Source organism: Pinus tabuliformis, chromosome X (genome assembly GCF_031772625.1).
Source record: "Pinus tabuliformis cultivar Carrire ecotype Pingquan chromosome X, CPIR1, whole genome shotgun sequence".
Classification (NCBI taxonomy): domain Eukaryota; kingdom Viridiplantae; phylum Streptophyta; class Pinopsida; order Pinales; family Pinaceae; genus Pinus; species Pinus tabuliformis.
The window spans coordinates 1,409,920,208-1,410,064,386 of NC_142308.1; the positions used below are offsets into that span (position 1 = coordinate 1,409,920,208).

The following is a 144,179-nucleotide window of genomic DNA, read 5'->3' on the forward strand; positions in this document are numbered from 1 at the left end:
TAATTAATTAGTGTGTGTTTTTCATGTTTGGTGTATTTATTTTCTTTGTAGACATGTGTTTTTCTACTTATCTTGTGTTTCGCTCAGTTTGCAGAGGTTGTCAAGCCATTATGTTGGTTTTGTTGATGGTGCTTGTCATAGCACACATGATCTATCGTCTGCAGCATGGGTACTCTATGACCCTAACGATGAGCTGATTAACTTACAAGGTATCTTCCTTGGTCAAACAACCAATAATATTGTTGATTACAGTGCAAATATTGAACTCTTGTCAAAAGCAGTTGCTCTTGGCATTAGGGATTTAGTTGTCAAGCTGGATTCTTAGCTCCTTCTGTTACAATTAAACAATCATTACTCAGTGAGAAATCCACAAATATTGCATATGTATCTAGCTATTAGATTCCTGGAAAGAAATTTTGATTTCATTACATATCAACATATTCCATGGAATTTAAATACATTAATAGATGCATTAGCAAAAAAATTTATTGATAGGAATTGAGTCATTTATCAAACTTATCATATTATGGACACGTAAGTAGAATATATATATATATATCGTGCCTATCGCAGTGTTTACATAAAAATATAAAAAAATAAAGTGTTTTGGGACACTTGGTTTTCAAAGCCTACAAAATGTGTAATAGAGTTGGATAAACTATCAGCCTGCACGATGCTCATGATAGTACGAGACCGATTTGATCACTCAGCCTAATAGTCAATGTAGTCTTGCAAAGATTCCTAGTATGTGTCTCCATCAACACTGTGGAGAACCATCAATAGTGGTATACTCTGGGACTCCATGAGTTATTGCCTCTAGATTATGCTCCATCTCATCTAAGGGGTCAGCCCCTTCTTCATAGTTTGCACCCACTATTGGATGAGTAGATCCCTATGCTATTGATGACATACCTTGTGGTCTTTCTAGTCCCACATCTACACATTTATCTTAAGTCCAGTCTCAGTTTACACTTTTACAAAAAACATAAAAATCGAAAAACTATGAAAAACAAGTTTTTACCTGCATTGGTCCACTGTTCTCCTGGTGGCAGAGGAAAATCTAGATCCCACTTGAAGTTCATGCCATCATAAGCATAATCATCTACAATGAGTAGTTGGCCCTCTAGCCAAGTGAAGAATTGTGGCAGATAATGCATATGTTGACCCGTGCCTCCTCGAGGCATAAGTTGACTCCATCTCATTAGTCTCGGATCTCGGGGGGCAGGATCTGGTACCTCTTCCCACTGATACCATAATAAGGGCACTCACTCTAAAAATAATGTCACCAATATCAAACAGAACCTGAATTTCTTTAGGTGTCGATGGTTCCCCTTGGTCAATTGTCATTTCATGTTTGCCAAAAGGCCTCCACAATAATTGAATATTATGGGGGTCAAGCATGCGATAACATATTGGAACTAGGATTTTGAAGCCTCATGCAAGGCTTGCATGCTACATACATGTGCCACAATGAACAAAATCATTCTCAAGACAAGGTTGTTGGTGATTATCGTTATCTTTACCTTCCCTCCATTGGTCATTTCAACATCGAGACAATGCCTCTGGACTAGAGTCCCTCATCGGGACAATCTCGTGATGAAGTAGATATCCATCTCCTCTAGTTCTAGTTCATGGCATTTTATGATGAAGATCTCTTGATCGACATCATAGAGACTGATAAAATAGGGCGACAATTCCATCTGAGCCCTTAATCCTCTGGTCCTAAATAATTTTAACAACCTGCAATTCCTCAAAGCATTTATGCATTCAGGATCTTCAACTGCTTGGAACTCTTCAGCCTCATGGCCTCTTTATTTCCACTCCAAGACCATGATCTCCTGCAAAACATCATTTGACACTTATTAATGCCTTTTTCATGGATCAAAATAATCAATTTTTGCTTCAAAAGAGAGTTTTATTTCCTAAAAATTCACCCTCAGTGCCATCGCACATATTTTTACAAAGAGTGTGATAGCATCACGTGAGCCTTTGAGCTCAAGCGCTACTATCATAGATCTGATGACCATAACCAGGATGGTTGTTGACACCCTAAAAAATTGAAATCCTCATTTATAACATAAAATTTATCTTTTAAAATGCATAAAATGGACATAAAATGCAAGAGTAGGGATGGGCCTCTTACCTGTTATAGATGGTCCATGAAACAGTACCCTGGATCTCCCATAATAGCCACTTGAAAATCAAGAGAAAAGGGGTAGAAAATGCACTTACAGAGCTTATTGTGGTAAAATAGTAAAAAATGAAATTGATTTTGGTTATTTATAAGTTCTGAAAGTCATTTTTGTCTATATTCTCATAACATTTTAATATTTTCTCTCAACGTCAGTGATGGGTGTGTTTCTTGTGTAGTAATAAGTACCTTCCGTTAGTTCTAGTCTTTGCAGCCTGTCACCTGGGATCAAAATGGGCTTTTACTATGTCTAGTTTTCAGAGATGTTTTGCACATGAGTTTCAGTGCAAATCATGTCCTATGTATGTTCATCAGAAGCAGCTCAGAATGATATTTCCAACGATATATTGCATGCTCGGAACCTATTCTTCGATCAGAAGACTAAAACTAACAGAAGGTACCTGTAACTACACAAGAAACACATTCATTCAGAGGCTATACAACTTCCTCTTCAAATAAATTCTTTTGGTTAAATATTTGGTCATATACAATGTTTCCAATTTTCCCCACAAACCTGTTGCTTAGGATTCTTCAACAATGTTGAAGACAAATTCATTTGCAAGGGACAACCTAATGGTACTGAGATCTCGAGCATCCAAGTCCTCCCAATCCAAATATGTAATGCCGTCAAGTTTTTTTCTAACCCCATCTAATGCTTTGTGCAACCATTGTTGCACTAGCAAATCTCGTACCTTAAGTTTCCACAATGTAAAATTGTTTTTATCGGTGAAATTCTCCACCTCAAACTTAACATTAGTCATTTTAGCCATTTTCTTCCTACACAGGATCTTTCAAGATTCATTTTATTAATGATTGCGTTCTTTCACAAAAATCTTCTTTCACTCAGGGTTTTTGCTCAGTTTCCTGCCACCTTGTTTCAAAATAAAAGTTTCAACTTTCTTGTTTGAAATTTTCAACTAGAGTTTCTCTCTATTAAATTTGCAGCCTCTTTGTCATTTGGGTTTTTCCACCAAGGTTTTTAATTCTCTTCTTCACAAAAAACCTCAACAAAAAATTTCCACCAAAAAAATAATTCCTCTTCCACAAAAAGGCAATTTCTAGAAACCCTATTTTATTTTAAAGAAACCCAACAATGAATCCTTAAAAAAAAAGATCATCAAAGATACCAAATTAACAATGAAAAACTCTGCCAAGTAAAAAAAATACCTGCTCTATTTTCTCAGTTCCAAGACTCCTTTTTCATTATGTCGAAATTCTCACTATCCAATGAAAAAGGAAAATTGTTGCAGCTCCTCATTTTGTTTTGCAACTTTCTTTGGCATAGCTTCACAAATCTAGTGGTTTCTCCTTTTATTTCGTGGATTTCTTTGGTGTAGCTTCACAAATCTTGTGGTGGTGATATTTAGTGGGTGATTCCCAAACTGGTATACTATGGACTTCTCCTTCCTTGCATTCGACACTCAAATTAAAAAAAAAATGAACAATGACTACTTCTTCAATCAGTAGGCTTGCTTGACTCCTCTTTGCATGAGTTGGTGGGCCTGGCTTGGCCTTTCAAACAGTTTTGAAAACAACCTTTTCCATCTACACTTCTATGTAGGCAGTGACTCCAAACATAATCACATTCCCTCTACTTTGATTGGTTACTCTTTTACGAGTTCTAGACAGAGTCACAACCCTCTCCAAAAATGCTTCCTCTAGCTCGGTCTCTCTGTGGTGGTAGAATTCTTCAACTCTTGCTTCAGGCTTCAAATTTTGCCTTACAACTACCTCATGACCCTCACAACCTTAGAGCTTGGATACCACTTGTTGGTATTTGAGCCCATTAAATTATAAAAATAATAAAGAAATGAACAGAAATTGGAAACTAAATCACACAAGAAAACACAAATAATTTACGTGGTAATACCCTAACAGTGTGTCAAGGAAACCTCCACGGGGTAAGGGATTGGAATTCTTATTGCTCAAGGTCCAAATTGACTCTCCAACCATTACATCAAGCCTCTCAGGCAACCATCAATTTAATATAATAATCTTCGTTACATAACTCCCTATGGTTACGAAAATGTATGAACGGTAAACCCAGATTTACTAAGATACTTACATTAAACAATAATTGTTGTCATTCCTAACAGGGTAAGTTCTCGATATTCTTTCATTCAACAAATTTATCATATTTTTCATTAAAAATAATTCAATTTTGTACTTATAAATGTTGAGGAGGTTAGTTAGAGTTTAATATTATTATATATGTAATTGAAGCCCAAGCAGGTCGTGAATCTCAAATTCAAAAAAACTTGCAATGATTATGAGTTAATGGTTATGAATCTTAATGGACTCATGAAAAACATAAATTTTATATGAAGGATAATAGTTCACTTGAGCCTAAATCTAATAGTGTTGAAAATGGGAAAGTAAAAAACTAATATATTGTTGATTAAGTTAGATTGTGTAATGTAAGCCTTTTTGCTGATATTTTTTGATATCCAATTCACAACAATTGTGAAATATTGGTATTAGAAAAATGTTAGCTAAAGAGTCAATGACTTGACTTTCAATTGAGTCGAGTCACATGTGAAACAATATAATGGCATGTCATAAGAAATTGTTTTCCTTCATGTAATAAACAATGCAAACTCTATATTGTTAGAAATCTCAGAAAATCCTAGTCACGAATATTAGGAGTAGAAATAAGCACCAACATAAAGCATGATTTATGATTTATATATTGAATCATATGGTAAAAATGTAGACTCCATATTGCTAGAAATATCAAAGAAGCATAACAACAATTAGTGAGCACCAACATAAAGAAATGATTATGATTTATAAAGAGAATGAAGAATATTTGATTGCACAACAATTTTTTTGCAACAATAGAAGATGAATATTGAAAGGTAAAAAGGGAATACATCACTTGATTCACATATTCAACATTGTTCATGGGATTTTTTCAGTAGTTGATCAAGCATTTGATCACTTCTGTGGTTGATTAAGAAAAGAAGGAATTCAAGAATGAGATGTCAAATGACACAAACACACATAGAATGAGCTAAAAGTCAGCATGATACAAGAGTAGTTGAACTAATTAAGCCACATAGTATAAAAGTTGTAGAACTATTTTTTGGGTTGTGCCCTAGAAAGCTAGAATGTGAAGAAGAGGAAGGTTCTTTGAAGCATTGTACATGGTGAAAATGAGCATAGGATGAAACAAGCACCACAACAAGAGAAGTCACAAGGACCATTGTTGGGAGGGGAATTTGAGCCCTCAAGATTCATTGACTGCAAAGACACATACTATATTGAAGGGGAAGGCTAAAGAGTAATAGGTGAAAGTATTCTTATTGCACACTTTCATCAAGATGGATGAAGGCTAAAGAGTACTTTTCCATAGTATTGTTATTGTACACTTGCTTGGGGATGAAAGAAGGCTTTGAGGGTGGGGTAGAGGTTGAGGGGCCTCTTAGGATCATTAATTTCATTATACATAAGATATTAGTTTTTAGGTAAATATGGTTAAATATACAAGTAAAAGAAATAAGTTATCAATTGGAGTGGATACAACAACTTCCACCATCCCTTTCATGTGTAAATACTTATGAATAATTAATAACAATTATCAGTCAGTTAACCTTCCCAATATATCTCTTATTTCTATATGTGTTTTCTTGTTGTTCATTCTAGGACGTAGGTCATTCTTGAATGCATGTTGAATCCTAGCTCTTAACAAGCCAATATAATTCCATAAGTTTAAAACTTTTGGTGTCTTTGCTTTGGGAATAACTAGAATCATGGATCCAATATTTGAATTCTTACTCTTGTTTCTTCTTAGTGAGTTGTTTCCTTTTCCATTTGACTATTTTCTCCATATCCTCGATCTCCCTCTTAGTGTCCTCAATGAGCTAGAGTTGGAAGTTTGAGGTTGTTCTCATTGCATTTGATTGGGATTTTGTGATGGGCTGAGGTCTCTCGTAAGAATGGGATGGTTTAGGAGCTAATATTGTTCCTTTGTAGTTGTTTCACTTGTTGCATATGAAGCCAGCAACCTGACTAATAGGTTTCATTATTAAAAATAACTTATCAAGGAACCAATGCAAGTCCATTTGAAACAAGCATGTACATAGGAACACTTCCCATAAAAGAAGCAATGGAAAAAATCACCCCACAAGTTTGTTTTGAGGAATAGCCCATACTGAAAGATGGTCCATAGTTCCAATGGATGCTAGGATTTTAAAGGTAGGGTGATGATTAAAGTTTTTTCCCAGTTCTAGAATCTGTTTCCCCAATAACCCATCCCACAACCATAAGGACGAGAATGTGACCATCCTAGTAAAGCAATATCTTTGACTCAGGAAAGGAAAATTAGGACCAATGCGACCAATAGATGGGATGGTGCCCAAGATAAGGAACATAACTAGCAAGAGTGAACGGGTTTTGCTACATAAGAAGAGCAACTAAACCATGATTCGGGGAGGGAAATGAGCAATATTTTTTTACAAAAATCCACCCATTACCAAATAATTTAGAAAAGTTAATTGAACCAACCACGAGTGCATAGATAAGATAAAACCAAATGAATCCCATACCATAAAAGCACGAAGAAAACTACTAACTAGAAGATTAATAACTAGAAGATGTAGAATTAACCTCCTCTTGTGTGGATCAAACCTAAATTGCTTGATTTAAGAACATGTTGGGGTTGTAATGCTTACTAACTATGTACCTATTCAACACCAAAATATGTTATAAAATCCTTGTAATCAATGTTCTATGATTGAAAAACCAACCATTTCTCCACCTTCATTCATTAAATTGTCATCTAAATTTCCATTCCAACAATAAAATATTTAGTACTTGCTTAGTACTAATCACACTACACTAAAAGGATTTTGGGATGCCATTTATGATGATCTATCAACCAGATGGAAAAGTTCCTCTCTCCTATGTTTATGACCAAAACAATGAAAAAAATAGTTTATAATTTGAAGAAAAAAGATAACATTTTATAGTATTGATCTTTACATTAAAAATATATATTTCAATTTAAAAAAAAAAAACATCGATTCCAATGATATATATATAAAGTAACAACTTAATATTATTTTCAAAATAAAAATAATGACAATGCTTAATTGTTTTAATTTTTTTTTTTATTTTAGTTGATATTATTTAATTTTAGTTGTTTTAAATGCATTTTTGAATGTGTAAATAGATTCACAATCATTAAAAACCCTCTCAATGTAGAATTCATAAAAATTTAATAATTCAAATATATTATTCCAACAAATTATATTTAAATTTTAAATAATATTAATTAGAAAATATACTTAAGGAAAAAATATAAAAAGTGAAAACTACACCAAATATAATTATAATAGTTTTTGTTTGACTGAGAATGAAACACAAATATTCAAAATTCGAAAAACTAGTGTATTAGTAAATTATTCCAAATACTTTGCTTCACTTTGAATAAAGATAATGAATAAACATATATTAAAATATGAGGCAATAAAAATAGTCTCACTTTACATTATAAAATAGCAGCCAATGATAATGACCTCACTATTCATTTGACAATTTACATTAAAATGTAACAAGCAATGATAATGATCCATTATTGATTTCACAAGTTAGAATAAGATTAACTTTAAAAAAAAAAACATATATTTATAAAACCTTCTCTTGCCGTTTTATAAAAAAAAAAAAAAATTTCTTTATAACCTTATCTTCCCATTTAATAAAAGGAAAAAAATATCAAGAAACCTGAAGCAGGAAAGTTATATAATAATTTAACAGTATTATCCAAATAACGGGTTAAATCAATCAATCACAGATGTTCAAATGATAATGGATGTCCTTCAATGGTCCAGGCTGCAGATGAATGGATGGCAATTCCTACTTTGTTGTGGACAACAAGAATATCACTATTTACCTTAGCGTTTACATTTACTTTAACGAACATCGAGTGACATTTACACCCGTACCCCTATTATTGGACATCGGCATCACACACCTAAGCTTAGTATTTAATCTCTAATCAACTGTACGATAATTCGAGGTTTTCTATTAATAGTCAATACTCGCAGTGCGCACTTAAATCCCATTCTTCCCCGATTAGCTATACCTAAGAATTCGCACTATGGTGGCCTCCAAGGTAAAGCTGATGTTCCTGATTATCCTCCCACTGCAACTCTCTGCAACATTGTCTGAAGAGAATAAGCATGAAATTGATGGAGTGTCCATGACCCTCCACATGAAGATGAGGGTGAAGAGCGGGTCTACAGAGAAGATCACTGTGAAGGAGCCTCTCTACTATCCCAGCGACTCCATAGCGTATTACATCAAATTGTCGGTGGGTACTCCTCCACAGGATCTATTGCTCAACATGGATACGGGAAGTGATGTGGTGTGGGCACCCTGCACCACAAATTATACATGCAACGATTGCAGTGGATACATCACAGCTTTTTATCCAAGAAGGTCATCCTCTCATGCACCCATAAAGTGCGCAGATCCCAAGTGCAAAGACCTGTGCGAGTATTGGGGCTGCGTCGAAAGCATCAAGAAGTGCTCGCGGATTTGTCCACATTTTAGCCTTACCTATGGCATTGGAAACGCAACGGGGCGTCTACTCAGTGACACCTTGACTTTGCCACTGGAAGACGGAAGAAGGCTAGAATTAAAGCACTTCGCAATAGGATGTTCAGGGATTTCGAACCAGGTTGCTGGTATTGCAGGATTTGGCAGAGGAAGACTGTCTATGCCTTCTCAGCTTGGTCCTCTTATTGGTGATAAATTTGGGTATTGCCTTGACTATGTGAACAACAACAGCAAGATAGTGGTGGGTAACAAGGCGGTTCCCAGGGATATCCCTTTGACATACACTCCCCTTCTCTTCAACCCAGTAAACCCTTCGGCTTCCTCTCATTATTACCTTGGCCTCGAAGCGGTGAGTATTGGTGGAAAGCGCTGGACGCTGCCCTCCAATTTATTGTCATTTGACAGCCAAGGCAATGGTGGAACCGTAATAGATTCAGGCTCTTCATACACTTACTTTCCTGATTTAATTTATAACCATATTGCAGGTGAGTTTGCTTCTCAAATTGGATATAGAAGAGCTCCTGGAGTTGAAGAGTTGTGTTACAATGTGTCTGGTTTAGAGAATTTTCAGTGGCCTACATTTGCATTTCATTTCAAGGGTGGCTCAGACATGGTAGTTCCTAGTGAGAATAGTTTCTCTTCTGCAACTTCTGGTAGTGCTGATACGTTCTGCTTGGCGATGATGAATGGTGGCACTGTTGTTGATGGACCTGCCGTTCTCATAGGAAACATTCAGCAGAACAACTTCTATATATTGTATGACAGAGAAAAGAATCGTTTGGGCTTCACTCAGCGGGCCTGCAAAACATTGAGCTGAGTCATTGATGTAGTGATCTACATGTTCCATACTGTATGATCTCCCTTTCAACCATATGCTTTTCATGCCCTATTGAGCTGCTGGGCTAAGCATCCCGTATGCACTTTACAGACTAAATAAATCCCGGCATTCCGTAGGCATTTTACAAACTAAATAAATATTGCTCTTGGATATCTCTGGACATCATGTCAAGAATTTCTGTCTTTTATATGTATAAAATAGTTAGTTTGATTCTATGCTAGGGTCAGTTTCTCTGTTGGACAGAAAATCGATTTGCCCACCTATACAATTCATTTATCAGGATCATTTATCAGTATCGTGTGGGAGACAGCTTGAATGCTCTGGAGAATTTTTATTTCCCACAGGTCCCACCTCTCGCCAAATTTGAAATAATCACATATAGATTACACATATACTTGATTGAGATCAAAGAATTGTGTTAGATATTTCATTTGTCTTTACAGCTTATATTGTCTCAAAGGCTGTGTGCTTACACTGTTTCAATAACTAGGATTATACTATCCTAAAAGGTGTTTAGGCTAGTCTAAGTTTTTCACAATTTTAATAAAATATTTACTTATTGATTTAATTGTTTTTTCATTTAACATATATGTTATCTTTTATCTAAATAAACTCAGCGTTCTCAAAGGCTGTTGGCTTACATTGCTTCAATAATTAAGATTATACTATGTAACAATGGTGAATAATTAAGATTATACTATGTAAAAATGGTGTTGAGGATAGACTAAGTTTTTCACAATTTTAACAAAATATTTATCTATTGATTAAATAGATAAAATTTGATAATTCAAATTATTTTTATTGATCATTTATGATATTATATACATACAAGAAGTGGTGTCTCAAGATATTACATATATACAAGAAGTGATGTCTCAAGATAGGGAAACTATCATGCACACACAATAAGTTGGTTGAGAGAATATCTTAACCACACACCAAAATAGGGACATATAGATATAACCGCTCCTATAGAATAGGAAGAGAATCCTTTACATAGAAAGTCACAACCGAGACAAGTAGGAATTATATTTTCCAACACTCCCCCTTACTCACTACTTCTCTCGATATCAATTTGCAAGATCTACATCTCGTCTGTCTCATAATTACACCTTGTACCTTGTTCATGCAATTGCCGATGTCCATATAAAGGAACAATCATCTGCCAAAATCTATGGGTTCCTAACTGCTGCAACAACGAGTCTACTAGGAAGTCCTTCACATACATGGTTCAGCCAACCTCAAGATGAACTCCCCCTAAATATAAAATTTCACCTTATGGAGTCTAAAATCAATACTTCCCACCCAATTGTATCCATCTTGCATGACACACTCTTCGACGGTGTTAAAACTCTCTAACAGACCGAACACATAACAATGGGTATGCATGCCTCTTTGGGTCTTATAACAGGTACATAAAACATTTCAAGGACCACAACTAACCATTACAAGACAATATATGACATGTAGATTTTCTATAATTACAATATCTGACTCATAATACACCATGATCATGAGCCTATTCTACAAACTCACACAAACTTTAACTTAGTTGTCCATCATCCTTTAATCATTGTTGTAGCTCTTTGGATGCCATCTTCAGTGTCATGCCTTCATTATATCCTACAACTTTGTGTATTGTTGGAATGACGAGTTCTAACGCAAACTCAAAATTGTGAGAATAGTTGGTCAAACCAATGTCACCTCAATAAAAACCAAAAATACCATGAAACTACATTCTTCTTATTAAATCAGCATTAAAATCATTAGCATTAGCTCCAAAATCCTTCATTTCAACTTGATCGCTAACACCTTTATGATTCAACCAACAATTTTGAGTTGCCCATTTAGATTGTGTGCAGCTCGAGCATCTTCAAGTTTTGTAGATCGAACAAATCACCACAATCCTCTACGCTCCCTGGCTCAGGAATGGGAAACAATTGGTGACCTGTATAACACTTCCAATATCCAAACCCAAAAGTTGCTGGGTCACAAGTGCAGTTGAACATTTTTTGCAATGCTCTATGATTTTCAATATGACCAATCCATCAATGTGAACTGATCTGAGTGGAGCGCCCACCTCTTCCATGGCTGCAAGTTATGCATCATGTTCATGTTCACCAGAGATGAGAAAATGAAATGCACTGCGAACTAAAGCTCACCCATTTTCTTGCCAATCTTGCCATCCTTAGAAGCCTTGTCATTAGCACCATAAAAAAAATCCAACTGTGATTACAATTTGCGAATAAAAAAAACTCCGAGATTCACAAAAACAAATCTGCCTACTTAACATCATTAAAATTGCCTACATCGAAGGTAGCATAATTATAATTCTAATTCTGCGGGGGAAAAATCATCCACTTGCGTGAATGCACAAACCCCCATCAAGTCCTCTTCATCTTCTAAAAAGCATACTTTCCCTTCATCTGCTCGAGGCCGGGGTAAGAATGGATCTCGCGACTTCTTCTCCTCCTCCATCTTTCACTTCAGTTCTGGAGACTTGACCAAACTTGGGGGAGATACTACGAATTTCAGCCCCATTCCTAATTTGAGTCCTAGTCCTGATACTAGCATGCATCTTGGCACTAAGCGATGATGTTAAATGCCATATCTTAGTGAAGTTTTCAGGAAATTGAGCCATTTGACCAATACACAGTGTTGCCTTGCACGACACAAACTAGAATTTCTTCATCCGTCCAACCCAAGCCAATCAACCTTCCATGAGGCCAATCCAAAAGAATGGAAGCTGGAAGCCTCCCGGTAACTCCACGTGCTCCTACACCTCCTATGACACCTCTAGAAGACTTAGTGGCAGCATGTTCAATGCCCTTGCCATGTCTCGATTGATCTCTTCCACAAAATGACACTCAATGATCCAACACAACTCATTCTTCACAAGGGGACCAAGAAATGAGATTCATCTACAGCTTCACAGGATGAGCATTGGCAACCTCGAAAAATCACAGGCACCACCGTTCACTAGCTTTGTGGCTCCACACACACTCATATGCAGCAACACCCACAGAGGTCTGCTTACGCAGATCAATGAGCCCTCCTCAACAGCCATACTTCAAATCTACAATCATGCTCGTCGATTACCAACAACCGATCTACCTAACGAGATCCAATGCAATCATATTTTTCCGAACACTCATCCCAACCAAGCCAAACATCACTCCTATTAAGAAAAAACAGATCTAAAATTCACAGTCACATCGCAGCTCTTCACTACTCTCGATGCCTTACGACTCGATCTTAAAGATCTACCACACTCTTTCCAGCTCCATCTACATAGAATCAACAAAAGGATGAGAAAACAGGCAAGGGAAAAGAAAAAAAAACACTCATCAAACTCTTTATTTCCCTTGACCGAGGAGGGGTCAAGGCTTGAGGCCCTTATGGGCTCCGATACCAAGATAAAATTTGATAATGAAAATTATCTTCATTGATCAATTATGATATTACATATATACAAGAAGTGGTGCCTCAAGATAGGGAAACTATCTTGGACACGCAATGAGTTGGTTGAGAGAATATCTCAACCACACACCAAACTAGGGACATATAGATATAACCACTCCTATACCAAGATACCAAGATAAAATTTGATAATGAAAATTATCTTCATTGATCAATTATGATATTACATATATACAAGAAGTGGTGCCTCAAGATAGGGAAACTATCTTGGACACACAATGAGTTGGTTGAGAGAATATCTCAACCACACACCAAAATAGGGACATATAGATATAACCACTCCTATAGAATAGGAACAAACTCCTTTACATAGAAAGTCACAACTTAGATAAGCAGGAATTACATTTTCGAACATAAAGTGTTTATTCATTTAATATGTATGTCTTCACTTACTTTAGTGAATAAATAAATAGAAGTTAATATCTCCACGTTTTTTTTAGATTTCACTCACCCATACTTTTTTCTTTTAGATTTAATTTAAAAAAATATTTTAAAATAAAATATTTATAAAATATTTTTATTTTGAAATAAGTTATGATTTTTTGGCATGTGGTGTTAATGATAAGCCATGGTATTGGCTCATGGTATTGTAACAAAGACTATTTATAAATTAGTAGATAGTAATAAAGTTTTCTAGTTTATTTTATGATATAATTTATATATAATCTAGTAGTGATTCATTGAAATCACAAGTTTCAAAGTGCCTCAAGATTTTTTTAAGTTTGGGGAATCCATATATGCAATAAAAAAACCAGTTCAAACAACACAAATCAAGATTTTGCAACAATTTTTTAGAATCTTATTATATTGTAAGTTTATTATAAATATTAGGTTGTTGTGTGCTTATAAATTAAATTTCAATATGTTTATGGACACATTATTTTGTACCACTACATCTCCATCATACATTTTTTTCTTTATATTAAATTAAAAAAAAAATGTTATAGAATTTAATTAAAATAAAAATTTTAAAAGTGTTGAAAATCTTTTTTTTTTTACATTAATGTTATAGTGATTGATATATTATATATGTGTGTGTGTGTTAATATCATAAAGTAAAATTAAAATACATTTATATATTATGATGATGATTAAAAATGGGGATGGTTTATTAAATTTTAGGAAGGTAAAATATTATTAAAAGTTATTTGTAAAATATTTGTAGTTTCATAGCATGTTGATCACTAATACTAATAGTTTGGCGCTAATAATGACAATTTCTAATGTTTAACTCTATAAATCATTAAGGTATTTTATATTTTAATGAAAAATAATAATTTGTTAGCATGTGATTGACTTAAAAGTTTGTATGTTTTATTAACTTTCTTGACATGTGTCCCATGTCATCTATGAAATTTAGTCACCCTGAGAATTTGCCAATTTACATGGGGATCATGATTGTCATCTTGTAATTAAAATTAAACTAAAACTAAAGCTATATTTAAGTAAATTATAATTATATTACCTGAATGAAATTAATAATACAACATGAAATTATTAATACAACAAAAGAAGAAAAAAAAGTAAAAAAAGCAGTGCAAACTAAAAACTAATAATGTAATAAAATTACAGCAATAAATAAATCACATTTAAAACTAAACTAAATCAACTAAAACTCTATATTATACTCATATTAATTAAAACTAAACTAAAAACATCAATTTTTGAGAGTAAATTACAAATTAGAATATACTAATATAAAATTATATTAATTAGGAATCAAAATAAAGTGATGAAGTTAAAGTAAATTAAACTATGAAAAAATTTGAAGTAACAAAATTTAACTAAAACTTAAAAGTAATTAAAGAAATCTTTTGTAATCTTGGCAAGGCTCATTTTCATCATGTCCAATATAACATTCCCCAATACGGGTGGGGAAGTGCATCTGTGACTTCACATCAAGGAATCATGGAGTGTCTCTTAGAAAAGCACCTGATCACCATCTATCCAGGCACCCATGGACAAAAAAAACACTTCATTTAAAACTGAACCAAAACTATATTTAAGTGAATTATAATCATATTACCTAAAATTAAATAAAATTAATAATAGAACCAAAGTAAAAAATATAATAAAAAATTAAATAATTAAAAGTAAACTACACATTAAAAAGTAATAATATAAAAGTGTATTTAACTAAGAATCAAAATAAAATTATGAAATTAAACAAAACTAACTCATTATAAAGCATCAAAACTAAATTAGAAATAATTAAAATAAAATTAAAGTAAAAAGTAAATGACATTTAAGATTAAATTAAAACAATTAACCATCTAAATTATAATCATATTAACTAAAATGGTGTGAAATTAAAAATACAACGAAACTTAAAATTAAAAAAAATAAAATAAAATAAAAAAAAAAAAAAAATCATTCAAACTAAATTACAAACTAAATATAATAATATAAAAGTATATTAATAATACAACCGAATTTAAAAAAATAATATTTCAAACTAAACCACAAAAAAATAATATTATAAACTATATTACCTAACAATCAAATTAAAGTTATAAAATTAAGCTAAATTAAATTATTATAAAAATTGAAGGAACAAAACTAAACTAATTAAAATAAAACCAGCAAAATAACTAAACTAAAACAACTAAAAATCTAAATTATAATGATATTAATTAAAACTAAATGGAATTAATAATACCCAAACTAAAAAAATAGAGTAAAGAAATCAATCATTCAAAACCCTACTTTATGTCCCAAGGTTCATCGACCTTTAACCTTAAGGTTCCGCGAACCTTAAAAAATTAAGGTTCGGTCGAACCTCATAGCTATTGACCAAGTCAAATTCAAGCTCAAGTTGAATTCATCATTACCGAACCTTAACCCAAACTCAAATCTGTATGACTTAGATTTAACTACAAACTAAAATATAATTGTTATAGACATTTTTGTGCCTTACAGCTCTAAGCATGAAATGTCCATAAACCAAGGGATCCTAAGTCCCTAAAAGTGTTGTTCCGACCCCTAAAGGAACAAGGTCAACAAATTACAGCTTCTCCCAGAAGTTCTCCACCAGAAAATGCTCAGAATCAGTCAAATCAGGATCATTTCAGCTGCTCCACTGGCTAGCTGCGTTGCATAGCACCCAAATACACTAGCTAGGTGCGTTGCAACGCACCTAAATGCACTATCAGGGTGCGTTGAGCGGGAAATGACAAATGGCAGTGCCATTCCGCGAGGTGGAAAGACAATGGAAGCTTCCAGAATCTTCTCCAATGACATTTGCCTCACTGAGTTCGACCAAGGATGAGTAAGAGGCTCTCAATCTCCAAGTGGAAGCAAGAACTGACAGAGAGAAGACACTAGTCAAATCATAAGCTGACTCATCTTCCTTGCATACATCTATATATGGATCCCTCATCCCAGAGATCCAGAGGCTAGAATTTTGCACATTGCAGAGAATTGTTGTTGGTTTTGAGATAGATATCAGAGTATTGGGTGATTTATGCTTTGTTGGAGGTGAAGAGGGGCTTCTTTGGTGGGAGGTTGATGCTGGATCAGGAATCATCGGTTGTAACTCCTCCTGGATCTTCCTGTTATATCAATAAAACTATTTGAGTTTCTCCTACATGCTTGTGTATCATTGATGCTTGTTACATTTGTATGTTTAGCTTAAATCTGATCCTAAGCTATTTATAAATATAAATCCATGTCTTTGTGTATTTTTCTTCTTCTGTGATCTTACAGGAACTTGGTGAAGCTGGGCAAGTAAGGAAGCAGGTAGCTGGAAGCTGTCAAAGAAGAGAGAGATTGGATCAAAGGACTAGCGCAAGACACAGGTTGGTTCATCCTATTCCTCTTTGTTTATAGTTCATAAAGAAGAATACAAAAGTAGTTTTCTCTGTTTGTTTCTAAGGTAACTGTCACACCCTAGTGGGATACGGTCGTTCTGAATAGGCACTTTTCCCGTTAACAATAATAATATAAAAACATATTAATTAAAAATCAAAATAAAGTTATCAAATTAAATTAAACTAAATTATTATAAAAAATAAAATAAAAAATAAACTAAAAATTAAAAATAATTAAAATAAAATTAAACTAAAATTATATCTAAGTAAATTATAATCATATTACCTAAAATTAATAATACATTTCCATCACAAAAATATGGAACTTCATTTCGAGTGCAGCTGATTCACTCGATCGATAGGGTCATGGGGAGGGGCGGTAGAGCGACTAATTCTTCCGGGCATTTCAGCTCTCTACCCGTGATTAGAAGAAAGTAAGAATTGGCGGAGCCCCTTATATAAGAATTGAAACCGTTCACTCCGGCCAAGCAGTCAATTCATTCTAACGCCGGTAAAGGCCCTCTCTATCTGGTCGAGCTCTCTCCCCATCGACCAACTGATAAGTCGAGCCCCTGTCAAGTTGCTAAACCATATGGTTGAGTCATTGAAGCAAAGTTGTGTTCCTTAATCCCCCTTTTGGCCCTTTTTTTAGGGTTCATTGGTGTCCGGCCAATCGCCCCCTGCGGCATTGGTGGCCCCTCTATCCCATCCTTTGGCTTCCGGTCACTTCACTCAATAGGCCGGCTACTACTCATTCTTTGGTAGTACTAGCTAAGACTTACGATCGATCTTGCAATGGTCCGTACTACCTATTGCATTCTATATAGGCATTGGCCCTTTTGAATAATAGAAAGTAGGCGGCGAACAGAGATTCCAATTCCCAATCTTAGTTCCCATCCAACAGCTTAGTCTTGAACCCAATCTTAGTCCAATTCCCGATCAGCACTCTTGTTCCAACAGCTTAGTAAGATTTACGCCCACTCAGCAAGCTAACTCGCTAAGATGCCCACTCAAGCTCGCTTCAAGCAGGATGAAAGCTCGCTCACTTCAAGCAAGCTCACTCGACTTACTCGATCAAGCCCACTTGAGCTTCAAGCGACTCAAGGCATAGCACCTCTTGCATGCACTCCTCGATCAAGCTCACTCACTTCAAGCGACTCAAGATGCTCACTCATTAGCATGGCATAGCACCTCTATGCATGTCACAACTCTCCAAAATGCTCCTCTCCCGGTGGTCGAGCGATGGCGGCCTTTTAGTCGAGAGTTCGCTTACTCACCCTGCCGGGGGCATCCTCGCTTCTCTCCTTCCTTTCAACTCGCTACTATTCCCATCTTATGGATAGCATCTCCTGCAGGGGATGCAATATGTAGCATATGGATTTTGCATTTTATAACTCACATATGCCTACCCACTAGGGAGGTCGCGTTGTGACCCTCTTCTGTGTCGTGTTCATGCGTGACCCACCCAGTGAGAAAATGATATCTCTCTACCGTCCTTCTGTGCTAGATCACCTTACTTGAGTTCCCCTACCTTAACCTAGATGTATGACCTCTTAGGGATGTCTAATGCTTAGGTAGGGTCCTTTGCCTCCTTCCCTCTCTTCGTCTTTGGCCCTCTGTCACCGATTTGGTTCACTTCGACTCTTGAGGCACTCGTTTGAGGTATTTCCTCACTCTATGGGTCCAGTTTGGGGTGCAAACACCTGATTGGGTCCATAGTGACTTAGGATTCTCCATTACATATCCACAATGGCCCAAATCCATTTGGATTTTCTATTTATGGGAAAATGATTCAAATATTTATTAACCTTTCCTGATCTCAAGGTATTAAGTGAACCATAGATTTCCTGGCTGTAGTGTAACTGTGTTTTGTGGCTCACGAAATAGAGAGCCTGTTTTAGGGTCCAAACCTGTGGTATGACCTTAGAAATTCACGGTATGAGGTAAAACCTCATTGTTTGACTTTGTAATACCCGACGATCCTTCCACGTGACACGACCCGATTGGTGTAGGTATAAGCTTGCACGTCCATGTACTTTCCCCTTTGGAACCCATAGCAATCCTGGTCGTAGATCTGAGAATGGATCAATGGTGAGGATTAACCGGCGGTGGAAGTGGTAGTCCTTTCATGTTTGCCCGAGCCCTGCGTTCCCACCATGTGGCGTAACCCCATCGGTGCGGGTTATAAAGCAGCGCACCTAGGGCCGTACTCCCTTTGGACCCCAGAGATCTTGATCGTTGATCAAGTTTATGATCAATGATGCGTGTTGCACCCACCATAGAGTTGCTCACCCCATAATACATTCAGGCTCCACACTGCTGCCAAGTGTAACAACCCCATTGGTGTGGTTTATAAAGTAACGCCCTTTTGTCCTTGGGCCTTTGGAACCCAGGGAGATCATGGCCAGTGATCTCATCGGGGACCTTTAGAGATCTATGGTGCGCATCGCACCTGCCCCATAACTGCTCACCCCATAGAGCTTAAGCCTGTACATGACATGGGCACGTGTCTTCTCCTAATAAGTGCGGGCTATAAAGTAGTGTGCCTGCCCCTTGGGACCTATAAAACCCAGGGATATATCGACCCTTGGTTCATTTGGAGATCTGAAGAGATTGAAGGCACAGGTTTAACCCGTACTGGACCTGCTTGCCGCTTAACATAGTAAACCAAAGGAAAGGAGGGGGGCACACATCCCGATTTGATTCAACTTTGAGGCCCGCCGGCATCCCGTCCATCCATCTACTTGAAGTTCTAGGGTGCAGAATCCACCCATGCTATAACTGCTGGGTCATTAACACTATTCCACTATTCCCACAAAAACTTAGGGTAAAAGCTATTTGCATAAGGATGCGTAAGCAGGCTCGACTAAAAGGAGAGGATGCCCCCGGCAGGGTGAGGTACGAACGCTCGACTGTTAAGGAGAGGGCTCGACCAACGCCCCCCCACCCAATAAGTAAATTGAAATTGAAATAGTCTCTGATTTTACGAAGGCTTTGTAAGGCAGCCTAGAAGCTCGTATCATTTCGGTAACTAGAGATAGAATCAAAAATATAGAGTGCGCTCAGGTAAGTTGTGTCCACCCCCTATTTCTTTATAAGTAAGCCTGGAACGATATTCGAATTGACCCTTCCCTTATGTATGGGCAAATGGTGGCTTTAAAGAACCAGCCAGCAATGAGCCGAGGCCAAATTCTTTCATACATACATAATGGGGGGCCTTATTCTAATGAAATGCCGTGTTACGTAGGTGCAAAAGAGTACTTCGCGCTACAACAATCTTTTTTTATAGGTTCTATGGACTGATGTCCGCTGCTTCATCTGGGAGAAGAGGATCAGAGATATGCCGGTAATGAAAAGGAAGAACCACCATAAAAAGATTCCTCGTGTAGAATCCGTAGCAGGACTATGAACGGGAGCTGGCAATCCGGACCGTACCGAAGAAGTTCCTGAGACACAGCGTGAAAAAGTAACAATATTGAGAAACAAGGTCCAAAAATGAACTTTGGGTATAATTACTGGATGAATACGAGCTGTGGCTAATACCCGAGGTATAGGAGAAGCATTTTCTACGGGATCCTGAAACCACCAGCCACCCCGACCCAATTCATGATGAGCCCACCAACTTCCTGGCAAGATGCCTACGGTTAAAAACCACCGACATGTCAGGATCCAAATTTGAATTTGTTTCCGGTCCTTCTTCGGGTCAGAGACCACTGTGTTCGCATCGGCGGGACAGAGAGGTGAAGTAGCGGTATCTTTCCTTCCATTGCGAATGACACTCTTCGCCTGCTCCCTCCCCGTGTCCATCAGCGCTCCTGTCCAGAGAGGAGAGAGGGCGAGGAAGCACCGCTGGAGCACCATGAGCAGGATTCTATTGCTACGCAACAATAGAAATCTGGGATGGCATTTCGCGTATGTGAGGGTAAAGAGCTCGCTCGTTACACAGGCTTCGACGCATCCTGCAGAGCGAAGCTCTATATTTTGCATCTCGTGCCAAGTGCAGTGCTATGGGTTTTTTTCTGCTATGCGCTCGTTCTCGCGAACCTTTGTTTCGGGAGCGCCTAGCGCCGAGAGAAGAAAAGCTCATTTTCCTCCCTCTACCTATGAAAATGAAGTAGTCAAGCAGCGCATAAGAAAGAGAAAGGCCGGGTTTACATTTCCTGTCAAAAGTCCGGCCCGTTCGCGAAGGAACAAAGGTTAGTGGAATGGTTTACAATCAAGGCGCAGCCCCACTTTGTTGTTCGTAACAGGGGAGAGATAGAATGGAGTTCTTCACAAAGCTCGAGACGAAGGAGCAAAAAGCAGTTTCCCTACGGCCTCCTCGTTCTGATACATTATGGCTCCGGGGTTGGACCCGATAACAAAAGGAGAATCCGTAAAAACTTGGGATCTGACACCGTGGTGGAATACTACCCTCATGATTAGACCATGTCCCTGAGATATGATAAATCGAAGGTGCATTAGCATTGGAGTTGGTGAATACGTTGTAATTGGGAAAGTTAGAAGGAGTATGACGGAACGAAGGACCAAGGAGAGAAAGAAGAGTGCACAAAAAGTAAGGTGAAGCACCAGACGCGGGTGGTTTTTTCTTGTCGTGAGTGAATGCAATGGAAAGACCCGCAAATAACAGATAATGGCACAATTCATTTATTGACATTCCGTCTGTGTTCCCCAATTTCGTTGTTATTCCCATCATCCTCTGTGGGTCACCACACGATTATTCACAATTGAGGTTACGGGATTCGGACCTATGGCCCCCCACAAATGGCACCCCAGTCCACAAGTGCCCCCCTTCGGCTCTGTACCCCGCGCTACCTCTCGCAAGCGCCTTGTCTCACCTAAAAAGCTAATGCTCCCCTCCTTGGTTGTACCATTACCAATCGCACGGCCAGCCAGGCGCCCCCAACCTAATAAGAACGATTATCTGCCGAACAAGGACCAGCCAATGAACCACAATCCCGTCCGACGACCATAAATGAGATTGCTCGGGGATGATTGATATAGAAGATCTGGTTGAGTGGTAAAGGAATATATAGGAATCGATAGTCGTTGAATGGACATACTCTTTTTTGTTCCTATAGGGAAGAGTAGAGATCAACGACGGAGCTACTATAGCGATATAGACCGGAGATCATTTCACTTACTCTAGACCAATATATATATATATATATATATATATATATATATATATATATATATATATATATATATGTGTGATTCTGGTCAATCATCATAAGGTTGGACATGCATGTAGGTATTGCAGAATTTGATGACCAACAAGACTTTATCCCATACATAATAGGCATATTTCTCATAGAGCCTTTATGGATGGTTCGCTTCATTATCACGAGTAGCGAAGAAGGAAGGGGATTGGGTTGCATCCATTGCATAGATAGGGCAGGCACTCACTATAGATCGATCGTAGTCGCACAAATTCCCTCACATTTTGTGAAGTGGGACGGTTCTTCTCTTTAGTTCCCCTTTCCTACTACTCCTCCTATTCCAATAAAGGGTGGTTTGTTCCGTGGCGAAGAATGGAAATTCCCAGACAGCTGTTGGTTATCGGTCAGTAGGTGTTACGCTGGCAGCTAGGTCTTCCTTATTTTCTTGCCCTCCCTCTCATTTTGATTTGAATTTAGGGGAAGCCTTCCTGTGAGATAGAAGTACCCATCTATATGAGAAGGATCTCTGTATTTTCTTATTCGAGGAAAGGGGTAGTCCTTGCCCTCAGAAGCGCAAGCCCTCCGGACCTTGGTTTACTTATTTGGTGGCCCCTCTAAATAAGTCACCCCCCAAAGCAAGAAATTCCTCTCCCGTTGGTCGAGCGCTCTCCTTAACAGTCGAGCGTTCGTTACCTCACCCTGCCGGGGGCATCCTCTCCTTATCAGTCGAGTCATGCTTACGCATCCTCTCCCGTTGGTCGAGCCACATCCTCTCCCTTTGGTCGAGCCTGCTTGCGCATCCTCGCCCCACTTGATTAGGACGAGCAATTCTTCCTCTGGTCTTTAGAGCGACTCCGTTTCTCTCCGTTCGTCAATTCAGAGTCTATTTCAATACTTACCAAGCCAAGTAGGTCAATACGGGGGACCTTTATGGCGGTTGGCCTAACTCGGGTAAAAGACAAATAGCAGGGTGAGTAAGCGAACTCTCGACCGGCCCCCCACCAAATAAGTCAATAGGGGTTTTTTCCTTTATAAGGATAGGGTAATAGCAGGGTGAATTAGGCCCTCCATAAGACAAGGCCTTCTAGCTATAAGTCTTGATCTTGGGAAGTTCGCTAGAGGTAAATCCACAACCCGGGTGAAAATGTGAAGGTCCGGAGGGCTTGCGCTTCTGAGGGCAAGGGTTGATCGGGCCTTTACCGGTTGGTCAAGGCCTTACCTTCTAGCTGGTAAGTGAGAGCTTCAGGACCTTCTGTCTGTTCGCGTCGTAGCTCAGGGAAGGTACCTGAGCTCTGCGCCTGAACCTGAGCCGGGTGGGTTATTGCATCCTTTCTATAGTCACGGCATGATAGGGATCTCATTCAAGCACTGGCTATCCCCTTACTTACCTTCTAGCTCAGGTAATATAAGGACCTTTAGGTGCTCGACCATAGGAAGAGGATGCGCAAGCAGGCTCGACCATAAGCCCCCCCCACCCAATAAGTAAATTGAACCTTCCCTTCTATTTTTCACCCCTTCAGGATGCACAAGCAGGCTCGACCATAAGCCCCCCCACCCAATAAGTAAATTGAACCTTATTATTTTTTCATAGAATGGAATTGATAGGGGTTTACTTGTCCAACCAAGAAGGGCATGCCCTTTCATAAATAAAGGCCAAAAGAAATAAGGTCCATAGGGCTTGCGCTTCTGAGGGCAAGGAAAAAGGCCTGCCTCCCCGGTCATTACCGTTCATCACTTTACCACTTGATGGACAAGCCGCCGTTATCTCCTTAGCATTTGAAGTGATTGATTTACAGAAATAATACGCCACATAGCCAACCCCCCCCCCCTTCTGCTATATGGATGGATTTCTCTTTCATTGATGGCCCATCAAGACAAGAAGTGTTTGCACCTTATCTGTTCCCTATTTCTTTCCTCCCCTATCGCCAGCTTTTTGTCTCGTCCCCTACCTATTCGTTTCGTTTGCCCTTTTCGTTTCCCTCATCTAATTCCGCTTTCGATACAATGAATTAGAGACTTGAAATGCCATTACTTATTCTAAGTAAGGAGGAGGGTGGACGAACAGCAAGGGACATTATTATTTCACCGTAAGTACTTGACGCTCAGGCGAGAGGTTGTATACTTGATTGGACGATCAATGGTGGCTGCTATAAGCAGCTAATGTCCCATACTACACAGTAATAATGAAGATCCCTCTTCTCACCGAGAATGTTGGCGATGCAGATTCGAAGAACTAAAGAAGGGTTTCCTGGCCGATCGATCTACCTACCATTTGATTTGATCCCGTCTCGGGTGGGGGAAAGAAGGAGCAGGCGCACCCTGCAGAAACCTCGCTTTTGCTCAATTATAAAAAGTACTTATTTCCTCTCCACTATATACTATAGTCGCCTGCTTGCGCTTCCTCTCCCGCTGGTCGAGCCATTCTTCCTCTCCCGCTGGTCGAGCGACTACGTTCCTCTATTTTTGGGGCCCTACCCCTTCATAGAGTGTTCATCCCTACGCTCCTCACCCTCACCCTCTGAATCAGGTGAGCGGCTCCGCCGGGGATTGGGGTGGGTGGGTAAATAGTTTTGGGAAAATAGAGCGAGAAATCGATGGCGTTGGTCGAGCCATGCGTTAGCACCCTCTCCTTAGCAGTCGAGTGTGCTAACGCACCCTCACCCATATGATGGATGAGCGATAAATCCCTCACCATATGAATAGTGAGTGACTCCGTCCCTTTGGTCGATCGCCCAAAGGCGATCCTCACCCTCTCTATGGTCGGGTGAGTGGGCTTCTCGCTCCTCACCCTTATTTTTTCGCTCTGCTCAGGTAAGGCCAAGGTCCCGGAGGGGCTTGCGCTTCCTAGTGCAAGGACCCGACAGGGGGCTCGACTGATAAGGAGAGGAATTTCTTGCTTGCTCGACCCAATCAAAGTGGGGCAAGGATGCGTAAGCACGCTCGACTGTCAAGGACCGGCAACGGGGCTCGACTGATAAGGAGAGGTCCGGTAGGGTGAGGGATTTATCGCTTATCCATCATATGGATGAGGGTGAGCCTGTCGAACTCTCGACCTATGGGAGAGGTAACGAACGCTCGACTAAAAGGCCGCCATCACCCTTTTTTTTACTTATTTGAGAGGGGCCACCCAATAAGTAAATTGAAACTTTAGTTGCTCAACCATAAGCCCCCCACCCAATAAGTAAACCCAAGAGGGCCCTCACCCATATGATGGATGAGCGAGAAATCGATGGCGGCCCGGGGGTCGAGCGTTCGTTACCTCACCCTATATTTATTACTTAGGGGCGGAGCCACTCACTATTCATATGGTGAGGACCGGAGGGGCTCGACTGTCAAGGCCGCCATCGGTCACTCACTCATTCATATGCCCACCACCCAATAAGCATCAAGGAACGCACGCTCTCGGCCGCCATCGTTTGAATGCTCACTCATCATATGGGTGAGGGCCCCAGAGCGAAGCCGCTTGTCCGCATCGGGCAAGGTCCTGAAAGGACCTTTGATGAGGATTTGTAGCATCATTCGGGTAAATACAAATTGAGATTGTAGAAACATGAGCTTGTGATATAGCAACACCTAATTCCGAACCGGTCGGTGCAAAAACTATTGATAGAGGACCCGGATCTCCTATGGAATACATAATATTATTCATACATGACATAGTCCGAGCGAACCCACTTGGGATCTTTACTGAACTATGACCAGCCATCATATTAGCGGATAAACGTATTCCTAAGCTTGATGCGCGGAAACAATGAGGGATTAGCTCAAGGAGTACTGAGAAAGGTGCTAACGGCAGTGGTACTCCTGCGGGTGATGAGAAGCTGGAAAAATGAAGCCCATGTATTTGAGATCCCACTATAGTAATTCCAATAGAAATCGAAAATGGGAGACCCGAAGTAATTATAAAATGACTTGTCACTGTGGAGCTATATGGTATCATACCCTGGGGATTACGAAATGACGAAGAAGTAAGAGTGACCGAGATGCGAGGGGAAGACTTTTGCTTAACATTTCCGGAAAGACCACCTATTTGTTCGTTCACCAGGTTCGGCACGAAATCATGAATAAGCTCTACCGAGGATTGCCGAGCATTTGGTACTGAGTTTCCCCCTCCGTTCTTAGTAACGAAATGAACCAAGAGCAAGACTGAACTGATAGTTAGCGGCATGGACAAAGATGGATTTGTGAATGGGAAATACAAGTTTCCTATATTCATAGGAATCAATGGGATAATGGCAGATTGCTCAAGTGGGCTGTTTGGCGTAATAAAGACTTTTATTTCATCTCCTTCCTGTACTTCTTGCTCCCGAGCGAGATAGATCGAAAGACTTGTCTTTGCTCGCTCCTTTTTCTTTCATAGCTAGCAATAATGGCGAAAATGGACAAAAGCATGGGAGTTAGCGATCAATAGGTAAGTTCAAGAAAACGGCCTTTATGTAATATAGAAAGATTTTCCTATCCTATTAGTATTGCGGGATCAGAAGAGTTAGACAAGCTCATGAGAGCTTGCGTAACGAATTCGCACTCCTCGGGCTTTTTGACCCCCGGCCATGAGTTGCTCAACGCTTCTGAGCAAAGCTGCTTCATTCCGTTCCGCTTGCCCGGAATGGGAGATTCTCCTCTCCCTTATGGTCGAGCCCCTGCCGGTCCTCGAGTCAACTATTTTTAGCTCCGCGGATGGCGGCGAGCCCCCGTCAATAGGGGGCTTTTTCAGATCCAGGTAAATGGGGGGGATGATCCAGAGGGGGATTATGAATATAAATGCCTGAATATCTTCCCGGAGCAGCCCCCCCCCTACCGACGAATCTGGAAGAGGGGCCGGCCCCGTAGTTGCCGTCTCTCTCTCGGGAAGATATATGAGCGGCTCCAAGGACCCGAAGGTGTCCGAGGATATCTCCAAACCAGATACGGGGGGTTGGCATAGAGCCAACCGGAAGCCCACGCCGTTTCCAAGGATCTGAAAGATAACCCAGGTGATGAATAACTTCAATAATCAATCCAAAAAACTAGGATTTCCTCTCCTCTCCCTCTCCCTTATGGTCAGCACCTAAAGGTCCTCTTGGTCAAGCACCTAAAGGTCCTTAGCAGTCGAGCCCCTACCGGTCCTCACCCATCGGAATGAGTGAGTTGATGGTGGCCTTATAGTCAAGCGTTTGTTCCTCACCCTACCGGGCCCCGGGGATTGGGGTGGGTGGGTAAATAGTGGTCGAGCGTGCTATCCTTGATGCTTATTGGGTGGTGGGAATCGGAATGAGTGAGTCAATGGCAGCCTTATAGTCGAGAGTTCGGCAGGCTCACCCTCACCATATGAATAGTGAGCCCCCTAACGGGTCCTACCGGGCCCCGGGGATTGGGGTGGGTGGGTAAATAGTGGTCGAGTGTGCTATCCTTGATGCTTATTGGGTGGTGGGCATCGGAATGAGTGAGTCGATGGCGGACTTATAGTCGAGAGTTCGGCAGGCTCACCCTCACCATATGAATAGTGAGCCCCCTAACGGGTCCTACCAGGCCCCGGGGATTGGGGTGGGTGGGTAAATAGTGGTCGAGAGTTTGACAAGCTCACCCTTGTCCTGTTGGAGCTCTCTTCAACCTGCTCATGGCTAGATTGATCGGTTTCGGGTCAAATAGTCACAACTGGGAGACTCCCTGGCTGGAAAGCGCCTACACTTAATGGCTTAAGCCATTGTTACCATTTACTCACTGACCCATTATGCAAAAGCCTTTAGGGCATGTCCAGGTCAACCCAACCCTGAGCTCTGCTTAGGTATTTGAAACAAATAGAGGGAAGGAGTCACTCACTCTTCATATGGTGAGGGTGAGGTAACGAACGCTCGACCCCCGGGAGAGGGCCCTTACTTCTTCATAGGGACGGAGTCACTAACTATTTATATGGTGAGGACCGAAGGGGCTCGACTGTTAAGGCCGCCATCGGTCACTCACTCATTCCGATGGGTGAGGGTCTTGCAGATTAGACCCTGAGAATCTTACCTGCAGCTTCGCTCCTCACCGGGGATTGGGGTGGGTGGGTAAATAGTAGGTTGGGTGAGCGGCTTCTCACTCCTTCGACTGATTGCTCGCGTCGGATTTCTTTCTATTGCACTCCCTTTCGGACAGAGTCGCTCACTCATTCATATGGGTGAGGGTTCTTTTCACCTTTCCCTCACGGTACTTGTACGCTATCGGTCATTTCGGTGTGAGTCGAAGGGCCCCTACTTCTTCATAGGGATGGAGTCACTCACTATTCATATGGTGAGGACCGGCAGGGTGTGTAAGCACACTCGACTGTCAAGGAGGGCCCTCGACCCATCACAAAAATATGGAACTTTATTAATGTAATTGCTTTTCAGTTTTTTTGTGTTTTTCATATCGACAGTTATCATTTTGTAATATTGGCTTTTTCCACAACTTTTTAACCATCTTCCACCAAAAGAAAATTTAGAAATCAAACTTGCATGTGTACTAAAGTTCTCGAACTATTTTTTTTAGTGCATAAATACATTAAAAAGTATTCCACCGTGAATATATAACTTGTAAATTTGAAAATTAATAAGTTGCATAAACTTTTGGTTATGGGCCTCCTAATCGTGAAACTCTATTCTACCTTGTAAATTTGAAAATTAATGAGTTGCATAAACTTTTGGTTATGGCCTCCTAATCGTGAAACTCTATTCTACCTATTATTTTTGCAAGTAATTTTCTTTTTACATATAATGTCTTTTATATCGAATACAATATGAGAAATCTAGTTTATGAAACATTTCCAACAATAAAATATTTGGTTATATACTATGTATAAATATGTTGTCAAACTGGTCTTGTTATGATCTCGGAAAAATCTTATTTTTCCGAAATATAATTATATAATTATACATGTAGTTTAATTTTTGCACTTACCAATAAATAATTTTCAACATTGTTACATAATAAATTTATGGATAGGATTAATATAGGAGGGTTATAATTTATTTTAAATAAAATTTTAAAGGGAATTTTATTTTATTTATTTTTATTATAAATTATTTGATATATAATAATGTTAAATTATTTTAGTTTTAATGGTTTTGTAAATAATTTGTTTTTTGTGGGAATGTAGATTGAAGTTTTTTGGAAACATATTGTAACTAATATTTTTTACATTTATGAAATAATTGTATTTAATGTAATAATAATAACTAATATTTTGTTGTTATTCATCTTTATGCAGATTGTCATGACAATAGAAAAGGTGTCAATTTAATGGTTTGATATAGGGCAGGTGAGTTTCATTTCATTGTCACATTAAAGATTAGTTCCATATTTTTTGAAATATTTTATAATTCTGTAAATAAATCCACTTCCAAATAAAACTTTTCTAAAATTAAATGAATTTTGGTGATGTTGTGCTGGAAAATGGTAATGGGTGGATTCAAATATGGTCATAAAAAAGAGGATATATGTATGCCACCAAAACTATTCGAATTTCATTATTAGAAGTCACTCATAAATAAAAATATCAAATAATAATAATTAAGTTCCAAAAATTTGAACTTTGAAATTTTTTTTCTTACATGCATCAATGCAATGTCTCCTTTTATATAGCTTGAATATAAAATAGCTTAGCTATCGATTTTATTTTTTTATTACATTATTTTCAATCAAACTTGTCTAGAGAAAAAATTATACATTGGTTTGTGTTTTGAATCCCTAGTGATTATCTTTTTTATCTGGAATAATATGCTGAATAGTATATATGAATTGGTTATTTTTTACAAATAATTGAATACTTGAAAATAATAAAAAAATAGGATTTTTGATAATTAAAGATATTGCAATGATATATTCCTTACTATTTTATATACAAAATAGAGATTTTTCTTCATTATTATATGTTGATTTATTTCTTAATAGGAAAAGTATATGATTTTTTTTAATTTTATTTTTTAAATAAAAAGATAATTTTAGAAACATATTAACAATTTTAAATCATAAGATAGAATTTCCAGAAAGTCTCTACAAAAGAAATGCACACCTGCTTTTTAACACGAACATTTCATAGTAATAAATATTTATTTGGTAGTTTGGTTCGTCCTTCATGTTTCAGTTACTTTACCATGGCTTTGTTTTTAAACATTGCAATTCGGGAATGTCAACGAAATGTAATGATGAGACAGTGGAAAGGAGTGCAAGAAGAATGATCATAAAGAAAGTGTTTGAATTAGAGTACTTTAGCTACAATGACTCATTGAAATTTTAATCCATTTTTACTTTACATGGAAAATGCATTATCAATATCCAATCAATTTATATTCACAAATAAGATTATGGAGTGGAACAAATACAATTCACTCTATGGATATATAGAATAAAGTTATGTGAAATTGAGAACAAAATATGTTTACATTTGCATTAAGTATTTTCATTTTATTTTTCATGAATAATATCCTATTTCGTTAAATGTATTTAACTCTCAATTTTTATTTTTATTTTGTGAAGTGCATATTTTTATGTATATAAACTTTCGTTTAGATGTATTATTAATTCAGATTGATTTATAGATTTATTAGAATTATACGTGAGACTCATAGCCTTTCTTTAAATTTCATTTGAGTAAATTAATTTTTTTTTCAACAAGAATGAGAACATTTTCATTAAATATGTGCCCAGACCAAAACCCAAGAGACTTACAATGCTCGTGAAACTCTTGATTTCATTTTTAACATTTGTAGGCTCTCTATCATTGTCCAAATCACACAAAAAAATATTCGACACAACTATACTCTTAGTCTACTACTAGTATCTACCCGACAAAATTGGGACAAAAGAAATATGCATTTAAAACTAGTCATAGCTTAACTAGTTTAAGTAGTAGGTTTGTGGGCTGATTCAAATAAATTCCCAAACTCACATCTTCAGTGATGGTATTTATTTTGCTCTTCTGTATTTTGAAGGTTTGCAATAATTCTATGGAGTGCCACAACTTGGTCCTCCAAGAATGAAATTCCCGGGCTTTTGTTGAAGAATCAAGGGCAGTTATGTATAATAGGATTCTTCTAAAGTTGATAACAATTTATGAAGAACTTTTATAATTTATCTTGGCTTGATGTTCTTCTTATTAATAGTTCATGTGTTTATTTCATCAAACTTCTATAAAAACATAAGAAACAAGAACATAAAATATTGGCTCTCTACTAGGACCAAAACCTCTCTCTCTTAGAGAGGAAAACCCTTTAGTAAATTTCTCTTATTGGAGCTTATTATTGCTCAATGCCAAACCCTAAAACCTTGACTAGAATATCCTCCAAGCACAAGCCATGTCCTTCCTCCTTCCCGTACTTTGTTCCTCGACACTTAGTCCTCCTTCTTACAAAACTTTGTTCTCCTTATTTCGACACTTTGCCTTTTTTACAATTGTTGGTAGTCCTTGTTGTACTTTCCCTAGAAGAGACACTTATCCTTGGTCTCTAGTGAAGCCCTCCACTAAAGATTATTACTTCCTTCTTCTTGACCAGTTGAGCTCCTTCTTCAATGTGTAGGTACAGACTTAATATATAAGTTTTGTAGCTCTAAATTCTCATACATGTGGGAGGTATAGTAGTGTATTTTGTTCCTTTTTCCTTCGTATTAGAGAGTTTCTTCTTCTCTCTAGTGGGAGGCCTTGTAGGCCTAAGTTTCAACCCCAAACCAATATGAATATATGGCTATGATTTTGCTACTGATATAACTACAGACTCCCTACTTTTTCTCACACGTGTGACTGTACTTTCCCTAGAAACAGTCCCAAGACTTCTCCTATCTTCCTTCTTTCTTCGCTGCACTTGGAGATCCCTTAAACTTCCTCCTTCCTCACTTTTCCTTGACTTATCTTCCTCGTTGATTTTAGAGGTGAGTATTGGTCATTATGAGGGAGTGGACAACATCTATATATAGAGGATTGTCCCTCCTTTAGGCTGACTTGGTGTTTGTTCACCATTTTTGTTGCTAGGAGGATGTCGTTGCATGGAGATGACTTGAATTTTCTTGGAGATATTTCCTTTGACTCTTATACAATTTTATACATAATGTAACATGCTCTTAAGGGTCTTCAATAAATACATTCACTCTTTGACTTCCTAGAAGCACTTAAATATGTGTTACGCAGTATTTTGTCACGCCTCTTGCACTTCCCTGTGACATACCCCGAAGTGCCTGAAACATGACCATTATACATTATACTCATCCACGTATACAACTCAAATCCCTCCTTAAACTTTTTTTGCAAAAGTCTTGAGCTTTCCCTGAAGAAATAACTCTTCAAACACTAAAATGAGGGTCATCTCTCTTATGAACTTGAAAACAATGATGGTTGCATGTTGCAATGTGTATGGCCAGAAATGTCATCACTTTGTTCCCTTGCATACTCACGATGATCCAAACAAGGTACTTTTCCCAAAGAGGATGAGAAGCTTCATGATCTAGAAGCTTCCAGAGTGATGAGTTGGAGGTGGTTTTGCATAGATGAGGTTGAATCCTCCTAACTTGAACTCTTTTTCCTCTCACTACGAGCTACCTTCTTGAGATATGGGCTTAATCCTATCTTTGGAGGAGTCCTAACTCCCTCTCCCAGCCTATAAATTCCTCTTCTCACATCCCCAAATGGTTGGTCTATGTCCATTTGCACCCCTATGCTGAGCTTGTTCCTAAAGGCTATTCATTAGACTTGGAGGAGTGTTTGGAGAGTTTATTATCTTGGACTTGGATTACCACTCAAGGAGAGCCTTTCAACATCAAGGCTTTGGTTGTAAGCTTCCCTTTATTTCCTTGAATAATATACAACTGTTGGTTCATCCTCCCAAAATATACATGTTCATGTGTTTATTTATCTTGACATTCCTTGATCAATTAATTAGATTGTTATTGGATTTTATATTGGTTTTGGCGTGCTTTGTTGTCTTTTGATCACTTGTGTAGGTACATAAGCATTGAGAGAAGTAGTAAAAATTTCGTGACACAAGCGGTTTGAGGCCCTGAACAAAGGAATTGGAATAGCATCAGAATGAGTTAGGTCGTCTCTCTCGTTCTACTTTTCAATTATAATCTAGGAACATGTCTAGTTGATTGTCACTTCAGTTGCTAGACACACTCGTTGGGGCAGAGGGATTGTCTCTGTCTGTAGAGATGATTAACCTTGTTAACAAAATGGCGGCTCCGTTGGGGAGACTATGGCCCTTTCCTTCCCTTTCTTCACCATGTCTTTTGAAGAGTTTGATCAACAATTCATTTTTAGACTTCATTGCTTGTCTGTAATCAATGTCATTGTCTAGTAGATGCTTGAAGGTTGTTTATTTGAGTTTTTCTTTGAAGATTTTGAATTTCTTTTATGTTTTTCTTGACCATAGTGTTTTTTAACCTGACAATCGCAATGATATTGCGCGTTTTCTAATTAAAGTAGAGATGATATCTACTTTCCTCTTAACAAGTGCGATGATTGGTGAAGCTTAAGAAATTTAGGGTTTGTCTTCTTATTTTTAATTTTGTTAGCATTCTCCATGTGATTTACTAGTGTGGTTTTGGTTGACTCTCTTATTGTCTAATTGTAATCACGTTTTAACTTCGTTTGAGTGTGCTTGTAGTTGATTAGCCTTTTAGGGTTTCTAGGTCTTCTAGGTCAACCTTCGTCCACTCGTTGGTCTTCTCATGAGAAACTAAAGATCAATTACCTGTGTTAAGGAGTGTTTGTATGTTCAGACGTCCTTTGTAGATCACTTTTCATTCTTGTGTCTTAAGTTTTTTTCATTAGTAGATACTGTGAAAGTCACTTAAGCTCCATTTGACAAACAAAATATTACAAATTGATTGTCTCATTTGAATCGAAAGGATGTGTTTGCTTTGAGTTTTGTGTTTTTAAAAGTGAAGGTGAAAGTGATTTTCATGTTTGTTGGCTTGCTTGCATTCTCTTTTACTTTTTTCATTAGATTACATTTGTTGCACTAAAGTGAAAAGAAAATCATCATTGCATTTTAAGGTAGATTACATGAAAATCATTTTTGGGCATTGCATTTGTTGTGAAATGAAAGATTAGATTTCATGTTTTGCATTTAGCATTGGAAAATTGTTATGGATGCACTTTTGAATTTTGTTTGATGCATGACTTCTGTGATCTTCTTCCTTACATAGATATCTTTCATCTAATTAAAGGATTTCATTTTGTCATGTAGTTTCATTTTAGGAATAGGTAACATTGTTAAGGCCTTGAAATTGAAACATAATTGCAAGATTAACTTTAAATCTATCTATTACTGTAAGGAGGTAATGAAACATTAACATTCATATTTAGTGGTCTAGGCTAGAGATGTGTTATGACGTCTTTAAAACATAGTAGTTGCCATTCACTTTGGCATTAGATAGCGCTAGCACAGACATGTGCTCCCCTTACCATCACGTATATAAAGGGAGACCACCATTGGTTGCAAACCTTTATCCATAGGAAGCCCAGTTTGCATCCCTGTAAACGTGATACACCAAACACAGCATTCAGGAAGATTGTTTGCATGTATGTCAAGTCCTTTGTAAATTTATTTGCTGAGGTGTATATTGCAGTTCATGGTTTCTTGGTACTCCTTTTACCCAAATTCACCTAATTAGTCATTTCTATATTTTCTGACTCTTTAAATTTGAAAATATGATCTAGCAAGTTGTCCTCTCAAGCTCACAAAACTATTGAAAATGACTAGAGTCACCTTTTCATCCTTTTCTTGACTCTTAAAATATGAAAAAATAATTTTTTTTTTTTGTAAAAAAAATTGTCAACGATCAACATATTGAACGCAAGCAGTTGCTTCTTAGACCAATATTGAGCAATTCCTTGTTAATTTCAAGATTAAGAAGCCCTCAACGAATCTCCTTTCCTTTTCTACACTTGAGAGGAAGTCATCGTGGTTGAACCATTGAGTCCATCTCATAGTTTTCCCTCTTTGTCTAACACTGAAGGGTCCTCCCAAGGAGTTCATTTGGAACTTACTCAGTCGCTTGAAGATCAAGGTTTTGAACTTGGGATATTCCCAAGCATCCAACCTTTCTCTTATTTTCCACCTCCATCATATTCTTGGTTCCCTCAAAAATCTGATCTAGATACCTCTGATAATCATATTCATACCCCTGAGAGTCAGCAGAGGCTTGTTATTCATCCATTGAATCCATTATTCAATTTCGTTGTGATATCTCCCTAGCGTCCTTACAATAAGTACGATAAGCCTCATATTCCTTTGGATTTATCTCCTCACACGTCTGGGATTCCCCGTCACTAGTTGTTTCCATCTATGGAATCGGAGGTTAAGGTACCAAACTCTCCTCAGGGTCATCCGAAAGTTTCCATGACTCACTCTCCTCAAATCCATGAGGAGCAAGACTATGAATTTCCTCATGAAAGTTTTTCTTTTGTGGGAAGAAACCCTTATTGCACGTTCCATGAAACTAATGGACCGTTGCTTACACATGGTTACACCACCTTAGCACAATTGGTTTCAGGAACACCCAACGCTTCATCATTATTCCAAAATCCTATTTGGTCATCTAATTCCATGCCTACATCGGGTTCGTTTATTCAAAACACACCCTCTCACACTTCTTTATAAACTGATGTCACTTCAGTTTCTATTCAGCCTACCATTCTGTGATAGTCTGTCTCATCGCTTCAATTGACTCTTCCAGCTGATTGACTGTTTCAGGACAAGTTTCAGTTAATTCTTCCTCCCCTCCATCAAGCGGACAACATGCTTTTATAAAAGTCAGATTGCTGGTTTTTCGTAAAAGTCATGTATACCATTTGATGAAAAGGTCATGAAAATATATCATTTGTACCCCCACTATGCATGGGAAGGATGATGTAATAATTTCTATTTTCAGTCATGTATAAACATTTGGTATATCCCCACTTGGTTGGGTGGATGAGTCAAAATGGTGTATCCCCACTTGGTTGGGAGATTGATGTATGTATGAGTCAATGGTAGATCATACTCACTTAGTTGAGTTGTAGAGTCATGTTATTCTCTTGAAAAATATTTTTGTAGACTCTGCATGTGCTCAGGGGGAGCATAGATGGATTATTATGTCTTGTCATGTACAAAGGGGAAGTTTGATCAGAGATTTCAGCATGTACTCAGGGGGAGTATGGACAACAGAATGTATATCAAGGGATAGAATATCTTGGTCCGCCCTTTGCCCTTGATGTCAAAGGGGGAGAATGATTTGGTGTTGTTTTTTCCATCAAGTCTAAAGGGGGAGATTGTTGGCATTATGATACACATATGATATAGGTGTTGTCCTTGATGGCAACTCACACAGATGACAGATCATAGTGCAACAGGTCAATAGCAAAGAATTAATGTTCATAAAGAGGTATACGCAGGTTCACCATGACAAAGGAGCTTATACATGCAGGTTAGCAGACAAAAAGGATCATATAACGTACAGACGCACCTGCATAGAAGGAAAGGGGCATTCATGTTGGAAAACTAAGTTTTGGTCTGTGGTATTTGGTCCATGGAAGTTTGATCCATGATATTGTTCCAAGGTCTTTGGTCCGAGGCATTGATCCCAAGAATTTGGTCCAAGGTATTGGTCATAAGTGGTTTTGGTCCATGGTATTGAGTAAGGACTAAGACTATAAGAGGAAGGGAAGATCATTAGGCCAAGGCACTCAAGAATTGAATATCTGATGAAGAGCAAGATATAGTATGCAGGTTATTGGGTTATTCTGCACAGCTAGATCGAAACTAGGATGAACCTTAGCTAATCAGATCTAATGATGAATCAAGATCTTAAGACGTAAAGTGAACTATCATTATGTGTTTTTTTCCTCATGTATAAACTAGATCTGAATATTGATGCATATATTATTCTGTAAATGACATAATCTAGGTATAACTGAAGTCTTTCGTAGCTGCAAAATTAGGAATTAATATTTTCAGATGTATACATTGGTTGGCTTTGAGGAAAGTATGTATACACGCAGGTTCAACACAAGAAGGTAGCGTATACCTTATAATCTATGTTTTAGTTGCTGTTGTTTGTTGTTGCAGTGTTCTAGGTTCTAGCTACTATATTTTGGTGACAACATTCAGAAAGATCTTATTGGTAGGTTGTCAAAGTGATTGATTGACTTGGTTGTGGTTGGTTCATAGGAGATTGGTTGATGCAGATATATTTGATGATTGAATGATGTTATTAATGGATCCAGTCTGAAAATTTATGAAACGTGGTCCTTGGAAGAAAAGAGAAGGTTATAGCCTTTTGTAGGTCAACACCTACGTACTAGTAATCATATCAGCTAGTACAAGAGCTAGGGGTTATAGCTCCTTTCTAGGAGAAGCTCAAGAATGAGAGAAGGTTGTGGCCTTCTGTAGGTAGAAGCCTATGTACTGGTATAAGTCTACACCAGTACACAAATTGTAAAAACAAGTTTCTTATTATTAAAAATATAGAGACGATTGCAATAGGTGGTCTTCACCCACATTGGGTTTCCACCTTATATCTTGTGTTCATATGTGTGATTCATCTGTTCTGTTTTACTGCACCTGCTTACTGTTTATATGGTTAATGAAGTTCTGATGCACTAACTAAATATCAACATATGATGGATTAACCGAATCAGAGGTTTACTTGATATACACTAGTTGCATTAAACATAGTTGCGTGTACAAGCGGGTTCCCTTAACTGAAGTAGCGTATATGAATCAAAGTATGAAATGTAAAAGTTATATTCATTTAATAATACTGATTCACCCCCCCCCCCCCCCCCCCCCCCCCCTCTTAGTATTATTTCCAACAGTTGGAATCATAGTAGGTACTTCAGAAGAAGCTTGATCGCTTGAAGGAAGATCCATCATCATGAGTAATCAAGAAAGAGAGGGATCCATCAGACCATCAATCTTTGATGAAAGCAACTTCGTTTATTAGAAGATATGAACCAAAACCTATCTTTAATCTCTTGGAACAAATGTATGGGAAATCGTGGAAGGAGGATATACATTTCCATTAGCAATTCCTACAGATGCAGCACATAAAAAGCAATATGAAACCAATGCCAAGGCTGTCATTACAATAACTAGGTCAGTAGATTTGATAATCGCAAGAACTTCTTTAATGGCCAATGTTTTTCATGTCATAACTTTGGACACAAAGCTGCTCAATGTGTTGCTTAAAAGACTGTAATATTCCTAATTAGCCATGGCTAATTGGAATATTAGATTTTGTTCAATTTTTTCCTTCTATAGTTATTTGTAGATAAAAAAAGTGAGGACCGGGGACATAACTCACTTTTAGAATAAAAAGTCACTTCCTAGTAGCACAACGTTGGGACTTAGAGGGAAGCCAACGGGGCCAAAGGGGGGACGTAGAAATGGAGCCCACGTAGACACATGGAGGGACTGCGTAGGAGGGAAGAAACACGTGGCAAGAAAGGAATCACGCAGCAGGAGGTGAGCCTTGGGATTGAGAGAGGCAAAGGCTATAAAGGAGAGAGGAGCCCCGTCATTTTTATCATTCCAGTTATGAGCATTTTTTATAGTCATTTCGACTTAGAGCACACTGGCTGTTTAGCTAGTCTACAACACTATTTAGTGCATTGAGTGTCTCCATCTGGAGATCTCACCCTTAGGCCTGGGGGACTTTGAGTGCTTGCTCAGGCAAGGTATTTCCATTAGCATTCTAGGAGTAGTTTCATCAGCATTTCAGTAGCAATTTCATCAGCGTGTTGAGGAACTACACAAAACTCCAAGGGGGTGATTTTCAAGGGTCGGCCATTTTAGAAAATCTTTCTGGGTTTTTCTGGGTTTCTTTAGTAGAGTCCGATTCCAGAGTTTCAACATTTTCTGAGGAGGGGAGTAGCCCCAAATCCTCATTTGATTTCCAGAAGTAGCAGCAGCACGGTGGTTTTCCAGCAGCTAGGACACAGATCATTGTGAGGCCATTCCTTTGTTATTCTAAGTGTATTTCTTCACTTGCCTTGTGCAAGTCAACGTGCCATCCTTCTGATCACCTCCGTACTCATTTCTTTATTCAGTATAATAAAATGGCTTAGCATTTCTCACTGCATTTCATGTGTATATGTTTATATTTCATATGTTCATTATTGTTGCTGCACTACTATTATATCTCTGTGATTTTCTCGGCTACTATACCACTTGTGCATTTTCCTAGTTGAGATTTTGCTAGTGTTTGAGGAATATTCCAGGTTAGGGATATTATAGTGGTATTAGAGCATAGATATAGCTCAGCCTGTGGAGCTAGCAATCTATGACACTGGGGGAAAATCCCTATATCTGTTACATAGGTCAGAGATACATAGACACTGGGCGCAGGTTAGAGAACACTTATGGAGAGGGAGACTATGTTCCGGTGGTAGAGGTAGAACAGGAGGAACCTATGCTGGACGCGGAGCAGGAGGATTCGATGGCAAATGGTGATGGGAAGAGATTTGCAGATATGCTCCTCAAATCCGTGCAGGATATGTTGAGGTAGATTGAGGTGATGGGGTAGAGATTCATGGCAGTAGAGGACAGACAGTGTGAGAGCCCACGGGTTTTTCAGGTTGGTGAGGGATCGGGCGCATCCCACCATTTGCTAAAGCAGCGTGATATTACGCAGCAGGTGGCCTCACATGCCCCTACACGCTCTACCATGCCCACTTTCTTAGGAGCCGACATGGGGGCCGTAGCCCAGCAAGTGGCAGAGCCGAGACATATGGGCGATTATTTTGCAGTGTACCAGGCCTATGGGCAGGAGTTCAGGGAAGCCCTTTCATTCAAAGATTTTGTTCACCTCTAGCGGTATAGTAGACCCTGCGACCATCATAGAGGGTACTGGAATTACCATGATGGTGACACCCACACTGAAGTGAGTAGATTCCGCTTGCCTAGGTTTGATGGTTCATCAAACAGTTCAGCAAAGTCTTGGGTGGAGAAGCTGGACATTTATTTCCAGCTTAACCAAATGTCAGAGACAAAGGCCATCAAGGTGGCAATATTGCATTTGGATGGTGAGGCCCAGCATTGGTGGTTTCATGGGTTGGTTATGCTAGGGCACTCCACAGTGACGACATATGCCGAGTTTACTAGGAGACTGATGTAGCGATTTGATCGGAGGGATCTAGAGCAACATTTTGTTGAGCTGATAAGGTTCAAATAGACAGGGATCCCAGAGACCTACATTACAGATTTCTTGAGGGTCTCTATGATGGTGCTAGACCTATCCATGGCACGGAGGGTCTATATGTATTTTGAGGGGTTAGCAGAGCCACTTCAGGGTTTAGTCCGATCCACTAGACTAGCCACACTCCAGGACGCTATCAGTAGGACCCGGGACTTAAAGGATGTCTTACCCAGGACCCAGACACCTTAACCCCAGAGACAGACTTTCCAGTCTAAGGGGAAGGATGTGAGGATTCCACCTCCAAAGGGGAATCCAGGACAAGTAAAGCTTAACGATGATGTCAGGAGGGAACTGAAGAAGAAGCGGTTGTGCTTCACTTGTTAAGAGCCATGGCACTAGGACATAGATATGTTACTGGTAAAGCACATTTTATTCAGGTCTTCTTCGAGAGCAGTGGAGAGGAGGATGATGAGGATGATGTGGAGGCAGGAGATAGCCATGTCGTACAGGGTCCTTTGCCACCACCACCGCCAGCAGCAGGTGGTGCATCTTTTGCACCTACCAGAGGGGCCCTTGCAACATTGCGAGGAGTTCCCAAGTATCTGACACTACGCGTACGAGGGGAAGTACGTGGCCATAGAGTATCAGTTTTGGTTGATAGTGAGGCGACCCACAACTTTATCGATGCCCAGATGGTTGAGCGGAGAGGTATACAGACATAGAGCTTCAATGGGTTTTCAGTCTTGGTCCCAGGAGATCATACCATGATGTGTACTCATTATGTTTCAAAGCTTTCAGTGATGATGGGCACCTACACATTGACTGACCACTTTTTCGTGGTCGATATTCCAGACACCAACATGATACTGGGTGTTCAGTGGCTTATCGCTCTAGGGAAGGTGACGAGAGATTGGAAGATGCTAGAGATGGAGTGGGTGGATGAGAAGATATAGGGACAGCACACATATCCACCTCAGACTGTTTCGGCTCATTGGATGGAGGAAGTCTTCCGAAAGGGAGACATAGAGTGGGCAGTGGAGCTATGTGCATCAAAGGCAAGGACTATAGGGCAGATGGTACACCCATAGATACAATCTATCCTTGATCGGTATGCCATATTGTTTGGGGAGGTTCCACTAGGATAGCCACTGGATCGGGGGTTTAAGCACACCATCGAGGTGCCATCCTTCTGATCACCTCCGTACTCATTTCTTTATTCAGTATAATAAAATGGCTTAGCATTTCTCACTGCATTTCATGTGTATATGTTTATATTTGATATGTTCATTATTGTTGCTGCACTACTATTATATCTCTGTGATTTTCTCGGCTACTATACCACTTGTGCATTTTCCTAGTTGAGATTTTGCTAGTGTTTGAGGAATATTCCAGGTTAGGGATATTATAGTGGTATTAGAGCATAGATATAGCTCAGCCTGTGGAGCTAGCAATCTATGACACTGGGGGAAAATCCCTATATTTGTTACATAGGTCAGAGATACATAGACACTGGGCGCAGGTTGGAGAACACTTATGGAGAGGGAGACTATGTTCCGGTGGTAGAGGTAGAACAGGAGGAACCTATGCTGGACGCGGAGCAGGAGGATTCGATGGCAAATGGTGATGGGAAGAGATTTGCAGATATGCTCCTCAAATCCGTGCAGGATATGTTGAGGTAGATTGAGGTGATGGGGTAGAGATTCATGGCAGTAGAGGACAGACAGTGTGAGAGCCCACGGGTTTTTCAGGTTGGTGAGGGATCGGGCGCATCCCACCATTTGCTAAAGCAGCGTGATATTACGCAGCAGGTGGCCTCACATGCCCCTACACGCTCTACCATGCCCACTTTCTTAGGAGCCGACATGGGGGCCGTAGCCCAGCAAGTGGCAGAGCCGAGACATATGGGCGATTATTTTGCAGTGTACCAGGCCTATGGGCAGGAGTTCAGGGAAGCCCTTTCATTCAAAGATTTTGTTCACCTCTAGCGGTATAGTAGACCCTGCGACCATCATAGAGGGTACTGGAATTACCATGATGGTGACACCCACACTGAAGTGAGTAGATTCCGCTTGCCTAGGTTTGATGGTTCATCAAACAGTTCAGCAAAGTCTTGGGTGGAGAAGCTGGACATTTATTTCCAGCTTAACCAAATGTCAGAGACAAAGGCCATCAAGGTGGCAATATTGCATTTGGATGGTGAGGCCCAGCATTGGTGGTTTCATGGGTTGGTTATGCTAGGGCACTCCACAGTGACGACATATGCCGAGTTTACTAGGAGACTGATGTAGCGATTTGATCGGAGGGATCTAGAGCAACATTTTGTTGAGCTGATAAGGTTCAAATAGACAGGGATCCCAGAGACCTACATTACAGATTTCTTGAGGGTCTCTATGATGGTGCCAGACCTATCCATGGCACGGAGGGTCTATATGTATTTTGAGGGGTTAGCAGAGCCACTTCAGGGTTTAGTCCGATCCACTAGACTAGCCACACTCCAGGACGCTATCAGTAGGACCCGGGACTTAAAGGATGTCTTACCCAGGACCCAGACACCTTAACCCCAGAGACAGACTTTCCAGTCTAAGGGGAAGGATGTGAGGATTCCACCTCCAAAGGGGAATCCAGGACAAGTAAAGCTTAACGATGATGTCAGGAGGGAACTGAAGAAGAAGCGGTTGTGCTTCACTTGTTAAGAGCCATGGCACTAGGACATAGATATGTTACTGGTAAAGCACATTTTATTCAGGTCTTCTTCGAGAGCAGTGGAGAGGAGGATGATGAGGATGATGTGGAGGCAGGAGATAGCCATGTCGTACAGGGTCCTTTGCCACCACCACCGCCAGCAGCAGGTGGTGCATCTTTTGCACCTACCAGAGGGGCCCTTGCAACATTGCGAGGAGTTCCCAAGTATCTGACACTACGCGTACGAGGGGAAGTACGTGGCCATAGAGTATCAGTTTTGGTTGATAGTGAGGCGACCCACAACTTTATCGATGCCCAGATGGTTGAGCGGAGAGGTATACAGACATAGAGCTTCAATGGGTTTTCAGTCTTGGTCCCAGGAGATCATACCATGATGTGTACTCATTATGTTTCAAAGCTTTCAGTGATGATGGGCACCTACACATTGACTGACCACTTTTTCGTGGTCGATATTCCAGACACCAACATGATACTGGGTGTTCAGTGGCTTATCGCTCTAGGGAAGGTGACGAGAGATTGGAAGATGCTAGAGATGGAGTGGGTGGATGAGAAGATATAGGGACAGCACACATATCCACCTCAGACTGTTTCGGCTCATTGGATGGAGGAAGTCTTCCGAAAGGGAGACATAGAGTGGGCAGTGGAGCTATGTGCATCAAAGGCAAGGACTATAGGGCAGATGGTACACCCATAGATACAATCTATCCTTGATCGGTATGCCATATTGTTTGGGGAGGTTCCACTAGGATAGCCACTGGATCGGGGGTTTAAGCACACCATCGAGCTTGAGCAGGGGATACAGGCCATGATTACCCCCCCCCCCCCCCCCCCATAGGCACCCTAAGACCTATCAACATAAGATTGAGTAGGCTATCTAGGAGTTGCTAGCTCCTGGGTATATCCGACCAAGCATGAGCTCTTTTGCTTCTTTTGTGGTGTGCATTGAGTATAGGGCCTTGAAAAAGAATACCCTGAGGAACAGGTACCCCATACACAGGATTGATGAGTTGATGGACCAGTTGAGAGGGGCACGCTACTTCTCAAAGACTTATTTGAGATTTGGGTACCATCAGATTCACGTGAGGGAGCAGGACATTCCCAAGACCGCCTTCAGGTGTCACTATGGGCACTTTGAGTTCTTGGTGATGCCTTTTGGGCTAACTAACGCCCCACTACATTTTAGTCCTGTGTGAATCACATCTTTTTTAGTCACTTGAGGAAGTTTGTGTTGGTATTCTTCGATGATATTCTCATTTACAACAGGACTTGGGAGGAGCATCTCTAACACATTGAGACAGTATTGTGTATCTTATGAGAGCAACAGTTCTATGCCAAACTCTCCAACTATGAGTTTGGGTTGATGGAGAGGTTGTATCTGGGACACATCATAGGGGTGGATGGAGTGAGGGTCCACGAAGAGAAGATCAGGGCCATGAGAGAATGGCCAGAGCCGAACATGATGGAACTGCGAGGATTCATTGGCATTTGTACTTACTACTAGAAGTTCATCAAAGGTTTCTCATAGCTTGTTGTACCCCTGATAGATTTTATGAGGAAGGGGGCTTTCAGTTGGTCAGATACAGTGCAGCGAGCCTTTGATAGGCTCAAGGAGGTTATGAGCAGCTGCCCAGTGCTTGCATTGCCAGATTTCACGCAACCATTTTCTTTGGAGTGTGATGCATCGGGAGAGGGGATTGGCACAGTATTGATGCAGGGAGGTCACCCTATAGCTTTTGAGAGCCAGAAGCTCCTTCCGCACGAGAGGTTGTATTCTATATACGACAAGGAGATGCTATCCATCATGCATGCATTGGCTAAGTACCAGCAGTATTTAGTGGGTAACAGGATTAGGGTGAGGACTGATCACAATAGCCTCAAGTACTTCTTGGAGTAGAAGTAGGTACAAGAGAGGCAGCAGAAGTGGATCAGTAAGATCCAAGCATATGACTTTGACATTGAGTATGTTAAGGGTAAGAACAACGTGGTAGCAGCTGCCCTTTCACGTAGACTAGCCACGTTGTCTCTTATGAGCTTGGATGTAGACTGGAGGGCTCAACTCTTAGTAGAGTACTCCAAGGACAAATTTGCATGTGAGGTCCTAGATGGGCAGGTGTTAGATGACAGGTACAGGGTGGTCGATGAGATCATCTATTACAGGGACTAGATCTTCTTGACTGAGGGGTCTCAGCTCAAGAAGAAGATACTCCAGGCATCACATGATTCACCTTTGGCAGGACATCAGGGGTCTACCAAAACCTATAGGGACATTAGAGAGAGGTTCTCATGGAAGGGCCTCAAGGAGGATGTACTCTAGCACATTCGGGAATGCGATGTTTGCCAGAGGAACAAGGGAGAGATGAGCCATCCCATGGGTTTATTGTAACCTCTTCCCATTCTGGAGGGGAAATGGGGGAGTATTTCGATGGACTTCATCACATGGTTGCCCATGGTATAGGGCAAGGATTGTATATTTGTCGTCGTTGATCGACTAACAAAGTACACACATTTTTTTGCCATATCCGCACACTATATAGCAGCACAGGTGGCCGAGCTATTCTTCAGAGAGATTTTCAGGCTACATGGTCTTCCTAAGACCATCGTCAGTGATAGGGACAGCCGTTTCATGGGCAGATTTTGGCACGAGCTTTTCTGGCTGGTGGGGATGGAGTTAACATCGAGTACCAGTTATCACCCACCGACGGATGGGTAGGCAGAGATAGTTAACAAGTGGCTAGAGGGCTACTTGGGTAACTATGTTAGTGGGCAGCAGCGAGCATGGCTGAAGTGGCTGCATCTGGGGGCGTACTACTACAATACTTCACATCACATGTCCATTGGGATGTCACCATTCTATGCCTTATATGGGCATCATCCTTTATCTTTTGCTGATGTTATGTTTGGTGATAGCAAGGCTCCTAGAGCCAAGATTTAAATCCAAGAGAGTCAGGATATCCTCCGATCTCTCAAGGATAACATGGCAACAGTGTAGAACCAGCAGAAGTTGTATGCCAACAGGGGTCGGGTGGAGAGATATTTCGAGGTAGGGGACATGGTCTACCTACGATTACAGCCATACCGATAGTCGTCACTGAAGCAAAATGGGGATGAGAAGCTCAACCTCCGCTTTTATGGGCCATACAGGGTGATACGCATGATTGGACAGGTTGCATATGAGTTGAAGCTACCCCAAGGCAGCAAGATTCATAACATTTTTTATGTATCATCCCTGAAAAAGGCATTGGGGCATCAGGCGATAGTGGCAAATGAGCTACCACCCATGGATGATGAGGGGAAATTGGTATTGCAGCCGAAGGCTATCAGTGATACCAGGGAGAGGCAGCTGCAGAGCAGGATGGTCTGGGAATTCTTGGTGAGGTGGAAGAATTTGTCAGATGAGGATGCCACTTGGGAGAGTGAGAAGATCTTGCAGCATCCATCACTTCAGTTGCTTGAGGACAAGAAACATTTTTCCAGGGGAGACTGTAATATTTGTAATTAGCCATGGCTAACTGGAATATTCGATTTTGTTCAATTTTTTCCTTCTCTAGTTATTTGTAAATAAAAAAAGTGAGGAAGGGGGACATAACTCACTTTTAGAATAAAAAGTCACTTCCTAGTAGCATAACGTTGTCACTTAGAGGGGAGCCAAGGGGGCCAAAGGGGGACACAGAAATGGAGCCCACGCAAACACATGGAAGGACTGTGCGGGACAGAAGAAACATGTGGCAAGAGAGGAATCACGCAGGAGGAGGTGAGCCTTGGGATTGAGAGAGGAAAAGGCTATAAAGGAGAGAGAAGCCCCCTCATTTTGATCATTCTGGTTATGAGAATTTGTGATAGTCATTTTGACTTAGAGCACGCTGGTTGTTTAGCTAGTCTACAACATTGTTTAGTGAATTGAGTGTCTCCGTTCGGATATCTCACCCTTAGCCCCGAGGGACTTCGAGTGCTTGCCTGGGAAAGTTATTTCCATTGGCATTCCAGCAGTAGTTTCATCAGCATTTCAACAACAGTTTCATCAGTGTCTTGAGGAACTGCAGAGAACCCCAAGGGGGGGATTTTCGGGGGTCGCCATTTCATAAAAGCTTTCCGGTTTTTTCTAGGTTTCTTGAGTAGAGTCCTATTCCAGAGTTTCAGCCTTTTCTAAGGAGGGGAGCAACCCCAAATCCTCATTCGATTTCTAGCAGCAACAGCAGCATGACAATTTTCCAGCAGCTGGGACATAGATCAGTGTGTGGCCATTCCTTTGTTATTCTAAGTGTATTTCTTCACTTGCCTTGTACAAGTCAAGGTGCCGTCCTTTTGATCACCTCTGTACTCATTCCTTTACTCAGTATAAAAAAATGTCTTAGCATTTCTCGTTGCATTTCGTGTGTATCTGTTTATATTTCATATGTTCATTATTGTTGCTACACTACTATTATATCTCTATCATTATATCTCTTTGATTTTCTCAGCTACTATACCACTTGTGCGTTTTCCTAGTTGAGATTTTGCTGGGGTTTGAGGAATATTATGGGTTAGGGATATTACAAAGACCATCATGACTAGAGAAGCATGAAATCAAAGGAATGTGACAGGGATCAAGAAAAGGACCTACAATAACTTTTATCTTCTTGAAAATGAAATAGAATGCTCTATCTATAACAACTTCGGTCATGAAGAATTTGAATGCAGGAGTAAATTTCGGCAAACATTTCAAAAGGAGAAAACTTCATTATGTCCCAAAATATGGAGAAAGAAAGAACCACAAATAGAAAGATGTGGTATAGCCTTGTATGGAGAAGGACAAGAAAATCAATGCTACATCGACAATGGATGCTCAAAACACATGACAGGTGACAAAGAAAAACTTCATTCATCTAATGCCTTAGAAAAGGAAAGAAGGTCTCATTTGGAAATGACGCTACTGTTGTCATAAAAGGTAAATGCTTTGTTCTCTTAAAAGAAAAAGTTAAAGCTAGGAATGTTATGTATGTTGATGGTCTAAAGCATAACCTGCTGAGTGTTAGTCAAATGTGTGATCAAGGAAATGAAGTAGTATTTCGATCAAACGGATGTGTGGTTCATGAGCTTGATATAGGAGAAACATTGATCAAAGGTATAAGAACCCCAAACAACTTATACATACTCAAGGGAGGACAGCAATAGTGCTATCTAAGCAAAAATGATGAACACTGGATATGGCACAGAAAATTGGGGCATCTAAGCTTCTCTAAAATAAGAAAAGCATGCAAATTCTAGGTTGTTCGTGATCTTCTTGATATCAACATTCCAGAAAATACAATATGAAAATCACATCAATTTGGTAAGAAAACGAGAGCACATTTCCCTGAAAAGGAAGGATCAGCTAGTAAGCCTCTTGAACTTGTTCATACTGATTTATGTGGTCCATCAAGGAAAAAGTCACCTTATGGAGAAGAATACATTATATTGTTCATTGAAGATTTTTCCAGAATGTGTTGGATAGGACTTCTAAAGCATAAAGATGAAGCATTTCAAAAACTCAAAGCCTTAAAAGCTTTGGTTGAAAATGAATCAGATCGAAAAATCAAATGTCTCAGATCTGATCGAGGAGGGGAATTTACCTTGGATGAATTCTTCGAATTTTGTGAAGAACATGGAATAAAAAGGGAATTCTCCACTGCAAGGACTCAACAAAATGGAGTGGTAGAAAGGGTGAACAGAGCTATTCAAAAAAAGGCTTGTGCTATGTTAGATGAGTCTGGAACTCCTGCAACCTTTTGGGATGAAGCTGCATTTGCCGCTGTCACTATTCTCAACAAAGAAAATGTTCAGGTAAACACCACTCAAACTCCACATGAACTTTGGTATGGTAAGAGTCCTACTATAAAATACTTCAAAGCTTTTGGAAGAAAATGTTACATCAAAAGGACTGATGAAAAACTTGGTAAGTTTGAACCCAGAGCAGATGAAGGTATTCTCCTTAGTTACTCTTCCCGAAGTAAAGGATATAAATTTTATAATAAAAGACTTGGGAAAATCATTGAAAGTATTGATTTTGTGGTTGATGAAGCATGCAAAAATCCAAAAGAAATAAAAACCGAAGATTATGAAGAAGATGAGGATTATCCCCCCACATCAAATCAGACTAATTCTGAAGAAGAAACCAATGAAGCACCAGAAGAAAAGATAACGGTAGAAGAAAAGACTCTGTCTAGGTATGTTTAGAAAAATCATCCAGAAGCTCAAATATTAGGAGAAAAAGGGGCAGGTGTGCAAACTGGAAGAACCATTGCCGAAGCTTCAATCTATCTAGCATTACTATCTTCCATTGAACCTCAAAATGTAAATGAAGCATGCAGAGATAAATGTTGGGTAAAGGCAATGAATGAAGAAATTGAGAAAATTGAGAAGAATAATACTTGGGAATTAGTTCCTAGACCACATGATAAGAATATCATAGGAACTAAATGGATATTCAAAAATAAGATGCACGAAAATGGAGAAGTTATTAGAAACAAGGCCAGACTTGTTTGTAAAGGATATGCTCAACAAGAAGGAATAGACTTTGAAGAAAATTTCGTACCTGTTGCTCGACTTGAGTCCATCAGAATGTTCCTTGCTCTTTCCAATTTTCAGAAATTCAAAGTATACCAGATGGATGTAAAATTTGCCTTTCTTAATTGAGACTTCGAAGAAGAAGTCTATATTGAGCAACTAGATGGATTCATTCTTGGAAGTGATGTAAAGCTTGTATGAAGACTCAAAAAGGCTCTCTATGGTCTAAAACAAACCCCAAGGGCCTGGTATTACCATCTTGACAAATATCTCCATCAACAAGTTTTTTCAAAGGGATCAACTGATAGCAATTTATACACAAAGATTGACAATAATAAATTGTTAATACTTGTTGTGTATTGTGATGATATCATTTTTGGTAGCAATGAAGAAGCCATGAGTCGAAATTTTTGTTTGATAATGCAGAAAGAATTTGAAATGTCCCTGCTTGGTGAGCTTACATATTTTCATGGTCTACAAGTTCAACAAAACAAAGATGGTATATTTTTGTCACAAACCAAATATCTCAAACAGATCCTAAAAAGGTATGGCATGGAAGATTCCAAACTAGTATCTACTCCAATGGTAACAGGATGCAGTCCCAGCTCAATGGATGAATCAGTAGTGGTGCATCAACCAACTTACAGATCCATGATTGGTAGCTTACTTTATCTAACAGGTACCCAACCAGACATCATGCATGCAGTGGGAATAGTTGGAAGATTCCAAGCAAATCCAAAGGAATCACACCTTTAGGAAGTTAAAAGGATACTCAAATATCTTCAAGGAACACAGAACTTTGGTTTATGGTATCCTAGAGATACAGATCTTACACTTCATGCGTATACAGATGCAGATTGGGCAGGAAGCATTGATGATAGAAAAATAACTAGTGGTGGTGCATTCTATATGGGTTCTAGATTACTGTCTTGGTTCAACAAGAAACAAAGCTCAATTGCATTATCTACAATTGAAGCAGAATATGTGGTTGCTGCATCTTGCTACACATAACTCCTTTGGATGATGCCAACATTGCAAGACATTCAGATCACATGTACTCCACCCATCTTCATTCTATGTGATAATACAAGTTCCATCAGTATTTCGAAGAATCCATTCATGCATTCCAAGACCAAGCACATACCCATCAAATATCATTTTCTACGTGAAAAAGTGCTTGAATAAAAGGTCAAATTGGAGTATGTTCCCTCCGAATAATAGGCTGCTGATATATTCAACAAACCACTGCCTAGAGAGACATTTGAATATCTCAGACAGAAGCTTGGAGTAGTTGATACATCATCCTGCTGTTAAAACCTATCTGTTTTAGAGATAGGTGGTTATACACGAGTTTCATGAAGCATAGTCATGTAAATACCCTGGTTTCTATGGATACAGTCGTGCTTATGTTGGTTTGAGGAAAAGCAGTGCAAGAAAGGGGTCTGATATGGTTCATTGGATTATCTTCTCTACTTGATGATGGTTAAAATCTGTGGATGACATGTGGAAATGGCTTGGTACTCATAAGATGTTGTTTAGAAGTGTTTTTTTATCCTAACTTGATGTGTATCCGATTGATGATGATGCCTTGATACTTATTGCTGATATATGCATGATCAGATCTGACAATGAACAAATGGAGCAGGTTAAGGGGGAGCATATGCTTCGAATAATGCATTGTTGGCATTATGGTTTGAAGTATTTGGTGATGATACTTGTGTGGCTAAATGATACATCTTGCTACTTATTTTTTGTTGGTCAAGAATGGTATTACAGGTTATAGGTTGTTGATGTTGCTAGCAGATGCTTATGGTGGAGATCATATATGGTGTATGATAGTTGTTGATGACTATCATGGTCTTGTTTAGATTGCTAGTTTTTTATAAAAGTCATGTATATCATTTGATGAAAAGGTCATGAAAAGACATCATTTGTACCCCCACTATGCATGGGAAGGATGATGTAATAATTTCTATTTTCAGTCATGTATAAACATTTGGTATATCCCCACTTAGTTGGGTGGATGAGACAAAATGCTGTATCTGCACTTGGTTGGGAGATTGACGTATGTATGAGTCATTGATAGATCATACTCACTTAGTTGAGTTGTAGAGTCATGTTATTCTCTTGAAAAATAATTTTGCGGAAACTGCACGTGCTCAGGGGGAGCATGGACGGATTTGTATGTCTTGGCATGTACAAAGGGAGAGTTCGATCAGAGATTTCAGCATGTACTCAGGGGGAGTATGGACAACAGAATGTATATCAAGAGAGAGAATATCTTGGTCTGCCCTTTGCCCTTGATGCCAAAGGGGGAGACTGACTTAGTGTCGTTGTTGCCATCAAGTCCAAAGGGGAGATTGTTGGAATTATGATATAGGTACATGATACAAGTGTTTTCCTTGATGGCAATTCACACAGACGACAGATCATAGTGCAGCAGGTCAATAGAAAAAAATTAATGTTCAAAAAGAGGTATACACAGGTTCACCATGACAAAGGAGCGTATACATGCGGGTTAGCAGACCAAAAGGAGTGTATAATGTACACATGCACCTTCACAGAAGGAAAGGCACGTACATGTTGGAAAACTAAGTTTTGGTCCGTGGTATTTGATCCATGGTATTTTGATCCATGGTATTGGTCGAAGGTATTTGGTCCGAGGCATTGACCTTAGGAATTGGGTCCAACGTATTGGTCCTAAGTGGTTTTGGTCCACGGTATTGAGTAAGGCCTAAGACTATAAAAGGAAGGGAAGATCATTAGGCCAAGGCACTCACGAATTGAATATCTGATGAAGAGCAAGATCTAGTATGTAGGTTATTGGGTTATTGTGCACAGCTAGATTGAAACCAAGGATGAACCTTAGCTAATCAGATCTAATGATGAATCAGGATCTTAAGGCGTAAATTGAAGTATAATTATGTGTTTTTTTTTGCTCATGTATATACTAGATCTGAATATTGACACATAAATTATTCTGTAAATTACATGATCTAGGTATAACTAAAGTCTAGCATAAATGAAGAAGTAAGAATTAATATTTGCAGATGTATACGCTAGTTGGCTTTGAGGAAAGTGCATATACACGCAGGTTTGACATAAGAAAGTAGTGTATACCTTATAATCTATGTTTTAGTTGCTGCTATTTGTTGTTGTAGCGTTATGGGTTCTGGCTACTGTATTCTAGTGACATCATTCAGAAAGATCTGATTGGTGGGTTGTCAAAGTGATTGATTGACTTGGTTGTGGTTGGTTCATAGGAGATTCGTTGATGCATATATATTTGATGATTGAATGATGTTATTAATTGATCTGGTTTGAACATTTCTGAGACATGGTCCCTAGAAGAAAAGAGAAGGTTGTAGCCTTTTTTAGGCGAGCACCTACGTACTACTAATCATATCAGCTAGTACAAGAGCTAGGGGTTGTAGCTCCCTTCCAGGAGAAGCTGGAGAATGAGAGAAGGTTGTAGTCTTATGTAGGTAGAAGCCTACATATTGGTATAAGTTTGCACCTATACAAAAATTGTAAAAGGAAGTTTCTTATTATTAAAAAGATAGAGACAATTGCAGCAGCTGGTTTTCACCCACATTGGGTTTCCACCTTATATCTTGTGTTCATATCTATGATTGATCTATTCTGTTTTACTGCACCTGCTTACTGTTTATATGGTTAATGAAGTTCTGATGCACTAACTAAAGATCAACATATGATGGATTAACTGAATCATAAGTTTACTGGATATACGCTACTTGCATTAAACACAGTTGCGTCTACACGCAGGTTCCCTTAACTAAAGTAGCATATATGAATTAGAGTATGAAATGAAAAAGTTATATTGATTTAATAATACTGATTCACCCCCTGTCTCAGTATTATTTGCAACACCATGTCGACCAAATCCTCCACTGTGGGGCAAAAATCCTTACCAGCAAGGATGGAATCTGCAGTCTCGGTCTCCTTAGAGGCCCTACATGCTGTTAACATGAAATTTCCTTTCCTGGCTATGTTGGAGTTGCACGATGTCATGAGGCTCGCGAATGATCCCATCCTCCAGCAAGCCCATGTGATGACATATCACCTTTGGTGCTCATCCAATTCGCATGTCAATGATTCTATCTGGCTTCATTTAATTTAGAGAACTCTCACAGGTGCTGCCGCTAAATGGTACATCAAGTTATCTCGAGGTACCTACGCTGATTTCAACTCTCTAGCTATGGCTTTCCTCACTCATTTCTGATTGTCGGTTCAATATTAAAACGCCACTCATTTTATTAAATCTGTTAAGCAAGACACCGTGACCCACATCTTCGATCATATCCATGAATGGAGATGACGACGTCGCCTCATCATGTTTGAGATTGCTAATGAATTGTTGATAAAATGGTTCAAAAAATCATTCGTCAGCAAGATTTCTAAGGACATTGCTATGGGAGGATCTGTCGCTGAAGAGCAAGTTATCACCCGTGCCCAATATAGAGACCTAGACTATTTGAAATTTGGCATATTGTATGAGATGTTGCCTGATGCTTCGAGACCATCATGGATGTAATAGCATCAAGGTCCCCTGATGTACCACTTGTGGATGGTGTGATCGGTTCCGGGTCTAAGACTTCCAGAAAATATTCTTTGAACTAGAAATCTGTCTCGAACAGTCGTTCCAATAATCCTTCAAAGAATTCATCTAGTCATGGTAAAACCTATGCGGTACATATTATTCAATCTACCACAATGATAATGCCTCTAAAGGTAAGAAGAAGGATGAAGGTAAAGCCAAATATGGTGCCCCAAAACATGATCCTCCTAAGTCATCTGTTGATGATGTTTCTAGAACAAATCCCAAATATCCTTGCCTCATTTGTGAGGAGGATCATTAGACCAAGGATTGTCCCCAACATTATGAAGTTAACAACTTATTGAAGGGGACTTCCACTGTCTTAAAAGACCCCTTTCCATCTCAACAGTCATAGTTGGTGGACCAATATGAGCTTCTCCTTCCTCTAGTTCCAAAGTTTTCATGATGCAAGGTTCATCACCGATCTTGATCACTAATCAAACTAAAGACTATAAAAACCATACCTAAGGAGATGGTGGAGAATGAAGCTACCAATATTCCTTCTACGTCTACTCCATCCAGTTCTAGTCCACTCAATGTCGAGCTCCCTAACAATGAGTCTATTATCTAACCACCTCCCAAAGGTGTTCTTTAGAAATCATCTTTCAAGCTGAATGCTAGAGTTGTGCAACATTACAATATTGTTGAGGATTTGGCTCAGGCACCTTCGACGATGTTTGCCTTGGAGGTTCTCTAATCCCATCCAACGGAGTGGAAGTCACTATTGTCTGCCATAGGTGCTATTGATCCTTGTGATTCAAGTCTCATTACCTTCAACCTTGAGAACCACATGCCTCATCTTTCTCATCCGATTTAGTTTTTGATACAGGTTATTATTAAAGGAAAGAGGATTCATCGAACGATTATTAGTGAAGGTGCTTCTACCTGCATCATGTCTATTTCATGTTGGAAGGCCATTGGTTCTCCTACTCTTAACTAGTCCCTGAACACCTTGGAAGCCTTTGATGGTAGAGGTTCACATCCATATAGTATTCTCATGAACTTGTTGATTACATTAGAAGGAAAGACTGTTGAATTAGAAATAGAAGCTGTAGATGAAAATGTCAACAACAACCTTCTTCTCAGGTGAAGCTAGAGTTATGCCATGTTTTGTGTGGTGTATTCTTTGTTTCATGTGCTTTGTTTTCCTCATGAAGGAAAAATTGTCGTTGTTGGTCATCTGTCGTTCTTTTCTACTGGTTCATCGAATGACAATGTTCCTTACATGGGAAATACTTAGATTCTTTACGAAAGTGTGGAGGCAAGTATCTTTAAAGACTCTGATTCAATGGGTACTTTTACTCTCCCACCTCAAAATGTTCATTGAATCAATATGATCTCGGCCTCTATGAATCCTTGGATTATCCCTACTCCAGATCGCATTGATTGATTTGGCGATGCTATGCATTTATGTTCATTGGAGCTTAATTATCAAGAAATTGTTCTGGCTTCAATGGCCACTTCCGAAATTCATGTTGTTTTCAGTATGAACTTGGACACCTACCTGCCATCTCTTTGGCTTGGTTCTTGGGATTCTCCAGATCCTTTGAACAAGACTTTCCCCACCGACGAGAGTATTGTTGAGCTCATGTCTCTGGACGAAACTCCATGGAATGCTTTACATCATAGTTCTTCATTTCTTCCTAGCCTTGATGAGATGCATTCTTGTCTTAAAGCATTTGTTTCTTATTATCCCATGTCATCACTTCCAACAGCTATCATGGTGCATGTATTCTTGTCAGAGATTAATATGGGTAACATCACTGCAACCCTGATTATTGACATTTTGGTTCACCCTGAAATTGTTAATATTTTTCAACTGGGGGCATCTTTTCCTCGTCGTGAGCTTAAGTCTTTTCTACCTCCTCTCATGATATTTTTTTCACCGAATCTCCACTATTTGCCCATTATTGCAATGGGATTTTTAGCATATGAGTCATAACCCTCACTCACCTACGGGTCATGGGGGCATAGCTTTTATGATTTTTACTCTATTATCTGGTTGAGTTGATGCTGACACATCATCTCAACAGTGAACCTCCAGTTTTATTCTTTGTTGATTGATTTCCCTAGTCTAGAAATAGACTCCATGGCAAGATTGAAAGAGTTGGATCAATTCCTATCATCGGGACAATCTTGTGATGAAGTAGATATCCATCTCCTCCAGTTCTAGTTCCTAGCCTTTTATGATGAACATCACTCGATCTACATCCCAGAGACTGATCAAATGGGGCAACAATTCCATCTGATCCCTTAACCCTATAGTCCTAAAGAATTTTAACAACCCACAATTCCTCAAAGAGTTTATGCATTCAGGATCTTGAGCTGCTTGGAAGTCTTCAGCCTCATGGCCTCTTTATTTCCATTCCAAGACCATGATCTCCTACAAAACATCATTTAACACTTATTAATTCCTTTTCCGTGGATCAAAATCATCAATTTTTGCTTCAAAAGAGAGTTTTATTTCCTAAAAATCTGCCCTCGGCGCCATCGTGCATATTTTTACAAACAATTTGATGGCATTGGATGAGCCTTTGAGCTCAAGCACGACCATCGCGTGTCCATTGACCATACCTAGGATAGTCGCCGACGTCCTAAAAAATTTAAATCCTCATTTATAGCATAAAATTTATCATTTAGAATGCATAAAATGGTGATAAAATGTAAGAGTAAGGATAGGCATCTTACTTGTTGCAGACAGTTTGTGAAATAGTACCCTTTGATCTCCTATAACAGCCACTTGAAAATCAAGAGAAAAAGGGTACAAAATGTAGTTACAGAGCTTACTGTGGTAAAATAGTAAAAAATGAAATTACTTTTGGCTATTGATAAGTTTTGAAAGACATTTTTGTCGATATTTCATAATATTTTAATATTTTTTCTCGATATCAGTGATGGGTGTGTTTCTTGTGTAGTTACAAGTGCCTTCAAAGTGAAACGTGATCATTATTGACTAATTGTTACGAGTTTTATTTTATCTCTTTTTTGGACTCATTAAATAAACAAAAAAGGAACCCCCCAGAGTCATCTTTCAGCTCTTTTCTCACTCTTGAAAACTGAAAAGATCATTGAGTACTTGTTGTTTTGAACCTGTTAAAGTAAATGAATCCACATCACCTCAATATATGTTTACCCCTTTTTGGGCTCAGATTGATTATTTATGAAAAAGGTACACCTTGGTCGACATGGTTAGGAGCTTCCCTTAGATATTGTTTTCTACCTTTCCAGATTCGACAAACAAATTACCGAGTTATTCTTACATCGTACTCGTTAAAACTTTACAATGAAAGACTCATCACCATGATGAGACAGAGCTTCTCCTTCCTAGGGATCGTAAAAATTACTAGGATGGATTCTTTCAAAGAATGACATACATGATAACATTATGATATCCCATTCAAGCTTGTGATTACAAATAATTGGGGTACTCACTAGAAATAGTGTAGGAAAATATGAAGATGAGACATCCTTTGTATAGGCAACATGTCGCTTTTGAACATGACACTCTTCTACTCTCATGTCGGGTTTGGGATATCCTCACTCAGTCGCTTGTCTTCTCAGGTTTGGGTGATCTAGTTTGCCTCTTATTTGATTGTTCCATTATGCCATCATGACCTTTAGTCCCATGTCGAGTCAGATCTTGCCAAAATCTAGAGTCATGTCGCCAATATGTTCAAGAGAATTCCAATCTGTAGTTATTTACCTATACAATGTTTGAGTCATTGTTACATTCCTGAATATTATTCCAATTATTCCTTTTTTCATGTCAATGACAACAGATTCATCATTGCCCTCTTTCGATGGGTTGCTTCCTATCGACTTCAGCTCATTATCCAGGAAGATGACTTAGAAGCTTCCTTTCAATACCCTAGAGCTGGCATGTCCTAATGGCCAATTCTGCGCATTCGATGACAGGTCTTTATCATTGGATTTTGATTGGGTGATTCCACGAGTGTTCAACTTTAGCTTCATTATCACATTCATGGATTGTACTGCTGTACCTTGAGATCCATTGTCATTGATGATGGTTTCTCTCGTACCTATTAATGGTCAACATCATTGGCCGGTAATCAGGTGATTTTCTATCATGTTCGACTTCATACATTTATTCACATGTTAGGATTCGTACATTGATCAGATTAGGATGGACCGCAAGACCCTGAGTCTTGTCTGATATGACTCAGGCTGCATGGAGTTATTTTTCATTCATGATTGTACACATGTTTCTTTTATACGAATGGCTGTTACCATACCACGAGACTTTATATTTATGATGATCCTTGTTATATGAATCGTTGCGCCCATACCATGGATCTTTTCATATAGTCTTCATCATCTGGATGGATTCTTCCATGTTGTGGATTCATGTCTTGATCTTAGATATGTATATGTGTTGTTGGGAAAAGTATCTATTCAGAACGCCCCTATCCCACTCTAAGGTGTGACAGTGCCTTAGCAACAAACAAGGAAAACTACTTGAGTATTCTTCTTTATGAAATGTAAACAAAGAGGAAGGATAAACTAACCTGTGTCTTGCGCTAGTTTGTTGATCCAATCGCTCCTCTCTTCAATAGCTCCCAGCGCCCTGCTCCCTTACCGGCCCAGCTTCACCAAATTCCTGCAAGATCACAGAAGAGAGAAACTACACAAAGATATAGATTTACATTCATAAAAAGCTTAGGATCAGATTAAGCTAAACATGAAAATATAACAAAACATCATTGATACACAGCATGTAGGAGAAACTCAAATAATTTTATTGATATGATAAGAAAGTCCAAGAGGAGATACAACCAAGTGAGTCCCGATCCAGCATCTACCTCCCAGCAAAGGAATCCATTCCTCAGCTCCAACAAAGCATAAATCACCCAATGTACTAATCTCAATCTCAAACCAACAACAATTCTCTGCAAAGTACAAAATTCCAGCCTCTGGATCTCTGGGATGAGGGATCCATATATAGATGTAAGAAGAGAGGATGAGTCAGCTTATGTTTTGACTTGTGGCTTCTCTCTGTCAGTTCTTGCTTCCACTTGGAGACTGAGAGCCTCTTACTCATCACTGGTCGAATTCAGTGAGGCAAGTGTCATTGGAGAAGATTTTGCAAGCTTCCATTGTCTCTCCACCTCATTGAATGACTCTGCCACTTGTCATTTCCCACTCAACACACCTGGGTAGTGCATTCAAGTGCATTGCAACGCACCTAGCCAATGTATTTGGGTGCTTTGCAACGCAGGCAGCTAGTGGAGCTTCTGAATTGATCCTGATTTGACTAGTTTTGAGCAGTTTCAGGTGGAGAACTTCTGGGAGAAGCTGTCATTGGTTGACCTTGTTCCTTTAGGGCCAGGAACAACACTTTTAGAGACTTTGGATCCCTTGGATTATGGACATTTCATGCTCAAAGCTGTAAGGCACAAAAATGTCTATAACAGTTGCCCCCTAAAGTATGAGGCCGTTTATCGGGTGAAATGCTTTATTAGGAGGATCTGAAGTTGTTTCAATGCTGGCAGGAGACCTGTAATAAGATACAATACAATACATTATTTTTCATACTATTTTCATGATCTAGCTGAGGTGGGCATTCCCATGCTCAGCTTTATAAATTCATTTTTGTGTAAATAGGACAGACAATCGTCTGATGGTAGACTGAGGATTTTGATGAAATCATCATCCTTTCGGTAGGATGATTATCTGTTCTGCAATGTTGTACATGTCAATGTCTTTATTTTTCCTGAATATATATCGCAGCCCAGATGGTTGAAACTAGATCTGGGATCTTCAATCTCGTCCGATCTTCACTCTAAGTACAAGTCGATCCATGTGAGAAATGTTTTGAAGTCGAACATGGAAAGACATCGCCTGATTACCAGTCAATGATGTAAATTGTTAACAAGCGCGAGAGGAATCACCGATAATGATAATGACCCTCAACGTACTGCAGTACAATTCACGTGGTGTGAATAAAGGACTTGGCATCGAACACCACGCAAAATCTTTCGGTCGAAGGTCATTGATCTATACCTGTCGCCGGAAGTGAGAAACTTGCCATTGAGGCATGCAAGCTTCAAAGTACTGAAGGGGGTGTTCCTAGATCAACTTCTTGGATAATGAGCTGATGTCGACAAGAAGTGATCCATCAAAGGAGGGCCTTAATGTATCCCACATCAGTGACACGGAACGGAGCAAATAATTTTAATGGAGGTGAAAATGATCTGATGATATATGGTTCAGGGTGGCGGTCATGAAAGAATGAAGTATAATGTATGGTAGTGGATGGGACACGGTTGACTTCTCTGGATGACTTCTCTTGAACATATCAGTGACACTTATATGATGGATTGGTAGCATTTACCCCAAAGGTGGATGGTATGGCGAGACCATGGTGATGTGACTGGTGAATGAAACAACCCAACCCGACTCTGGCACGGAGTGGAAGTGTCATGTTCAAGAGCGACTTGCTACCAATAAAGGTTCTTTGAGTTTCTTCCCAATTTTTCCCCAGTCATTGCTGACCAGTACCTCTTTATTTTTGTCAAGCTTGAGGAGGATAACATATGCTTGTTCTATAATTTGCCCTTCGGGCAAACCCATCGCTATGTTTTAATGAGCCTAGAGATAGTGAAACTCGTTCTCGTATAAAGAGAAGTTTGTCGCTATTAATATTTTTAACTAGTCTAATGACAAAGATAACTCGGTCCTTTTCCTTTTTAGGGAGTTTGAAAAGGAACGTAAAGGTAACTCCGAAATTCCTTTTTCGTCATCTAATCCCTTAAGTCCGAAAAAGTATAAAACAATACAGAAGGGATGAATTTTCGATAGTTTTAACGAGTCGAACAAAACAAGCGCTCGATCTTTTTGTGCAATAATCCCTCAGGTCCAAAAAGATTAAAATCTAGAGGAGGGATAGCTCTTCCTGTCGCTTTAACGAGCTGGAAGGCCAAAACTCGGCAATCTTTTCATATTTTACGAGTCAGATGAAAAGAGCTTAAAGAAGACTCGTCTTTTGAGGAACGAGTGATAAAATGGGTAGCAGCTGATTCCAGGTAAGGGTTGGAATTTTCCAAGCACGGCGGTGTCACAAGGATGGATAGTGAAATCACTCTTCGCAGCTGTTCCTCAAAATGGGTAAACAATCAAATGGAGGTGAATGATCGGCCAATGGAAAAGTGGAGGTGACGGTGCAAACACGACCAAGGCTTTAATGGCTGATAATGTTACATTCACGGTGGCTATTTACCGGAGGATAGTTCATTTTTTAACGAGCTTAAACGCGGGTTGAAACACTTGCTCGATCTTATGTTTATTTTTTAACGAGCATGAACTATGCGCTAAAACTGCTCGATGCGGGTTTATTTTTTAATGAGCTTGAACCCTGTGCTAAAACTGCTCGATGCGGGTTTATTTTTTAACGAGCTTGAACCCTGCAATAATACTGCTCGTGATAAGTTTGCATGCCCCCAGCATAATAACGCAAATCGAGGTGCATGCCCCCTAAGCTTCATTGCATTCAACTTGGTGGTTGGAATGAAGGTTTACCTTTGAGACTTGGAAAGGGGATTTGTTTCATTTTTTAATGAGGTCGACATAGTAAAAGAACTATCCTCATGACTCCTTGTTTCATTTTTTAACGAGGTTAACATGAGATAAGAACCGTCCTTGGAGTCCAAATCCATCAGATATAGAAGGTTTCATATTACACTGTGGCCACTTCCGCCAGATTACTCGGAGGTGATAGGGAAAAAGTACCCATTAAGGCAGGGTCTTTCAGGAGACCTACTCTGATATTTTGGAGCGAATGATTTCTTCCATGGATCATTGGGATGCTTCCAGTAACTTGAGAACCATTGGGGAGGAAGTTTTGCTGATCGACGATTGTAATCCCTCCTTGAGAGGGAAATGCAATCTTTCTGAAATAGGTCGACACAACAGCTGCCATGGCATATATCCATGGTCTTCCTAGTAGGATGTTGTAATCAAGATTCCCATCTATGACTTCAACATCTATTTCTACTGTTTTTCCTCCTAGTTCAACTTTCAAGTTATTTAGGATAGCATATGGGGTATATGTCCTTCCGTCGAATCCTTTTAATGTCGTCGCAGATTGCGACAAGGTTGGAGATCCTAAAGTTTTCCAGCAGCTCATTGACATAATACATGTAGATGCCCCCTCATCAATAATTGTTCGATGAACAGTTTTGTTGAGGGCTTTCACTTGAATAAGGAAAGCTAGTTGGGCTGGTAACTAAGGATCGTATCCTTTGTGGTCAAAGGATACAAGATTGGAATCCTTAGGATCAACCCCACCAATGGCTGATAACAAAGCCTGCCTTTGGGATGGGCAATTTTGTAGCACCTCAAGAGTCAACATAGCGGATGGCGATTGGGCCAAATTTTCCACTATGTTATAATGCTGCGCCGCTCTAGCGCGGGGATTAAACGTCGACTTGTGTACTACTCCCTTTGGCGGTTTTATTGTTAATTCAGGAATGATGGGTGGTACAACTTCTGTCAAAGTTGTTGTCGAACTACTTGGTTGATCTTTATCCTTGTCGTTCGACAGCTGCGGATTCCCGTAATCTTTGTTCCTTGTCGAAATCAAAGCATCATTCTGCTGTTTCGAAATTGACAACATTAGCACTTGAGACAAGGAAGCATTTCCACTATCAACCAGATTTGTTCCTAGATTTGGGAACGGATCAGTTAACACGGCTGAGGTTTTCGAACTTTTAAAGAATTTCTTAAGCTCAGCTCTGTGTGGACAACCTGCGGTCCAATGATCCCCATCACATATATAGCATGGATTTTTTGGTTTCCTATTTCCAAGATGGTTTGAAGAAGATTTTTCAGGTGATGAGTCATCCTGTTTCTTCTTCTTCCCTTTGCCTTTCTTCTTGCTTCCTGGTTGTTTGGATTCTTTGCCCTTATCTGTCGATACGGCATTTACTTCCGAAGTAAGAAATTCATCTTTTGCATTTTGATCTGAAATCTTACGGGCCTTCTTAGATGTGGCCTTTTTCGATTTCGTGTCTATCGTGCCAATCACGCCATCGCCAACGTGAGAGTCATGGTTCAAGGAGGAGGAGGAATTGAGAATTCCGGTCTAGGGGCATCAGGTATTTTGTCGTAGAGCGTGCCAGACTGAGTATAGACCAAGTCCAGATATTGCGCACGAGCGATGACTTGCTCTTCCATTATGACTCCCCCCTTTGCCACATCTTCCGTGATTGTAGGAAGTAAGGATTTGATAAACCATTCAGCTAATAGTTGATCGGGAACATACGTTTTTACCATCCTACGACGACGTCGCCACTCATGTATATGATCAGATATGTGAGTGGTCGTTATCTGTTTGAAGTTGGTTAGGAGTTCCATTCCCGTTTCATACCTTATCGGTAATTGAAAATGTGTTAAGAAAGTCGTGGCTAAGGTACTGAAGTTGTCGAACGAAGCTCTAGGCAATTCAATATACCATTTTTCCGCTGGACCTGTTAATGTCCTATGAAAAAGGCGAAGCCTTATCGAATCATCGTTTGGGGTGTTTGATGAACACCATAGATGAAATGTCATCACGTGATTTGATGGATCTTCACCTGGATTTCCATTAAATTTAGGAATATCTGATGGAAGTTTATGAGGGATCGCTGGCCACCAAGGGGCGTAAGCAATTGGATCGTTTGTTAACCGGTTTAAATCAGGTAACTCTAAAGTTGCCACGAATGGTAACTGTTGATTCAGGTTAGATGAAGCATACCCAGGATATGATGGAATTGCCTGAGCAGTTGGCCTTTGCATACCAGCATAATGTAGTTGATGCTGGTACGACTGATACGGTTGGTGGACATGACCATTGTAAAGTGGTTGATTTTGACCGTTTTGAATGTACAGTTGTCCACTGTTCGCAAAGATCTGCTGCTCAAAACCTCGGTATACTTGTTGGAATTGTGGTTGCTGGTATTGCATCAGCCATGGTTGTGAAGCCATGTTATGTTGCGCTATACTAACCGTTGTACCAAGGTGTGGGGTAATTGTACCCGTTTGGACCTGTGTCGCCCCACCAGTTGGCGATTGTGGTTGAGTCATAGGGTCAAGGGGCTGTTGCATTACAACCTGAGAAATCTGAGGTTGACATACAACAGGCAGCGTTTGAACTTGTGACACTGTCACAATAGCTGGTGTAGTCGGGATGTTCGACATAGGTACACATTGTTGCATAGAATACACAACTCTTGGTTGTTGGGGTAGTATAGGTACCCAACCACTTGATGTAACTCCAGTATAACTTGAATACTGTTGTGAACTCCCGTATGGATATCCTCCCGAAGGGGGTAATGAAAGGGCATACTACCCCCCATACGGTGGTAATCCGGAACTCAAGGGGATTGTCTGCCCTTGGGGATTGGATTGCCCAAATTGACCTCCAAATGGATTAATTTGGCGAGTCTCAACATAAGAGTTGCCGGATGTTATTCCGGAGGAACAAACAGGAACGGACCATACTGTCAAAATAGCCCCTGGATGGACTCCTTCTAGTAGTTGTGAGCTAGTCGGGACATATGATACGCCGGAAAACATCGCCGGAGTGACGGCAGGGAGTTCTTCTGTTGCTGTGTCAGTCGACACAGTCCTAGATGTTGACGGTTGTTCAGACATTTTGAGTCTATCCAAAAGATTACCTAGCGATTCTACAGGAACTTCCACTGGTGGTAGACTAACTTCTGATGTCGAAGGAAATAGAGTGACCCCGACTCCAAAATGTGTTAGAGTACTTGCTTGTGGATCTTCTATAATTTCCTCTATCGCAATCAAACCAGGTGGAAGGGGAAGACCGTCAGGTCCGTAAAATATTTCTGGTGCCGAAGAAGGGGTTGAATCGACAACGACAGATGTTTGAGGAGCAAGACTCTCCGAATCGGTTGCAGATGGAACTGGTTCAGTAACACAAGTGTTTGCTCTTAGACTAGGATCAGTATCACTGTCCCTCTGTGGCTGTTGAACTTCTTCTGTAGAGGCAGGGTTTCCAGAAATGTTTGGAGTAACCGGAATCTCGGATGTTGTTGGAACACTTGTTCTAACTTTAATAGGAGATTTCGAACCGGTTAAACGAGTTCGCTTTGTCCGTACTGTTTTCGATTCCGGAGACAAAGACGGTTGACTCGTAAGCCTCCACGAACGACGGGGTTTCAATTGACTTTCTTCCACGATTGCGGATTACTCGATCAACTAAAATACAAAAGGGGAAATGTGTTTCCGAATTAAATGAATTTTAGACGCTTTAGACACAACTTGCTTTTTCAATTTTTAAGAGTCGAGAAAAAACAAAATATGACTCTAGTCTCCTTCGATTTTTAATGAGCCTGAAGTGACAAGTGCTCAGATGGACCTTTTCTGTTAAGGATTCTGAAAAGGAACGAAAGGGACTGCTCTGGAGTTCTAGGTAGAGGGTGTGCCAAACCAATCGCAAAACCGCAGAATACTTTTTTAGGGTACGGGCAGTCAATCTTCCTGAATGCTGTGTTCAGTGCATTGCGATCAGTAGGGCGGCCGACACGACTTCCTATGGATAAAGGTTTTATGCCTATAGGGGTCTCCCAATATATACTCGACGGTACGTGGGAGCACAATCTGTACTGGCACTTATCGTCTCTCAGGAGGAATCACCCAACCATCAGTGAGGCCGACAGTCACCATGTTTTACGACACCGGAACACGTCTCTAACCTAGACCTCTATGTTGTGCGTTAAGTTACAAAGCGTTGTTAAGTTCATTCAATTTATTTTAGGTTGATATTTCTTAGAAGTTTGCCTTTTTGGATCACCACGAGATGTAGATACAATTCCTAAATGCAGTCTAAAGATGATATGCAAGCTTTTATCTCTTTTCAACAATGAAAATCCTAGCTACAAGGGGAAAAGAAAGACTTAATCTTTTCTCAAAGAGCATAGAGCACACTGTAAATGCACTTTTCCTAAATCAAACCATACAAACTGTCAAAATGCAAATGCACAAATGCATGTATTTGTTTTCACTTTCTTAATATTGATGCCTAAAAAGAAAGTTGTTGTACAAATTTGAATTCGATTTCAAGTGAACAACACAAACAAGCTTCTTTTCGAAATCAAAAAGACGATTACGACACTTTATGATTTTGAAGTAAACACTTGTTTCGACACTAGAAATTCACAAATTCAAACCAAAAGATAAAAGTAAAAGCGCAATCAACTATCAACAACAAACAAATTTACTCCTAAGATCAAAACGACACTTATGACACGTCTAGATCTAAGGGTGACAGTATGACTAGTTTACTTTTGTAATGGGAAACTGCAAATGATGTAACAAATACACAAAAACAAATACAGTTTCTTTTATACAACTGAGGCGGAATTAAGGCAAAGAAAAGGGGTTTTCAGATAGGTACACACACTGATAACAGGCTGCAAAAATCAGAGATAAAACTGAACAAAATGAAGCAAAGAACCACAGCTGCACAGGGCAAAGGCTGATCAACGCACCTGTTGTACAGAGAAACTGAATTGCAGCGCAGGTAGCCCTCTCGGGACCTACGTTGAAATGCAGAACCTCTTCACAGAGCCTGCGCTGAAGCAGAAACGAGAATTTTCTCTGGGTTCTGGGTCACGGTTTGCAGTCTAATCTATGGTTTTTGGCCGGATAAAAGCTATCAATAAGGTACAATTAGAAGGATGATTTATAGGAGGACTAAGAGCTATCACAAAGGGCAATTAGAGCATTTGTGGATCAGTTGTTCAGATCATAAACAGGCCGAGTGAGTGGACTAGAGTGGCAGATCTCTACTTTGCATTTGTAAATGGCAAATGCAGTTCAATTCGCCACTCCTAAGTTTATGAGAAGAACAACAATAGAAACACAAATAAACTAACTAGATACGCTCCTCAGTGGAGTCGCCAATTTATCGTTGGGAAAAGTATCTATTCAGAACGCCCCTATCCCACTTTAAGGTGTGACAGTGCCTTAGCAACAAACAAGCAAAACTACTTGAGTATTCTTCTTTATGAAATGTAAACGAAGAGGAAGGATACACTAACCTGTGTCTTGCGCTAGTTTGTTGATCCAATCGCTCCTCTCTTCAATAGCTCCCAGCTCCCAGCTCCCTTACCGGCCCAGCTTCACCGAATTCCTGCAAGATCAAAGAAGAGAGAAACTACACAAAGATATAGATTTACATTCATAAAAAGCTTAGGATCAGATTAAGCTAAACATGCAAATATAACAAAACATCATTGATACACAGCATGTAGGAGAAACTCAAATAATTTTATTGATATGATAAGAAAGTCCAAGAGGAGATACAACCAAGTGAGTCCCGATCCAGCATCTACCTCCCAGCAAAGGAATCCCTTCCTCACCTCCAACAAAGCATAAATCACCCAATGTACTAATCTCAATCTCAAACCAACAACAATTCTCTAGAAAGTACAAAATTCCAGCCTCTGGATCTCTGGGATGAGGGATCCATATATAGATGTAAGCAAAGAGGATGAGTCAGCTTATGTTTTGACTTGTGGCTTCTCTCTGTCAGTTCTTGCTTCCACTTGGAGACTGAGAGCCTCTTACTCATCACTGGTCGAATTCAGTGAGGCAAGTGTCATTGGAGAAGATTCTGGAAGCTTCCATTGTCTCTCCACCTCGTTGAATGACTCTGCCACTTGTCATTTCCCACTCAACGCACCTGGGTAGTGCATTCAAGTGCGTCGCAACGCACCTAGCCAGTGTATTTGGGTGCTTTGCAACGCAGGCAGCTAGTGGAGCTTCTGAATTGATCTTGATTTGACTAGTTTTGAGCAGTTTCAGGTGGAGAACTTCTGGGAGAAGCTGTCATTGGCTGACCTTGTTCCTTTAGGGGAAGGAACAACACTTTTAGGTACTTTGGATCCCTTGGATTATGGACATTTCATGCTCAAAGATGTAAGGCACAAAAATGTCTATAACAATATGTATATGCGTCCTTGATTTACAGATCTCCTGATAGTGCTTGTCCTCGTCCTTGAAAGATCTCGTCAAGCATCTCAACCATCACTCCTCGTGTTGCCTTCATGTTTTAGGGGGCGTCTGCTACACATTATTTTGTCATGCCTCCTAGACTTCCCTGTGACATACCCCAAAGTGTCAGAAACATGACCACTATACACTATACTCATCCATGTATACAACTCAAATCCCTCTTTAGACTTTGTTTGGAAAATTTCTTGATCTTTCCCTAAAGAAATAGCTCTTAAAACTCTAAAATGAGGTCATCACTCTATGAAGCTCAAAACACTGATGTTCACCTATTGTACTATGTATGGCAAGTGATGGCATCACTCTTTTCCCTTTCATACCTGTGATGTTCCCAAAAAGGTAATTTTCCCAAAGAGGATGAGAAGCTTCATGATCTAGAAGCTTCTAGAGTGATGAGCTGGAGCTGGTTTCACACAGATGAGGTTGAATCCTCCTAACTTGACCATTTTATCTTATATATATGGGCTACCTCCTTAAGTTGTTGGCCTAATCCTATCTTCAGAGGAGTCCTAACTCCCTTTCCTAGAATAAATTCCTCTTCTCTCATTCCCAAATGGTTGGTCTATGTCCATTTGCACCCCTATGTGGAGCTTGTGCCTAGAGGCTATTCATTAGACTTGAAGAATGAGTTTTTGGAGAGTTTCTTGGCTTTGACTTGGATTACCACTCAAGGAAAGCCTTTCAAAATCAAGGCTTTTGTTTTAAGATTCCCTTTATTTCCTTAAATAATATACAACTGTTGGTTCATCTTCCCAAAATATACATGTTCATGTGTTTATTTAGCTTCATATTCCTTCATCAGTCAAGTAGATTGTTATTGGATTTTTTATTTGTTTTGGCATGCCTTCTTGACTTTTAATCACTTGTGTAGGTACATAAGTGCTGAGAGAAGGAGTAACAAGTCTGTGACAAAAGTGGTTCGAGGCCTTCAATAAAGGAAATCAAAATAGCATTAGAACGAGGTAGGTCATCTCTCTCATTCTACTTTTCAATTATAATTTAGGAAGATGTCTAGTTGATTGTCACATCAGGTGCTAGACCCACTCATTGGGCTAGAGGGATTTTCTCTGTCCTCGGAGAGGATTAACCTTGTCAACAATATGTGCTTGACATACTTCAATGAGTAAGAAACTCATTGATACATATAACAAAAATAATATTTTTTTCTTGAACAAATACAAATTTAGAAAGTACATTTATGAAGACCTAAACTAGTTACACTTTCTTCAACATCTTTGACTCTCCATGGTATCCAAGGTGCTGCGTTTAGAGGTGATTTGCTCTTGAAGTAGAATTTGCAAGCCATATATCTCAGCCTTCATCTCTACGCATTCCAATCTACATTGCTCACAAGAAGTGGGGAGCGAGAGGCTTGAAACCAATGGGCATTCTGTTATTTTAAACCTTTTACGTTCCCTTCCTAAATCACATCCCTTGCGCCGCTAACGGCGACACCTGGGCCTTGATGCCATGTTAACCAAAACACTTCAAAGAGGAATTATATGAGCACAATAGGGAATATTGTGTACTATAATGCTATTGGGGTTAATAACAACTTATGAAGAAAAAATTACCTTATTCCACAAACATCTCACCAAACAGAGAGTGTGAGATGCTAGCGTAACCTTTGAGTCGAAGGTTAGCTAGACAACCAAGGATACACCTCTGAGGTGAAATTCATTAGTATATATCCTCTACCACCATATGGAGAACACTCCTTTTAACCAGGAAACGTGACACCACACTTCTAGTTCTTTTAGTCGATGCTCTTCCCTAGCCTTTGGAATGAAGAGAGCTACACAATTTATTGCCAATTTATGCCTCTCATTTATCCCATAGTGCATGTGAGACTGAAATGTTTTGGTAGAAATATTGAGGTACCAATGAAAATCCATCATCATTATACTACATGAAATGATGCCTTCCACATTGGGCCTGATCTTTATATGAACTAACCTTGTAATCCTCCCTTGTGAAATTAATTGTTGCACACTGGTTAATGGATGTTGTAGGGGATACAACTAATTTTTGATTATGTGAACCCTGAATTGTGATGTTCAAACTTTGATTAACATGTGTACATCTTTCTTACCTTGGCACGCTGACATGTTGAGCCTATTAATAATGCTTAATTCCGTCGAGCATGGAGGATCCATTATGTAACAATAATTGTTCCTAGTGTCGGGATTATTTTGAAAGTAAAGTAGGTGCAAATGGAATGATAGACATGAGGGATATGTCAGTTAAGTATAAAACACTCATATGTTTTAATATTTCGTGGGTTCAATTATATGAAGAGGTGGGATTAACACTAAGTATATTTAACTTCAAGGGATAGAGATTTGATGTAAGGCTCCATTTCTGTCTTATTTTCCCTCATTTAGTAAGCAAGCCTTATTGGCCATTTGGTCAATATCAACATTGTGATTCCTCAAAATATGGAATGATTGCTAGGTATGGGATAAGTGTAATATACCCTTGATTTGATGGAGTAACAAGCTAAGAACATTGTCTCTAGGGGAGGGGTTTGTTATTAAGAGCCTGATAATAAGAAATGAGTCCCCCATACCAATTATGTATTTGAATTCTCTCTTTTTTTTGCTAAAAGGAGACCTAGATAGAGTCCTTAAGCCTCTACCTGATTTTTAGATTTCCTACCCATCCCCTAAGAATACTTATCAACAATTTGTTAGTATATTCCGACACATAGGAAACAATTAAATATAACTTGGTATAGTGTATGATTAGGTAAAGTGCATTTCTTTAGTATGTACATTTGTAACTTACAATCCGATGGTCATGATATGTTCTAGACATGAAGTGATCTGATGGTTCATTCTCTCTTCGGTATTACCGACACTTGATCCATGGCTTAACACCTGATTGGTACATGATCTCTATTTAAAGATAATGGAGGGTCATTTGTTTGGTGACCATTTATGAGTGGTGCCCTTTGGCGTTAAATCTAAGGAACTTACCCTATAAATTCCTACATAATTATTCCTTCGGGATTAAAGATAATCGCTCCCCCTCCTACTACACCAATTTGAGTAAATAATTTTTAGTTGCATTAATTTATATTTTCATGATTAAATTTGATAGTATGTATAATATATTATTGTTTCTCTAACCAATTTGTATTTTAATACATAATTGTTTTACTAAGCACAATTTGTTAATATTTTCAACTTTCTTCTATACTTCTTCATGTAATTCTATAACCCATACAACGACTATAAAATTGTTGTTGCTACTATTTTTTTCATTTACTATTTATAGAATAAATAGCGTTCTTTCAGGATTCTTCAACTAACTACATATCTCAAACAACAACCATACAAAAATGTTGTTGTTACTAAGAAGAAAATGTTGTACTATTATATGAAATGATTATATTTTTATCAATAGTATCTTTACAATTTGTTAATAACACAATATCATCCATGTAGATTAATAGTAACAAAGCATATTTTCTTATATGTATACTTCTTTTATTCTTTATGCTTCAATTTTCTAACTAATTTATATATAATTCAAATAGATGATAAATTATTATTCCATTTTTATTTTACTCTTGATTTTGACTAGTCCTTCTAATTTTATCATATATTGAAATCATCAATTTTACAATCAACTTTTCATACAATTTTAAATTATCTCTTCTCCACTCTACTTGAATTCCTACTTTCTCCATTTTTTACAAAGTTATTAGACATAGTATGATAATTTTCAGAAAAAATAAAGAAGAATTAATAAATATTGTTTCTTCATGTCTTTCTCAAAGCATCAATGAAAAGTTATCAAATGGTCAATGCTTGAATGCTTAGACCAAAAGAAACCCAAGAAAAAACCCTTGCAATTTTTTATGGCCAATACTTGAATTCTTAGGCCAAAAGATATCCAAGAAAAATCCCTTGAAATTTTCCCATTATTTGTTTTGGAAAAAGTCTAGCATCATGTTAAATGCAATTCCAAATTGACCAACACTATGTAATTGTGCATTGTACTAAAGAATTTGTACTTCATATCCATAGTAATGTGACATCCAATTATTTTTTTATGCACATAATGTAAATTTAATTTGAACAATTCCTACCAAGATTACTATTTCGTAATTGAATTAGAAGATATTTTTTTAGGGAAATATAAATGGTCAAACTTTCTTATATAACTATAAACACAGTTGTGCTTTGTAAAACAATTTCATAGAATAATAATTTTATCGTATCTTATAGATATGAAAGATATATATTCAACTTCCCCATATTATATTAATATTAGTTTAAATATTTCATAGTATGCTTTATATGTATCATGCTACCAACTTCTATATGAAAATGTTCTAGCGACATAATCCTTAATCTCAATGACACAGACTACATTGCCTTGCAAAACTTGTTAGAAATTATTTAGCATTTTATTTGTATGCTCAATAAGGTTAAGACATGCATTTGAAAAACACAAGTTTTTTCGATTGAAAATATAAAGAAGGTTGTAGAGCTACAAATATTTTGAAAATTAGATCAAATGTGATTATAAGATAGATGATAACAGAAAGAGTTTTTTTATCTTCAACCCTAATATTGTGGCAAGGGTAATAAAATATTCCATACGATGGCCTTTTGGAAATTGAAAAACACCCAATTTCACGATAAAAATTATGAGAATATATTATTACCTTACCAATCTTCTCTTTCTAACATTAATTAAGACAAGGATATTTTTTTTTGTTTCATATTGGGGTTGATCAACTCCTTATAATAGTTTACTTTGAGCCTTTTTCCTTCTAACTCTTTACCATCCTATCATTTCCCCTTAAAATTTGAAGCAACAATATTTTTAATTTTATTTTTAATCTAAAAAATAATCTCCTCTATTATGCTCCAATGATATATCCTAGACTGAGCATTCTCGTCGAATCTCCACTTGAGCTGAATATGGGGGTTTTAGCTAGAGTTGAAGAAATTTTAGGAAACTGCTTGACTTTTTGTTGTAAAATTATTTCTTATAAACAATATATCTCTTCATGGATATTATTTTAATGGTAGAAATACATGCTTCCATTATGAAGATAAGATATGGAGTATTTCCTTTAAGCTTGGTATTGTAAGCTATAAATTATTTTTGGATTTTTTCTCTATTCCTCAACAATTGCAACCTAAAATCTCACATCCATATAAAATAACATAAGTGATGAGAGTTTCAATGATGAGTTTTTTTTATCCCATATGCAAATGTCTACCAATTGTCCATTATTTTTAATCTCATGGTAAGATTTCCATCTACCTTTTATCCTTTTCTCAATTCTATAATTCCAATTGATCATGTGATGGATATTAGTAATACATTTGTGTGAAATAATTTCCTCCGAGTAGTTATTTACCTATATGAACATATCATATGTCACCTCTTTTGTATTCTATTATCATGATTCAGTTTGTAAATATTAAGTGATACTTGCCTTGGAGTAGAAATCTTGGACGATTCTTAGTTGTTTTCCAATATTGTATTGGCTTCTTACCAAAAGAATAATACAATATCCATAAAGAAGAATATCTATTATTATACTAGAGTGTAGATCCAATGTACATCTACCAAATGCTCTTTTAGGATATCTATATATGTGCGAAAAGAGGTAGAAGACAAGGGACATCGTTGCATAACTCTTATATTACATTAAATTTATATAGACAAACTCCCAATGGTCCTAAACTTGACAAAAATATTCCTTGATATATTATAATAATTAAAATATAGTTATTGTACCAAAATACTATCTACAACCTAATAAGCATTCCATTAATAATAATAATAATGGAACATAATGTCATGTGACATAATTGAACACACTATTTTTTTCTCTACTATTATAATTGTATTTCGTAAACAATTTTCCATCTCGATAAGACATATGGCTACAATATAGATAGGATCATTATTAATTTTGTCTTTGTAATCTTGAGTTACAAATTGATTTTACACTCTTATCCAAAAATTACTTACTTACGATTGCAAATACTTTATAAGCCAAGTAACTTTATGCTTACACAATAAACATCTATATTTTGAGTTGCTTAAAAGTTTCCAAATTCTTCTTATGCAATGACTTGGATTGATCACCCCTTACAGTATGATTTTTGTTATAGACATTTCTGTGCCTTACAACTCCAAGCATGAAATTTCCATAAACCAAGGGCTCCTAAGTCCCTAAAAGTGTTGTTCTAACCCCTAAAGGAACAAGGTCAACAAATTACAGCTTCTCCCAGAAGTTCTCCACCAGAAACTGCTTAGAATAAGTCAAAACAGGATCATTTCAACTGCTCCACTGGCTAGGTGCGTTGCATAGCACCTAAACATACTGGCTAGGTGCGTTGCAACGCACCTAAATGCACTATGAGGGTACGTTGGGCGAGAAATGACAAATGGCAGTGTCATTCCACGAGGTGGAGAGACAATGGAAGCTTCTAGAATCTTCTCCTATGACACTTGCCTCACTGAATTCGACCAAGGATGAGTAAGAGGCCTTCAGTCTCCAAGTGGAAGCAAGAACTGACAGAAAGAAGATGCTAAACAAATCACAAGCTGACTCATCCTCCTTACATACATCTATATATGGATCCCTCATCCCAGAGATCCAGAGGCTGGAATTTTGCACATTTTAAGGAATTGTTGTTGGTTTTGAGACAAACATCAGAGTATTGGGTGATCTATGCTTTGTTGGAGGTGAAGAGGGGCTTCTTTGCTGGGAGGTTGATGCTGGGTCAGGAACCATCGGTTGTAACTCCTCCTGGATCTTCTTGTTTATCAATAAAAACTATTTGAGTTTTTCCTCCATGCTTTTGTATCATTGATGCTTGTTACATTTGTATGGTTAACTTAAATCTGATCCTAAGTTGTTTATGAATATAGATCCATGTCTTTGTATAGTTTTCTTCTCCTGTGATCTTACAAGTACTTGGTGAAGCTGGGCAAGTAAGGGAGCAAGTAGCTGGAAGCTGTCAAAGAAGAGAGGGATTGGATCAAAGGATTAGCGCAAGACACAGGTTGGTTCTTTCTATTCCTCTCTGTCTATAGTTCATAAAGGAAATACAAAAGTAGTTTTTCTCTGTTTGTTTCTAAGGCAGCTGTCACACCTTAGTGGGATAGAGCAGTTCTAAATAGACACTTTTCCCGGTAACAAAATGGCGACTCCACTGGGGAGAATGTCTAATTAGTTTGTTTGTGTATCTCTTTGTTGTTTGTTTCATAAACTTATAAGTAGCATTCGAACTGCATTTGCCATAACAAATGCAAAGTAGACATCTGCTGCTTCAATCCATTCACTGGATCTGTTTATGATTTGAACAGATGATTCACAAACGATCTGATTTCCCTTGTGATAGCTCTTAGACCCTCCTTAGATCTACCCCTGATTGTGCATTACTGATTGCTTTTACTCGGCCAAAAACCAAAGACTAAACTGCAAACTGTGACCCAGAACCCGGACAGATTCTCGTTTCTGGCCCAACGCAGGTACTGTTAAGAGATCCTGCATTTCAACGCACTTCCCGAAAGGGCAACCTATGCTGCAATGCAGTTTCTCTGTGTTACAGGTGCGCTGATCAGACTAGCCCTTTGCAGCTAAGGTTCTTGTGCTTCACTCTTTCCAGTTTTGTCTCTGAATTTTGCTGCCTGTGATTAGTGTATGTCTATTTAAAACCCCTTTTCCTTGCTGTTATTCCGCCTCCTTTGTACAAAAGAACTGTAGATGTTTTTATGTGTTTGTTGAGTCGTTTACAGTTTTCCATTGCAAAAGTAGAATAGTCGTACTGTCGTCCTTTGATTTGGATCTGTCGCAAGTGTCGATTTCGATCATAGGAAAAAGTTTGATTGCTGTTGATGGTTGATTATACTTTTACTATTGCCTTTGGTCTGAATTGGTGATTTTCTGGTGTCAAAACGAGTATTCATTTCAAAATCGTAAGGTTTCGTAATCGTCTCTATCTTTTGATTTTGAAAAGAAGCTTGTTTGTGTTTGTCTCTTGAAAGAAAATTCAGATTTGCACATCAACTTTCTTTTTAGCATGAATACTAAGAAAGTCGAAAACAAATACATGCATGTGCATTTGCATATTGACAGTCTGTTTGGCTTGATTTAGGAAAGTGCATTTACAGTATGCTCTTTGCTCTTTGTGAAAAGATTGTGTCTTTCTTTTCCTCTAGTAGCTAGGATTTTCATTGCACAAAAGAGATAGAAGTTTGTTTATCATCTTTAGATTGCATTTTAGGAATTACATCTACATCTCGTGGTGAACCCAAAAGGCAAACTTCATAAGCAATATCAACTTAAAATAAATTCAATGAATCTAACAACGCTTTGGAACTTAACACACAACATTTAGAGGTCTAGGCTAGAGACGTATTCCAGCATCATAAAGCTTGGTAACTGTTGTCCTCATTGATGGTTGGGTGATTCCTCCACTTTGAGACGATAAGTGCCAGTACGGACTTGTGCTCCCATGTACCATCGAGTATATTTTGGGAGACCGCTATAAGCTTAAATCCTTTATCCTTAGGAAGCCGTGTCTGCCGCCCTATCGATCGCAATGCACTGAACACAACATTCGGGAAGATTGACTGTCGTACCGTAAAAAGTATTCTGCAGTTTTGTGATTGGTTTGGTACTCCCTCTACCTAGATCTCCAGAGCAGTCCCTTTCGTTCCTTTTCAAACTCCTTAACGAAAAAGGTCCATCTGAGCACTTGTCACTTCAGGCTCATTAAAAATCGAAGGCGACTAGAGTCATCTTTTGTTTTTTCTCGACTCTTAAAAATTGAAAAAACAAGTTGTGTCAAAGTGTCTGAAATTTATTTTAAATGGAATAATCATCACCTTTCCCTTGTTGATCTTCGAAGTTAGTCTCCCTTCATCGCAAGTTCTTGTAGAATCGCTAGGAAATCTTTTGGATAGACTGATATGTTTGAACAACCATCAACATCCAGGACTGTGTCATCCGACGCAGCAGCGGCAGAGCCTCCTGCTGCTACTCCAACGATGTTCGATGGTATACCATCTGTCTCGGCAAGTTATCAACAACAAGCTGGAGTCCAATCAGGGACTGTTTCAACGACATGGTTAGTTCCTATTTCTTCATCCGGATTATCATCTGGTATTTCTTATGATGAAACTAAAAAAATTGATCCAATGTGTCTTCAAAGGCCAATTTACCCTTTAAGTACTGGATTTCCACCATATGGAGGGCAGTATGCCTTTTCATTGTTCCCTCCCGGAGAACAACCATATGGGAGTTTACAACAAAGTTCAGGTCAAACTGGAATTACATCCAGCGGTTGGGTACCAATACTGCCTCAGCAACCAAGGGTTGTATATTCAATGCAACCAGTCCACCCTTTGTCGAATATTCCCAGTATACCTGTTATGGTGACTGCGTCGCAAGTACAAGAGTTACCTGTTGTATGTCAACCCCAAGTTTCTCAGGTTGCGATACAACAGCCTCTTGTCTCAATGACTCAATCACAACCTCAGGTTAGTGCCTCCTTATTTGGAGCGACTCAGTCTCAAACAAGTACTATGACTCCTCATCTTGGTCAATCATCGAGTATTGGGCAACAAAAAATGGTCCAACAACCATGGCTGGTTCAATCTCAACAACCGCCATTCCAGCAATCATATCAAGGACTTGAGCAACAAGTGTTTGTAAGTAATGGGAAACCGCATTTCCAAAGCGGTTATCAACAACCATATTATAATGGTTGTGCCCATCAACCTTGTCAAAGTTGCCAGCATCAAATACATTATGCTGGTATGCAAAGACCCACTGCTCAGGCGATTCCATCTTATCCTGGGTATGCTTCGCCTAACCTGAATCAACAGTTGCCCTTTGTAGCAACTCTAGAATTACTAGATTTAAACCGGCTGACGAATGATCCAATTGCTTACGCCTCTTGGTGGCTGGCAATTCCGCATAAACTTCCATCAGATATTCCTAAATTTAATGGAAATCCGGGTGAAGACCCGTCGAATCATTTGATGACCTTTCATCTGTGGTGTTCATCTAACACTCTAAATGATGATTCGATTAGGCTTCTCATTTTTCAGCGAACGTTAACTGGTCTGGCAGAAAAATGGTATATCGATTTTCCTAGAGCTTCATTTGACAACTTCAGTACCCTAGCCACAACCTTTTTAACCCATTTTCAGTTACCAATAAGGTACAAAACAGGAACGGAACTTCTTACCAACTTCAAACAAACGACCGCCACTCACATATCTGATCATATACATGAGTGGCAACGTCGTCGTAGAATGGTGAAAACATATGTTCCCGATCAGCTCTTAGCTGAATGGTTTATCAAGTCATTACTGCCTTCCATCACGGAAGATGTGGCAAAAGGGGGAGTCGTCACCGAAGAGCAGGTTATTGCTCGTGCGCAATACTTGGACTTGATTTACACTCAGTCCGGCATGCTCTACGATAAAATACCTGATGCTCCTAGACCGGAATTCTCAGTTCCTCCTCCTCCTAAATCAAACAATGACTCTCATGCCAGTGATGGCGTGATTGGCGCAACAGACATGAAATCGACAAAGGCTACATCTAAAAAGGCCCGTAAGATTTCCGGTCAAAATGCAAATGAGGAACTTCTTGCCTCAGAAGTAAATGCCATGTCAACCGACAAGGGCAAACAACTAAAGCAACCAGGGGGCAAGAAGAAAAAGAAAGGGAGAAAAAAGAAGCACGATAAAGCTTCTACAAACCCTTCTGGGCAAAGGAAACCCCCTGCGGGGTGTCATATATGCGATGAGGATCATCGGACGAGAGATTGTCCACATAAAGCTGAAGTTAAAAAACTCTTTAAGAGTTCAAAAACCTCAGCAGTATTGACTGATCCATTTCCAAACCCGGGAACCAAACTGGTTGCTAATCAAAATGCTTCTCGATCCCAAGTGCTTATGTTGTCTATCTCAGAGCAACAAAATGATGCTTTGACAAGGAATAACGAATACGGGAATCCACAGCTGTCGAATAACAAGGCTAATGAACAACCTATAGTTCGACAACAACTTTGACCGAAGTTGTTCCGCCCATCATTCCTGAGCCAATGATAAATCCGCCAAAGGGAGTAGTACACAAATCGACATTTAATCCTCGTGCCAAAGTAGCACAGAATTATAATATAGTAGAGGACCTGGCCCAATCGCTGTTCGCTATGTCGACACTTGAGGTACCACAAAAGTTCCCCTCCCAAAAGCAGGATCTATTATCAGCAATAAGTGGGATTGACCCAATGGATTCCAATCTTGTGGCCTTTGATCATAAAGGATATGACCCTCAGTTACCAGCTCAACTAGCTTTCCTTATTCAAGTGAAATACCTCAAAAAAATTGTTCATCGAACAATTATTGATGAGGGGGCATCTACATGTATTATGTCGATGAGTTGCTGGAAAAATTTAGGCTCACCACCCTTGTCGAGATCGTCAACGAAGTTAAAAGCATTTTATGGACAATCGTACACTCCATATGGGATTTTAAGTAACTTGCAAGTTGAACTATGGGGCAAAACAGTAGAAATTGATGTTGAAGTAATTGACGGAAACCTCGATTACAACATCCTATTGGGAAGGCCCCGGATATATGCCATGGTCGCAGTTGTGTCGACCTACTTCCGGAAGATTGCGTTTCCCTTTCAAGGAGGAATTACAATCGTCGACCCACAAACATTTCTCCCCAACAGTTCACAAGTTACGGGAAGCATTCCAATGATCCATGGAAGCAATCATTCGCTTCAAAATAGCGGAGTAGGTCTCCTAAAATACCCTGCCTTAATGGGTACTTTTTCCCTACCGCCTCCAAGTAATCTGGCAGTAGTGGCCACAGTGGAAAACTGCAATATGAAATCTTCTATATCTAATGGATTCAGAATATTCCTAAACATTTTGTCAGCATGGATCATCGCCATTTTAGAAATATTGTAGCAATCAATTTTCTTGGCTTGGCGGGAAAACCCAAATCAACGCTCATCGGGTGTTTGGATAGATAGGTCTAAGGAATATGGCACCTCTTCAGATCCTTGGTCGCATGTACATTCTACAGACGAAGGAATCATTCAATCAATGATGATAGGAGAGGCACCATGGGAAGATTACTACCATTTCTCCCATCTTCCGATTTACCGTGAAGATTATTCCAGCAACTTTAATCATCCTTCAGTTTTTGATTATCTATCAAATACTGTAAACAAGGTGGATTATGAGGATAGTTCTTTTACTGTGTCAACCTCATTAAAAAATGAAACAATCCCCTTTCCATGTCTTAAAGGTAAACCTTCATTCCAACCACCAAGTTGAATGCAATGAAGCTTTGGGGGCATGCACCTCGATTTCAGTTATTATGCTGGGGGCATGCAAACTTATCAAGCAGTGTTACCGCAAGGTTCAAGCTCGTTAAAAAATAAACCCGCATCGAGCAGTTTTAGCACATAGTTCAAGCTCGTTAAAAAATAAACATAAGACATGAGCAAATGTCTCCACCCGCGTTTAAGCTCATTAAAAAATGAACTATTCCCCGGTAAATAACCACTGTGAATGTAGTACTTCAGCCGTTAAAGCCTTGGTCGTGTTTGCACCATCACCTCCACTTTTCACTGGCCGATCATTCACCTCCATTTGATTGTTTACCCATTTTGAGGAACTGCTGCGAAGAGTGATTTCACTAGCCATCCTTGTGACACTGCCATGATTGGAAAATTCCAAACCTTAACTGGAATCAGCTGCTACCCATTTTATCACTCGTTCCTCAAAAGACGAGTCTTCTTTAAGCTCTTTTCAACTGACTCGTAAAATATGAAAAGATTGTCGAGCCATTGGCCTCTCCAGCTCGTTAAAGGGACATGAAGTGCTATCCCTCATCTAGATTTTAATCTTTTTGGACCTGAGGGATTATTGCACAAAAAGATCGAGCGCTTGTTTTGTCCGGCTCGTTAAAACTATCGAAAATTCATCCCTTCTATATTGTTTTATACTTTTTCGGACTTAAGGGATTAGATGACGAAAAACAAATTTTGGAGCCTTTACGTACCTTTTCAGACTCCCTAAAAATGAAAAGGACCGAGTTATCTTTGTCGTTAAACTTGTTAAAAAGATTAATAGCGACAAACTTGTCTTTAGACGAGAACGAGTTTCACTATCGCTAGGCTCGTTAAAACATAGCGATGGGTTTGCCCGAAGGGAAAATTATAGAACAAGCATATGTTATCCTCCTCAAGCTTGACAAAAATAAAGAGGTACTGGTCAGCAATGACTGGGGAAAAATTGGGAAGAAAACTCAAAGAATCTTTATTGGTAGCAAGTCGCTCTTGAACATGACACTTCCGCTCCGTGTCTGAGTCGGGTTGGGTTGTTTCATTCACCGGTCACATCGCCATGGTCACACCATACCATCCACATTTGGGGTTAATGCTACCAATCCATCACATCAGTGTCGCTGACATGTTCAAGAGAAGTCATCCAGAGAAGCCACTTGTGTCCCACCCACTGCCATACATTATACTCCATTCTTTCATGACCGCCACTCTGAACCGTATATCATCAGATCGTTTTCACCTCCATCAAAATCATTTTCTCCGTTCCGTGTCATTGATGTGGGATTCATTAAGGCCCTCCTTTGACAGACCACTTGTTGTCGACATCAACTCATTATCCAAGAAGTTGGTCTAGGAACACCCCATTCAGTACTTTGAAGCTTGCATGCCTTAATGGCATGTTTCTCACTTCCGACGACAGGTTTACATCAATGGCCTTTGACCGAGAGATTTTGCGTGGTGTTCGACGCCAAGTCCTTTATTCACACCACATGAATTGTACTGTAGTACCTTGAGGGTCATTATCATTATCGGTGATTCCTCTCGCGCTTGTTAACAGTTTACATCATTGACTGGTAATCAAGCGATGTCTTTCAATGTTCGACTTCAAAACATTTCTCACATGGATTGACTTGTACTTCGAGTGAAGACCGGACGAGATTGAAGACCCCGGATCTAGTTTCATCCATCCGGGCTGCGATATATATTCAGGGAAATAAAGACATTAAATGTACAGCATTGCAGCACAGATAATCATCCTACCAAAAGGATGGTGGCTCTATCAGAATCATCAGTCTACAATCAGATGATTGTCTGTCCTATGTACATGAAAATGAATTTATAAAGCTGAGCATGGGAATGCCCGCCTCAGCTAGATCATGAAAAACAGTATGAAGATAATGTATTGTATTGTATCTTATTACAGGTCTCCTCCCAGCATTGAAAGAACTTCAGATCCTCATAATAAAGCATTTCACCCGACACCAAAAGGTTAACGGCCTCATACTTTAGGGGGCAACTGTTATAGACATTTTTGTGCCTTACAGCTCCAAGCATGAAATTTCCATAAACCAAGGGCTCCTAAGTCCCTAAAAGTGTTTTTCTAACCCCTAAAGGAACAAGGTCAACAAATTACAGCTTCTCCCAGAAGTTCTCCACCAGAAACTGCTCAGAATAAGTCAAAACAGGATCATTTCAGCTGCTCCACTGGCTAGGTGCGTTGCATAGCACCTAAACACATTGGCTAGGTGCGTTGCAATGCACCTAAATGCACTATGAGGGTGTGTTGGGCGAGAAATGGCAAATGGCAGTGTCATTCCGCGAGGTGGAGAGACAATGGAAGCTTCCAGAATCTTCTCCTATGACACTTGCCTCACTGAATTTGACCAAGGATGAGTAAGAGGCCTTCAGTCTCCAAGTGGAAGCAAGAACTCACAGAGAGAAGACACTAATCAAATCACAAGCTGACTCATCCTCCTTACATACATCTATATATGGATCCCTCATCCCAGAGATCCAGAGGCTGGAATTTTGCACATTGTAAGGAATTGCTGTTGGTTTTGAGACAAACATCAGAGTATTGGGTGATCTATGCTTTGTTGGAGGTGAATAGGGGCTTCTTTGCTGGGAGGTTGATGCTGGGTCAGGAACCATCGGTTGTAACTCCTCTTGGATCTTCTTGTTTATCAATAAAAATTATTTGAGTTTTTCCTCCATGCTTTTGTATCATTGATGCTTGTTACATTTGTATGGTTAACTTAAATCTGATCCTAAGTTGTTTATGAATATAGATCCATGTCTTTGTATAGCTTTCTTCTCCTGTGATCTTACAGGTACTTGGTGAAGCTAGGCAAGTAAGGGAGCAAGTAGCTGGAAGATGTCAAAGAAGATATGGATTGGATCAAAGGATTAGCGCAAGACACAGGTTGGTTCTTTCTATTCCTCTCTGTCTATAGTTAATAAAGGAAATACAAAAGTAGTTTTTCTCTGTTTGTTTCTAAGGCAGCTGTCACACCTTAGTGGGATAGAGCAGTTCTAAATAGACACTTTTCCCAGTAACAATTTTCCCATTAAGTTATTTATGATCCTCCATTCAACATAGTTTCAATCTACACACATATATACTCATGTTTTTCTCACAAATATATATATAGATATGGTTGAGGGGTTCTAACCCTCTTTATTCTTTCATGTAAGGATTCTTCATCTTTATTTACATTCAATAACCTTTTTATATAACATTTATTCAAATGATATAATAAGTTGATGGGTCATGACTTACCTTTCTCTATACCTATCGTGGCGCAAGATGGTATTGTGGGGACCATGGTTATTCCAGGTGGTTGGATTCAAATAAACCATGAATAGGCTCTCTGACTTGCATCCACATGGATTTACATGGAAATGCATACACATTGAACCAATGGCTCTAATTTACATTGGAAAATCAGTGGCGATGGTTACAAGGGTTTTTATTAGGTAGAAAAGACCTACTAACCTTCTTATTTAGTCATTTTTCATCTGGATTTTTTGGCTAGAGCACCGCTTGACTCTATTGTACTATTAGGGTTTGGATCGCCACATTAGTAATTACCTCAATAGCTCTAACCTCTCTTTTGTTCATACATCAGTTTGTCTAAATCGGTGGAGGTGCATTTCAACTCCATGTGACAACATTGGTAAAAGCATGGTTTAGGTATATATTATTTTATGCTTTTCAACCTTTCCCTTGGTTGTTGTGTTCAATGCTTAGGTTATTTTTTTTCCTTCATTGTGATGAAAATTGATAGGGAATGATTCGCCTAGAGATGCTAAGTATTATTTATGACTCCTTCACAATGGTTTTCATTTGTGAACATATGTATATTCTAGGTAAGCATCCTTTCCAAATTGTATTCCTATAACATTTTGTAAGGACATTACATTACAATAGTGTTTTAAATTAACTCATTTTCTCTTTCTATGCATCTTGCATGATTGAGATGGAATCTACTTCTAGTTATTTTTTATAAGGGTTCATCTTGTTAGGTAAATTCGTTTTGTCCCAAATCCTCATGTATTTACACATTTCTAATTTTCTATATAGTTAGCTCATGACTTAAGGTTTGAAGGGTATGCCCCTAGAATGCCATTATCATGATTTGGCCTAAGAATTGGTCATGTTCATGTACTCTTATATCGTGAATTCTATTTCCTATCACAAAATTTGCTTATCATTAAGGGATTTTGTCTTTTTTCTCAAATTAATATCATCACCATTTTTGAAAAACTACTGAAAGAGTACTCAAATGTTTATTTTGTATCTAGATTGCATGGTTATACAACTAAATACCTTCTCAAGTATATAATTCCTTCCTATTTATTGTTTAGTCTTCTTTTAGTAGTGAATGACATTATCATGATTTGGCCTAAGAATTAGTCATGTTCATGTACTCTTATATGATGAATTCCATTTCTTATTCTAGAATTTTCTTATCATTGAGGGGTTTGGCCTTTTTCTCAAATTATTATCATCACCTTTGTTGCAAATTTTTTTTTTATATCTAGCTTGCATGGTTATAAAATTAAATACCTTCTCAACTATATAATTCCTTCCTATTTATTGTTTAGTACTCTCTTAATAGTGTAATGAATTTTATTAAAATGTCCATGATCTAATTTTCCTACTGGGGTTGGTTTTTGACCCTATCATAGTCATACTAAGTTGCTGGAATCATAAACATGTTTCTCTGTTCACTTTGAACTTCTTAATTACGCTTGACATAATTAAACTTCGTTATTTACACGTTGGTTGCACTTGTGCTTTATGGGCGGTTTACAAAGAACATTTTCTCTAATTGTTTTCCTTTGTTTCTCAATAGAGGAAACTATGTTGCAATTAGTTCTCTATATTAGACATTTGGAGCAAACGTCTAGTTTTCCTTGAGGGGATTTTAATTTACAAAGGAAACCTAATGCTTATTTGTTTTTTGATATTGTCACAATGGATTAGAGCCTATACTCATGTTTATTTACTATAATGAATAGGTCCCTCTGGGCCTCTTTTCTGTGAACATTTTGGAATTTGTACGAGTATTAAATACTCAGTTGAGATTTTATATAAGAAATATATTCTCTCTCTTTATTCAATTCTTGGAATATACAGTTGTAATTATTTTGTTTGTTACCGCGACATACTCATATGTTATTATTGGGATATGGAGAATTATTTAACTCCATTATTTTCCTTCTAACTTAATCTTAAGTTATTATTCTTAAATAATACCCATGTCAGAGTTTTTCCTTTATCTAAAATAATAGATATTTGGTTATCACCCTACTCATCCAGAAAAAATTTATCATTTATTGTTTCGATTTATAGGCAATTCATCAATGCATTTATTCGTCAAGTTTATACACGGTAATGTCTTCGTATATTAACATAGTCCTCCCATGTAATCGTCTACGTTTATATTAAAAACTTCATCTGAGGTAAATTAACTCAAGGTCGCAAGACTAGATCTGTTCTATCAACCCGTAATTATACAAATATATGAAATATATAAATGGCTTCCTCTTAATAAGAGATCAACTATAAAGTTCTTATACCATACCTTTTTTCTTCTAAATTATTACCCCTCCATAGTATACACTTAAAGCAATGTTGCACGCTATAACTTACACCCCTTAGATTTCAATCAAAGATTATGTTTTACATAGAATTGTATAGTAATTAGATTATATTAGAAGATACAACTATTCATGTGTCCTCCCTCCATAACTACTTACTTACCATACTACTTAGTCATGGATAAATGCTAACAGCCGTCTTTTAATATAGAGGTTAGGGATAATTCCTTGAATTTAGACAGTGGGTCTTAAATAGACTCACAAGCATAATTAAATTGCATAGTTGTTTTTAATAAATCATTATATTACATGTTTCCTTACTTGTAAGAAATTTTTGACTCCAAGTTCAGTGCGATGATAATTAATTTTAAATTCTATTTTAATCTTTTCTTTTTGGATGATCCCATTATAAATCAATAGTCTCCCACGTGATTTATATTTTATCTTTACCATTTTTTTAAACATAATGATGGTAGGTTTTAACCTTGTACCTAAATTACCTACAAGTGAATTCTTAAAAAAAAAAAGACCAGAATGTAAAAAAATACGTAGAGATTTCCCCTGGATCCCAAAACCAGGACTACCAAATGTATTTTTCATTATGTTACTTTCAATGTTACTAAACATATATATACATGTTGAAGAAATCATAATCCCCAATCCATTAACCTTGGATTAGAATATAATTGTGGTTCCCTTGACTGGATTTACAAAATACTATGGGAAGAAACCATCATGCCCAAAACCATGTGCAAAACTAATGCACAAAACCATTGGTAGGTTGGCCCACCTAATATAGAGTCAACCCACCATATTCTCCTTTCCTTTCATGTATTTAACAACAAAATCAAATTCGTTCAAGAATGAAATCCACCTTGCTTATGTGACATTTAAATCTAGTTGGCTAAAAAAATACTTCAAACCAATATAATTAGTGACACGAGTACATTTTTTCATAACAAATACTGTCTCCACATATTTAGTGCATGTACTACTGCAGCTAATTCTAGATAATAAACGACATCTTTTTTTCTCATGGTCTTTGTTGGGCCATGGAATTGTCATCTTTTTGCATCCATTTTACAATTTCCTTTTCCTCCTTTTTGACCAATGAGACCACATTCTACCTTTGTAGCAACCTTTATTCAGCTATGTTTTTCCTTTTCCATATGTCATTTATTTCGTCTAATTCTGATTATAATTTTCCATAAGAACTATGGTCTTACGGAATTTTTATCATAAAACTTATATATGAGTTTTTCTAATTTTAGGTGGTCTGTTGAAGTTGTTGTTACAAGATTACATCTTCAACTCCCTTTATTAGTTTGGATCAAAGGCTCCGTAAGTTCTTGCTGTGCTAATACACAAACATTTTTCCTTTTGCATGTTTTCCTTTTCCAATCAATTATGTGGACCAAATTTTAAGCACATCAAGTCAAAACCAGTTCAACTACGAGCAAATATTCATGGAGCAGACATATCACTTTGTTGAGTCTCTTTGTAAAACTCACTATAATTAAGAGAATCTGTTACAATTTTACGCCTACTATGGAAATTATTTTATAATATATTTTTATTTTAAGAAGATAATTGTTTACCGGTAAGGTCAACCAACATCTTAGAGGGTTAGGATTGGAAAAGGGACAAGCAACAAAACTATGTAATCATGTTGTTCCATTAATGCAAATCTCAACCTTGTGCCATTATATTTTCCTCTGAGTGGCATGTGTGTAGTTTAGTGCACCAACCCCTATTGAGGATGAAGGGCCCTCCTTCTTAGTATGGATCACTAGTTAATTATAGTATATTACTTAGTTCCATCAGGTCTTCTCAATTATGTGATTGTTGTTATTGTTTTTTTTTATGTGTTTTTCTATTACTGCTTATTTTTCTTATACGTTATTGGTTGCAGAAAAATCTTGAATGTTGTGACAACATAGTCATGGACCAATCCCTCATATTAGTGTCACAACAAGTGATTTACTTTTATGTTATAGATTGGTTGATTGATTGATGGGTTGTGAGGGTGTTGTTTCTGAGTGAAAATGGTTTTGTAACAACATGCTATATTCTGTAATCATAAGATTCTTTGTGTTGAATGTGTAACAACTTGAATGTTTACTAAGAGTGAGTGTGCAATGACCTTGGTTTAAAATTCATTTTACTAGTTAGCAATGCTCCTGCATATACTTCATGTGATAGCCATTATTCAAGCCTATGCATATTGATAATTAGTTCAAGAGTTGACTTGTTTCTCCAAATTAAAGGAACAATTGTTTCAACTCACACTTTTGGCGTCATTATCATGGAGGCTATTAAGGTGCATATGTTTGACTAGCTTCTTTATATGCATTGATTGGAAGTGTGGTAGATGTGTTCCTAATTCTAAGGTTTTAGGGTGGTAATATGGTAGATAAGAACCTGCACATCGCTTTGACATACTAATGTGGGCTCAACCTCATTAATACTAGGGCACATAGGATTGCATTGCATGTGTAGTGTGGTAGTGTTTTTGTGGCAACGGTGTACCTAAAGACACTTCCTTAGTAGTTGATTGTTCCCTACAAAGGATCACAGGAAAAATTTGTGATTTTAGTGGACAGACTTAAATAAACACAAAATTGTAAGTAGTGTAAATAATGCATACATAAACATAAACTAAACAAAGAGCTAAATACACAAGCAATCCTCAAATAAAGAAAAAAGATAGATACGATAATGGAAAAATATCTCTTTATTGATTACTGGTAGTAGAGGTTGAATACAATAGATGAATCTTAGATACTTGGAGAGAATTCTTTGAGCTATGGTGCTAAAAAATCCTCAGAAAAGGGGGTTTATTTTCCTCAACCTCTTTCTCCTCTCTCTCAAAGAAGTATGGAGACTCTCCAATGGTGGATTCATCTTCTCTCACTAAGATGATGGACATATTAGAAGCAATATGGACAACATGCTAGTGCTCTTCCCTTCTTTGGCTTCAACAATGTAATGCTGGTTTTCTCAGATAGAAATTTGGCTAGTATAACAATTTCTCATATTTTGGATTTCCCATGACTTGTTTATATATATTTTTTGAATACATCTTCCCCCTCTTGGTTCATGCATGATAATGTCACATGAGTAGGATAATATGATTCCATTGAGGGTTGTGTATCTTCAAGGAAACACTAATTCGACTGTAATGGACTGAGATGATGTCAAAGAATCGGCCCCAAGTGTGTAGAGTAGTCTAGGATCATTGACTCATCCTTTTCTACAACCGCGCGACTTTCAAAGGGCATTCTGTGCATGCACTTTTACAAAGAAATAGACGTGCGACCTTAATTGTTTTTTCTTTCTAAACTTTGGACCTTGGGAGAACTTTGATTTTTTAAACTTCATGATGTATTTAGATGGAAAATGTTCACTTACACATTCTACTGGACACCTTTTAGTGTCTTCTGGATTTTACTAATAGGTGTATGATTTTCTGGTGTTAATAGTTTCCTCTTGATATATGAGCTTAGGAGGAACTGTATAGCCAAAATACATCATTTTTTTGTTTTATGATGGAGAGTCTGATAAATTTTTAGAGAGAAAGGATAATTTGTTGTGGAGACGAGTAGAGAAAAACCCTTTGACTGAGAATAAATGATAACAATTCTCTGGTGAAAAGCTACAATAAAAATGTGTCTATATGAGGTGGGCATTTCACATGCTCATTATGATGACTAATTGTAACATATTACAATCGAAAAAAGATTGATTTTTTGTCCAATCAACATTGTGGTACTTGATGTGCTGATAGCTAATAACGATAATTGTTGATGGCCTCAAGCGAATTTCTTGGTCAAATAAATTTAATATGGTTCCCCTATTCATAACATAGGTGAAGCATTGTTTACTTGGGTGTTGCAGTATACATAGGTTTTCGACTTCAAGCACCTCCCCCATATCATGGTGTAAGAAATACTGAATGACGTGCTTAGTGATGCAGGGGTCTTTAACTAAATGAATATAACATCAACTAAGTACGACACCACCTTGACATGGAAGTTTGTGTTCATGTCAAATGTCAAGGGGACTGATGACATTATTGGGAAATAATGATTCACATTACTACCCGTATCCTGGAATACAATTGTTGAAGTTAATAGGAGAAGAGCATTAACCTCCAGACATGTTGAGTTAGGGAATTAATATGAGATGTGAATAGATTGTAATAACTTGGGTCAGATAAACATGATAGCGAGATATGATGATATAAGAGGATATGGACAATTGGCGTGAGGTCGGAGCTTGACGTCCCAACGGTGGTGGACAAAACATGTTTACTAGTGGTGATAGTCCTAGAGTCGGTATAATTTCCAGGGTGGGTTTAACTAAGTCTTTACAGACGTGAAAAATGGAAAGTGATTGTTGGTTAGGTATAAGCTTCAACTGAGGGTAACTGGAAAATGTTGCTAGGTAAAAGACATGCATAGCAAAAAATGTGGGTCTGAGTCTTTTTCCTAGGAAATATTTGTATACTTGCCAAAAGAATATGAGGGTGGTTTGGATGTGCAGCCATGGAGATGGGTGCCCCATAATGACGGTATCCTGTATGGAGGTGTGGGCCCCGTTGGTTGGTCTCCGTGTTAGGTTGTTGAAGTAGATGAAGTGATATAGATGGGATATGCAACATGGGTTAATGATAGGCCAAATGTAGGATGTGGAGGTGCATCTATCAAGATCTATCATGAAGTACTAGAGATGGCCCATGAAATGGGGTGCATGTGTAATGAGTCTATCATAATGAGGCTGAACTTCAAGGCATGTAAGTGGGAAGGTTCTCAGGCTGGAGTGAGTGGTCATGGCTCCTGTTAGTGATGAGAGGTCTACAAAGATGAAGAGGGCCATGGGAGGGGGGGTAGGGTGCAGTTCTATCAACCAGCGCAACTGTTTATCATATATGAAAGTGAGGTGATGATAAACATGCTCGAGATGAGGGACCTTATGGGGAATTTTGGAGAAATGATGTCAGGATATGCACAGCTTGAGAGGTAGCTTGTCATGCTAAGTAGAGAAGGATACCTTCTCTGTTATTTGCTTGTTGGGGTGTTGGTTGAAGTGGATCATATGTGATGTTCCTGCAATGAACACAACCAATACCCCAAGTTAAAGTATTTTGTAAAACATACATATAATCTGTGATTGATTGAATGTTATGAATTAAAGAACTAGAGGAGTACTTGACCATAGTTTATGAGTGTGCGATAGGCCCACGAATGAGTTTTTTCATTTATCAGAACATATAGTTCCATGATGAAGATGGCGTGGTATTGATCCTTACATTGCTTCAATTTTTTCCAATGGATATCCAAGGATTTTGTAATGGAACAAAAAATATGGTGAAAAGGGCAATAGATAGGGCTAAGGGGCCCAAATATCACTCATTTGCACTAATCAGTTGTAGAGGTTAGAGTGATTTCCTAGAGAAATTCTTATCATTACAGTCAGCCAAAGTACCTAGGATGCTCATTGGGAGATCCATGTAAGAGCTTGTACCTTTCTCTTCATCAATTTGGTAATTTTTAGCGTAGGCAGGTCACACAGGGGTCCCCTGTATGACATTTTAGGGTTAATTTTACTTTGTCATGCGGGTTACTGGCTAGGAGTCTCGCGGTCACTGCGCAAACCTTAGGGTTTTTCACAGTGGCTCTGTGCAAAACTCCTACTCAGATGCGTGCACCATGCGTATGAGGGGATAAATGTCACAATGAAACATTCTGGACTTTGTCGCAACTTGGCTAGGTTATTGCATGATGGTCATGCATCTGTGTGAGACATAAATGTGTGAACCATGAGCTTATGTGAGATATACGTGCGTGTTTAAGGGTGTGTTGGATTCTATAGCTTAAAGGCCTGACAGACGCGCATCCACGTATCTTTTTGGAAAATAGACGCGTGACATCATATATGTTAGGATTATAGGGGTGCAGTTATGAGAAAAGGGTTTATCATGAGTTTTTTTTTTTTTTTTTAAATGTCCCGGGTATGTTATATTTTTGACACATGGTATCCTTGGTGGTTGGTTGATTTGGAGGGAGAGGGAATGGAAGCAACCGTGTACAACTGTGGCTCGGGACCTAGCAGCTAGCCAGCTGTTGGTTAATTGGAGGCTTCTGAAGTTCCTTCAGAACCCCCTGATGAGGTCACAGGACAGGTTCCTACATTTCTTGATCAGATGTTGGGATGTGGACTATTAGGTGATGGTCATTTGGCTTATGAATTTTCCGATATCGGTTCATACCAATATTTACTTTGTTACTAGTCTACTACCTCATGGGGAGGTGCTACCTTATCCATTGCCAGATGGGCATGTGGATATTTGGCATTGGACAGAGGTAGAGGGTGTCATTCACTATGGGCGTGACCCCTATGACGAGGGATAAATTAAGGTTACAACTATGTTGGACCTAGTCGAATGAGCAACACTGGCTATGATTGTGAGACTAGTGGGGTCAACATCCCTGAATAGAGAAGCAAAGCCCCATATAGTGGTATTACAACAACTACAGGTGGGGCACTTCTTCGATTGGGCTCGATTACGACATCTAGGGATGTTGTCGCAACATAAGTAAGTGAAACGTGGTACACTCATGATTTTCTGCTATCAAAGTGTTCTCTGTGGCATTATGTGTGAGCGGGTAGTTATGCTTCATCCGATTTTAGCAGTACCAGTGGGGCCTACTAGGGACCCATGTATCCACCACTAGGGAGGTGTGATGCTAAGAGCTGGGGATAGTGAGGTGGGTCATTACTGGAACATCACTGTAGAGGATTGATTTAAATCTAATCCTCAGTTAATTATCGAGTTCCCTTATCACGGAGTGGACTTCTCGGGAGATCGGAAAATGGGACTTCCTCAGGGAAATGCCTGGGGACCAGGAGGTATATTTTAATTTATGCATTTGTATACATATGTGTGATTTTATGTATGGTTATGATATTTCAATTATAATAATTTTGAATCCATGCTTGTTTACTTGTAGATGTGGGGCCACGGGGGGGGCGGACCGTTAGCCTATTTCGTAGGCCACAATCCGATGCATATGGGTGTTGCAGGCAATGTCCATTTTCAAGAAAAATCGATGGTGGTGAGGCCACTAGATGTTCCTTGTGGTGGTCCTAAGTGATCGACCCAACAGAGTCGGTTCGAGATTGGTGAGCCTGCTAGAGAGGGAGGCATTCTAGCAGTGGGCGAGGGTGAAGGGCAATATCGTGCGCATGCTGAGGACGCAAAGGCATGCTTGGAAGACGATAAGGCTAAGTTATTGATTTACCATTATGCCTGGGGTCAGGTGGAAATGCTGACTAGAGGTTTTCCTTTCAATGGATGGGTTGGCTTGGCGGAGGTCATTGTTGAGACGACTATGTCACTGGAGCAGGCACACTGACTAGTTTTGCAACATTTGTGCCCTAGATAGACTTGATGGTTATTCTTTTTGGATGAGATTAGGTATGTACCAAGGAAAGAACCCATTTATGAGGATGTTCTCCTATATTTTTTTGACTTATTTTTCTTGGTCGTGGGCCAATGGATGATGTCATATTTTTTGTACTCATATATTTTTTGATGTATATACGAGATCATTTTTTGGTGTCTCTCGTGATTTTGATCCCTTGGTATATGTGTAAATGTGATATGATCAAAATATATAGTTAACCTTTGTGCATGTACATATTTATGAAAAAATGCATGAATAACAGATGTGAAAGGTCTTATTTAACTATGATATAACTAGATGGGAATCAAGGAATACATGCAGGTGAGAGATACCTAGGTGGTGGGAGTTTTCCAAGGTTCCTATGACAACATCGTACTTAGCTTGATTGTTGGTGGCTAACACAATACAAATTCCATTAAAGAGACAAGGTGTATGGTTAGGAGAGTATATGGCTGAGGCCACAACAACAAGCTTTTGTGACCATCGAGATGCTCCATAAAAGAACCCATGATGATAAGCTAGTGGAAGCTCCATATGTTGACACATGATGAGAAAGCAATTTTAGACTAAATCCATGATGAGTTAATTGTTATCAAAAGATAATTCATGGTGTATACATGTCTACTCTATCCTTTTATGGATGAAATTGTTTGAGCTAGAGACCATAGAATTGTGGGCCCTTCCAAAGGGTTTCAAACTTTCCAGGTCCTACTGCTTTGTGGGAAAAATTGTAGAGGAGGACTAACTCTCCCTTAGTAAATGTCTGAGGGGTGATTTTTTGATCGAATGAGGCTTTGATACTATTTTTGTGGGCTTCACTATTATGAAATGATCGTCATATTGAAAATGTGTGTGATATAGAGGCAACTTTAGTGCTATTAGAGTTTTGGGTAGAGTTTCCACATACTGGTCTGAAACTAACCAAATAGATTGTATGGGATGCGGTATTGCTCATTATATGGGATGTTTATTCCTCATTGATGTCACGAGATGGGGATATCCTATGGTGGTATCTATATTTGGGTCATGGTATCGGTGTGACAAGGCCTTCTTGTATGGGTTCATTTTAGCACTTCTCTTTCTGCATGAAACTGTCAAAGATACTAGAAATTCCTTGTGTTGTGGCATTAAGAGCAAATGTGACAATAAAAAAGTGTGATTTTCTCTTAGTTGGAGAGATGCTTGCATGGGATTTTGGCCACTAAGTTGAAGATGTCATTAAACTTACTTAATTCACAACATTCATTTATCAAATTGTTCGGTTTATCACATAGGGCACATGTGATGGGTGATTTTGTTTTCTACGGTGTTTTAGATCATTTTAGGCTTGATCTAGATTGATGGTGGTGATGGGAGGTATGATGACAGGGGGTGTGCTTTGTTGGTGGTTGTCGTTTCTCCTTAAACACACATAAGACTTCTAGGAATATTTCTTTCATGGGTGGGGGAATGGGTTCTATGGACTTGGTATCTAAGTCTAGCAAATAAGAGTTTTCATTCATGAATCAACGTACGAAACACAATGATTTGCAGAATCTGGGAAGGTGGGAGCACCTTCTCTTCGCATCTAAGTGGGAGCACCTTCTCTTCGCATGTATGGTGTTCACATCTAGGTTTACTTCTTTGGGCAACCTAGGTGACTAGGTGGTTTTGTTAAAGTGTCCATAGTTCTTGGCAGAGGTTTATTAGAAGAGTATGGTGATTACATAGAGCACATGGTAATGTAGAGCAGGGAGTTGGTTGTTCATGCATGAAACTAGTTCTTCATGAAAGTAGAATATGTTCTTACATCCATCGTCTATTTGAGGTTGGGCTGGTGCTATCAACTTATTCATGTTCGTCTGAATGAGTGTGTTCAATATCTCTCAGAATCAATGGATATTAGGATAGTGATGAGTGTAGTGCCCATTTTTTCACATATAACACGTGCATGGTTGGTGCGTAATTATTTATTACGTAATAGCATAGTTGCTACTCCTTTTGGTGGAGTTGAGGTTGCTAATTTTTTAGAGGTGTGCATGAGGGTTTTTAACTCATCTAGCTTGGGGAATATGTGGTTTGGGTGCCCAAATTATTCACATAATGCATAGGGCTGTAGGGCCCTCTAGGAGTTTGAGGGTTCTCCTATTTTACTGTTTTGTTTATAATTTTTTCCGACCTCGTTACGTGTCGGTGCAGGACAATTTAAAGTAGGGATGGTTTCCTAAGATGGATGTACAAGGATACTACCTACCAGAATGTGTCTTGGATCAGTCAACATGGTCATTGGGACTAGATACTAGACCCGTATCATGAGAGACATATTTGGTAATGTAAGGATTGCCATGACTTGGTGCGAGACAAAGCCACATTGGGGGCACAAAAAGGGGGTTTGCATAAGAGTATGAGGTATGGTCATGGAATTAATAGGGGCAGAATGAGTGGTGTTTGGAACTGGTTCCAGATTTTGGGTGGTGTTTGATGACATCATGATACACATTGGTGCTTCGATGTCGGAGAAAAATTCTTGTAGCATCAAAGGGTCTCCTAGGAGTGTTCCTAGGAGCAGTCATGGCTTAAAATGGCCTGGGCTAAGCTTAGTTTAAATAGTGATCAACTCATGGGAGGATGAGACTAATGTCAGCACAGCATCTCATGTGGGTAAGGTTTCCTTCTCGTAGTATGTGAGTTGATCGATAGTAATGATGTTTTCATCATGGGGGAACATCACTATTCTAAACATTGATGAGGCGACTACGAGCATCTTGTACATATCTCTCCGGCCTAGTAGGATATTGTAATCCAACTCAGCGTCTAGTAATTCAATGTCTATTAAAAAAGTTTTTCCAGCCAGCTTAACTAGCACGCTAGGGTATATAAAAACGGGAGAAAAAGTGTGCATGTCATATAATCTAAGCGTAATGTCAAAAGGCTTGAGTTCAAGGAATCCTATTTTCTTCCAAATGAATTTCAACATGACACATCTGGAAGCCCCTTCATCGATAATGCAATGATCAATGTTGATGATTTGGACTGAGACTGAGATTTGGAAAGCAACAACTAATGGTAGTCATGGGGTAGCTTTATCCAAGTCAAAGTCCATTAGGTGAGAATCATATGACTCGATTGTCCCTAGATTGGAAAGTAAGGCTTTCTGTCAGGTTGGGCATGTTTGTAGAACTTCTAATGTTGACATAGCTAACTGTGATTGTGCTAAGTCGTCGACTATGTTGTAGCTATGCGAATCTTTCGATTTGTGTCTTGCATGATGTAAAGGTCCTTTGACAATTTTAGGCAAAAATTATACAGAAGGTCGAGGGATGGTCAACGAACCTGCAGGTATTATCATAGCCAACGTGGATGGATTGGGCTCTAGGGGAGCTTTGTAACTTAAGTTTTGATTTTGTAGGAGGATATCCTCTCTTGTCATGAAAACATCATGCTTAGGATTGTTATGGGGGTTCCCCCTAGATGGATGAGCATGGGGAGTTTGCTACTGAGGGCTAACTACTCCTTGATTGGGGGAGGGGTCTTGCATCACTACAGTTTGTTGACCTACTTGCCCCCTACTGTCTTGTATCCTTTCTAAGTCATGAATTTGAGGATATTCATGGGTATAATGACCATATTCCCTATAGATATCACATGAATGATCAGTTTGTAGACTTGTGTTCTTGCCTTATTTCTATAGATATCACATGAATGATTAGTTTGAAGACTTGTGTTCTTGCCTTATTTCTATAGATATCACATGAATGATTAGTTTATAGACTTGTGTTCTTGCCTTATTTCTATGGGTTATTGTTGGTCGTTCCCAGGCTTTTTATTTGGGTTGGGGTTACCCCTTCTTGGTACCCATGGGGGTTATTATTGGTTTCTCCCCCCTATTCGGGTTCTCCCTTTGGATTACTCTTTGGTTTTTTCTTAGCAACATTTAAAGGATTAGTTGAATTTAGTTGTTCCTCTGATTGTTGTTGTGAAGTGGGAGAAGGTTGCACTAGATTCACCATTGCATTTTTTTTCATTGGTGCGTTATTCCATTATTGTGCTAGGAAAGGAGAATAATAGTTTCCTTGTCCCTGTTTAATGTATGGATTCTAAGAAGAGCACATCATGTTCATATTACTAGAGGAGTATTGGTTTCCCTGTGGGGTGGGATATGATCCTCCTTGAGGGGGTTGATATTGTTTAACCTTGTTGACTGTATTGTGCATGGGTGTGGGTTGAAGGTGGTGGGTTTTGCGTAGCATCAAATTCTTTACCATTTAACGAATATCCAAGGTGTTGGTAGTTATTGTTGTGTTGATTTTGGGATATGGACCTGTTGAGGGCCCTAAAATCGGGTCAACAACAAGGGGGATACCCACCCGGTCCGGAACCTGGTTGGCGGCTCCTTGCCCGTTTGGTGTAGCGGGTCCGACTGGGGATAATGGGACCAGCTTCCCAATTTAAAGGATGTGTGTGTGTGTGTAGATTTTGATGATGCTAATCTAGAGGTAATTTTAAGCTAATTTAATTCCAAACTCTAAACTGACTCTATGCTACTATAATCTAACAAAAAACAGCACATCTAATCTATACTAACCCGGGGTAGAATTCTTTTATCATGCGATCTAAAACGATTTCATACAATAACTGGTAATAAAGATCATTCAGCTATAATAAGAATATAAATCAATTAAGATAAAGCATTTTGCATAAGAAGTTAGGCAAAACAGTTGTGAACAACGTATCGCATGATAAGTCATTCATATGTCAAGAACAAACAAATGATTCTACCGTACAGAAGTGCCAAATGGTAACCCAGACATTCATACATCAACATATAAACAACTCAGCTGTATATCACTCTAAGAATATAAGCAGAAATTAATCAAGAGATAAAAGTACCATTTATGACTGATTTCACTCACAAACTTCAAGCAATAACGATTTATCTCTACTTACTTCTAACATCTACTAAGAGTATAGAAATGCAACATCAGTAGCAGACATTAAAATGCAAACATAAATAAATCTCGATCCATCCATTCATCAAAAACCCCCTCCGAGGGTTCAAAAGTGCATGTTCTGAGGACAAGTTTTTTGACAAATTTCTGGACCCTTCTCCAAATGCCATGAGAAGGGTTAAATACTACTAACTAACTAATCTTAATTACACAAATTTAGGAAACGTCTTCAAATGATCGCCCTTTTACTAAAACAAATTTATTTCTAAAAATTGAATCTAATTTCTAACCGTTTCTGTATCTGCTCCTTAGTGTTGTAAGCAATGCAAGGTTCGCCTGGAAAGAGTCGGATGGTTGTCTTTTTCTTTTGCTCGAGCGATAAAAGTAGAAATAACAAAAGCTGGCACCTCTTTCTGACAAACTAGAAGATATTTTTGAAAATCTTCCATTGGCTGGGTGTATTTGTTGTGTGTATACTTAGTATAACCCAGATTTCTTTCAAACTGATTGTGCTGTTGCTATTTCGGTTTCCGGTCGTGCGAATGACTTAATGAGTTAGGGATTTCGTTGCCTGAACAATCTTCCATATTGAAAATTGCTTCTGTTCTTTGTTCCAGGCTTTTCTGGAGCGTCCTCCCTCTTTAGCGTTTTTCTTTTTGCTTTACCCAGTCTGAGCTTCAGGATATTTTGCAAACATGCTGCTTTTGTGTGCCTTTGACTCTGAGTCTTGGATATTCTATTTTCATCAGTGTCTGTGGAGTGATACTCCGGAATCCGTGGCTCTGCTGCATGCGGCATCCATTTGCGAAGGCATCTCCTCTCTGTTCTTCAAGTATTGGCGCTTTCCCCTTTTCCTTAGATGTTTCTTGCATATAGATTTATATTAGTTGCTGCCTTACAGTTTACGCAAAGGAAAAGAGAAATGAAGAAAAGATTGACATGAAAGCTTTAAGTTCTAATGAATGCATAATCATGACACTCATAATGACTTGACTCTTCGAAAAACGCAACACGATCATCTTTGGATACTCAGGCATGCAATCATTAATTTCCCTTAAGGTGCGCGCTCAAATTTTGGGTTAACAGGTCATGCCGAGGAAACTTTGCGATGAGTGGTTTCTGCGATTCGCATCGCAGCAATTAATAGTCTCATTCATCGCAGATCGCAGATCGCAAGATCGCAGTTTGTAAGATCGCAGATCGCAAATCGCAAGATCACATTTTTCATTTGATCACTGTGCGCTGCTTATGCGACGTTGCGATACGCGACGTCGCATATCGGCCATCGGCGATTCCTTAGGTTTTCTTTTAAGGGTGCTTTCAAAATATGCGATGCGATGAATGTCGCATCGCTTCATTGCAGCTTATTTATGCGCATAGGAAAACGCTTCACTCTCTCTTTGCGATGCGATATAGCTTTTAGGGGGTTAAATACAAAAATTTTGACAAAAATATTTTTGGGATTTTTTTTTCAAGGTCCCCCTTTGCTTGATGTTATTGCTAATACCAAACAAAGAGGGGGGGTGTTGGTGACCACAACAATGGCGATTCACTGTGAAGAACCAGTTATCTCTGCTTTTCTATTGACATTTCCACTTCTGAAACAGAAAAATTTTCATATGTCTAAATTTTGTTATGGACAGATAGAGTAGATTACCCCTTATCCTGTCAATGATACTTTGTCTCAACCTTTCTTCTTTTTTTTTATTTGTCTGTTTCCTTAGGCTTAGTTCTTGCATTCATACCAGACATTACTCAGTCCTTTTTAAAGATAAAATAAGGTCTTCTCTACGTACTGGCTTTAAAATATGCTCATTTGTCGTAGGTAGAGCCTCTGCTGCCCGCAAGCGTCCATAGCCTCGACAGGGTTACCATGTTATCCAAAAATGATCCTTTTTCCTGCTTGAGGTTGTTTACAACATTTCAGAGAAAAATCCTTTTTGACACTTTTTCCTTTTTTATTCTCTAAAGAACAATGTCTTGGTTTGGTGGCCAAATTATGACACAGTCATTCACTTGATTTACACTTTTGCTGAACAAGCTGGCTCGTGATGAGACCCCTTGTCTTTTGATTGCAACAATCTTGAGTCGTTGCCCTGTTTTGATAGACAGTATTGGCAAAGTCAGCAAGTTATAATATCTGTGATCATGATAAGCTGGCTCGTGATGAGACCTCTTATTCTTTGAGATATAGTGTTTTCTCGGATTGTTTCTCTGAATGCTGCGGTTTCCTTTTGCAGGGAGGAAGTCATTGTTTTTCCTTAAGAAAGCTCTGGACGAAAACAATAGAGTTTGAAAACAACAGCTTTACAGAGAATATTTATTTTATTATTGATGATACCTTTCATTGTGCTGACATAAAACAATTTTTTACCAAAGGTTGCTTTCATCAAAGTTGGTTGAAACTAATATCAAATTCAGGTTAAAGTTAACTCTATTTGTCAATAATAAAAATCAGATTTTTCGAAAAGTTTTTCTATTTGTACAAGTGAAATCAAAATCTGATAGAGAGTTGGTGTGCTCTTTCATGAATCCTTTTCAATGATCGTTTACAACTGGTTTTATTTATAAGAAGGAGAAAAAAAAAAAAAAACAAACTAAAACTCTCCTACAAAAATAGAAGAATGATCTTCTATGGAAAATACATTTTAAGAATCTATCCATTCACAGGCAAAGAATCTCTTCTACCTGCCAAATCCTACAACACAAACGTCGATGGGCCTATGACTTCTACAATCTGAAAAGGACCAAGTCACAGCTTCTGAAATTTCGTATGCTTGCCCTTTTCTTCATGAGCCTTATCCCATTTCAAAACTAAATCTCCCATCTGAAAGCTTTTTCTGGTCATTATGCTTGAGTCAAAAGAGGATTTTATTAGCGCTTGGTGGTGAGCATGGGTTTTCTTATCTTGTTCTCGTCGTTCTTCTAGTTTGATTATCTCCATTTGTCTCAATTGTAAAGAGGAAGTAGATACTTCATCGATGTGTTGTACTAAAGACAAAGAGGGAATGACTAAGTGAGTAGGAAGAACCACTTCTTTCCCATAAACTAAATTAAAGGGAGAAGTGCCAATCAAAGCTTTCTTCGTAATACTATCTGCCCATAAAGCATTTACCAGCGCTTTGTGCCAATTCTTTTGGTTTTGGTCGACTGTTCTTTTAATAATCCTGATTAGGTTTTTGTTTGTTGATTCAGCCAACCCATTACCTTGCGGAGAGTAGTTGGCGGAATACTTCAGTTTGAACCCTCTTTTAAGTGCAAACTCAGTCATTGTATTTCCAGAAAAGTATGATGCATTATCAAACATTAAGGCCGTTGGCAATCCAAACCTAGTGATGATAAATTGATCTATGAATTCAATAATGTTTTCAGAATTAACTGTCTTGAGAGGAACTGCTTCTACCCATTTAGTAAAATAATCTGTTGCCGTGAGGATATACCTATGCTGCTTAGAAGAGTGAGGAATGATCTCACCTATTATGTCCAAGCCCCATTGGCTGAATGGTTGCTCGATGTTAACCGGCTGTAGTGGCATGGACAATTTCTTTTGTTTCCCTGCAGCAGTCTGGCAGATTTGGCATTTCCTTACGTAATTGTATGAGTCTTTGAACAGTGTGGGCCAATAATATCATGCACGTAAGATCTTATGTGCAGTAGCTTCTCCAGCATAGTGTCCACCTGCTGGTCCATCGTGGAGTTCCTGCAAAACCTTTTCGGCTTCAAGTATTCTCAAGACACCTAAGAAGTACAGAATCGTAATTCTTTTTAAACAGAACATCATTTATGAGCTGGTATTGTTTAGCTTTCAATCTCAGAGCTCTTTTCTTGGTGTGATCCAAGTGTGATGGAGCATACCCATTCTTAAGATAATAAATGGTGTCCGTATATAATGATTCTGCGTCGTTTAGGCTTACCTCATATGTATGTACCTCTTCAGATGAGTTCTCAGGAATTTGCGATGCTCCAGCTAACATCTTGCAGAAGCCTTGACCTCTTACGATGTTTGCTGGTTTGATCTCAAGATCGTATTCTTGTAAAGCGGTAATCCAATTTGCTCTCTTTTCGCCCACATCCTTCTGTACCAACAGGTTTCTTACCGCTGGAAACGGTACTACGACTTTGGTATGGGCTTTAAGTAAGAAAGGTCTGAAATATTTGATCGCTTTGAAAACAGCATATGCCTGTTTCTCCACGCCTGAGTAATTGAGCTCAGCACCTTGTAAGTTCGAGCTAAAGAATGCGATTGGAGCTTCCGCCTTCTCTTGATTTATTTGAGTTAAAATCGCGGCATAAGATTTCTCTGAGGCAAAAGTGTATAAGATAAAAGATTCTGAAAAATTTGGGGTAGCTAAAGATGGAGCGTTGATGATAGCTTATTTGATCAAGTTGAATGCTTCATGCTCATCTTGACCCCATTTAAAATTTGAATTCTTTTTTATCATATTTTTTAAAGGAGAAATAATACGTGAAAAGTCCGGGACAAACCTTTTTACAAAATTGATTTGTCCAAGGAAAGATTGCATGGCCTTTTTGTTATGGGGCATGGATATTTTGGAAATTTCTTTGATTCTGTGAGGTTCAATGTGAATACCAGATTTCGACACTATGAATCCGAGCAATTTCCCTTCACTTAATGCGAAAAACGATTTCTTTGGGTTAAGTGAAATCCCATACATTAAACATATTTGAAAGATTTGTTTCAAGTCTTTGAGATGGTTGCTTCGCTTCTTGGAGTACACTGTTATATCATCCAGGTAAATCACTACCGATTTATTGACTAAACCTTTAAACGCGATGTCCATGGCTCTCTGAAAGGTAGCGCCGGCATTGATCAGACCAAATGGCATCTTCCGATATGCGTATGTGCCCCATTTGGTTCGGAATGTGGTTTTCAACTGATCATCGGGATGTACCGGCACTTGATTGTATCCTGAAAATCCATCCAGGAAAGACATTAATTCTGAGCCCACTACTGCCTGTAGTATTTGCTCCATAGGTGGGAGGGGAAAATTGTCTTTCTGAAAGGCTTTGTTGAGATTCCGGAAATCAATACAGATTCTAATATCTCCGTTTTTCTTTCTAACGGGCACCATATTGGATACCCATTTGGAATGTCTGATGGGGAAAATTATTCTGGCTCTCAACAACTTATTTAGCTCAGTCTTTATCTGATTTTCTAAGTTGGGGTGGATTTTTCTGAGCTTCTGCTGGACAAGTTTTTCATTGTCAATCATAGGGATAGTGTGTTGAACGATAGAAGTGTTGTATGTCTTCAGCTCATCGTAATTCCATGCAAAAACGTTTTTGTATTGTCTCAGAAGACGGATATATGCTGATTTTTCTTCAGGGGCTAGGCCATGGCCTAGATTAACGTTTTGCGGCTTCTGATCGGTTCCTAGGTTCACTAATTCATAATTCAGAGTTGAACTGTAGAGTTTAGAATTGGCAGACCTTTTAAACCGATTTTTCAAATCATATAAATCTTCTAACTTAACCACCGATTTAGGTATAGCATTATCAGTGCTATTTTGTTGAATTTGGTGATCATGATGGTCTTCGTCAATTATTTGATTTGAGTAGGATCCTTCAGAAGTGAGGAAATTTACAATGTCAGGATCGTCGTTGAATACTCTCCAGTTGGTGATGTTGTCAGGGATGGATGGTCTAAAGATTAATTCTATTGAGAACCTATCGGGACTAAAATCTTCGGAGGGAATAAGTCTAGAGGCTACGTTAGCTAACAGGTCTACGCTCGCATTTTGGAGTCTTGGGATTGACGAAATATTGAATGCTATGAAATGTGAAGTCAGATCTTGTACTAAAGATTGATAGTGCTTTAAATGACTTGACAGGCAATGTATGGTGTTACGTACCTGTTTGACGACAATTTCAGAATCTCCAAAGACTTGAAGATACTTAACATTCAACCGGATTGCTTTGTATAGGCCTTGCACCAAGGCTTCGTATTCCGCTGTATTGTTTGTGCAATCGAACTCAAGTCTGCATGTAAGCATGATCTTGTTTCCGTCTGGGCTAATCAGAACGCATCCTGGTCCTGCTCTCTCGTCAGATTTAGAGCCATCAAAATATAATTTCCAAAACAAAGATGTATTTACAGAGTTATCTAAAAAATTAAAACACTTTGAATCATCAGTTTGGGAAAAAATTTCAACTTGGGACAAAACTGAATTTTCTAAGTAAGGTGAGGTGTGAGCATTGAAATTGCCGAGGAAAGAATCTACCGAGTACTTGCCTATGATACTGCTATTGTATGCTATTGCTTCATTCTCTCCTTCCAATTCAGTCACTATGTACTTTTGGTGCAACTCTCGTTCAACCTTTGTTTGATTGGGTTTACCGTTGTAGGGTAACCACATGTGCGACCAGTCGGTTGAGAAATATCCGTGGAGTTTTTCGGAACAATCCCTACTAAGAATTAAACCATAGAATTCAGGGATATCAGCTACTAGAATGTCGATAACCTGGCATACTTTCGGGTTAGACGACAATCTTATGGTCACCTAGTTAAGTTCACCAATCACTTCGACTTGAGATCGATCAAGTTGAACTATGCGCACTGTGGATTTTTGTGGCTGAACATTCAATTTGGCACATATTGATCTGGGTAAAATATTCGTTGAAGCACCAGAATCGACCAAGCAATTGTGCACGTTTTTAGTGAAAATTTCATAAGTGAGAAGAAAAGCAGCAGTATGAGATCTTGATCTTCCTCCAATCAAGGCAATGTCATTTGGATCAATCTTATTGATCATGTTGGTTGGAGGTCTTCCCATGTTGTGCGAAGCTACAGCTGTGGGTAAAGATGTAGTAGGCACGGCATGTAATTCTTTTATCATTATTTTCTGTTGATGTTTCAATTTGCTCAATTCGTAAAGAGTGATGTTAGCCCTAGTCTTTTTCATGTCATCGATAATGTTATACTCCATTTCATCCGACACTATCAGTGTTCTTGATGGAGGTGCTTGATCTGATTGGACTGGGCTAAATTGGGTCGCTCTAGCAGTTGTTTTGTTTGTTGCGACCTTATCTTTTGTTGCAGGGCTTGTGCCCTTCTGTTTAGGGGTAGTTTGGGGAGGATCAAGTTGATTTTTGCTTCGTGTGCTAACCGGAAATGCTTCTTGATCTCCTTCTTCTGGGAGGATGAAATCCCACATTCCTTGTAGTTCCACAACTTCTTCATCATTGGTCTGCCCTTCAGTGGTATTCTCTTCTTCTTCTTCTTCTTCAGATTCGACGTTTGAGACAGCATTGGGTGGTTTCACCTCCATGGGAGGATTTCTTTTAAAAGATCTGTAGGGCTTTTTTGAAGAAGTTTCTGCTACTTGTTTTCTTATGTCAATCATCTCATTGGCCATGGCCTTTAACACTTTTTGTAACCCTTCCATATCGAAAGGATCTTTCGTTTGCTTCTTCTTGGTGTCTTCTTTGAAAGAGATTTTTTTAGATTTGCATTCTTCTATTGCATATCTCTTTTCTAGGGCAACTACGCGTTTTTCTACTGCTAACGCCTCAGTCAAGTTTTCAACTAAGGTCGTCTTGTTTGCCCTATCTACGAAGATAGCCAAGTTTGATGGTAAGGCCGTGATGTACCATTCACATCTTACTTCCTCGCTGGGTTGAGAAGCAGCGGGAATTTTGTTGAGGATCTTATTGAACCGTAAATTGAAATCTTTAATGGGTTCTCTATCCTCAGCTTTAAGATTAGATAGGTCATTAATCAATGTCACTGTTGATCTGTCATCGCCAAACTTGGTGAGGAATTGACTTTGAAAAATGTCCCAACTTGGGATGGACCCGAAAGGTAACGAAAAGTACCATGACCCGGCTGTTCCTTGCATTGTATAAGGAAAAAGCCGGACGACAGCATCCTCGTTGGTAACTCCATTGAGATTAACAAAAAGCATGAAATTATTGATATGCTCTTCAGCTAGCTTGCCTGTTTCTGGATTGAATTTAGGTAGCCATTTCTTAGGATGGGCCGGTATTGGGCTCAGGGGTGGAGGCATTAAAACTGCCCCAGGATTGTTCCATGGAGACTGGGCCATCGTTGAGCCGCTAGTTAATGAAAGTGCAGAAGATGGTCCCTGATGCTGAGAAGATGAAGATATTATGATCTTTGATGATTGAAGAGGAAGGGTCGTGGAAGATGGATGAGTGATTTGGGGTGAGGATGTGGGTGGTTGACTTCGCGGTCAGGGGGTTGAAATGGACGAAGTAGATGAAAGAGTCTCACGGTCAGACTCTGGTGGTGTTTTCCTTGCTCTTTTCCTAGTAGGGAGAGGGAGTTCACTTGGTTGAATACCAAATTTTTCACTCTTCAATCTGGTCAGGGGATGAGCAGGATTGTATTGCGAAGTCATGCTGCTGTGAGATTTATCAGACCTCTGAGAAAAAATAGAGAATCCATGGAGTTTACGAATCAAAGTTTGAATTTCAGGGGGTTCAACGATAAGTTGGTCTGATATATTAGGGTAGGTAGCAGCGGAGGATACTCGAGCGACTTCTAACTCTGGGTTTAACCGTATTGGAGAAGTCGGGGGAGTTGATGAGGGTGATTTACTCTCAGAATGGTATTTGGATTTTGACTTAGTTGCCATTCATAGTTCGTGCCCTCCTTCTAGCACCAAATATGTTGAGGGCCCTAAAATCGGGTCAACAACAAGGGGGATACCCATCCGGTCCGGAACCTGGTTGGTGGCTCCTTGCCCGTTTGGTGTAGCGGGTCCGACTAGGGATAATGGGACCAGCTTCCCAATTTAAAGGATGTGTGTGTGTGTGTAGATTTTGATGATGCTAATCTAGAGGTAATTTTGAGCTAATTTAATTCTAAACTCTAAACTGACTCTATGCTACTATAATCTAACAAAAAACATCACATCTAATCTATACTAACCTGGGGTAGAATTCTTTCATCATGCGATCTAAAAAGATTTCATACAATAACTGGTAATAAAGATCATTCAACTATCATAAGAATATAAATCAATTAAGATAAACCATTCTGCATAAGAAGTTAGGCAAAACAGTTGTGAATAGCGTATCGCATGATAAGTCATTCATATGTCAAGCACAAACAAATGATTCCGCCGTACAGAAGTGCCAAATGGTAACCCAGACATTCATACATCAACATATAAACAACTCAGCTGTATATCACTCTAAGAATATAAGCAGAAATTAATCAAGAGATAAAAGTACCATTTATGACTGATTTCACTCACAAACTTCAAGAAATAACGATTTATCTCTACTTACTTCTAACATCTACTAAGAGTACAGAAATGCAACATCAGTAGCAGACATTAAAATGCAAACATAAGTAAATCTCGTTCCATCCATTCATCAAAAACCCCCTCCGAGGGTGCAAAAGTGCATGTTCTGAGGACAAGTTTTTTGACAAATTTCCGGACCCTTCTCCAAATGCCATGAGAAGGGTTAAATACTACTAACTAACTAATCTTAATTACACAAATTTAGGAAACGGCTTCAAATGCCCACCCTTTTACTAAAACAAATTTATTTCTAAAAATTGAATCTAATTTCTAACCGTTTTTGTATCTGCTCCTTAGTGCTGTAAGCAATGCAAGGTTCGACTGGAAAGAGTCGGCTGGTTGTCTTTTTCTTTTGCTCGAGTGATAAAAGTAGAAATAACAAAAGCTGGCACCTCTTTCTGACAAACTAGAAGATATTTTTGAAAATCTTTCGCTGACTTGGTGTATTTGCTGTGTGTATACTTAGTATAACCCAGATTTCTTTCAAACTGATTGTGTTGTTGCTATTTCGGTTTCCGGCCGTGCGAATGACTCAATGAGTTAGGGATTTCGTTGCCTGAACAATCTTCCATATTGAAAATTGCTTTCGTTCTTTGTTCCAGGCTTTTCTGGAGCGTCCTCCCTCTTTAGCGTTTTTCTTTTTGCTTTACCCAGTCTGAGCTTCAGGATCTTTTGCAAACATGTTGCTTTTGTGTGCCTTTGACTCTGACTCTTGGATAGTCTATTTTCATCAGTGCCTGTGGAGTGATATTCTGGAATCCGCGGCTCTGTTGCATGCGGCATCCATTTGCGAAGGCATCTCCTCTCTGTTCTTCAAGTATTGGCGCTTTCCCCTTTTCCTTAGATGTTTCCTGCATATAGATTTATATTAGTTGCTGCCTTACAGTTTACGCAAAGGAAAAGAGAAATGACGAAAAGATTGACATGAAAGCTTTAAGTTCTAATGAATGCATAATCATGACACTCATAATGACTTGACTCTTCGAAAAACGCAACACAATCATCTTTGGATACTCAGGCGTGCAATCATTAATTTCCCTTAAGGTGCACGCTCAAATTTTGGGTTAACAGGTCATGCCGAGGAAACTTTGCGATGAGTGGTTTCTGCGATTCGCATCACAGTAATTAATAGTCTCATTCATCGCAGATCGCAGATCGCAAGATCGCAGTTTATAAGATCGCAGATCGCAAATCGCAAGATCGCAATTTTCATTTGATCATTGTGCGCTGCTTATGCGACATTGCGATACGCGACGTCGCATATCGGCCATCGGCGATTCCTTAGGTTTTATTTTAAGGGCGCTTTCAAAATATGCGATGCGATGAATGTCGTATCGCTTCATTGCAGCTTATTTATGCGCATAGGAAAACGCTTCACTCTCTCTTTGCGATGCGATATAGCTTTTTGGGAGTTAAATACAAAAATTTTGACAAAAATATTTTTGGGATTTTTTGTTAAGGGTCCCCCTTTGCTTGATGTTATTGCTAATACCAAACAAAGAGGGGGGGTGTTGGTGACCACAACAGGACCCTATTAATCCATCAACAACATTGGATGTGCCTAGAATCTCTTTATAAGTTTGTAGGAATGGGGTGTCTAGGAGCACATGATAAATGTACTCAAACTGGGTATAGATAAGCTTCAGTTGTTTGGATTTACTAATGGCTTCTTCCACCATCTTCGGAGATGAATTTTCCATGTCCTTTGAGATTTCAAATCTGAGGGATCTTAGGAACAAGTCCAAGAGGACTTTATCTTTAAACTGGGTTTTACATAGGCTATGACGTTTTCACCATTCATGGATATGATTCAAGATGTGGGTAGTGAGCATTTGTTTGAAGTGGGTGAGGAGTTCTAGACCTTAATCATGGTTGATCGAGAGCTGGAAGAAGGTGAGGAAAGCCATATCTAATGAACTAAAGTTTCAGTGTGACGCAGTGGGATGGTCAACATAACATTTCATTGTAGGTCCAGTTAGGGTGCGTTGAAATAGCCGTAATCTAATAGTATCGTTAGTGATACTATTAGACAAGCACCATAGGTGAAAAGTCATGACATGGTTCTCTGGGTATTTTCCCTATTTTCCTTCGAACTTTGGAATATCTAATGGGAGCTTGGTGGGTATATCCAGCAAATTTTATGGGTGATCGAGTCATTGGTTAGCCTGCTTAAATATGGTAGTTTTAGTGAAGATAAGAATGGGATCTATGCATTACCTGCCATCAAAAAATTATTCTGGACAACTATATGGAAAAGGGTCCTCTGTGGGGAAGTCTCAAGAGAACTACCTTGATGCATGTTTCGAGGACTGTCCAGAGGAGTTGTATGTGTGCTCCCAAAGGAGGTAGCATGTGGCGACCCTTATGGAGTGGTGAAGGGTCTACCTTTCCAGGGAGGGGTTATGGGAAAATATGCACCAATAAAATAAGATACAATAATGGTGGTTACATGGCGTCCTCTACGCCTAAATAGAGGGAGTCCTGCAACACCTCCCAGTAATGGGGGGAGATTTAGAAAACATACAGATCGACGAGGAGTCATGCGGTCCCCTACGGTTTTGATTGGAGTGTGTGCTACTTTGTGTATGGTGAAGGAAGGAGATACATATGAATGCAATATGATCACATACATAAAAGAAAGTGAAAATATAAATGGATTATTTTCCTTTAATAATTAAACTATGTGATCAAGAAAAAAAGAAAAAGGTTTTTGTTTGTTGTGTATAATACAAGAAATCTTATGTAGACTTAATAGTCCTTTCCACTCTCAAAGGAACTGGGCATTCCGTATATATCTTTAGATGGGTCCTAGAGCAATGTCCTGAAAGAACTGGCAATGCCTTCCAGTCGCTCAAGAATCAACCAAGGTAATGGTAATGAGGCTCAAGTATTGCATGCACTGCCACCCATAGGGAAAGGATACCGTAGATTTTTTTCCACTAAAGTACCTTTGTCCCACATGAGCATTCAAGTCTTTAGGTTCTTGGTAGTAATTTCCAAGTATTGAGCATTATATGGGTTAGGTAGCCACAAAGAGTACTGCATGTACTGTACCTCAGTTGACCCCCCTCTGAATCGAGCCTCTGCCATGCTTGGTTTTTTTTCGAGGGGATGATTGAAGTATTTTAAGCTCCATAAAAAGTCAAAAACCATGTTTCAAAGGTGTAACATAACCATGGAATCTCATCAGATGCCTACCCCCAATGGTCCTAACGTGAACTATACATTTTTTGGTGGCTCCTATGGGGAAACTAAGTTGGTTCAAGTTATGGTTGTTTTTAAGGAGTATTAGATCACTTATGGAGTGATTTTGTAAATCAAAATAGACTAAGTACCCAAAGCTCGAAAAACTAGATGCCCTTCAGTACAAAGTGTATAGAAGCTTAGTGTGTGATGCAAGTGAACATACAATGTGTGATAAGATGCAGATATGCAGTGATCCTTTACATTATCCCTCTAATTACACTAAGTTTTGATTGTTCCTTGCATGGAAAAAGAAATATATAGTGGATATTGTGCCACTTACTCTTTTGATATTAAACCATGTGGAGTTTAACAAGGGAGATGGAAATTCAAACACTTTCGAGAAAGTTTTCATGTGCAAGCCCAGGTTCATCTAAGAGAAGCAAGGGAGGTAGAGACTACTTACTTTTTGTAATAACATTTTCTCCTAGTCCCAAAAAAATATGAATGGAATTCTTTTATTAGTAGAAATATTTGTGGATGATGGGTCACTTACTTCTTTACTAGTTAAGTTATGTGATTTCCAAAAAATTTAAGCAAAATAGTTTGAAAAACATATGTGGAATTTTTCCACTTACTTTTCTCCCTAATTAACCTATGTGTGCATTTGCAAATACAAAATGAAAAATACTCTAATTTCTTCACCAAATGAGGTAAGTAAAGAAACTAGGTGTATTAAATAGAAAATACAAAATGCATAGGTGAAGGAAAATCACTAAAGGTTGCCAATCACCTGAGAAAAGAGAAAAATACAAGGATCCTTTTTGGTTTCTGTTTACTATGCATTTTTAGTGCACATAGATCCGTGTGGGTGTCTATCAGAGAAAAATACGTGAAAGAGAGAAAGAAAATGAAAACTTTCACTTCTGCAGGGTCAAAACAGGTCCTTGTGGTCTTTAAAAATTCCAAAGAGGTGTTGAGTTCCTGGTAGGATGGTTGTGTAGAGAGGAGTTCCTACAAAAACAATATTTAGATTAATGAAAAGATACCAGTATGGTCACCATTCTTGTGGTAGTTCTTTTATGGCAACAGTGTACCAAAATACACTTCCTTAGTAGTTGATTGTTCCCTGCAAAGGATCACAGGTACAATTGGGGTTGTTAGCGGACAAACTTAAATAAACACAACATTGTAAGTAGTGGAAACAATGCATACATAAACATAAACTAAACAAAGAGGTAAATACACAAACAATGCTCAAATGGAGAAAGCAAATCAATAAGATGATAAAAAATCCTCCCTTTATTGAGTGTTGGTAGTAGAGCTTGAATGCAATATATGAATCTTAGACACTTGGAGAGAATTATTTGAGCTATGGTGCTACAAAATCCTTCGCAAGGGGGTTTCTTTTCCTCATTCTCTTTGCAAGTTTCTCCTCTCTCTGAAAGAAGTATAAAGACTCCCCAATGTTGTATTCCTCTTCTCTCACTAAGATGATGGCTTTCTTAGAAGCAATATGGCCAACATGCTAGTTCTATTCCCTTCTTTGTCTTCAATAATGCAATGGTGGTTTTCTCAAATAGAAGTTTGGCCATCATAACAATGTCTCATATTTTGGCTCTCCCATGGTCTGTTTATCTAGAATTTTTGAATCCACCTTCCTCCTCTTGGTTCATGCATGATAATGACACATGATTAGGACAAGATGATTCTATTGGGGACTGGATATCTTTAAGGCGACTCACATTTGGCTATAATGGAATGGTCTCATGTGAGAGAATCGACCCCAAGTGTGTAGAGTGGTCCCGTATCCTTGAGTCATCCTTCTCTGCAACCATGTGACTTTCGAAGGATATTCTGCACTTGCATGTTTATCAAAGAAATAAACGTTGTGGCCTTAATTATTTTTTCTTTATAAACTTTCAACCTTAGGATAATTTTTTTTTTTTTAATTCATGATGTATTTGATGGAAAATGTTCACTTGTTCATTATGCTGGACACCTTTTAGTGTCTTGTGGATTGTACTAACAGGTGTACAATTTTCCATTGTTAACAAGTAGTGAAGAAGAAAAACATGGTAACCCAAAACAAACTAATCATGCAGGTGGAAGAGGATGTGGAAAGAAGAAAAATAATTGAGATTTGGGAAGGACAACCTATATACAGGAAATTATTTTGAAGGTGAAACAGAATCCCCTACTCAGGGGAAGGTGATAAAGAGGAAAGGATCTATTAAGGTTTCCCCTTAGAAACTAGTTTCCCTCGACACATATGTACTAGGTAAAGAAATAGAGTTTAAAGAATCTCCACAAGTAAGTCATAGGGTCTCTAGTCCTTCTGTAATGATAGGAGGAGAGGATTAATTTCTAAAGGAATGATATGGGGATATAGATTTAATTGACCAGGTATTGAATCCTAAGGAACACATATTTGGTCATCATAATATGGACTTTGACAATGCAATGAAACAACCCCCTGTTACAAAGAGTAACAAGGACTCATCAGGATCATTAGAGCTGTCTGAGCAACCTGAACCAATTGAACATCTTAAGTATCGCAAAAAAATTCCATCAATACAGAAAGAATAACTTCCATCATTAAGGGAAGGATAATCTCCTTCACTAAGGGGACCATCTGTAATGACAACTCTAAATCTTCAACGATATCCTATGTTAGGAAGTTCAGTTACCACCATTGATTTCTACACTGAGAATATTCAAGGGTAGGCTCTGGATAATAATATACCCTTATATACACTTTCCACTTTTCAAGGTATGGTCTAAGAACATCCTCATACATTCCTTTTTTAATTTGATTTCCTTTCTAGAATTTATGACTACACCAAGGATAAAAACTTGAAGTTGTTTCCAGCCACATTAAAAGGGGCAGCATTGAAATGTTCTATGGGACTCGATGGTGCATCTATTGGTACTTGAGATGAATTGAAGAAATTTTTCTTAGAAAAACATCAAGAATATTTCCATTCTACAGACTTGAAGGATTAAATATTTGGGATTACTTACACAGCAGAAGAAAATTTGTAGGGATATGTTGAATTTCTTCTGTATAATTTGCATTGGTCTCAGCAAAAAAGAGATAGTTAAAAAAATGGTAACTAATGGAATGAGGGATGACTTCCTTACCATGCTAAAATTTTTGGGGAAATGAGACATATCTAAGGAGTCCTATGATGACATAGTTAAACTTTATCGAAGGATCTTTGGATGATCTACTAGAAATCGAATAATCACACACGATACCTTTGCTAGTTTTTTGAAGTTAGAAAATACTATAGAAACTTATGCAAAACTTAGGAATTTGTTGGAGAACTTTAAAACTGAATTCACGATTTCAATGTCTTCTTATTTTTATGTATTACAGAAAAAGAAAAAAAAAGAGAGAAGTTGAGTAACAATTGGCCATTTTTTGCTTGCAATGTTGAAAGAAGCATCCCTTGAGAATGCGCAGTTAATAGTTGCACCATATGTGAATTTGATCACTCTACTAATTAATTCCCTTCACTACATAGACTAAAATTGATTTACAAAGAGGTAGGGGAAGATATTGAAGTAGTCTACTTTATTGTATCTAAAAATCCTTGGCAACCTAGACCACCAGGTATGATGCTAGGCTCTTTTTACCCTTTCAATTCTTGGTGTAATATACATTATGTTCAACAACCACCCCAACCGTTTCAATATATAAAATATTCATGCCAACCCCCTAACCTTTCTCTATTTTAGTACCCTATGCCTTGGCCCCAGTGGCTTATTTCTTCATTGCGTCAACCTTGGTGTTGACCTTCTCTCCCAAACAAGATGCTTGTATAATCATTGATGAAACAATTGTTACAACTCCCTTGCAGTATGCCTATGACTGATCCTTCTTTGCGCCCTCAGTTGCATGCATAACCCAATCCTTACCCTAATAATACAGTAGTATAGTAGGTGGAATCCTCAATTTTTCCTACCTATGGCGTTTCACCAGTAGATGTAATGAGATTCAACTTCACTTAGATAGGAAAGCAACCCTCGTGCCTCACCATGTCATAATTGAAAGTGAGGAAGAAAAATTTATAGGGGAGGGAGATGTGATTCAAGGTTCTCTCGGAAAACAATAGGCTATATTAAATGGTAACATACATAGTGTTGAAAGAGTGGATGACATTGTAACAACCGGAAGTTCTCTTTTAATAGTCAACAATGCTCTTGTAACAACTAACATTGTTGTAACAATATATGTTTCCCCACTTGTGAAACCTGTAATAGCTACAATAAGTGAGACATTTTTAATCCCACCTTATCTTGAAAGATTAAAAGAGGCCAAAAGTGTTCTATAAGTTGAATATGACTTTTTGACAGAATTGAATAATTTTCATGTTAATATTCCTTTCCTTTAAGCAATTTAGGATGCCCCTGTTTATTCTAAAATAGTTAAGGACTTGTGTCTCAAAAGTCTAGGTAGGAAACCTTGATACCCTCCTACTTTGAATGTTATTGTAAAATTATTTGATCTAATATTGGGAAATAATTTGCCTACCAAGTATGAGGACCCAAAGAACTCCACTGTAACTATACATATTGGTGGAATACTTCTTCCTAATACCTTAATCGATTTGGGAGCTATTATCAATGTACTAAGTAAGTAATGGAACTACTTGGGCTTAAAAATTTAAGACCAACTCTCACTATTTTAAAATTAGCAAATAGGTCAAAAGTCCAATCTAAGTGATCATTAAATGATGTTATTATTTCAGTTTACTCTTAGCAATATCCAGTAGAGGTCATGTTGCTTTAGCTTAAAACATGTCTCGGTGGATACCCATTGTTTTTTGGAAGGTCATGGTTGGAAACTACTAATGATTATATAGTATGTAGTTCTAGATGTATGACTATTCCATATGGGTATAACACTAAGAACCTGATCTTATATCCTCCTACTAAGGCAAGTTTAAAAGTTCAAAAGCCTAAATAATCAGAGTTTGAGTTGGAAGGAATGGATGCTCATCTAGTACTCACTATAAGTAAATATTTACAATTTAAAAATGAGACTCAAGACAATGTCATCAATAATTTTATTAGCGACCCTTCTGTTGTTACACCATGTACATCCCATTTTCTAAATGTTGCAATGGATAAGTCTCACAAGGAATAATTTTTTTATGAAATTGTTACACATTATATACCTACTAGTTCAGGTCTTAAAATTGTACCAGTGGAAATTTAACCTCAAAAAACCATTAACATTAATTCTAATTTACCTGCTAAACAAAGAGAAAAATTAATGTTCTTACTTATAGAATGTAAGGAATAATTTGTATGGGGTTATAAAGACATGAAGGCAAATCATCCTACATTATGTATACATGAAATTTATTTAAAGGAAGGATATTGACCTGTTAAGCAACCTCAAGTAAGAATGAATCCAACTTTGAAAGGTATTATCAAAGAAGAAATCCAAAAAATTGTAGATGCAGAATTAACCTATCCTATTTTAGAGAGTTAGTGAGTATCTCCACTATTTGTTGTCCCTAAGAAAAATGGGAAGTGGAGAATCTATGTTGACTACATGGATTTCAATAAAGCCACTCGAAAGGACCATTTTTCATTCCCTTTATTGATGAGGTCATATATATTTTGTCTCGTAAGAAGTTATTTTCCTTCTTGGATGGTTTCAGTGGTTATAATCTGATTCAAATTTCCCTTGAAGACCAAGATGAAACCAACTTTACTTGCCCATTTGGTACTTATGCTTACAAGGTCTTAACTTTTGGATTAGGTAATGCACCTGTAGCCTTTCAACGGGCATTATTGGGAATTTTTGTTGATATGGTTAATGACTATATATAGTTTTTTTATGGATGATTCCACACCTTATGGGAGTGAATTTGATGAAACCTTGGAAATCCTTGAAAAGATACTTGAGTGTTGCATTCAAACCCATCTCTGTCTCACTATTGAGAAATTCCATATGATGCTGACTTAGGGAATTGTTTTAGGACATTATATTTCTTGTGTAGGTATTCAAGTGGATCGGGGAAATATAGAGGTAATTTTAAGGTTCACACTCATAAAATACAAAAGAGACATCTAACTCTCCCTCTGTTACCATAACCACCCCCCAAACCCACCTCAAGAATTTACCATCAAATCATTCTTCTCCACTCCCATACCTCCCTTTGTCTCTCTCTTTATCTCCCTTGGCCCCACTAGCGCTTCGTCTCTCATTCTCACAACTCCTGCTAAACCCACATCAATTATTTCCATGCACCAATGTAACTAGGTGCATAAATGTGTGTGTGTTCCTAGCACTAGAAATGTGCACATAGTTTTACCATAGGAAAACACATCTGATAAGAACATGTACATGCTAACAATATGCATGTGTGTTTTTTAATTTAATTTTTTCTCTGTCAGAATCCTACATGCAAGGTGACTTGGTTTCTTTGGAGATTGGCTTAGGATCATGAACTTGGTGATTTGGATTGAAAATAGATGAAAACATCATTTTTTGTGAAAACACATATATATCTCTATAGATGATGTTATCTTTCTATAAGATATACAAATACATTTTCCATGAAACTAAACAAACATATGAACCCAACTCTACACTTTAAATAGATAACTTAAAATAAAATATTTTTTTCTACATACTTATACATTTTCTCTTGACATTAAAATCTTCGAATACAACCCTTTTCTATTTATGCTATAACTTTTTTGGCCCTTAACCATTTGGAAGAAAAAATTGGTGCATTAGATGACATTAAGACCTACAATTTGAAAATAAAAGGAATGTTTGATAATGGTAAGACCCTTTTAGGTTGCACTAATGGAATCCCTTGCAATTTCAAGGATATAATGACTTATATATATATATATATATATATATATATATATATATACACACACATCGTAAAAAATATTCTATACAACTCGACATGCTTTTATAGAAAGATTCCATCGTTTATATAATCAAAGGTGGCACTAACATAAACATATGTGTTATAGTTTTCATGAAAAATAATATACTAATATTAGGAAAACTCAAAATTTACATAGTTAGACACAATTTCTGTAAATTAAAATTTTATATTTGTAAAGATAACTTATTTTCATACATTCCTTATTTTTACACCATTTAAAATTCATTGGGTGAGTACCTATAATTATCCCTCAAAATTAACATATTATGATTTTTGGAGGTTCACATCTCCATTAACACGGCATGAGAGACCATTGGCTCTAATTTACATTAAAGAGGACAGTTATGCAATTAAGTTCTAAACTTGAAAACATGTTGTGGAGAAGAATTTTGGTGGCAACGACCAACCTTTGTGGACCAAAGAAACCTCAAAATACTGAGTTTTCGTATTGCAGACCCCTCTCTCCTGAAGCGAAAGGCCCAAATGAGACAGAGCAGTGTCAGGGAAGGGGATGTGGTTACTCACATAAGCACATCGCCCCATTTCCACCGTAAATTCCAAAATCTAAAAATTTGAACCATTGATCCAAAACCTATCACTAACTCCAAGGTGGAGTTAATCTCGAAAGAAAATAATGCTATACAACTATATGGATCTAGAAAGTTCGGAAGTATTGTGTCGGAAGATTACTATAATCCAAAAAGTTAATACCATAACCATTTTAACAGTAGAATCGGAATAGAAATGCAAATTCAGAATTAAAACATTAATTTTCCACTTTCCATAGCGACCATAATATTAGGAGTTAACATTTCAAACCTTTGTTAAACATTACCATGACCTCCATAAGTTCACGTAGAGGACAGGATGGTATGCACAACAACATAGAATATATAATATATTTAGAAGGACCCGTTTTAAATATAAACTCATAGTTATATAAGGTGTATATGTATGTAGAACCTCAACGATAAAAGTTGAACAATGAGATGCACATATGAACACCATCAAAATACCTTTTATGCTATATATGAACAGTGAAAACAGTAATATAATTTAAATATTATGTAACTGATAATGATATGCAAGTTTTAAAACTAAATAAATTGGGAAGGTATGTTATAGTCGTGTGGATGTTGATATTATGGGAAGGTATGTTATAGTCGTGTGGATGTTGATATTATGGGTAATCCTAGGCATCAACCTTCCTCTAATGCTAACTATCTTCCTCTAGAATTTCAAATCCCTACTAGACTACTAAGGCCCCTTAATTGTAGAAAAAATGCGTGAGGAGAAGATTTTTTGAAGAGAATATTGCTTCCCTCCAAAATCTCTATAAAGTTGGATCTCATTCACTAATGTCGTCACATCTATGAGCAAATGATAGATTCCCTTGCCAACTTAATTCTATTTATCCATTAGCTTAAGACGTGTAACATCCCTCCAAAATTACTTAAATATACAACAACTTATCAATAATTCTTTTATAAACATATTTATATATATCATTAGCATAATTCGTTCCATTTATTAAAAATATCTTTAAACTTTTGAACACAATATAATGATTTCGTTCCCAAATCCTTCCTTATTTCTTCAACTAATGAGAGTTCTTTTCCAATTCCCTATCTAGACTAATATATGATATGGAACTCAACTCGGGAAAATTATTACTAGTAATAGTTACCTTTTTATTACTTAGGGTATGACTATTTGGAATGTTGGTCGAGAGAATCCTTTCCCATAGTTAAAGATTGATATCATACTTTTATTATAATGTACAAATAATGTAATCATATTTGCATTACAATACCTAAACAATGTAATTATATTTTCCTTGCACTACACAAATAATATTCCAACCATATGGTACAATATAAAAATTATAAACGTTACAATGGTGGTTAACATACATAAACATATAGGTTCCCTTGGTGTTACACATGTAATAATGCGTTGTAAAAGGGTTCACCTTGGCATTGAGTTATGTTTCCCTTATCCTATCAAGGGTTCGAGACTCTCTCGAGGCATTCGTGTGTAATCGTGGTTTTGCGGAAGCCTCACAACTTTCGGTCCTTGAGGACACAATACACTTGGAAGTGTTGTCCACCTTCCAAAATGCCCAGTGATGTGTGTAAACTCGACGGTCCATATTTACTTAAGGTTTTCAGTCTATGCTGATTTTGATTTTTGCTTAGCTAGAGTAAATACTTCATATGGCTGCTATGTGGCCTTGGCCTCATTTGTCTACACTCTTGGAATAAGTTATGCAATGGGTGCATTAACTTAGTAACTAGGGCTTTCCTCCATTATTGAAGTTCTACACCATGAATTTTTTTGTGGGTTCTCGCTTGAATACCATAAGAAAGAGAATTTACTTATGGATTGACACTAGGTTTTGTTATCCATGTCAACTTTTGACCTTAACATTCATTCTTTTCACTTCACTTCTTTTATGATGTGAATTCCCTCTTTACAACTATTGCTAAAATTTGGATTGTTTCACTCGCTAGATTCATTATTTCTCTACTAATTAATATTTAGAAAAAAAACGTAGATTAAACCATGGATTTTCATGCAAGGTCTAGATTATGGCTTCCCTCTCTTCGAGGGTTCATGATTACAACTTCCAGATCATGGGGTTTTACAAGGTAAAATTTTCCAAGTGCAGTCTGAGATTCAAACACTAACGAGTCATTTTTCTTTTTTAGAAAAAAAAAATGTTTTCTGTATGCATTCATGCTTCGATATTGATATCATCTTGTTTTGCATAGGTTCTTAAGTATGGGGCTTCACTCCATTCATCAAGTAATTTTCTTTATTTATTTAATTACAAATTTTCACGTCTTTAAAGTAATATCCTCACAAATTCAGATTTTTTAACAAAAAAATATCTTCGTATCTCCAACAGCAGGCTAGTCTCGACTATGGTTGGTTTCGTTGAGCTTTTTCTAGAGTGAATTTGCACAAGTATTGTTCCTTTCCTTCCCAACCACCATAGGTGCTTAATTTTATTCTTTCCAGGGTTACCATGCTAGATTGACCGAGACTCGTCAGAATATTATTGTAATAGAGTTCTATAAAGAGGCACTATGTTGGCGCTAGTCATATGAATTCTTATAATTTTCTATATAAATTAATATATGGGTAAATTCCCAACCTCTGTGGATTATATATTCAACCATGTTATTTTTTATTTTGAGGGTCCTTTCTCCATCTTTGGTAAATTTTCAATCTCTATATATGTTGTTGGTCGTGTGACTAGTGCTTACATTGCCAAGAGTTTAAACCATTATTTTTATTTTATTTCTAAAAACAAATGTTATCATGTGTTCTTTTATTAACCTTTTCAACAGTGATATATGGTTGAACATGGTTTTGTTTAAGTTAGTGTGTAAACGGATGTCGTTGACTATGTGGATATAGATTTAAAATACTCATTATTGTGTTCATTAGAAAAAGACGTAATCATATATTCTTGTTTTCTTGAAAGAATTTGTTAACTTATTTAATAATTTCTTGAGGGCTTTCACATCTTTATTATGATTTCTTTTTCATTTCTGTTCCTCAAACATATATCCTGCACTTTCTTTTTCTAAATTTTGTGGTTATATTTTAAGCCCTAGCAACTCATTATTAAGAACTATTGTCCTTCGGCTCATGAATAGGGTTCCCCCTTGTGATGGTCTCAGACATCTAATTTGAAGACAATTTCCTCCTTTTCTGATGTTTATTACATAGCCACATATATAATATAGTTCTTTTGTTTTATCATTGTCAAGATTCATTTCCAATACTAGTAGGAGTTAACAAATAGATATAGATTGTAAGCCTTACATCATTTTTACTTCCATGTACCATTTTTATGTAGGGTAAAACCCTCTACCTTTTTGTTCATTTTTACCCTCATCGAGGATACAAGGGTGACTTTCTTGTCATAACCTCTTACCATCCTCTATAGTAGAGGAAATACTTTCCTTGTATTTGTAGTGTTACAATTATTTGTAACAGAATAGAAATAGATTCACACAGAACTATATACACATATACACATATCTACCTATTAGATTTAAAAAACATTATGAGGGTCTGTCCATAGTTCTCCTACAATATTCAAGCCTTTTAAATTCACAATTACAACCTATACCATTTTCCTAAAACAAATCATCCATCACAAAATCAAATTATAACATGAATATACTTCTCTAAATTCATCATGGAAATATTATAAATACTCTCATGTTCCTCCCAACCATGAACAACCTTTATCATCTCGTTCCTCCAAAGCTCCACCCCAACCTACCAGGAAAACAATGAAGGAATTGTTTTCATATTCAACCCCTTGATACCTTTAGAAACATCCTCCTATTTTTTTCTAGGTTCAAAACTAGCCTTTGTCCCCCAGTTGAATTTTTAAGAAAAATGAACTTTATTTTTCACAGTTCTCTTTTACAGGCCTGCCTCATGAGATCTATCTCTAGTCATGAATTTTCTTGGTTGATTGTCTCTACCAATTGTTCATCTGAAATGACAAAAAGGAGGATTTTTCTTCTTTTGTTCTCACCCCTTCTTGGCCATAACCGATTTCATGTGTTTTGTTGGATGTTAGGAGTCTAATCTCACATGAAAACCTTTAACATATTTCCAATAATATTAACACAAAAAAAAAATCTTCTTCTATTTAAAAATAAATAATTACATCAACACCTTATGTCATTTTTCCTTCTTAACTTTTCAACCATAGTTTTAATATAAAATCCATAAAATACTTTTTCCAAAAGTATTATATCTATACTCCCCTTGAAAGGTAACATTATCCTCAATGTTTTGAGACTTTTTTTTTCTTAGAACAATGTAGGAAAAAAATCCTTCATCTCATATTCCATCTCCCCAAATGGCTTACTTGGGCTTAAAGTGCTTCAATTACATTTTAACATGGGTGATGGATCAATTCTAGAATACAGTATCCCTCCAATCTAAAATTTCTAGACGCTTGACTCAAAACTCTCCTTTTGGTTCTACTTGTAGAAATTTTGTAGAATTTTTCTACAAATCAGCTAGCTCTGATACCATGTAGAATTTTTCCTACAGATCAACTAGCTCTGATACCATGTAGAATTTTGTAGAATTTTTCCTACAAATCAGCTAGCTTTGATACCATGTAGAGCTTTTTCTACAAATCAGCTAGCTCTGATACCATGTAGAATTTTCTCTACAAATCAGCTAGCTCACTGATATCATGTAGAAATTTCACCTGCAGATCCAACTGATATATGTAATGTAGTAAAGCATAATACTAGATCTACATCTACCATAAACTTAGGAGATGCTTAATTGAACATGAGCAACATCAAGCATGAACACATATCACTGATAAGAAGGAATCAATCACACATAACATAGAATAATTTACCTGAGTAAAGCCTCAGCCTAAAACCCCAACTCTGTATTGTCATACAAGTGGACATATAGTCCGGATTACAAAAAGAATCAGCTCACAAGCTATCCTGCTCTCTCCGCAATCCCTCTGCTGCCCACAGACAATCAAAGGCTTCTCACAAACCTTCTCCTCTATCCTCCAAGCCTCCTATTTCATTGTGCAGTTTTCCTTGGGGTCCAGTGCTGCCACCAAGGATAATTTTAGGGGCGAATGTTCGCCCTTTGGTGAAATTAAGGGGTTTTAAATTTTTAGTGGGTGAATATTTTGTATCATAGTACATTTTTACAAATCACCTCAAATATCCCACCTTATTTTAAGGGAGAGGGTAAAAAAGGTAAATTTAGCCCTTGAAATTAAGACTTACAACCTTCCATTCGCCCATTTTCAAGAATAGGTTTTATTTAAGTGAATCCATTTGCCCATTTTCAAGAATAGGTTTTATTTAAGTGAATCCTATGGGCCAAATACCATATTTATAAAAGAGGTATGGTAAATTAGTAAAAATATAAATAAATGAGAGGTATGGTAAATAAATAAAACATTTTTTATATTTACTCCATAAGTCACCTTATATACATGTAAGGGTGTAAACAAATAAAAATATAAGTAAAGTGGAGGTATGGTAAATAAATAAAACGTCTTTTTATACTTACTCAAAAGGTATGGTAAATAAATAAAAATATAAATAAACTAGACGTATCGTAAATAAATAAAACCTCTTTTTATATTTAGTCCATAACCCTCGTTCTATTTATGAAGGCTTAAGAAAGAGGTTTTATTTAAGTGAATCCTATGGGCCAAATACCATATTTGTAAAAGAGGTATGGTAAATTAATAAAAATATAAATAAACGAGACGTATGGTAAACAAATAAAACATTTTTTTATATTTACTCCATAAGTCACCTTATATTTACGAACACTCAAAAAATGGGTTATATTTAGGTGAAACCTATGGCCAAAATACTATGGGACAAATACCATGGACTAGATTGTTATTAATACCATGCAAAAAATCATTATTAACCCTAATATTAGAATTAATAAAAATAAAAATGGCACATGGTATTGACCCATGGTATTCACCAAAATGGTACATGGTATTGACCCATGGTATTCACCTAGAATGTATCCTATTTAAATGGGGGAATTAAACCAGCATGTAGCCTATGCTAAGATTCACTAGGACTTTACAAAGTTTTATTATTTAGTGAAAGACTCGCCAAGATCTTACAAGATTTTATAATTGAGTAAAATATTCGCCATGCCTGGTGAGAGATTCACCAAAAAATTATATATACATATTATATTATTGATAAAATCGCCTTTCATTTTTCCTATATACCATGGAGATTCGCCCATTTATTATATTTATAAATTTAGGGGGGGTTCTTAAAATTTTCTCTGGCTGCCACCTGTGTGAATTGGCCTCTTCACACACTCACTAACCTCTGATCTAACTGTAGAAACCTGAAGGAGATAAATCCCCATCATGGATGAGCTTCCTTTATAGGAAAAATATTCATCCAACTGATAGTACATTGTACCTTCTCTGATCTCAACTGGGTCTCTGTCTGAACATCCATGCATCAGTTATCCATGAGAAAATACTCAGTTATCTGAAATAATATTTGTCACATGCATGTAAGCATCAACAACATGAATCTCATTAATTTAACAAACTGTTAAATTAATCTAACTGGACTTGACTAAGTTAAACTAAGTCAACTAATCCTCTCAATATAGAACTCATCCTTAATTCCTCAATCGGTAGAGCAAATCAAGGACACATTCCCCAATTAGTGGAGAAATTATTGCATGTTCTCACAAAGACTTCAAGTTTGATTTTCCTTAACTAATTAGCTCATGGAGAATTAATTAATTAATATTCAAACTATTGGTAAGACCAAATTAGAATTTTAGTTCCTAAAAAGATGAATCCAACTTGAACTACTAAAAATAGAAATTCTATTTTTAGCACTTCCATTTTTCATTCCCTGTTGCCCAATCTAGCACTGATGCCAAAACTACTATTTTTAGCAACTTCTTTTTGCCAATTTTCCACACTCCCTCTCAACAAGAAAGGCTTGCTCTCGAACCCGATCCTGTACCTTTGGAATGTTCTGCATGCAACACATCTACCAAGTGTGGTTGCTTCAGCAACTCTCGGAACAAAAAAAACTCCCAACTGACCACTCTATTGGGCTAGAAGCATACTCTGATGCTGAAGCTCTACCTGTTGCTGACAAGTTCTCCTTCTCTCACCTCTGCACTACTGCAACATCTCCATGCATCTCGCACCGTTGCACCCTTCTCTGTGCTACCCTGCACAGTGCAACACACTTGTGCCTTTCGCATTGTTGCAGCCTGCATGCTCTGCATTGTCCCGGGATTCCCTGCACTATAGCTCTCTCTGCCGCTCCATCCGCATCAGTCTCTACCAAGTCAGTCAGTTCCTGCTCCTCCACATTGGGGTTCCCGTAGCAAGGTCTCATCCAAGAGGTTGGGTACCTCAAGGATCTTGCCCCTCCTCCATGGGACGACCACTCCACATCGCCCCACCTCCTACTTGGAGGTATGGCTGCATGTGATCCCTCTGCTCACCTGGCTTGAAGTTCCCCCATACTGGAGGTCTCTACATGAGTAGATGTCTCTACTTGACCTCCTCTAATCTTCCCCTGTTGTGGCTACTCCACAACCTCTTGAAGCTGCTGCACCAATCATGGCTCCTCCATAATTGTTGAGACTTCTTCTGGCGTTGCATGTTGAGAGGCAATATACTCTCCCTCTCAACCTCCAAGTCTCTAACCTTTGCCTTGCTCCTCAACACTTTGCATGCAGCTTGTACCTCAAGTGCATATAAGTTCTTGGCTAACACACCAATCTATTTCCACTTTCCCATCGTCACGAAATTTTTTAGAAAAAGAGTTGATTTTAAATCAGCAACATCTCCCTAATCCAAGCTCTGATTCAGCCGAATTTTTTTTTTGATTTTGGGTATTTTTCCACAAGGAATCCAAATCTGTTATTTATTTCTAAAAATTTTGTATAGAAATTTTCAGATCTGCTCTGCAAACTCTCAGCCCAAAACTCAAAACTTTGAAATCTCCTCTCGGTATACGGTTCTCTCCTTGATCACCTGTGCTCCGATACCATGTAGAAATTTTGTACAATTTTTCTACAAATCAACCAGCTCTGAGACCATGTAGAATTTTTTCTACAGATCAACTAGCTATGATACCATGTAGAAATTTCCCACTTGTAGGTCACCTGGTAATGCAATGTACTAAAGTAAAATACTTGAACTACTTCTACAAACAATTTAGTGGAAGCTTAATCTACCATGAGCAACATCAATAAGAACATATATAACTGATAAGAAGGAACCAATCACACATAAGCACCTGCCTAAAACCCCATCTCTGTATTATCATACAAGTGGAAATATGGTCTGGATTACAAAAAGCCCTAGCTCGGAATCTATCCAGCTCTCAGTACAATCCCTCTGCTACTCATAGATAGTCAAAGGCTTCTCACAAACCTTCTCCTCTGCCCTCCAAGCCTGCTATCTCCTTGTGCAGTTTCCTTGGGGTCTAGTGATGTCACATGTGTGAATTGGCCTCTTCACACACTCACTAACCTCTGATCTAACTGCACAAACCTGAAGGAGATAAATCCTCATCATGGATGAGCTTCCTTTATAGGAAAAATATGCATCCAACTGATAGTACATTGTCCATTCTCTGATCTGAACTGGGTCTCTGTCTGAACTGACATGCATCAATAATCCATGAGTGAATACACATTTATCTGAAAATAACAGTTGTCACATGCATGCAAGCATCAACAAACTGTATCTCATTAATTTAACAACTTGTTAAACTAATCTAACTGAACTTGACTAAGTTAAAATAAATCAACTGATCCTCTCAATATAGAACTCATCCTTAATTCCTCAATCAGTGGAGAAAATCAAGGACACATTCCCCAATTAGTGGAGAAATAATTGCATGTTCTCACGAAGACTTCAAGTTTGCTTTTCCTTAACTAATTAACACATGGAGAATTAATTAATTAATATTCCAAACTGCTGGTAAGACCAAATTCGAATTTACTTCCTATAGATAGACCAAGGACTACTATAATGGGAAGGGACCCATAAATGCTATTTTTAGAAGATGCTATTTTTAGCAGTTTCACCTCTCAACGAAGGTGGCCAAAATACTCATTGGCTAAACTGCTATTTTTAGAAGTGCTATTTTTATCAGTTCTATTTTTAGCCTTCCTAAATTTTGCATTTCTTGTTGCACACTTTTCAACACTACTTGTACACTATTACAATCAACTAGATGAGTAGGATAATCTACATACTTTTTCAAAAGTGACACGTGGAACACATTAACTTTATGGACTGGTAGTGCTAGTTGGTAGGCCACTGGCCCTACCCTGGCTAGTATCTCAAACGAACCACAAAAGTAAGGGCCCATTTTAGACCAACTCCCAAATTTCAAGGAACTCTTTTTCGGTTTTACTTTAATATAAATATATTAAACCAATTGAAATTCTTTATGTTTTCTCTTTAAATATTCATAGATTTTTTATCTGTCCTATGCTGCTTTCCAATTTTGTTTGATCTTTCTCACCACCTACTCCATTTCCTATAGCAGATCTGGCCCTAACATAAGCCTATCATCAAGTCGACTCTAACATAAAGGAACATGGAACTTACTTCCATACAAAAACTCAAAAGGACTCATGTTGAGTGACGTTTGATAATTATTGTTATAGGAAAACTCTACTATGTGTAGATAGTCCTCCCATTTTGTCAGTTGGTTCATTACATACATGCATAACATGTCTTAAAGCAATTGATTAACACTTTATGTTTATCTATCTATTTGTGGATGGTACATAGTCCTAAATTTTAGTTGTCTACCAATCCCAATAAATAATGGCTTACAAAATTTTGAGGTGAATTTTGCATCTCTATTTGTTATAATTCTATTTGGCACCCCATGAAGTATGGAAATTTATTTCATGAATACTTCTCTGACCTATGCAACTCTATGAGTAGACCAAATAGGTGTATAATGGGGAGCCTTATATAATTTATCCACCACTACCATAATCGAATCATGTTTTTTCTATGTCCTAGGTAATAAAATAATAAAGTCTAGTGAAATCGCTGAGACATTTCCACTCTGGTACAATAAGAGGTTTTAGTAATGTGGCTAGGTGTTGGTCTTCCACTTTAACCTACTCACATTCTTAGCATCTTTCCATTTATTTAAAAACCTCCTTCTCCATTCTAGGCTAGAAAAATTCCTTTTTAAGAGCAATGATAATTTTTGATAATCCACGTGAGATGAAAACGGTATATTTGATGTTTATCTAATATTAATATTTTACTTTTATCTACATCTAGAACATAAAGCATATCCTTGTATGTCAATAGTCCACTTTCACTAATTCAATAATCATATTATTTTCTTTGGTCAATTTTAATTTTTAGATTTTCACAATGATTATAATTTTGATTTGCTAACGCTGCCACTTTAATTTTTTCAAGGAAATTTGTTTCAGTTTTACATACTATAACTCTGCAAACTTGTTTCAAACTTTGACTTAGTGCATCTTCCACCTTTTTTACTTTGCCCTTTATGTGTTTTATTTTGAAATTGTATTTTCTCATGAAGGCAATTCATATAGCCTACCTAGCATTCATATCAATTTGGTTGAAAAACATCATAGACTTACATGATCAGTAACTAAGGTAAAAAATTTCTCAATCAAGTAGTGTCTCCACATTTTAAGTGTGTGGATGATTACTACCAAATCAAGGTCGTAAAATTCATAATCTAATTAATTATCCTTTAGCGTATGGGATTCTATTGATGGTGCTATAAATTTGTCCAGCAAGGGGGTCTCCCTGATGTGAAGTCCCAGTTAGACCTCACACCATTTGGAATATGAGCCCCATATGAAGTGTCGGCACTGCCACCATAATTCAAAGGTTTTCCTAAGATTCAATGGATAGCATTAGATAGTATTCACATAACCTTTGAAATCAACAAGTAAGTTGACACCCTAAAACACCAATTGCAATGTGTAAAAGGAGACTTTTACAAGAGGGAAGTAAGAGTGAGTCTCTATAACGAAAGTAATAGTACTATCCTAAGAGAGGGACATGAGAGCATGGATATATTCGTTAGTTAGCTAGAAAAATATTTCACATAGAGATTATGAACATTAAAGCAAATACAAGACACATTCAACAAGATAAGTACCAAAGCCAATGAAGTATTTCAATTTCCTTAGTACATATGAATAAGGCATATACTGAAAACATCTAAATAATAGTCTTACAACATTCATTAGACATGCATGAAAATGTGTTGGCTCAATGAGCTTCTAATTAATACGTGAAAGATCTAAGTACCTAGATACAATGGTGAGACACTAGTTCCAATAGTGGAGCATTAAGTCACTTCTTGCTTCTCTAAAGGATAATATTCTCTCCTATGCTAATATAGAAAAGCCAAGGCTAGCTCTCCAAAACCGATGACTCCAAAAGTCTTTTGCTTGAGTTATGAGGGTGTATTTATAAAAAGAGGAATGACCCTTCATATCCCCATGAATCTTGAGCTTCCCTAATGACTCTTGGACTTCCAGGTGACCCTTGAACTTCTATAAGACTATTGGACTTTTCCTAATGACTCTTTAGTTTACATGTGACTTTTCATATTCCACATGTGACTCTTGGACTACCATGCATTTTTATTTGTCATTTTTGGAAATTCATAATTACACTCCACATCATGTGGCAACACTCATTAACAGATATGACATTGTGATGATGTGGCTTTTCCAAGTTTCTCTTCTTTCTACTTTCTTTGTATCTTCATGATAGATGTTGCATGTTTTTCCTCTTTCCCCTTAAAAAGGCTTGAAAACATGGATTTTTTATGTGGTCTAGATCTTATAAATTCTATCGAAATCTAATGTCCATTCATCTTATTTCTTGATGATCATCTTGTCTTTACAACTTCATGAATGTCTTCTAGCACAAATTCCTTCTCCTCTTCTCCCAGCATCATCTTATCATGTCAAGATGTAGTACCTACAAGTGAAATCCACTAATGACAAGATGACATCAGTTCAGAAATATCCTAGTGTAAATTTCTTCATGAAAATCATTGAGTGACCTGGAATTGAGTACTAGACTAGGAGGAAGACTCGGGGATTGCATAATGCATAGTTCCATAGGACAAGAGTGAGGGAATGGGGCTTTTCATTGTGTAATATGTAGTTCTGGAGGCCTGCGAGGAACGATTGCGTAGTTCAGGGTCCTAGTGAGGCAGCCTTGCCCACTTTAACTGTGGAATAGATAATACTAGAGGGAGACTAGGAAGTTGGATTGTGCAGTTGCATAGCTCAAGGAGCTAGGGTGACAAACTACAGAGTGGGGTGCACAATGTATAGAAAGAGACTCGATGGGAAGTAGAATTACACAGTTCTAAGGTCATGAGGTAGTAGTCTAGCGTTCTGACTATACAATGCACAATACTTGGAGGCAATGATTACACATTACATAGTTCCAAGGGGAAGGATATGCTAACTTAGGCCTGAGACTACACAATTCTCAGTTTAGGAGGGTAGACTGGGAGGAGGTTGAAAGAAGAAGGATCAATTGCAAAAAATAATTGTGGGATCCAATAGGTGAGAGATGGATCCAAAAAATGACTTGAACATTATCATGCACTTATAGACAATCCTTCACTTAACAAGGAAGCATTTACCACCCATAATCAACATGTTGCCATTGAAACAACAACAATACAATACTTTTCTCCAAGTGAGACACTTAAGATACGCTTTGTGACACAAGTGCCGACACTAGTGAAACAATGCTCAAGACTTTTGGAATGTCTAATGCATGTATGTATGATGGTTAAAACATAGTAGTGTAGGAGAATGCATCAAAATTACCCTTAAAGGATGTCAAAATGACTCCCTTTGACTCGATTCAACACTTTCTTAACCACGGGACGAGACTTGCAAAACTAAGAGAAAAATGAAAATGACACTTTCAAAGGCTTAAAGAAAGTGAAATCAACACATTCCATAGTGAAGATAACATGATGGCAACAATTATTAAAGTGAATGTAAAAAAAAATGATAGTTTGGAATGTGAAAATGAAACTTGTGATAAGAAAGATGTGCTAGAGCAACAGTTGATAAAAATCACCGAAATAGAAGTACAATTGCAATCGAAGTGAGAAAGACTATCAATGGAGAGTCCACACTAATTGTCAATATTTTTTGTCTGGTACATTTGTTTATGGATTTCACAGTCACTATCACTAGTGATCACACAAGCCTTACGTTCAAGAGTTGAAAAATGCCTATCTAAGGTTGCATAGAAATATTTGTGTTTGTGAACTCATCATAGACGGAGCATGTGTGAGAAAGTGACGTTGACACTTAGAATAAGACTGATCGCATTTCAAAAAATTATATTACCATGAAGTGACCATGGAAAGATAGATCAAAAGATTCTCAGTAGGCTAAAAAATTCAAGTGCAAGAAAAATTTTGGAGGGTGTTGGGTGAAGCCCAACTTGGCATAGGTTTGGCAAACACTACACATTTTGTGGGGAGGAGCACGAAATGGAGTAACAGAGCACATTTTGAGGAATTAAATACATCGCACGGTGTCGTAAGGGCTTTGGGGTGTGTCAAAGCCCCTCCTTTTTGTAAAAGTGCGAGATTTTGTAAGGGATCAATGGTTTTGGGGCAATAGTTTATTGTTTTAGGGAGTCCGTGGCATTTGGACCATGGCAACCCTATAATGTAATATTATATATAGGTTAAAATAATAAGAAAGAATCATCATATCATAATCAATTAGTGTTATGGATCAATTATTTTAATCTGTAATTTGGTAACAAAGGAGAGGCTCTACAGTTGAGTACATAGAGTCCTGGAGAGGAGTCTACCACTGACTGTGTAGACAACCTGCAGCTTACTACATAGGCCAAGAACTGTTTCATTTTCAAAGATTCACTATATTAAGCAACTAGTCTTATGGACATAGCCCTACACTGGGGTGAACCACATTACATTGGTGTTTTGATCTGTATATTTTCTTATTATCTATTGTAGAGTAGCAGTTATTACAATTGAATTTTACTTGAACATAATGATCATTTATGGTTTCATATAGCGTGTTTAAGTGATTATTGTAATGCGACAAAGTGATTTATAATTGCTGAGAATAAAATAGAATAATAATACTACGTCTCGTAATCCTTCAAGGCTTCATACGCCTGGTTCTTCATCCTCCCATACTCACTTCAGGTGAGACTGCAATCATATTGCAGGTTGTTGTTGAAAGAGCCATTGATAAAGGGTTTTGTTGGTGCACTGTATTGATTGAACCTGGGTTATCCTAATTCAAGCCAAAAAATCGTTCTATTACCGGGACCAAGATCTATTTGAGGGATATGTGGATCTGGTACCCGTTGAATAAGGATATTCATGAATGGATAGACCTAAAAGAGCCATAATTTGCAGATCAAGAAAACATAAACCCTTGTCTGATATCCGAAGCATGGTTACAAAAGTATATTTTTATAGATCAATAGGAGATTTTATTCGCTTCTCTTCCTATTGAGTTGTACAATTTGATGTCAAGGTTGACTAAAATGAAGAAATGTTTTAAGGGTGAAGAACCTAAGGTGTGGAATTTTGAACTGATACAGTGACTCAAGAGAACTGACAACAGGATCTCAAAGAGCTCTCAATTTTTGGATTGATATCATCTTGGGAGTATTCATTACTGAGTTTGTCATAGACTTGATCGTGTCCTATAGTGAGGAGGAACGACAATTATTCAAAGGACCATGAGGTAAGAATTTAAAATTTCTGAAACTTTGGATTAAGATGCTTCTGTGCGAAAGGGGAGTTTTATGGATGTAGTTAGATTCCTAGTTCATTTATGTTTGGAAGAAGAGAGAATAAATCTCAGTAGAGATCGGAGTAACATGAAGTGGAAAGAGATATAGAGTAGAAACCATAAAGAGTTCTCGTGGAAAAGACCCCAAGACCTTCGTAGAGACTGATTATAGTCCTCTTTTGAGTGGATCTGAAAGTAAAAGAGAAGAGAGCCACCCTGATAACCACTAGGTAACTTCGCAGTATTCACCCTTCCAGCCTCAGAATTCACAGATGCTAGAATCCAGTAATATGTAGGTTGTTTTTTACATTCCCCCTTCCCCTACCTCTCCTACCCCCCATCCCTCTCCCCCTCCAAAAAGAATTATGTTTAAAAAAAATAAGCTACTTGTTTTCAAAGGAACTCAATTAGAGGATCCAAAACAACTTTGGTTTTTATGTGAAGTTGTATGGACATCGAAGTAGATCAACGATGAGAATATAAGGAAAGAACATCTCGTTGTAGGAATTTACAGGGTAAGTTCCTCAAATAGAACACCAAAGGACACTGCTCACAAATAGATCACAGATCAATATACCAATATTCTTAACATGGTTAAAACCCTCAAAGAGGGAAACAATCCATGTCCTGAGCCAATGAAACCACTTCAGGAAATTTATTAATAAAATAATGAAAATTTACATAAGCTTCTATCATAAATGGTTACACTAAAAATGACCCTCTATGCTCTTTAAATAGAGATCATGGACCAATCGGGTGTTAATCCATGGATCAAGTGTCGGTAATACCGAGGAGAGAATGAACCGTTGGATCACTACAAATTGTGACCGTCAGATTGTAAGTTACAAAAGTACATAGTAAAGAAACACACTTTACCTAACTCTACACTAGACCAAGTTATACTTAACTATTTCTTATATGTTGAAATATCCTAACATCCCCCCTTAAGAAGAACTTGGGATAGGATTGAAGGATGTACACATATGACACACTAGGAGAAGGAAGGAGGCATTAGAGCCTATCCCCCCTTAGTGACAACTTCTTGAACTCCAACCATAAATCGAAGTTTAGTAAACTTCACCTCTTTGATAGCCTTTGTAAAGATGTCTGCAACTTGATCACTTGTTGAACAATATTGCACTTCAAGAACATGGTCATGAATGAGATTTCTAATGAAATGCATGTGAAGTTCAATGTGTTTGTTGTGCTGATGTTGGACTGGATCTTTGCATAGTTGAATGACACTTTGATTATCACACAAAAGTGTAGTCGGATGCTACTGCTGAAAGCCAAACTCTGACAGGATCTAACGAAGCCATTGGGCTTCCTTACTAGCTTCTACAGCACCATGATACTCTGCTTCTACTGAAGAAATAGAAATGGAACTTTGTTTCTTGCAAGCCCATGTAATAGGTCCTGAAACGAGAGTGAACACATAACCTGCAGTAGACTTCCGATCATCAGGGTCACCAGCCCAATCGGAACCAGTGAAACCAACAAATAGAGGAGATGCTTCTTCACTCTAATGAATCCCAAACTGAGTAGTACCTTGAACATAACGAAGTATTCTTTTAGCTGCTTTCCAATGACTTTCATGTGGGTTTTTCATAAACCAAGCAATAAGGCCAATAACAAAGGAATGATCAGGATGAGTATGGGTCAGATACAAAAATTTTCCTACAAGTTGACGGTATGAGGTAGCATCAACTATGCCTAACTCTATACTAGACCAAGTTATACTTATCTATTTCCTATGTGTTGGAATATCCTAACATCCCGCCTTAAGAACAACTTGGGATAGGATTGAAGGATTTACAAATATGACACAATAGGAGAACGAAGGAGGCATTAGAGCTTATATCGTTAAGATGCTCCGAGATAGAGAATTGACATGGTAGATGAAGTATTCAAATAATCAGAACATAACATTTGCAGATATTAAAACAGCACTGGTAAGAGAGTTTAAGAAACTGAAGTCTGAGTTGTAGTGCATCGTTGAGTTGAAAGAGATCAAACAGAAACCAGTTGAGTTTGTTTGGGAGTTTGATTAGAGATTTAAGGTGTTATTGGATCAAGTAATCTTTGACATAGCTCTACAACAACATCAAGAATGGTTTATATATGTGTTGCTACTGCATAGCATCTTTCCATTGACACAACAAAAGATAGAAAGTGAAGCCAAATCTCTACAAATTGTGATGAAATTGAAAGCTTCACCTATAGGAGATACTAATGGAAGCATGTAACAAATTCAAAATCAGATGGAAAACCTAACCCTACAGATACAAGACGTCAGGAAAATAAAAGAAGTTAGAGAATAAGTATGGTGTACAAAGTGCAGACCAGAGGGCCATTCTAAAGAAAAATGTCCTATCTTAAGGGATTACATGGTTGGTGGGGCACCAAATCCCTTGAATGCAAGATCCAAACTATGGTGCAAAATATGTAAGACTAGAGGCCGACATCATTTACAAGACTATTACTTGTTACAAAAATATGTATAGACTCCGAAGAATCTATATTAAAAAATTTTTAAATCAGTATGAAATGATGAGAATAATTGTCGGGCTTACAAACTAATGATTAAGCCCAGTGCTCACTCTTATAGAATGCAAGCATAAGAGCATGGACATGACTACAATAGACAGTGTGGTGGTCGAGGAGGTTACCAAGGAAGAGGTCAAGATGGTGGAGCTAGTGGAGGACATGGACATATCATATATAACTGCGGCCACCTAGTCCATTTTGTCAGAGACTGCCAAAACCCCACAATGACATGTAAGTATTGTAAATCCTTTGACCTTGTAATTGAAGAATGTCTTGTACTTATGGAAAATATGGAAGAAAAAAGGAATCAGAAGCTGACACAGAATATTAAAATGATGACTACTCAAAGGAGGACTGACGAACCTCAATTTAGTAGTGTCAATAGAAGTGTAGTTGTGACTGGTAGTGATAAAGTGGATGAAAAGAAAGAATCTAGACATGCATGGGTTGGAAAAATTTATGGGAAAGTTCCTATTTTTTTTATTTAGAAATAAAACGAGGTATTTATGGAAGAAAAGCGACGTTTTATGAATGTTCAAGCTTCAACCTCTAGTGCACAACCAAAGCTTGATAAAAAGAGTAACTGTAATGTGTCATCATCTTCGATACAAAACTGAGATCCGACATAAGATTGAGCTCCAACACAAGACCAAGATTCAACAAGTCAAGTAGGTATTTTAAAATATGTTCTACATAATTGTATGAAATTTTTAAGAGATCAAAAGTCTATAGAAGGGCTTCAGTAGTTGATAGATTCCTGTGCATCCAAAGAAATACCGTGAGTGAGATGCACACATTCAATAATTTGCATCGATAGAAGAGAAGCAAAAGAGAAGTGAGGCTTAGTGCACACATAAGAGAGTATGAGATGGATCAAATTATTATGGATATGGGATCTAATGCTAATATCTTGACAAAGAAGACATGGGAATTAATGGGTAAGGTGAAGCTAGAGTGGTCAGCTATTCAGTTAAGGATGGAAAATAGACAAAAGAACTTCCCTTTGGGAAGACTACTAGGTGTCATAGTGGATATTAAAGGAGTTTGCACTACTACTGATTTTGAAGTAATAGAGATCATTGATGACAATAACCCTTATCTTGCATTTCTTAGAATTGACTGGGAATTTGACAATATGGCCATAATTAATTTGAAGAAGAGATGGATGATATTTGAAGGAAAGAATATGAGAGTAATTTTTCCCTTGGATCCATCAGAAGGAGTAATATATATAGAACTAGTCAAAGAAGAATACTGCATAGCTAACATAGACAATATCTATTAGATGACGACAAAGGAACAAGATTATATTAACCCTACTACAGAAGGTAAGTTGAGCTGGGATCATGATAGTTCTTGTACCTCATACTTAGAAGAAGAGTTGGAGAACTCGCAGAATAGGCTGCATGAAGTATCCACAAGGAATTGTGCCATAATTACCAAATCATTTCATTGTATGATATATGAGGTATGTAACCTACCTTCTTATTATGACTTAGGTCATGTAAATACCTTTATTAATGATTACAAAGAAAAAGTTCCAGAAAATCAAAGGTTGTTAGCCTTCGATATAGCCTTGAGAGCTACTCCTGCTAGACGTTGAATGTACATAAGAAGAATATAGGAGGTTGGCAGGAATGTTGAACACTGGTGGGTATAATGTTTGGATAAATAGATAAGGAGATGGAGATAAAATATGATGGTGAAACTAATCCTAGGAAGCATATCTAGGTATGCAATACAACATGGAAGGTGATTTCACAACAAGAATAGGTACATGGATTCATTCATACATTAGAGACAAACGCTAAGAACTAGTAACTAAAACAAAGCTTTGACATGGTACCATGAACTGGGCAGACATGATTGATGGCTTCATATTAAAATTAAACTTTGAGGACAATTTCCCATACATAGATTTGGTCATTCAGACAATCAAGAAGAGGCAACTTGAGAAGGTAACCCCACTGACATGGAAGCAGCCTGATTGGGTTTCGCAGATAGAAAATGCACTGGAGTGTTATAACCTTACTATAGATTAAGAAGAAGATCCTCTAAATATACCAATACTAGAACCATAAGGATACCACGAAGTAACTTGATTTAAGCTAGAAATACCAGAGATAATGAAGCCACTAAAGATCAATAAGGTGAACATAGGATCAGAGAAGGAACCCAAGTTTGGAACAATACGAGACTACTGGGATGATGTTAGGCCCCTATAATACTAGTGATTCCCCCATTACTAGTTTCATTGTATCCCTTATTGTTATTATTGTGCCCCTATTACCCCCATATTGTTATTAGTATGCTCCATAGAAACCCACTATTGTTATTTTTGTGCCCTTATGTTATTATTGTTATGTCGGCTTGATTACATTATGACCCCTTAGACTCCTTTATTCATTTATATCATCCAATAATTGTTCATTTGTGTAATGTAAAGGAGATTGCCCCCTTGAAGAGGCTTATTTCTAAGGCATTCATGTATCTTTTTGTGAGCTGGTTTCCTAACATTTGATATCAGAGCTTTGGATTCTAGGGTTTCACCACTCCAAACAGGTCATCTTGGAATTTTCATTATTATTTTTTTTCTGCGATGTTTCAGAAGCTAAAAACAAAACCCATTTGGGTCAAAATCGTTTTGAACTTTGGGTCCGAATTTCAGAGCTTTTCTTGGTATATTTGCGGAGATATGATTTGTGGAAGTTGGCCTTTTTGTAGACTCCCGAATTACATTTCAAATAGGTGACCTGGGGAAAATCATCATAACTTTTGTTTTGGGCATTAGATTGAAATTCTGTAAGCATTTTCAGAAAGAGGACGATCTGTAGTATTCTGTGTATCAGTTTCAGGTACTAAGGTCAAAACAGTGGCACGTGGCACATCGTACAAGTTCGCTCTACTGAACTATTCTATAATTTGGTCACCGTGGGAGATTTGGCATGACTATTCCTTGGAGAATCCAATGTTGATCAAACTTGTAGGAGGAGGAAGAGGACTCAAAGTGCTACCACAGGACTATATTTTAAATATTCAAGATCCACAGTTACAGAGATACAATAGATTCAATATCGAGCTCTTACAATGTGAAAAAAAAGGTGTGTAGTTTTTTTTTAATTTTGCATAAGATTGGTTTGAAAAATTAGTTTGAAGGAATTCAAAGGGAATGGTGAAGAATTATTAGCATTAATTAATTCCCTGAACAAAGAAAATGGAAGCACCTAGTAAGCAACCTGAAAGCTCTAGCATGACTCGTGAAGAAGAGGAGGAAATGCAACATGATATATCAAAATTACAAGACCAAGTACAACAAGTTTCACTCTCACTAAAGGTAAATGAAGCCAAGATGAATGGAGTGGAAACTAATATGAATGGCATGCAAGCTAGGATGGATGGTTTAAAGAAATGCGTAGAAAATAAGATGAATGGCATGGATGCTAAGATGAATGGTATGGACGATAAGATGGAAGAATTGAAGATAAATTTGAATAAGTTGCTACAAGAAATGGTCACTAATGGTGAAAGGGTAGTAATGGAAACTAATGATGAGAACAAACGAAATGTTAATCATGATTTCATAGACTCTAATGTTGGATTGAAGACCCACCATGTTCCAAAAATCGATATGACGAATTTTGATGGCAAGGATCCCAGAACATGAATACTACAGATGGAGCAATTTGTCGATCTCGATAATGTGAAAAACACATAAAAGGTACGTATTGAAACTTTATATTCGAAACCAAATTAGTTTGTATGGTATCGACGAATTTTCTCTCGTAAACAAATTGTCACTTGGGCAATTTTTACGGAAGAAATGATAGCACATTATGAGGATACAAAAAGTAACACCTTTTTTAGCCAATTGATAAATCTCAAACAAAAGGGTTCAATGATGGAGCACATTGAGGAATTCCAAAAATTGAACATAAGGGTAAAATATATTCCAGAGGATCATAGGGTTGATGTGTTCATCAAGACTTTAAAGGATAATATCCAACATGAGGTTTGCCTTTGGGAACCTGATTCATTGGAGAAGGTATTCAGGTTAGCAAGAAAAATGGAAAGAAAAATTATGGCAACGAGGAAGTCCACCACTCACAACTACAAATATGGAAGTGTTGTTGCCCTTAGCCTTCCACAACCTACAAGGTTGACACCACAACAATTGGAAGAAAAAAAAGCAAAAGGGCTTTGTTATAGTTGTGATAGCAAATACACTAAAGGTCATAAGTGTGCTGAGAAGAAATGATTCTACATAGATTGTGAAGAGGAGGAAGAAAATGAACACGAAATGTCAAAAGAAGAGGATATACTCCAGGAACAAACCCTAGATAAAGAAGAAATGAATTCGACCATATCTTGTAATGCATTGGCTGGAATTACCACTCCTCAAACTATCAAGATAGAAGGACATATCAAGAAGAAAAAGATAATAGTGTTGATTGATTCGGGAAGTACCCATAATTTTATTCATTGTAAGATAGCAAAGGAATTGAATTTCTTCCTACATCCAACACCAGAGTGTCAAGTGATGGTTGCAAGTGGAGGAACCATAAATTTATCTGGAAAGTGCCATAATATCAAGCTATCCATGGGAGAATAAGTATTGAATAGCCCAATGCTTTCCATTCCAATGGGTGGTGTTGATGTTGTACTAGGAGTCCAATGGTTACAATCCTTGGGTACAAAAGCTTTTAATTTTCAAGAACTTTTCATGAAATTTTGTGAGGAAGGAATGGAAGTTGAAGTAAGGGGTATTGCAGGGAAACCGGGAAAGATAATCAGCTATAATGCAATGACAAAGCTTCTAAAGAAGGAACAATGAGGTGTAATTGCACAATTATGTTCACTAGAGGTTCCCACATCGAAATCATCTATTTCTCCAGATATCCAAAAAGTCTTGGACAATCATTCCAAGGTATTTGAGACTCCCAAAGGTCTCCCACCTATTCATTATCATGATCATGCTATTCATTTGATTCCAGGAAGTGTTCCTCCAAACATCAGGCCGTAGAAATAACCCTATCCACAAAAGAGTGAAATTGAACGTATGGTTGCAGAAATGCTAGAGGCTGGTATAATTCAACCTAGTTAAAGTTCTTTCTCTGCTCCAGTAGTATTGGTGCACAAGAAGGATGGATCATGGTGCATGTGTCTAGATTATAGGGAGCTCAACAAGCTCAATATTAAAGATAAATTTCCCATTCCTGTCATTGATGAATTGCATGGATCAATTTACTTCACCAAGTTTGATCTTCGTTCAAGATATCACAAAATTAGAATGAAGATTGAAGACATTCCGAAAATAGCATTTAGAACTCATGAGGGTCATTATGAATTTTTGGTCATGCCTTTTGGCCTTACCAATGCACCTTCTACATTTCAAGGTTTGATGAATTCCATTCTCAAACCCTTACTTAGAAAATTTGTGTTAGTATTTTTTGATGATATACTAATCTACAGCAAGTCTTGGAAGGATCATGTTGAACATGTTGACAGTGTGCTCAAACTACTGAAGGAGAAATAATTATATGCAAAAAGCCCCAAATGTTTCTTTGGAGTACAAGAGGTGGAATATCTGGGTTATATTGTATCTCATGAAGGTGTTAGGGTAGACTCTGGCAAAATTAAAGCCATTAAAGAATGGAAAATCCCCACATCCATAAAGCATCTACAAGGAGTTCTCAGGTTGACGGGGTATTATCGCAAGTTTGTTAAGAATTATGGGAGAATAGCAGCACTTCTAACAACATTATTGAAGAAAGATGCATTTTCGTGGACTCCATAAGCAACAAAGGCCTTCGAACATATTAAAGAGGCAGTGTGCGAACCACCAGCCTTAGCTATGTCGGACTTCACAAAAACCTTTATTTTGGAATGTGATGCTTCAAGAAATGGAATTGGTGCTATTTTAATGCAAGATGAAAGCCCCATTTATTTCGAAAGTCAACCAATCAAGGGAAAGTATTTACACAAAGCTATTGATGAGAAGGAAATGCTGGCAATACTACATGCACTTAAGAAATGGCGACCCTACCTAGTGGGAAGACACCTCAAGGTAAAAATGGATCATGATAGTCTTAAATACTTTTTAGAACAAAGATTATCCTTTGAAGAGCAACAAAAATGGGTCACAAAGATGTTGGTTTATGACTTTGAAATCATCTACAAAAAAGGGAAGCAAAATGTTGTGGCAGATGCATTCTCAAGAAAGGATGAGGATGTGGAAGCATTATTGTGCACCATTTCTATTATCCAACCAGATTGGATAAACGAAGCAAGGGAGGAATGGAAGAATGATGAAGAAGTGTGGGCATTCATTCGAAAGCTACAACAAGATGCCAGTACATCTGATACATTTAGCTGGAAAAATGATTCGTTATGGTACAAAGATCGCTTATACCTATGTAAGAATTCCCAACTCAAACAAAATATTCTTATGGAATTGCACACTTCTCCCTTAGGAGGACACTCAGGATTTTCAAAAACTTACCACAGGGTTAAGAAGGAATTTTTTGGGATGGCCTTAAATTGGATATTCAAAAGTTTGTGGCAGAATGTTTGATTTTCCAACAAAATAAAGTTGAAACAATTAAGACCCCAATTCTATTACAACCTTTATCCATTCCAAGCCAACATTGGGAGGAAGTTTCAATGGATTTTATCACAGGTTTACCCAAGTCCGAAGGAAAGAGTGTCATCATGGTGGAAATTGATAGACTTACCAAGTATGCACACTTTTGTGCATTATCTACTGCATTTATGGAAACAATTCAAAAGCTACATGGAAACCCAAAGATTATTGTAAGCGAAAGATATCCCATTTTCGTTGGAAATTTTTGGACAAAATTATTTTCTTGTCTCGATACTTAGTTAGCTCATAGCTCATCTTATCATCCTCAATTTGATGGGAAAACTGAGATAGAAAACAAATGTTTGGAAGGATATCTTCGTTTCTTTGTATCTGATAAATAAACACAATGGGTCAAATGGTTTCCTCTGGCTGAATGGTGGTGTAACATTTCCTTCCATACTGCAACAAAATGACCCCATTTATGGCTCTTTATGGATATCATCCACTGTCCATCACATCATATTTAGGAGAAAATTCTAAGGTTCAAGCAGTGGAATGTCACAAGGAGCATCAACAACAAGTTCTGCAACTCTTAAAGGATAACCTCGTGTTGGTGCAGAATAGAAAGAAACAACAGGTAGATCGACATCACAGCGAAAGAAATTTTGATGTAGGTGACTGGGTATTCCTATGGCTACAACCATATAAACAAATTTTCCTCAAGCAAGCTAAGAAGGATAATAAATTATCACTAAAGTATTATTGTCTGTACAAGGTGTTGCAAAAGATTGGTACGATGGCATACAAATTTGGAGCTTCATACAACTTCTCGAGTGCACCCAGTTTTCCATGTTTCATCTTTAAAGAAGGTTATAGGTGACAAGCTCCCAGTTCAAACAATATTGCTAGAACTTGATGAGGAAGGAAAAATCATATTGGAACTAGAAGCAGTCACAGAAACAAGAACTCAAGAGCTACGAAATCGATCAATTTTGGAGTATCTCATCAAGTGGAAGAACTTATCCGCTGAAGATTCCAAATGGGAGGATGAGAATTTTATACAAAAGCATCCAAAACTGCTCAAGCATTGAGGACAATGTTTTTCGGAAGGAGAGGGGCATGTTAGGCCCCTATAATACTAGTGATTCCCCCATTACTATTGTCATTGTATCCCTTATTGTTATTATTGTGCCCCTATTGCCCCCATATTTTTATTAGTATGCCCCATAGAAACCCACTATTGTTATTTTTGTGTCGTTATGTTATTACTGTTATGTTGGCTTGATTACATTGTGACCCCTTAGACTCCTATATATAGAAGGGAGGTTTATTCATTTATAGCATCCAAGAATTTTTCATTTGTGTAATGTAAAGGAGGTTTCCCTCTCGAAGAGGCTTATTTCTATGGCGTTCATCTATCTTTTCTATCTCTTTGTGAGTTGATTTCCTAACAGATGAGAAGACAGTCAATAATGTTACATACTTACTTCATGAATATCAATAATTTTTTCCCACCAAGTTTTCATAGATGAAGGGTTAATAGGAGGTATAGGAGTCATGAAGATTCCACTTAAGCCTGATGCAAAGCCATTCAAACAAAGACCTTACAGACTAAACCCGAATTATAAGGAGAAAGTGAAAGTAGAGCTTGTTCAGATGATAGCAGTAGGAACTTTTGAGCCTGTAGAAGAATCAGAATGGGTGAGTACTATTGTGGTGCAAGAGAAGAAGAGTCAAGGAGAAATTAGGATTTGTGTTCATCTGAGAAAGTTGAATGATGCATGTTTACATGATCCATTCCCTACCCCTTTCATATATGAAGCACTAGAAAATGTAGGAGGTCAAGAATCTTACTCA

General features: G+C 38.1%; 1 protein-coding gene across 1 annotated transcript; it reads left to right on the forward strand.

The window, feature by feature from the left end:
* Positions 1-8,262: 8,262 nt before the first annotated feature.
* Positions 8,263-9,751, forward strand: LOC149145312 (aspartyl protease family protein 2-like). The gene has a single exon (XM_089449766.1). It carries the CDS (start codon positions 8,292-8,294, stop codon positions 9,567-9,569), a length of 1,278 nt encoding a protein of 425 aa, XP_089305892.1. The 5' UTR covers positions 8,263-8,291; the 3' UTR covers positions 9,570-9,751.
* Positions 9,752-144,179: the final 134,428 nt, after the last annotated feature.

What these genes read in the sequence shown, in the direction of transcription:
- LOC149145312 (XM_089449766.1), top strand. Translation starts at nt 8,292, where the DNA reads ATGGTGGCCTCCAAGGTAAAGCTGATGTTCCTGATTATCCTCCCACTG.